The sequence below is a fragment of the Ahaetulla prasina genome, chromosome 2, assembly GCF_028640845.1.
Source record: "Ahaetulla prasina isolate Xishuangbanna chromosome 2, ASM2864084v1, whole genome shotgun sequence".
NCBI classification, from domain to species: domain Eukaryota; kingdom Metazoa; phylum Chordata; class Lepidosauria; order Squamata; family Colubridae; genus Ahaetulla; species Ahaetulla prasina.
In genome coordinates, this window is record NC_080540.1 from 25,904,079 (window position 1) to 26,048,257 (window position 144,179).

The window sequence follows — 144,179 nt, forward strand, 5'->3', positions numbered from 1 at the left end:
CAAAGCACTACCAGATTTCTTCAAAATTGGAAGAAGCTAAGAGTCAGGAAGAAATGCAAGCATTAAATAAGATTCACCAGAATGGAAATCAACTCGAGGGATATCACCTGGATTCCTGTTTTTTCCAAATGTATCAACAAACTTTGGCATAGAGAAAACCAGATTTTCCTCAAAGGACACGTGTCATATATGTGACGTTTCAGAAACATGTTTTCTTCCCTCTTGGACCTGCTTTTGAAGTCACAGAATAGTATATATTTATTTATTTGTAGTTCACATTCATTATTTTTACAAATAACTCAGGCAGTGAATATACAGGGGTGAAATCTAAACATTTTCCCTGCCGGTTCTGTGGGCGTGGCTTAATTGGTGGGTGTGGCTCGGTGGTCAGATGACTGGGTGGGCGTGGCCAATAACAATAAATAATAAAAATAATTAACGAAGTATACAAAACAATAAGAGGTACCAAAAACCAACTTTCACACTTTACACACACACACCACAAGACAACACAACACAACTGACTCACACACAATGTAAAAGCAGCTGCACTTCACCCAAAGTGGCCCCTGCAACAAGCAGGAACCTCACACTTTCACACTTTACACACACACAACACAACACAACTGACTCACACACACACAAAATGCCACATACAGCTTTGTGAGATTTTGTGTGTTTGTGTAGTTAGAGTGAAACACTACAGAAACACACCAAATCTCAGAAAGCTGCACAAATATTTTATTTTATTTTATTTTATTTTATTTTATTTTATTTTATTTTATTTTATTTTATTTTATTTTATTGTGGACTTCAAATCCCAGAGTTCCTCAGCCAGCAAAGCAGGAAGTCAAAGCAAGCTTTTTTTTTTCTTCAGTAGTTGAAGAAAGCATGGTGTTGCCAGCCCGAAAGAGCAATAATTATAGGTAAGTGAGGAGGGGGAATTGGCTGGGCATGGGTGGGGGCTCTTGTAAGTGGGGGCTGTTAAAAAGTGAGTTTAAAAGCCTGTGAGGATCAGGAAACTCCTCTGGGATCGCCAGAGGAAAAAAAGTTTTAAAGTCAGCTCTTCTGACAATCTCAGCTGAAGTTCCCTCATAGCAGCCCAGAACCTCTTAAAATAATTGTTTTAACATGTAGAAAACATGTTTTTTAAGGTTCTAGTGATGAAGAACTCAGCTGGGATGGCCAGAGGAGCCTTTAAAGCCCCCCCCCTTTTCCTGAAGAGGTTTTTAAAAAAAAAAACTTTTAAAGTGTTCTGATGATCTCTGCTCAGCCCCGCAATCATCAGAGTGGTTTTTTTTTTACTTTTAAAGGCATGTTTCGGCTGAAGAAAAACTTTTAAAAGTAAAAAAAACCTTTTAAAGTGTTCTGATGATCTCTGCTCAGCCCCGCAATCATCAGAGTGGTTTTTTTTTTACTTTTAAAGGCATGTTTCGGCTGAAGAAAAACTTTTAAAAGTAAAAAAAAAAAACCTGCTGATGGTGCGGCCAGGGATTTTTGCTACCAGCAGCTGCCATCGCTACCTAATTGGACGAGCCGGTGTGAACAGGGAGCATTTCAACCCTGCACAACACACTCCCACCATCTCTTTTTCCCACAACAACCTTGTGAGGTTGTTTGGGCTGGGGGGGAGAGAGAGAGAGAGAGAGAGAGAGAGAGAGAGAGAGAGAGAGAGAGAGAGAGAGAGAGAGAGGCTCAAAATCACCTAGCTGGCTTTCATCCCTAAGGCAGGATTTAAACCCATGGTCTCCTGCTTTCTAGCCTGGTGCCTTAACCACTAGACCAGGGGTAGTCAACCTTTTTATACCTACCGCCCACTTTTGTATCTGTGTTAGTAGTAAAATTTTCTAACTGCCCACTGGTTCCACAGTAATGGTGATTTATGTGTTATCGTTGTCTGCGCATGCGTCTTGCGCATCGTGGATTGGTTGGGGGGTAGCGCCGGCTACCAGCTCTGCTTGTCTGTTACAGCTGGGTGGTGTGGGGGGAGATGCGTGAGCTATTCTGTGACGAGGCTCTTTTGTTTGCGGTCGCACTATAGCGCCATTTAGTTTCACTTACGTAACATGAATTAAACTTATGCGCGGGTGGTACCAATAGTATATTTTCAGAAATTTAAATTGTCACGGGGAATTTTATGAAAACCTAATGAAAATGTTTTTAAATAATACTATGAAATTTTTTTAAAGTCAATTAAATTTTTTAAAAAAGGAAAGTGTTTCAATATCGGACAAAACCCGTACAGCCCACCATGAAAGCTGGAACGCCCACTAGTGGGCAGTAGGACCCAGGTTGACTACCACTGCACTAGACCAAACTGGCGTAATAGATGAGCTCTACGTTGTAATTATGAAAATCATGGTCTTTCTTTTCTCTAACCCTCAAGGGAGTCTCATCATCCCTGAATCCCTGAACGTGGCAAGCAATCCGTTGCAACATCTTGAAAAATCTTGCCAGGAAAACCAGATGCCAAATAAATGCTACCTCTGGAGCCGATGTGGTCGGAGTGACGTGCGCCCACTTGTGGTGCAGAATTAACTCCCTACCATCCTGGGAAGTTGTGGTTGGATGCTCTCTCTTGAAGGCAGAACAGAACAAACAGACCAGAGTTGGAAAGGACCTTGGAGGTCTTCTAAACCAACCACTACTACTCCCTGAAATGCTTCTTAGAGCTGCCATACGAGCTAAGCTGCTCCTTCTCCTGGTGCTTCTGCTTCTATTGCCCAGTGCAGCTGGTAGGAGAAAATGCCCCCTTGATTTCACCAAGGATCAGAATGGGGTGTACAATTTTTACCGCCCAGGAGACCTCTATATTGGTGGAATTGTTTCCCTGACGGCAATCTTGATGGCAAAAGCAACCTTCCAGGAGCCTCTCTTTAACCAACCAGTTTCGTAAGTAGATCTTGGAGTGGGTGGGTTTTGTTCTATTTTGTATGGAAGCTGTTGTCAAATGCACCCAATTTCCCCTCTACCATGAACAATCAATCCCTCAAGGAAAATTCTTCCTTTATTTTACTGATTTTTCTTCTGCAAAGAAAGGGCGGAGACCATATTATTCAATCACTCAGAGCTGGAAGGGAGCATGGAGGTCTTCTAGCCGAACTCCCTGCTCAAGCAGGAGATCCTGTATCATTTCAGAGAAATGGCTGTCCAGTCTCTTCTTAAAAACCTCCCGTGATGAAGCCCCCACGATTTCTGAAGTCAAGCTGTTCCACTGGTTAATTGTTCTCACTGTTAGGAAGTTTCTCCTTAATTCCAGGTTGCTTCTCTCTTTGATAAATTTATTTATTATTTATTTATTATTTATTTATTTATTTTATTTGTCACAACAGTATATATAAGCATAACCATGAAATAACTACACGATATATAAGCATAAATATAATCATAAGTATGTAATAACTATATGAAATTGGATAGAATAGAATAGAATAGAATAGAATAGAATTTTATTGGCCAAGTGTGATTGGACACACAAGGAATTTGTCTTGGTGCATATGCTCTCATGTACATAAAAGAAAAGATACGTTCATCAAGGTACAACATTTACAACACAATTGATGATCAATATATCAATATAAATCATAAGGATTGCCAGCAACAAGTTATAGTCATACAGTCATAAGTGGAAAGAGATTGGTGATAGGAACTATGAAACGATTAATAGTAGTGCAGATTCAGTAAATAGTCTGACAGTGTTGAGGGAATTATTTGTTTAGCAGAGTGATGGCCTTCGGGAAAAAACTGTTCTTGTGTCTAGTTGTTCTGATGTGCAGTGCTCTATAGCGTCGTTTTGAGGGTAGGAGTTGAAACAGTTTATGTCCAGGATGCGAGGGATCTGCAAATATTTTCACGGCCCTCTTCTTGATTCGTGCAGTATACAGGTCCTCAATGGAAGGCAAGTTGGTAGCAATTATTTTTTCTGCAGTTCTAATTATCCTCTGAAGTCTGTGTTTTTCTTGTTGGGTTGCAGAACCGAACCAGACAGTTATAGAGGTGCAAATGACAGACTCAATAATTCCTCTGTAGAATTGGATCAGCAGCTCCTTGGGCAGTTTGAGCTTACTGAGTTGGCGCAGAAAGAACATTCTTTGTTGTCCTTTTTTAATGATGTTTTTGATGTTAGCTGTCCATTTTAGATCTTGCGATATGATAGAACCTAGAAATTTAAAGGTTTCTACTGTTGATACTCTGTTGTCTAGTATTGTGAGAGGTGGAAGTATGGAAGGGTTTCTCCTAAAGTCTACCACCATTTCTACGGTTTTGAGTGTGCTCAGTTCCAGATTGTTTTGGTTGCACCACAAGGCTAGTCGTTCGACCTCTCGTCTATATGCGGAAGCTACGCAAGATTAAGTTAACAACTCTTAAAGCCTTTTTTGCAATGTAGTTGCAGTGAGCTTTGGCACTCAGATCATTTGATAAGAAAACTGCAAGGGCTTTAACACGTGGGGGTCATCTACAAGGTAATGTCCATTGAGCTTGTATTTAGTGTTCAGATTCTTTTTTCCAATGTGTAAGACAGAGCATTTGCTGGTTGAGATTTGGAGTTGCCAAGTTTTTGACCATTCCAACACAAAGTCAAGGTCTTTTTGAAGGGTAGCCATATTGTTGGTAGTGTTAAATAGTTTAACATCGTCAGCGAAGAGAACACAATTACTTATAATATGGTCACAGAGATCATTAATGTATAATATGAAGAGTGTTGGTCCAAGAACGCTGCCTTGGGGAACGCCGCTATTGACAGGAACAGGATTTGATAGAGCACTGCCAATTTTGACCACTTGTCTGTTTGACAGGAACGCTGTTATCCATTTGTGGAGGGGTCCGGAGATGCCATAGGATTTTAGTTTTAGGAGAAGTTTGTCATGTACCACAGAGTCAAAAGCTTTACAGAAGTCTATGTAAAATGCATCTATTGCTTTGCCCTGATCAGTGCAGAAGTTGTAAATTACAGGATAATTTTTTTCTGAAACCAAATTGTTTATTAGAGAGTAGGTTGTTTGTTTCTAGGTGGAGGATAATGGATTGGTTGATGATTGATTCCATTACTTTGCAGGTGACGCAGCATAAAGAGATTGGTCTGTAATTTTCAACTAGGCTGGGGTCTCCTTTTTTGAAGACAGGGATGACCGTGGCTAGTGACCAAAGTTTGGGAAGGGAGCTGGACATGAAAGCTTTTTCAAAGATTATGCTTAGGGGTTTTGTTATATTAGTGGAAAGCTTTTTTAAGAAGTAGCACATAGGCCATCATTTTCCCATCCATTGCTTCTTGTCTTGCCTTCTGGTGCTTTGGAAAACAAGCTAACTCCCTCGTCTTTGTAGCAGACCCTGAAATACTGGAATAATGCTATCATATCACCCCCTAGTCCTTCTTTTCTTTAGACTAGCCATACCAGGTTCCTGCAACAGTTCTTCCTATGTGTTGGTAATATAATTATTACTTCTAGTAAGAGTAGCAAGGATAAAGTTAGAAAGGGTCTCAAATCCAACCTGTGCTCGAATGAATGGATTGTGAAAATACTGCATGAATATTAAAGTTGGTTGTGGGGTTTTGTTTTGTTTCGAAGCAAAGGTTATATTGCACACTGGTACCTTCTGTCCTTTCTTTTTGCCATTCGTGAGATCAACCGGAATCCCCACATTTTGCCCAATATCACCCTGGGCTATGACATCTACGAGAACTATTATGAACCAGGTCTGACCGCCGATGCCCTGATGGATTTGCTCTCCACTGGACAGGCAAATGTTCCAAACTACATTTGTGGAAGAGAGAAGAGGCTGCTGGCTGTGATTGAAGGGACAGAGTCCAACATTTCCGAGCAAATTTCCACCATGTTGAATCTCTACAAGATGCCACAGGTACGAATGGAGATGGGGAGAAAAGCCAAACCTGGATGTGTCCTGCCCAGGAATATGGCCATGACCATTGAAACAGCAGGTTGAAGGATACTTTTAAATCTGATAGGGCAATGGAGATCAAGTTTTGCAATAGTGGCGAATATCTGTAGCTCAGGTGAAGGTTTGTTCTCCGAGCTTGTGGGTTGGTTCCCGAACGTTTCGTTACCAGGCTAGGTAACATCTTCAGCGGAGTTTAGGAGATGTCAGTGTCTGTGTTCTTCTCTTTATAAGGGCTTCAGGTCAGGGGTGAAATGCTATCGGTTCAGATCGGTTCGGCTGAACTGGTAGTGATGGGGGTGAGTGGTTCGGAGAACAGCACGAGGCTCCACTCATCCGCCCGGTCATCATTATTTCCTGATTTTAACCAGGAAATAACCTGTTTTTTACCTTAAGTAGATTTCACCCCTGCTTCAGGTGTGGGTGTGTCAAGCAAGAGTCATGGGATGGGTCTTTGTGATGGGTCTTGTGATAAGGAGATTACATCAGGTTAGGAACATTGGGAGGTGAACTGATGGTGCGAGGGGTTTGCATGGGTTGGTTGAGGGTCGGTGCTGTCTCTGTGCGGTTGATTTGGATTCCGAGGGGTTCGTAGGCTGGTTTTAGGTCAATTGTTTGTGTTGATGGCATTGCTTGTGGAGTACCAGGCTTCGATGAACTCACAAGCGTGGCAGGTGGCAGGGTGGCTGATCATTTTTGTGTTGTTCCAATCGAAGTAGTGCTGTTTGGTGTCAGTGTGGGACACCAAACAGATCACATTATCACTGGGTTTTAATTGTACTTCAAAAAGAAAAGGATGCTCATTTCCGAATTTTCATCCCTTGGGTAGATCTTGAGAAGTTCTCAGTTTGAATTTCAGAAGCAAAGAACTTGAAAGTTTAAAAGGAGAGTTGGAGATCTTCTTTCCCAAATCTGTCCTACACAAGAATGCACTTTTGGCATTCCCAAAACATTACCATCTAGCCTCTGTGAAAATAGCTCCAGCAAAGGGAAGTATCCAACTCACAAGGCAATCTGTTCTGTGGTGGAACTCCTCTTACCGTTAGTAAACTCTTGCAGTTCATAGTTTGTAAGGTGAAGGTGAAAATCGTTGTCTTTTTTTTTTTGTTAACTGGAGGTCTGATATGCAATGATAGGCAGAATGGACAGAATGAACGTTAGAATGTTCTTGTCCTACACACTATTCATTCTTTCATTGTTTCTAAAGAGCTGCCAGTTAGCAGAATAACAGAGTTGGATGGGACCTTGGAGGTCTTCTAGTCCAACCCCCTGCTCAGGCAGGAAACCCTATACCATTTCAGACAAATGGTTGTCCAATCTCCTCTTAAAAACCTCCAGCATTGGAGCACCTACACTTCTGCAGGCAAGTCATTCCACTGATTAATTGTTCTCAGTGTCAGGAAATTTCTCCTTAGTTCTAGGTTGCTTCTCTCCTTGATTAGTTTCCACCCATTGCTTCTTGTCCTGCCTTCAGGTGCTTTGGAGAATAGGGTGACTCCCCCTTCTTTGTGGCAGCCCCTTAGATATTGGAACATTGCTTATAATATATATCTTGTTCTAACATTTTTCCAACCATGTATGTATTTTTGCTAATATTTCTTTGCTTTTACACATATCCACCATTTATGATAATATTTTTGCTAGGCATAATACCTGAAAAGTATGATAAAGGGAACCTATTTTTAATATTTCATGTTTTGACGGCAGCAAGAATTGTATTTGCACATTTGTACTGGAAAAATGAGGAAACATCTACAAGGGATGATGTAATTTAAGGGATGATGTAATTTTAAAAAATTAGATTGTGCCGAAATGGACAGATTGACGCTAAAAATAAAAGAAAAAGAAGATACAGGGTATTTTAGAACATGGGACTTGTTTTATAAATGGTTGGATAGTAGAGGTAGAAATTAGGAGTGGGAAAAGTATTATTATATAGAAATAAATTGATCCATACAATATACTGTTCACTAAGCACTTATGTATGTAATGTGAAAATATATAAATAAACTGCTAAAAAAAGATATTGGAACATTGCTATCATGTAATGTAAAAAAGATGTTCAGACTCTAGAAAGAGTACAGAGAAGAGCAACAAAGATGATGAGGGGACTGGAGGCTAAAACATATGAAGAATGGTTGCAGGAACTCGGTATGTCTAGTTTAATGAAAAGAAGGACTAGGGGAGACATGATAGCAGTGTTTCAATATCTCAGGGGTTGCCACAAAGAAGAGGGAGTCGGGCTGCACCTAAGGGTAGAACAAGAAGCAATGGGTGGAAACTAATCAAGGAGAGAAGCAACTTAGAACTAAGGAGAAATTTCCTAACAGTTAGAACAATTAATAAGAGGAACAACTTGCCTGCAGAAGTTGTGAATTCTCCAACACTGGAATTTTTTAAGAAAATGTTGGATAACCATTTGTCTGAAATGGTGTAGGGTTTCCTGCCTGGGCAGGGGGTTGGACTAGAAGACCTCCAAAGTCCCTTCCAACTCTGTTACTATGAAATATGAAATGTCATCCCTAGTTCTTTTTCTCATTAGACTAGCCATGCCCTGTTCCTGCAACTGTTCTTCATATGTTTTAGCCTCCAGGTATAGAAGTCAGCTTTATCTATATTAGAGCTGTATTTGTACAGTTTGTATGGCAACTGATCCAGTAAAATATTTCTTCCCATTCAGTTTGAAAGCACTTATGTAAATATTTTAAGTGACTTGTGATAGCTGGGCTTCAGGACTATTCTCTTAATTTACTTTGGTAGGAGCTTGCAAAATTTCAGTCCTTAATATAAATTAGCACCTTGGTGTAGTAACAGGTGAATTGGATCTTGACACTGTCTACTTCATCATCCTGCCTAGTGCAGAAACCAACTATTCCAGCATCTTGGGAGAAAGAACTGCTCAAACTGATAAGTGTCAGTTTTGGAAGGCAATTTTCTTTTTGCTTCTTAACTGCCACGTATTTTAGCTGGGGAAGTTGGGAGGGGGTTGTTGTTGGAGCAGTAGAAAGTTAGTCATAACAACATTCCGTATTCAAGGACTTTTGCCTGCGTCTGATGTAGACTGCCTGAAGATTGTATCCAATTGAGTGTGAAAAGTTGATTGGACAATGTGATGAACTTGTAAGTGTGGGGCAGGGCTGTGAACTGTCAACTGGGTGTGGAAAACCTGGAAGTTTTCAGTTTCGGGTTTTCCCAGCTGTGCTGACATGATATCCCTAATAAATTGGAACTTTGAGGAACCTCAAGCCTCAGAGCTTTATTTTGTTGGGGGTGTTCCTTGGAACCCTGACATTAAGATCACATCCTTCAAACATTGGCCTGAATGTTTTCCCCCACACTTCTTTTTCTTACTAGGTCAGTTATGGTTTTGTGTCTGAAACTCTTAACGATAAAACCCAGTTCCCATTCATCTATCGGATGGTCCCCAAGGAAGAATACTTGTATTGGGGAATTGCCAAAATGCTCCACCATTTCGGATGGAACTGGGTCGGTCTTCTAGCACCAGACACTGACAATGGAAAAAGATTTCTCCGAACTTTGAGGCCCATATTAACAAGAAACACAATTTGTGTAGCCTTCTCAGTGAACATCCCCATATTGCCCTGGAAAATGAATCTATTGTTCAATGAACCGTTTCACTTGTGGAACAATGTCAGCGTTTTCATATATTACGGAGAATGCCGTCACTTGTACAGCTTGATACATGCCTTGCAATCCTTTGTGGAAAGGATCAAGCCTATTCTGGCAAAAGTTTGGATCACCACAGCAATGTGGGACCTCACTCTGAATTTATCCGACGATATACTATCTCCTCGGCATCTCCGGGGGTTTTTCTCTTTCTTAATCCATACTGAAAAAAGACTACAAGTTTCAGAAACGTTTTTTGACTCTATGCAAAATTTTGGCCAAATGGTGTTCAATTGTTCATATTCCAGACACCTGTTTTCTGTGAAAGGAAGGATGAGATGCCGGGAGAATGAAGAATTGGAGACCCTGCAGGAAGAGGTGGTGGAAAAAACCTTCTCTGTGGATGGCTACGGTATTTACAATCTTGCGTGGGCAGTCGCTCGGGCTTCACATGCTGCCTACTTGTCCAAGTCCAAGCAAAAAGCAAAGAAGGAAAGAGATCACAGGCTGGTCCTTCAGACATGGCAGGTATTTGGTTTCCTTTGAAATCCTAAAGGTACAATTTCAGGTTTCTAAGACCTTTTAGATTGTGTGAGGAAGTTAAGCTTTCAATTGTCTTCTTCCATTTTATGAGGTTACTGGGGTAGGAAATCCTCCACTCCATTCCCTTTTTGGCTTGGTGGGCATGGCAGGGGAAGGATACTGTAAAATGAGTGGTGGTATTCAGCCAGTTCACACCACTTCGGGAGAACCGGTTGTTAATTTTGTGAGCAGTTTGGCAAACTGGTTGTTGGAAGAAATAATTAGGGCAGAGAACCAGTTGTTAAATTGCTTGAATCCCACCACTGTGTAAAATCTCCATTCCCACCCCACTCCAGGGGAAGGTGACTGCAAAATCCCCATTTCCTTCTGATTATTATTATTTTTATTATTATTATTATTTATTGCATTTGTATACCGCCCTTCTCCCGAAGGACTCAGGGCGGTTTACAGCCAATTTAAAAGATACAATAAATACACATTAAAAACAGACTAAAATTTATATAAATAATGGCCAAAATATTTAAAAACTAATTAATAAAAAAAACTAAAACCCCATTTAAAATTACTTAGTCAGGCTAACCCAGCTCGATGGAATAAAAGAGTCTTCAACTCACGGCAGAAGGTCCGAAGGTCGGGGAGTTGGCGAAGCCCCGGAGGCAGCTCGTTCCAGAGGGCAGGAGCCCCCACAGAGAAGGCTCTACCCCTGGGGGTCGCCAGTCGACATTGTTTCACCAACAGCACCCCAAGGAGGCCCTCCCTGTGGGAGCGCACAGGTTGATGGGAGGCTGTTTGTGGCAGTAGGCGGTCCCGTAAATAGCCCGGTCCTAAGCCATGGAGCACTTTAAAGGTGGTAACCAACACCTTGAATTGCACCCGAAAGACCACTGGAAGCCAGTGCAGCCCACGCAGGAGCGGTGTTATATGGGAGCCACGAGGTGCTCCCTCTATCACCCGTGCGGCTGCATTCTAGACCAGTTGGAGCTTCCGGGTGCTCTTCAAGGGGAGCCCCATGTAGAGAGCATTGCAGTAGTCTAAGCGAGATGATCAGCTGGAACTCGGAAAGCAGAGAATAAATAAACAGAATCTTAGCTAGAGGTTCTCCCAAACCCCTGCAAACCCCCAGCAGCCCACCCCTGCTTAAAGGCAAGGAGTGGCTGAAATTTGCTTTCCATCTTTCTGACCACACACCCATCACTTCATAGCTTCATAGCAGAACCCAATTGCACTTGTAGAACATCCTCTTCCTTCATGCTGTTGTTTTGGTTTTGTTTTTCCTGCCATTGCAGCTTCATCCTTTCCTGGGAGATTCCCACTTCTACAATACTTGCATGGGTGGAGTATATCTGGATGAGAAAGGGGACCTTGCAGCCAAATTTGATGCCATGAACTGGATGCTCTTTCCTAATAAGACCTTTGGGGCTGTGAAGTTTGGGCGGATAGACAGACCATGGAGGTCCAAAGACCTGGAATTCATCCTTGACCAGGAGGCCATGAATTGGTCCCAGCGGTTTAACCAGGTTAGCTGACGCTGCTCATCTAATGCCCTCCAACCTTTCTTTCTTTCATTCTGGCTAGGTGGCTCAGTGGCTAAGACGCTGAGCTTGTCGATCAGAAAGGTCGACAGTTCGAATCCCTAGGATAGGTCTCCTGCGTGAGCAGGGGGTTGGACTAGATGACCTCCAAGCTCCCTTCTAAATCTGTTACTGTTGTTATTATTTATCTTTATTCATTAAACATGAAACTCAGTCAACTAAATATTCAAAAAGGTATCACAAATACCATTGACTGGTGCTGATGGTTGATATGGGTTGCTGCCAGCGTCCTAGGTATCAACCAAGTACCTTCTTTTTTTTTTTTTATTTGAATTTATATCCCGCCCTTCTCCGAAGACTCAGGGCGGCTTACACTGTGTTAAGCAATAGTCTTCATCCATTTGTATATTATATACAGAGTCAACTTTTATTGCCCCCAACAATCTGAGTCCTCATTTTACCTACCTTATAAAGGATGGAATGCTGAGTCAACCTTGGGCCTGGTGGGTCTTGAACTTGCAGTAATTGCAAGCAGCTCTGTTAATAACAGACTGCTTGGTCTGTTGAGCCACCAGAGGCCATATATATCTTAAGATATATGATGTTCCAAGTAGCGCAGTTTTTTGCAGTTCTGCTAGTGTTATTGCAGGAAGCTGCAATTTGTTGAAGTACCTTATAAAATTCTTGGACATGGTACCAGGTGCCCTGATGACAATGGGTATCACTGTTACATGTTTCATCCATAGCCATGTAGTTTCGATGGCCAGGTTGCGATATTTCATGATTTTTTTCCACTTCTTTTTCTTCAATTCTGGCATCTATTGGTACTGCAATGTCAATAAATTGTGCATTTCATTTTTCCACAACTGTGATATCTGGTGTGTTGTGTTCCAAGTGACGATCCGTCTGTATTCTAATGTCCCACAAGATCTTCACCTTCTTATTTTCTATAACTTTTTACACTTTATGTTCCCATGACTTTTTGGATACAGGCAAGTCGTATTTTTTCCATAATGACCAGTGGATTAATTTAGCAACTCGGTTGTGTCTAGCTTTGTAATCAGTTTGTGCAATTTTGCTGCATTCACATATTAAATGTGAAACAGTTTCAACTTTGTTGTTGCAAAGTCGGCAGTTTGGATTTTTGGTGGATTTTTGTATCTTTGCTTTCATGGCATTAGTTTGTAGTGATTGTTCTTGAGCAGCAAGTATTAAATCTTCTGTTTCTTTCTTGATGGTTCCCATCTTAAGCTGTGCCCATGTCATCACATTTTCCTTCAATGTTTTTCAAGTGCTGTCCATGCAAAGCTTTGGTTTTCCATCTATTTAATCTTTCATCCAGCTGTTTTTCTTTATATTCTGCCTTTGTTTCTGTTGTTTTTATAATAGTCTCTGTTTTTACAGCCTGCAGCAATTTTTCTGTACTTTGGTTCATGTTGCAGTATTAGCCATATGGATTCCTTTGAGAGATTGCTTATGTGCAAGATCAGCATAAGTAACCTTTGAAAGATTGCTTATGTGCAAGATCAGCATAAGTAACTTTGGCTAATTTTATCACGTACAAAGGAAATAAGCAGAAACTTGTTTGATGTCAGTCACATCAAGGCTGCAGGACGATGATGTGAAATGTATCAACACTTTTGTGATTAACCACAGGACATTCCTTTTCTGATAAGTTTCCTCTCACAAAGTTTCTTAGAAGTTTCTCCTACACACAGTTATATGCGATTTATTAACATGCAGGGTCAGGATGTTACAAGATGTATTTCTGTGTGCTACGTGATTGCTACACAAGTCTCTTGATGTTTCAGGATGTGTCTATGTTGCTATGTGATTGATGTATGCAAGCCATTGCCTTTGATGTAAATGCCTTCTGATAAGAATCCTAATAAAAGGATAGGCTCAAATTCTGTTCGGAGCACTCTCATCCCGAGGAAAACCCTGTGTTTGACTCATTCCTTCATGAGAGACCGCCGCAGGTTCATATAATCATTCAAACTTCATTTTTCTTCTTCCACAGTTGGATGGATTTGCAATAGCCCTCTGCCCCCTATTTTTCTTGGCAGGTACAACCTGCCGATGTCACTTCATGGATGTAAAGTGTGGTACATATTCAAAAGTTTGCGCTTTTTCCGGTCCAAGTTTTCTAGTTCAGCTAAAGTCCAGTTGATGATTCCAGCTGAGTAGCGTATCACTGGAACTATCCATGTATTAATGCCTTTAATTATGTTTCCAGCATTTAGCTTTGATTTTAATATTTTGTGGACCCTCCTGATGTATTCCTTTTTCCTGTTGTTGTTGTTGTTGTTGTTGTTAACTAGTTGTGAAGTCGATAGCGAATTGCTGGAGCTGGGATGAAGGGTTCTTTCTCAAAGATGTTGTTGGGCTCCTTGGATTAAAAAAAAAAAAGAGGGGGGCATGACTCACAGAATGGGAAACTTTGGTCAAGAAGTCTATGTGGTTTATCCAGATTCAGATACTACTTGGATCTTCTTCCTTCTGTTTTTCTTTATAAAGCAAGCTGTGATCGGATGATTGCTGTCAGCAGCTTAAGAACAAAGCTGCCTGCCTTGGCTGAGTTGTAGTTAAAACAGCAAAGTTAGGTGATTCCAAAGTACAGGATGTAGAACTGAGAATCCTATGATGTTTAATCCTGGAAGAGATACACAGTATGCTGAATTCACACTTCCCAACCATAAAATGGTTGATTTGATTTAGGTTAATTCATTGACAAACCCAATTGTTGTGCTTATAAACCAAAGTGGACATTATTTGGCTTAGATTCCAACTTTTTGCCAGAAATTTCCTTGTGTAGGTTTGAACTTCCTCCTTCTCAATCCTATTAAAATATATTAACCTCTGCCCCACACTGACAATTCTATACAATTAACTAACCATGATGAATTCAATAACCATAATTGAAGAATACTTGGTTTCATGTAATAGATGAATTGAGACACAGCTATTATGTCTCATCAACCTGTGTCCCCCAGCAGGTTTTTAGGAGAAAATTCCACAACTTAACAATGGTCCCATTGAAGACGATACTCCTATTTCCCCAGAATCTCCTTCCTGCCCACTTCAAGATGCTCCACTGATTTTCATGTGATGGCTAAACATCCTTCTGCATATCAGGCAATATATAGGACAGTACAGGACAAGAAGCAATGCATGGAAACTAATCAAAGAAAGAAGCAATCCAGAACTAAGGAGAAATTTACTGACAGTTAGAACAATTAATCAATGGAACAACTTGCCTCCAGAAGTTGTAAATGCTCCAACACTGGAAGTTTTTAAGAAGAGATTGGAGAACCATTTGTCTGAAATGGTATAGAGCAGGAGTGTCAAACTCACAGCGTCATGTTGTCATCACATGCATCGCGACTTTTTCCCCATTCGCCAAACCGGGGGTGGGCGTGGCCAGCATGTGAGGCATCCGGCGTATGAGCTGCGAGTTTGACACCCCTGGTATAGGGTATCCTGCTTGAGTGGGGGGTTGGACTAGAAGACCTCCAAGGTCCCTTTCAACTCTGTTATTCTGTTATCCCACCCCTTCTTTGATCACTGAACTTAATGCTGGATTGAGAAATCATTTTTTCCAAACCCCTGCTCAGCACAGGATTCACTAAATCATCTTTGACAGGTGTTTATCTGGGCTTTCTTCAGACTTCCAGTAAAAGGACCAACCGTCTCCACTTAGCAGGCCATATCCTAAAAAAATTAAAAAATTTAAAAAAAACCAATCCAATGTAACCTCTTCCTTGACGGAAAGAGAAAAAGGGTAGGGATGAGCATACCTGTTAAACAGATGAATGTCTCATGAAGGTGGCAACACCCAACCATCTTTGACTGATACTGCTTCTTTTTTCGGACAGTCCCTTCCTCGCTCCAGGTGTACCACAAACTGTCACCCTGGCCAAGCCACGGTGGTCTTGGAAGGAAGGCCTGTTTGCTGCTACGGGTGTATCTTGTGTGCAGAAGGAACCATCTCCACTCAGGAAGGTAGGAGACACCAAGGGGAGAGGCAGTTTATTTTATTTATTTATTTATTTTGTCATAACAGTGTATATAAGCATTAACATGAAATAACTATATAATATATAAGCATATATATGAGCATAAGTATGTAATAACTATATTAATTGGATATAATGAAGAAGAACAATAGGACAGGGAATGGTAGGCACATTTGTGCTCTTATGCACGCCCCTTACAGACCTCTTAGGAATGGGGTGAGGTCAATAGTAGATAGTTTTTGGTTAAAGATTTTGGGGAGAACAGTCCATGAAGTATTTCCATTCAGGGATATTTGGAGGCAAACCTGTGAGCCATGAACAAAGAGTCTCATGGGTGATAGCAAAAAGCCAGTTATTAAAGTACACTGAGGAAAAGTAACAGGTCTAGATTGAAAACCTCAATAAATATGAGACAAAACCAAGAGTTCATTTTTGTATATCCTTTTTTTAATATTGAGTTGTTGTCTGCATTTATGCAGCCCAAAACTGGTATGGAATGGGACAACTCATCACGGTCATCTCCCCATGGCCAACTCACCGCAGGGCAACTTGCTGAGGGACAATTCAACCATACAAAAATGTAATTAATTTTGACAGAATCGTGGGCAATAATAATAAAATTAAAAATCCAGAAAAACAAGAGTTACAATAATTTGGATAAAAATGGGGTCACCAATAATAAAAATAACCGAATGAAATGTTTAATACAGCACTGAATTGTCCCGCAGCAAGTTGGCCATGGCAAGTTGGTCGTGGCAAGTTGATGGCAATGAATTGTCCTACACCTGATTTGGTACATATGGAAATATTTAGCAGAAAAGCTGATTAAGTAACCATGACTTGTCTACTTCTGTCTGTAGGAACCTGTCTGTTGAAAATCGGCTCTGCTCTGCTTCTCTCTTGAGAGAGGGCATTATGCCTTCCTTGAATACAAACTGCTAGGTTGGCAGAAGCTGGGACAAGTAACGGGAGCTCACCCTGTTACGCGGCATTAGGAATTCGAACCGCTGTACTGCCAATCTTTTGATCGAAAAGCTCAGCATCTTAGCCAACTGAGCCACTTTCTAGAATGCAGTACTGCAGGCTAATTGCCTGCAATTTGGCAGTTGGCAGTTCGAATCTCACCAGGCTTAAGGTTGTGTTCCATCCTTCCGAGGCCAGTAAAATAAGGACCCAGATTGTTGGGGGCAAGAGGCTGACTCTGTAAACCGCTTAGAGCGGGCTGTAAAGCATTGTGAAGTGGTATATAAGTCTAAGTGCTAAGTGCTATTTGTACCAATGTAGAGAAAGTGTTCTATAAAAATTAATGCCTGTCACCTCATCCTCACCCCATGAAATATGTATGGGTTTACTGGGGCTATGTAAATTACTGATAGTAGGCTGAATTGAATTGCTCTCAACATCTGTTGAAAAACATTAGAATTAGGGGCCTCCATGGGTGAGGAGGAGGCAAAAGATCAAGAGAATGGACATAAATCACTCACCCACAAATCACCTTCTTGACTCTTTGTATGCCCCCTTTTCTGCAGCTCTCTCAGAACGTATCCGTGTAAGTTTCTCCACCAAATCCCATCTAATTGATCCCACTGGCTGAATCTGATTCCACTACTAGGTCATGAAATAAATATCTACCCTGTGCATCCAGGTTCTTGAGAAAGGATCCCTAGTAGCACACCAGACAAATCTTTGAGAACGGAGTATGGTTGAGACAATGGAGTTCTCAGTTGCCAGGATCTGGATTTGTATAATATTGAGGGTTAAGCTGCCTGGTGATGTAGATCTTAGGAAGCACTTCACCTTTTTGGGACCTTCTTCTCCACTCCAGCCATCTTATTTCCACTCCTGCCTTCACCAAGCCCATCCTTTTTGTTAATCTTGGCTGTTTTCCTTCCTTGATTTTACTAGAGAGCTTTCGACCCATCTTTTTTTCCTTTACAGATCTGGATTTTGAGGTACAATATCATAGCCATAATTTATTATTTGTAGACAGTATTCAAAAAGGCATGTTTTATTATGATCATGTAACATTAATATTTGAGGTCTTGCCTGTCTTTCCCCAGATGCAGAGAAGTGCACAAGATGTCCAAAAAATCACCATCCAAATAAAGGCCAAACCAAATGCGTCCCCAAAACTATAACCTTCTTGTCGTACAAAGAAGACTTGGGAATAATTCTGGCTTCCTTTGCCATCTTCTTATCTTTGGTCACATTCTTCATCTTAGCAATTTTCATCAAATTCTTAGAAACTCCCATAGTCAAGGCCAACAACCGGGACCTCTCCTACATCCTCCTGGTCTCTCTTCTGTTGTCCTTCTTGAGTTCCCTCCTCTTCACTGGTCGTCCAAGGGCAGCCACCTGCCTTCTCAGACAAACATCCTTCAGCATCATCTTCTCTATTGCAGTGTCTTCCATCTTAGCCAAAACGATTACAGTGGTGTTGGCTTTCCTGGCCACAAGACCTGGAAATGCTGTGAGGAGATGGCTGGGAAAGACTCTGGCCAATTGTATTGTCCTTTCCGGCTCTGGTCTCCAAGCTATCATCTGTAGCATCTGGCTGGGAGTTTCTCCCCCATTCCCTGAGGCTGACATGCACTCTCAAACTGAGCAGATTATCCTGCAGTGCAATGAAGGTTCTATCACTATGTTTTATGTTGCCCTGGGCTATATGGGCTTACTGGCTTCCATCTCCTTTGTGGTGGCTTTCCTGGCCAGGAACTTGCCTGGGGCCTTCAATGAAGCCAAGCTGATCACCTTCAGCATGCTTGTCTTCTGCAGTGTCTGGGTGTCCTTTGTGCCTGCCTACCTAAGTACCAAAGGGAAGTACATGGTGGCTGTGCAGGTCTTCTCCATCTTGGCCTCCAGTACTGGATTGTTGAGCTGTATCTTCATCCCCAAGTGCTACATTATCATTCTGAGGCCAGATCTGAATACAAAGGAGTATCTAACGGCAAACAGTAAAGATGGCTTGAAAGGGAATGCAAAATAACCTGACAATTGTCACAATTATTTGGGAAGAAAACAAGTTGATATCTCTACATATTCTGGGGAAATTAACTTTGGTGATTTTGTTGGTAGCACTGGGAGAAGTGCATATAACCAAATGTCTATAGAATTCTATAAGAGTAGGTTTGCCTGATTTTGCCCTCTTTGGGGTAAGATGGAAACAGTTTTATTTCCTCACCCTCTGCCCAACAACTGGTATGATAATTGACTATGAAGGCAACATTAAAATGTTAAAATACTTTTCAAACATTAAAATAAATACTTGTTCAAACTTTAAAACTTAGTTCATCTGAAAGCATTGTTAAATGATGGTTAGATTCTATATGTTGATATAGTTCTGGGAGAAAATTAAGTAATTAAAGATGTAAATGTGATGTTGAATGAACCCCCTTAAATATGGAAGGTGACATCTCATGCAGGTCCTGTGACACAGCCAGGAAAATTATTTTATATAAATGGAAGCAAATATTTCCCTGCTTCTAAAAATTGGAATCAAAATACGTTGTGATCATTTTTTTAAAATGTCTTCATATTCCAAAAGTGAAATGATGGAAGAATACGTTGCTGCATGGTCTGGATGTAATAATGTTGAAGGATTAAATTAATGTTATATTAAAAATATATGAATTTTATATTTCCCTTTTTCCAAGTTTTTTCCCCTGCCCATATATTCAGTTTCTTTTAATTACTATAACATATATGTACTTGTTTTGTACAATGTTTCATTGTAGAATGTCTGACATGTTATATTTTTCTTTCTGTGTGTTCATTATATCAGTGTTTATGTGTCTGTGTGCATGCAAGTGCATGTTTGTGTGTGCACGCGCTTGTGTACAAGTGTGTGGAGAGAGGGGGGAGGGAGGGGGAAAGAGAGAAAGAGAAAAATGAACATGTTTTTATGTGTACTTTAAAGTACACATATAGAAACCAGACTTAATAGCAGTAATTGTGAGAGGGATCTTGGAGCAGCGGTGAAATCCGGCTGATTCTATCCTGCTTGCACGAACCAGTAGCACCAGCAGCGGGAAGCTCCGACCACCCACTGGGATGTCATTACATCCACACAGGGCAACAAAAATACAAATGCCTAGCATGTGTGAAAGGTTTTACTCAAAGCTCTCACCTTATTTCCCAAAGAAAGATCCATAGAGTTAATCCAGTAAGGATTAACTATTTAAATGCATAAAATGTAGTAAAAGTGTTTATTTTGCAGATCTTATCACCCATGATGGAAACCACATAGAATGTTTCAGTGTAAACATTTTACTTGTCCTCAAAAGGAGCTATCTGTATATATCCCAAATTTGGTGTTAACTTTACTTAGCTATTATCACACCCGGTTTTTGAGGGTGAATACTGTCCTATTCTTCAAACACTGGTTGTATACAGAAGGAAATCTAAATTTGATTTTCAGGCAATATGAACATCAATATGTTAAGTATACATTATACATATTTTTTTAAATGATTGACCTTGTTATGGTAAGGGCTACAGTCAAAAGAGGGCTTTGAAAGTCACACCCACATTTTCTAAGGGCCAGTGTGACTCTTTGGCTTGTGATTTTGCGTTTACCCAACTTCCAGATGATAGAATTGACCCTGCTATTTCTCTGTTTCATAAAAAGTAGTTAAATGATCTGAAATCTGAAGCTAAATGATGTAATATTTAAATGAAAGGACTGACCCATAAGCTTACCTCAAAATTAATAAAGAATTCAAAATTTCCAAAAATTGCACTTTTTCTCCTCAAATTAAATGATTTTCCTTGTGGGAGCTTCATCAGTGGAGTCTTTCAAGAAGAGATTGAACTGCCATTTGTCAGAAATGGTGTAGGATCTCCTGCTTGGGCAGGTGTTGGACTAGATGACTTACAAGGTCCCTTCCAACTCTGTTAATCTGTTAATGTAAAATGCTAGAGAAAATCAGAAATAGTATTTTTCCTCAGTGTTTCTTAAAAATAGTTTTAGGAATAACCAAATTTGTTTTTACCTGAAGCTAAGTGATGTAATATTTAAATGAAAGTGATAGACACCCCCCCCCCAAGCTTACCTCAACATTATAGAAGAATCCAAAGCCTCCAAAGATCCAACTTAATTGCTAATTTTTTTCAGATCTTCTATAAAATGGGACCGCCTGATACTTATCCAGAGATCAACATATTTAATTAACTTGAACTATCTAAATCTGAAAAAACTTGATTGCTAAGACAAGTAATTTTTTTTAGATGTAGATAATTCAACATAATTAAATTTGGTGGTCTCTGATTCAGTATTAGTTGGTCCCATTTAATAACAGAGGAGATCCCGGCTTAGGGACAGATCATCATGGAGAAAATCCATGTTAAGAGTTAACACTGAATTATTAAGCCCTAAAATAAGGGGGTCCTGCTCAATATCATTCAGCATTTGCAGGGAAGATCGGCAGGTTGGTGACAAAGGCCTTCTAAAGGAAGTACAACTTATTTTGAGATAATAAAGACACACTTATTTGCCCAACGTTTGTAGAAAAATATGCTGCTTCATGAACAATTTCTGTTTTTGTTCTCCAGCAAGAACTCTTAATTTCATTTTCTACTGAACATTGTTATGAATTTTTGTTGTAATTTTTTCAGTTAACCTACATATTTTTCTGATAACTAATTATTAATTTAATTAATAATTGGACTTCCTTTGAAAGTACTATGACATACTGTATATATAAATGAATGACATCCCTGAAGTGTAAATTTCAAACTGATCTTCCTAGATTAGAGAAATTGGCTGTAAATAACAGAATAGATCCATACAAAGTTTTTTGTTTAGGAAAAGAAAACCAAATATATAATGTAAAATGATATTTGGTTTATAGTTCTACATTGAAACCTGAAATATATAAATCAGGGCATGATAAATGGAAAATACAGTGTGATGTTGAGTAGTAATGGTTGAAGAAGAGAAAACAACAGTCCATGCTTGTACTTCTAACAGATTTGTTTGAACACTTTTCATTTTTTTCATATTTACCAAGTGCCATGCTCCAGGTAGAGATAACTCTTCTTTTTGACAAAGGAATTTATTAATTGCTATATTTAAACAGTTTGAACTTTTTGTTTATATTATTTATTACCATGTCTTTGGCATATATTTAATTTATATAAAACAGTGGCATTTCTAAAGTCTGAATTAATGTTTTATCTGTGCCTGGCTCTTTGTGCAGGCTCATTCTAAAGACTCAACCAGCTGGGAACGTATTTTTGAGTGAAGGCCACATTTAATTTTATGTTGTTTATGGGTTGCATTTAGAGGCGGGAGGAAAAAGGAATGAAAAAAAAGTCACAGAAAGAGGTAGATACAGAGCAGAAAAACTGGTGATATGGAAAATCAATATTACACTGTAATAAATTACAGGTAAGTCTTTGTTTAATGACCAGTTCACTTTGTGTACTTCTGAATATTCAGCTGATGGAATCTCTGTGTTCCCACTCCTTTTCCAACTCCGCCTGTTTACACATATGGTAGGTCATACATGCCTATTGCTAGTTTTTAATCAAGGACCTCTCTCAATACTACTCTTTTCCACTTTGAATGGAATCATAGAATTGGGAAGGACTGATGGTCTTTTCGTCCAATCCTCTGCTTGATTTGGTAAACCTACAACATTCCCAAAAAATCATTATCCAATCTGTCCTTGAAAACTTCCACTGATTATTCTCACTGTCAGGAAATTTCTCTTTAGTTCCAGTTTGGATCTCTCTTTAATGAACTTCCATCCATTGCTTCTTGTTCTGTCTTTGGAGAATGAGTTGACCCCTTCTTCTCTGCGATGGCCCTTGTGTACTGGAAGATTACTATCATATCTCCTCAAGTCCTTCTTTTCATTAGATTAGACATATCTAGTTCTCTATGCCACTTAGCCTTCAGACACCGTATCATCTTTGTTGCTGTTCTCTGTACTCTTTTTAGGGTCTCAGCATCTTTTCTGTATCGTGGTGACCAGAAGTCGATGCAATATTCCAAGTGTGGCCTTTCTACTGCAGTACAAATAAAAGCGGTGCTATCACTTCATCTTGATTCAGCCCCTGCTGATGCAGTTTAGGAGTGCACTGGCTTTTTTGACAGCACAACACTGGCTCATATCTAAGTGGAAACCTAGATTGCACATACTTCTAAATATTCCTCCCTTCCTTCATCAACAGATTCAGGAGGAAACCTCTCTGCTCTAACACCTTCACTCCCTGGCCCTTTGACCCAACATCTGGCAGCCATATTGGACTATTGGTTCATAGTTAGGTCAAGACTTTATACTTTGTCACACTTTGAGCACATTTACATATGCCACCCTTCTCCCTCATTGTTTTTATGAGGGAAAAATTTGAGGAAAACTTCATTTCTATCACCACTTTGTCCATTGACCAATAGTTGATGGTCATACTGGCCTTTTGGTTCATTGTTAAGTCAGGATCTTAGGTTTGGCTGCTCTCTTTTTCAGTTTGAGCACTTTTATAGATGCTTCCCTTCTCCCTCATTGTTTTTGTGAGGGAAAAATTTATGAGGGAAACTCTTATTTCTACCACCGCTTTGTCCATTGACCAATAGTTGATGGCCATATTGGCAATTGATTCGTTTTTAGGCCAGGATCTATCCTGGGTCAAGCTCTTCTCTTCTCCCCTCAGCGATGCCAAACGGACGCGTCTTCCGACAATCTTTCCTCTCAAAACTCCTTGAAGCTCCTCTGCTTCTCCCCTGGCGAGTCCTTTCTTCTGCTCCCCAACTTCTAGCGTCAACCTTCGAATAAAGGCTTTTGGGTCCTGCCCGCTTCCCCTCCATCCGGCCTCCCGTGAGCGGGTTTAGAAAGCCGCTCGGTCTGAGGGAGCTGCGGGGAGCGCAGTTCCCGCCGCTGAGAAAAGAAGCGAGCCAGAATGAAAAAACTTCGGGAGGTCGGCGGCCAGTTTAGTCTGCACAGCAACCACAGACGCCTTCAACCGCTCTGCGTTCTCATTGGCTAATTGTCCTCCCCCTCACCCAATCCCGGCGCGGCCGCGGGAGGCGGGACCCTTGGCCATAAAGCGGCCCGCCTACCTACCGGGCGGTTGGAGGGCTCGGCTGCCTGTCCTGCTGGAGGCTGGACGGGGGCGGAGCCGGAAGCAGGAGTGTCTCCTGGAACCTTTAGGGGTGACTGGTGCAGGTGAGTCCGGGATTCGGGGTTCGCTCTGGATATCCGGGGACCTCCTCTAATCCGGGAGGAGAAAGCAGCCTGCCTCTCCCTTTCTGATCTCTCAGTGAGGAATGACTGTACCTCCTCCGATGCACGCGAGCCCTGGTGCCTCTTCCCTGCCAGAGTGTCCGTCCCCCCGACCCCCACTGTAGATCCAGGAAAGGATCCAATACTGTGATCAATATGTGTGTATGTACATATATGTATACACATTGTGTGTGTGCATATGTATATATGCATATATGCATGTATATATGTATGTTTTAGTTCTAGAGGAGATCAACCCTGACCGCTCTTTAGAAGGCCAGATCCTGAAGATGAAACTGAAATACTTTGGCCACCTAATGAGAAAGAAGGACTCACTGGAGAAGAGCCTAATGCTGGGAAAGATTGAGGGCAAAAGAAGAAGGGGACGACAGAGAACGAGGTGGCTGGATGGAGTCACTGAAGCAGTTGGCGTGAGCTGAAATGGACTCCAGAGGATGGTAGAGGACAGGAAGGCCTGGAGGAATGTTGTCCATGGGGTCGCGATGGGTCGGACACAACTTCGCAACTAACAACAACAACAAATATGCATATGTATATACGGGTATACACACACACAGAGATGTGTGTGTATGGTATATGTGTATATACTGGTATATACATATACATATATATATTATATATGTATACACGTGTGTATACATACACATTTGTACACACACACACAGAGGTATATATACATAGGTAAAGATAAAAGTTCCCCTGGCACATATGTGCTAGTCATTCCAACTCTAGGGGGAGGTGTTCATCTCCGTTTCAAAGCTGAAGAACCAGCACTGTCCAAAGACGTATGTCTTCGTGGTCATGTGGCCGGCATAACTAAATGCCAAAGGCGCACGGAACATTGTTACCTTCCCACCAAAAGTGGTCCCCATTTTTCTACTTGCATTTTTTACGTGCTTTCGAACTGCTAGGTTGGCAGAAGTGGAAACAAGTAATAGGAGCTCAACCCGTTACACGGCACTAAGAATTCAAACCGCTGAACTGCCGACCTTTCAATCAATAAGCTCAGCGTCTTAGCCACTGAGCCATCGCATGTCTTACATACAGACACATTATTATATACATACACACACACATTAATCACAGTGTTGGAGCTCCTTTCCTGGATCTACAGCACAGGAGATGGGGGGACTGACAGGAAAGGGGCACCAGGGCTTGTGGCATAAATAATATTTATTGTCTTTTGAGAGCGGGCATCAGAATTTTCACTGTTTAGTGTATGGCAATGTATTCACCAAAAAAGTGACAATAAAAGTTATCTAAAACTGCAGTTCTCCCGTTTCTTCTGGAGCACCACTTCGGAGCCTTGAGGCTGCTCCAAGCAGGAAGATGGCTGAGCTGGGGGAGTTGCTCTGTTGGATCTGCCCAATAGCCCCAACAATCCGAGTGAAAAATACCCTAGTTCTTGAATAGTCTGTGTTCATAATGGCTTCAAGGGATGACATGGAAGACAGGAGATTATCAACAAGGAATTACTTGGAAGGGAGTTTCAAATGATGTCTATGGAAATTCTCAGTCATCCAAGTTGTGGTTTGTCCCAAAGGTGCTTTTTCAAAAGGCAACTGGACTTTCTTTGTTTTTGCTTCAAGACGTTTCGCCTGTCATCCAAGAAGCTTCTTCAGTTCTTCAATAGCGTCTTATGAGAAGCAAAACATTTTCAAGCAAAAACAAAGGAAGTTCAGTTGCCTTTTGAAAAAGCACCTTTGGGACAATACACTGATGGTCTCTTCCATTATTTGCATTATAGGTTGGGAATATGAGGCAGTTTGTGCCTCTGAAAGTCTTCCCTTTACAAAGGCAAGAAGAATCAAGTAGTAAAGATGAATAAGTGGCCTTGTTAAATTCATCCTTACAAATAAATTTCTGGTCCTGAGAACAAAAGAATAAAATCGCACACCTGAGAACGAAAGAAGCTTTAAAGACTTCCGCTTTTGGGGAATTGCAGTTGAGCCCAGAAGGAAAATGAACAGAGGAAGAACGGCTTGGGAAGGACCGGCACTTTGTGGTTCTCTTCATGTAGAAGGCAGTGCGATAATTCAAGAAAAAGCAGTATTGAAGATCCAGAATGAAGAAACCGTCAGTTTCCATGTAAACAGACGACCTTTCAGGGAGCTCAGCTATCAGGATGCTGAGGGTCCCCGAGGACTCTGCAGCCGCCTGCACCACTTTTGCAATCGATGGCTGAACCCAGAAAAGCACACAAAAGCCCAGATGCTGGACATGGTGGTCCTGGAGCAGTTCCTGGCCATCATGCCACCGCAAATGGGGAACTGGGTGCGGGAATGCGAACCTGAGACCAGTTCCCAGGCCGTGGCCCTGGCTGAAGGCTTCCTCCTGAGCCAGGCAGAGGAGAAGGACCAAGAAGAGATGCAGGTTGGTTTCAAGGGGAATGGGTGGGTATATTTAATCCAGTCTTAAATATTTGGGGCATTTTTATAAGGCACTGCCCAAATGCTTTTGAATCGGGGTTGTTCTGTGTTCCCACGTGCACTTCACACCCTTCTTTGCTGCTCTCCACAGTTGCAGGTGGAGGCGTCCTTCCTGGGGTTAATCACTGAGTTTCCTGAAGCAAGAAGGGATCCAGTAAATCTTTGTCAGGACAATTTCCTTGGGGGAATCTCTCCAAAGGATCTAAATCAGGACTTGTCACCAGGTAAGGGAGGATTCCTTATGATGCAGTGAAGTTCGTCCTCAAACGGTTTTCATTCCTGTTCTTGTAAATTGAATGGCCCTGTATGCTTCAGTGGTATTTGTTTCTATTTTACCCCATTTATATTAATGCATTTATAAAGCATTCTTTTTTTAAAAAAATATATCAATTTCCTCCATCTTTTGGTTGCAGAGAACAGAGTCATATACCAGGTGGTGGTAGGAGAAACATCTCCTCTTTCTGGTGAAGCAGAGACCAACGTTGGGCTTCCAGAGCAGGTAGGAGGAAAATTTCCTGTGCCCCAAAAAGTGCAGATATGATTAAGGCAGGAAGAATTCATTCCATCTCACTACACCCACCCACCCAATTCAACCTCTGTTCCAATGTGAGACCCTTTTCAATTCTGAACATCCTTATCCTGGCTTGTCCTTATCTTGGTCAGCTACTTTCCAATAAAAGGATAGAGCTGGAACAGCTCTGGAGAATGGAAGGCAGAGCTGGAACTGATGGCTCAAGAATGAGTTTGTGATTTGGGCGTTCAAGGGCACTGAGTCCTGAGAGATGCAGTGAATTTGATCAACCTTGGGGACCTAAGACTAAGAAATTTTTCCTTCCTCTTTCAGGGTCCCGTATCCTTCAAGGAGTTGTTTGTCTTCTTCACCAAGGAGGAGTGGGACCTGCTTGATCCCAAACAGAAAGCTTTGCATTGGGAAGTCATGCTGGAGACCTCCTGGAATGTAGCTTCTCTGTGTAAGAAAATCCTCTATCCAAATACGGTGTTTTATAATTGGAAGCCATCTGTTGCATGGTTCCTTCCCAGGTATTCTGCACCTGAGATACTAGGCTGGCCATTTGAAGCTGCGAGCTACAATCCAGACAGTGAGCTTCAAATAGGCAGCCTTTGCAAAGTGCTACCTGTTAATATTTGATACTATTTTGTTGGAGGTGATAGGCACTAGTCTTGGTCTGTATTGACTTTCAAGTATAGATATCTTCCATACTGGATGTTCTGTGTTCAACCCTTTGACTATGCGGTGCATTTAGCTTTGCATAGGCTAGCCAGCAGCTTCAGGATGGGAAGTCTTACAGAAGCTACACAGGTATGTATTCCTTTTTTCTACATGCTCCCATACTCGAGAGTAGAGGTAGTCCTCACTTAACAACAACTTGTTCAGCAATTGTTCAGAGTTACAATGGTGCTGAAGAAAGGGACGTTCAACCAGTCCCCAAAATTATGGCCATTATTCTGCCCCCACAATCCCACGATCAAAATCCACAACCACAGGAATACTTCAGTTCCCCCACACATAGTTATCTCCCCCCTTTATATCTTTTTGGCCTCTTGTACTCTGTTGGCCCCTGCCTCCCTAGGTCACCTTTGCTGTCTTCTTGCTCCCACTGCTAGCCAAGCATAGCCAGCATGGTCCTTTGCAAGGTAGCTGCTGCCTGTATAAGGCCTTCTTCTCCAGGTTGTGCATGGGTGTTTCTATTGTGGTCTGCCAGCAGCCTGCGGACCTGGCAGTGGAGTTGGACAGTGAGGAGGCTGGGGAGGACGATGGGCCAGGCCTGGAGTTAGGGGAAGGCCTGGATGAGGGCTCTGTGTCGGAGGCAGAAATGGGGCCAGGGCCATCTGGGAGTGATGTGTGGACTCTGGAGCCTCCAGAGGCGGACAGCAGAGAGGCAAAGGAGCAGGAGGAGCTTGTTCTTACTGCACGCATGAGAAGAGCTGCCAGAAGGCAAGAACAGCTGAAGCAAAAAGGACAACTCGGGAGTAAGGCCAGAAGATGATTGGCCATTCCCATAAGGCTTAAAAGAGCAGCAACGAGCTGTTGGGCTCTTTGTGGAAAAGCAGTGTTGATTCCATTGCTTCTTGTCAGCATCTCTTGAACTTTGTGGGGGTTTTGCCAAGAAAAGCCTTTGGTAGGTTGCCAAAGACAACAAAGGTTGGTGATAAAGCCGAAGGACTGTTTATGAAGAATTGGTTTTGAATTAAGCTGAGAATGAATTAATTCTCAGCTGTTTTAATAAACTAAGTTTGTTCAGGACTGAATTGTGTTTGGTAATTACTACTTGGGCCTCGGTCACAACAGTTTCCTCCCGAGTCATAAATGGCCTCATATTCTGGCAGGCACCTTGTGAAGAGCTGAAAGTTGATAGTGATTTTGATTCTTTCATTTGGAGCAAACATGCGTCCATGGATTCATGATGGGGGATACAAAGCAATGCATTGCATAGAACATACGATTTTTTTAGAAATGTTTTGCTTGATCAGAGTATTAGAACTCAGGATTCCTCCATTAAATGTAAATGTGGGATTGATTGATTGATTGATTGATTGACTAAGAACACATAGATTTTCTCCATGGTGATCTGGGTTTTGAGATCTTACAGCAATAGCTATAGCACTTAGACTTATATATCACTTCACAGTGTTTTACAGCCCTCTCTAAGTGGTTTAAAGAGTCACCATATTGCCCCCAACAGTCTGGGTCCTTATTTTACCAACCTCGGAAGGATGGAAGGCTGAGTCAACCGTGAGCAGGTCAGGATCGAACTGCCGAACTGCAGGCAGTCCGCAGTCAGCAAAAGTAGCCAGAAGTACTCATTCTAACCACTGCATCACCACAGTTCACAGCACTACATTCATTGCCACTGTAAGTAAATCCACCTTATTATGGTTGTTCTTCATATGAAGAAGACTGACTTTCCAACTTTCCAACATTAGAGCCTTCTCCAGAGACCCAGATTTTTGCATGTGTCTGTTGTGACCCAGACCCCAGTAGGTAGTAATAAACTTAGCAGGTGGAAAAACAAACTTTATTCAAACAGCTGAGAATTACTTCATTCCCAGCGTCATTCAACTCAAAGTAAAAAAAATGCCTCCCAACACAAATTCCTCAGTTATCTAACAAACCTTAGTCCAGTTAGGCCAACTGCCAAAGTCCCTTCCTGGCAAACGTCCAGAAGCCACAAAAATAAAGACCTACACAAAGCAGAAGACGGAGCAGAAGACACAGCTACAATGTTGTTTTCCGGCAAAGCTGAAATGCTGGTCTGTTTTAAACCTTATGGGAGGGGCCAATCATCTCCTGGCCCTACTCCAGAGTTGTCCTCTCTGCTTGAGCTGCTCTTGCCTTCTGGCAGCTCTTCTCATCCGTGCATTAGGAACAGGCTCCTCCTGTTCCTCTGCCTCATTACTATCAGTCTCTGGAGGCTCTGGAGTCCGCACCTCACTTCCCGATGGCCCTGGCCTCACCTCAGCCTCATCACTGTCCGACTCCGTTGCCAGCTCCGTAGGCTGCTGACGGGCCACAACAATGTCTGAAGTAGGATAATTTGAATATGATTGTTTGTGTTGCTTGATTTCTTGGTTGTCCTTGGTATTTTTCATGAGTCTTCTCTATGAGAAAGAGAAGGAATAATTTTTCTCCATGGTTTTTCTCTCTCTCTCTCAATCAGGCAATGAGCAAAAGAATGAGATTTACCAGGAACCAGAAGACCCGCCTTTACAGGTTTTTAAGGTTAAAGTGGGAGAAGAAACCTTCCAAAATCAATGGCAACGAATAAATGAAGATGGAATCCAATTAAATGATCAACAGGAAATAAATCCTCCCCCTTTATGTCTGGAAATCTATGATTTGCTGACCCAAGATGATCTTAATAGAAAAAGGATGGGGCGGTATTTAGACTTTGATAAAATATTTGAAGAACAATCGAACTTCACTCATCCATGTGAATGGACACCGGAAAGGAACCAGTATGATGAGAATTCCCTATCTTATTGGGGGGATGAGATGGACAAAAAAACATTAGAATGTAAGGATTATGAAAACAACTTCAACTACCTGCCCAAACCTATTCCCCACGAAATGAACCACATCGAAGAGAATCCATACAAATGTATAGTTTGTGAAAGGAGCTTTGCAAGGAATGACAGACTTATCACTCATTTAAGGATTCATACAGGGGAGAAACCATACAAATGCACAGAGTGTGGAAAGTGCTTCACAAGGAATGATAAACTTATCGCCCACATTAGAGTTCATACAGGGGAGAAGCCGTATAAATGCACAGAGTGTGGAAAGAGCTTCACAAGGAACGATAAACTTGTCAACCATATCAGAATCCACACAGGGGAGAAACCGTATGAATGCTCAGAGTGTGGAAAGCGATTCAGAAAGAGTACAGATCTTACTGCCCATAAAAGGATCCACACAGGGGAGAAACCCTATAAATGCACAGAGTGTGGAAAGAGCTACAGTCACTCTAGTAATTTGAGTACCCATAAGAGTATTCACAAAAAGGAGAAACCACATAAATGCATGGATTGTGGAAAGAGCTTCATAAGGAGCACAGATCTTACTTCCCATAAAAGGATCCACACAGGAGAGAAACCACATCAGTGCAAGGAGTGCAGAAAGAGCTTCGCTCACTATAATACACTTGCTTCCCATAAAACCATCCACACGGGGGAGAAATCATATAAATGTATGGAATGCGGAAAGAGCTTCAGAACAAACAGTTCTTTAACGTCCCACAAAAGGATCCACACAGGCGAGAAGCCATATAAATGCATAGAATGTGGAAGTAGTTTCAGGACAAGCAGTTATCTTACTTCCCATAAAAGAATTCACACGGGGGAAAAACCCTATCAGTGCCCGGACTGTGGAAAGAGCTTCAATCTTTCTAGCACCTTTGCTTTCCATAAAGCGGTCCATACAGGGGAGAAACCCTATCAGTGCCTGGACTGTGGGAAGAGCTTCAATCATCCTAGCACCCTCACTTCCCACAAAAGGACCCACACAGGAGAGAAACCCTATCAATGCACAGAGTGTGGAAAGAGCTTCAGTCACCCTAGCACCCTCACTTCCCACAAAAGGATCCACACAGGAGAGAAACCTTACCACTGTGTAGAGTGTGGAAAGAGTTTCAACCACTCTAGCAATCTTGCTTCCCATAAACGGATCCACACAGGGCAGCGGAAATATAAGTGCCTAGCATGTGGAAAGGGTTTCACTCAAAGTTCTCACCTTATTTCCCATCAAAAAATCCACAGCGAGGATTAAATGCACGATCAATAATATTATGCATTTAATAATATTATGCACAATAATTATATAAATCCGTTAAGAACTTGCATTTTGGCGATCTGATCTGATCACCCATGAAGGAAAGTGCATGGAAAAAATTATTGGGGTGTGTGACAATTCATTTTAGTTTCCCCCAGAAGGTGGTATTTGCATAACCCAATACCCTACTAATTTTTTTATTTTTTTATTTTTTATTTGCATTTATATCCCGCCCTTCTCCGAAGACTCAGGGCGGCTTACACTATGTCAAGCAATAGTCTTCATCCTTTTGTATATTATATACAAAGTCAACTTATTGCCCCCAACAATCTGGGTCCTCATTTTATCTACCTTATAAAGGATGGAAGGCTGAGTCAACCTTGGGCCTGGTGGGACTTGAACCTGCAGTAATTGCAAGCAGCTGCTGTTAATAACAGACTGTCTTACCAGTCTGAGCCACCAGAGACCCTATTTGTGATCACACCTGGCTTTTGAAGGTGAGTAATATCCTATCTTTCAAAAACTGGTTGTGCTCAGGAGGAAATCAAAATTTGATTTTCAAGCGGTATGAACATTAGCATATTAAGTATACTTTATACATTTTCTCCCTAGTATTTTTAATGATTTCTCTTTTCATGTTAAGAGTTGCAGGCTGTTGATCAACCTTACAAGTGACTTTGAATGCCACCTCCGAATTTTCCAAGGGCCTCTCTTGGGCCTTTCTCTCCCTATGAACTCTCAGATGAAACGTTTGATTCTGGTTTGAATTTCTTTTATTTTTTCTTCCCAAGCAATGTATCAATTATTTTATACATACAATTGTATGAAATATTTTATTAAACATAAATACAAACCTAATAGAAACTAATATAAAGTTAAAAAAAGAAAACAAATCAAAGAGAAAGTTAAAAGTGCAAGAACAGAACAAAGTAAAAGAAAAACTGAAAAAATATACAAAGGACTAGCTTCCTCTTTTTTCCTCCCTATTCTCACTCCTTCCTTCTCTTCTTCCTATCATGTTGGTAAATGGGTACTGTCTGATGGGGACAGGAGTGAGGCAGTGTATAAGAGGCCAAAAGCAGAGGAATTGAGGGAGGGTGCATCATTTTTCCATTGATCTCCCTGCAAGCTTCCCGTAAGCAAAAATTTTGCTAGTGGGAAGAAGACAAGGAATGTCAGCTATCATATCCGTTCCTTCGAAGCTACCTGTGGACTTGTGGGAAGCTGTTGGAATATTGAAAAGGAAGATCATCTTACCACAGCTGACCATGGCAGCACTGAACAGCAGCGTAATGGCGCTAAAATGGCAAAAACTTCCCCCAAATTTCATTCCCTACGAAGTAATGGGTCCTGGCATTCTGTAAGTTATCCCATTTGAGGGATCCTTTTTGACAAAATTTTTGGCCTGTGATGCAGCTTTTCACCCGGTTGAAGGTTACAAAGTGTCAGACACGAGAGTTTTAGAAGTATGCTAGACTGTTAAAATGGGTGTGATCACTTAGCGGTTAAAGACACCGGGCTTGTTAGCTGGAAAACTGACAGCCAGGGTTCGAGACCCCGATGGTTGCACAATAGGGGTGAGCTCTCATTGATTGCCCCAGCTCCTGCCCACCTAGCAGTTTGAAAGCACGCAACTGTGAGTAGATTAATAGATAACACTTCAGTAGGAAGGTAACGGCGTTCCGTGCGCTTTTGGCATATAGCCATGCTGGCCACATGACCAAGGAAAATGTTCAGAAACAGAGATGGGCACCCGGCCCTAGAGTTGAACACAACTGCACAGGGAAACCTTTACCTTTTTTTTAGACTTATCGGTTGTGTCATAATTTCAGAGAAATTTTCTTACGTAAACACAGAAACTGAATGACAAAACTATGGGCAAAAGAGCAGTGGGTGTGATTTGTAACTTCCTGCTAGCTTGACTGCGTCTGACTGCCCTCCAGCAATCAATGGTGGGACCAGTTCATCTGGCATCCAGTGGACTAAATTTCTAGATGGCAAAGGCCAACACCGATGCCACCACAAATCTTTCAAATTTCAATCCTACAGGTGCCTGAATTTTGAATACATTCTGTAATGTAAGTTAGCTCATTTGGGGAACCTTGGTTTAAAAAGTTTTGTCCTACCACGCACCATTTTGACCAGTTACAGGTTACGGACACGAGAGTTTTTGTAGTATATACATAGGTTTAGGTTTATTAGATTTCTATACCGCCCTTCTCCCGAAGGACTCAGGGCGGTTCACAGCCAGCATAAAAACTGAATTCACAATAGTCATAAATAAATTAAAAATAATATAAAAATTAATTAAATTTTGGCTAACAATTAAATATCGTTAAAATCAAATAATAAAACCCCAATTAAAAACAACACATTAGGCCAGCCCTGCACGATGAAACAATAGGGTCTTGAGCTCGCGTCGGGAGGTCTGGAGGTCGGGGAATGATCGTAACCCTGGAGAAAGTTCTCCCCCTGGGGGTCGCCAGCCGACATTGTTTGGCTGACGGCACCCTGAGGAGACCCTCCCTGTGAGAGCGCTCCCCAAAACCATAAATGTCTTTTCTCTGATTAAAGAAGTCAATTTGGTCATCTCAGAAGTTCCATCATTTTCATCAACCATTCTATTGTAGATAATCCTGAAACTTTCCATCTTTATGTACATAATAGTCCTGCTGCAGTTCCCGTGTAAAAAAAAAAAAAATTCCATGACTTTTTCCACTTGTTTGTAGATCATTCCTGAAAGAAATACCTGTGGTTTGTTGTATATTAATTGTTAAAAAATTCTGAATTAGTATATGTATATGGATCCAATATTTTCTAGATTTCTTACGTGTCCACCAAAGATGATAAAATGTTTTTTGCTTGTTCAGATTTCCAACATAATGAAGTGCCTTCATACATTCTAAACCATTTCTGGTGACAAACCAATGATACATTATCTTATAAAAATATTAATATTATAACAATGTAAATTTCGATTCTTTGAACCATATTTTCCCCTCGTATCATCTATATTGTAACCAATATTTTTAGCCCACTTTATCATGTTTTTTCACTTGTTCTTCCATTTCAAATTTCAATAAAAGTTTGTACATTTTAGCAATTACACGTTCATCATTAGTGCACTTCTGTATTTCAAACTCAATCTTAGAATATTCTTTAATAAATTCTTTTGTGCACTTTAAACCATTCTCTTAAAAAGCATTTTTCCTCAATGTTTCATAAAATTAGCTTTAGGAATCATTATTCCCATATGTCTTGCAATTTGCTTGCCCTGGGTTTCCTATTTAAAATTGGCTGGCCTATGAATTTATTTCAAAATGACAGAAAAATTTTAAAAGTGCAAGAGGCCCTGTATAGCCAATTTGTTTATGCAGATTAAAGATGATAGTGTTTGATGAATGTTCATAATGTTGCCTTTTTAAACATAATGATTATGATTAATTACAGGTAGTCCTTGATGTCAGGGTTCCAAGGAACACCCCCAACGAAATAAAGCTCTGAGGCTTGAGGTTCCTCAAAGTTCCAATTTATTAGAGATGTCATGTAGGCACAGCTGGGAAAACCCGAAACTGAAAGCTTCCAGGTTTTCCACACCCAGTTGACAGTTCACAGTCCTGCCCCACCCCAACAAGTTCATTACATTGTCCAATCAACTCTTCACACTCAATTGGATAATATCTTCAGGCAATCTCCATCAGACGCAGGATGTCCTTGAATACAGAATATTGTTATGACTAACTTTCTACCTCTCCAACAACCCTCTCACAACTTCCCCAGCTAAAATATGTGGCAGTTAAGAAGCAAAAAAAAAAAATCCTTCCAAAACTTGACACTTGACTTACAACCAGAATTGTGGTTGTAAGTTGAGGGACTCACATGACCGGAAGTAATTTTCCAGCCTTTTTCACTGTAGTTAAGTGAGCACGTCGGTCATTAAGCAAACTCATTCATGTAGTTATGTGATTGTTAGGGGAGGGCAGCAGACCATTTACAATGGCCGAAGGTGCTTTATGGGGTATAAGGAACTCATTCTGTGGCTGTCATAACTTTGAATAGTTGTTAAAACAACTAGTTGCTAAGTGAGAACTATTTTAATATAGGTAATTTAGGAGGAGAATTCAGAAATGAATAGGATATAGAAAAGTCTTCCAACACTGTAGTGACTTAATTACATACAAAGAAAAGTACAGATAGCCCTCAACTTTTTATTTGCTCCTGTTGGAAGAAATGTTCATCTGGGTTCAGTTCCAAGTAGGGAGGAAGACGCTGGAAATATGGAGGCTCCTTGGAAGGATGGTTTAATGGTGAACAGGGCCACATGGGTTTGAAGTCCTGGATAGCTGACCACATGGACTGGTGAGTGAGTGTTATTGATACCCTCTCTTGGGCTTTGAACTTGAGCTTCCTGTTCCTGTGGCAAGGGCATGTGTCCTATTGATTGCAGACTCCCATGTGGAGTCATGTTTGTCTGAATCAAGTCTGATTGAACCTTGCTGGGTGATGCAATGAAGGGGCTTGGTTGTGCCATGTGGTGAGCTCTGCTGATAGATAATCTTATTATGTCCTGGAGGGTCATGTCTTAATCCCATCACCCTGGAGCTGAGGTCTTTTGTTTTGTAGATAGGCTGGCCCAGTCCTCAATGGGCACCAAATATCTGCTGGGGCAAAGAGCTGGGGCTGAGTTTCTGTCTCCAAGAGCATGCCTCTCAATTTCTCATCCAGGGAAATATAATATTCTGACTTTTTAATATTTCCCAATCCTCTTCACTCCCAATCCTCTTTAGAAGCTCTCTGAACTGTTGGAACCTCAGAATAAACATAGAGTCCTAATCCTTAAGACTTGCACTTCACTGGCTCCACCAAAGAATCCCCTGAATAGAATAGAATAGAATAGAATAGAATAGAATAGAATAGAATAGAATAGAATAGAATAGAATAGAATAGAATAGAATAGAATAGAATAGAATTTTATTAGCCAAGTGTGATTGGACACACAAGGAATTTGTCTTGGTGCATATGCTCTCAGTGTACATAAAAGAAGGAACATAGAGATGTGCTATGTTCCTTCTTGCTTCAAACGCTCTACCATCATCCCAGTGCCGAAGAAGCCCACCATCAAGGAACTGAATGACTACAGACCAGTTGCTCTAACATCTGTAGTCATGAAAACCTTTGAAAGGCTAGTGCTTTCCTACCTGAAAACCATCACGAATCCGCTCTTAGACCCCTTGCAATTTGCATACCGAGCAAATAGATCAACAGATGATGCTGTTAATATGGCTCTGCACTACATCCTACAACATCTTGAGTCTCCAAAGACCTATGCAAGGGTCCTTTTTGTAGACTTTAGTTCAGCATTCAATACCACCATTCCAGACATTCTTCTAACTAAGCTAAACCAGCTACAGGTACCGGAACAGACTTGTAAGTGGATCACAAGCTTCCTAACAAACAGGAAGCAGCAGGTGAAGCTAAGCAAGATCACATCAAATACCTGTACAATTAGCACAGGGCCCCAAGGCTGTGTGCTCTCCCACTTCTCTTCTCAGTGTATACCAATGACTGCATCTCCAATGATCCATTTGTTAAGCTACTGAAGTTCGCAGATGACACAACAGTGATTGGTCTCATTCGAGACAATGACGAATCCGCATATAGACGAGAGGTCGAACGACTAGCCTTGTGGTGCAACCAAAACAATCTGGAACTGAACACACTCAAAACCGTAGAAATGGTGGTAGACTTTAGGAAAACCCTTCCATACTTCCACCTCTCACAATACTTGACAACACAGTATCAACAGTAGAAACCTTCAAATTTCTGGGTTCTATCATATCGCAAGATCTCAAATGGACAGCTAACATCAAAACATCATTAAAAAGGACAACAAAGAATGTTCTTTCTGCGCCAACTCAGTAAGCTCAAACTGCCCAAGGAGCTGCTGATCCAATTCTACAGAGGAATTATTGAGTCTGTCATTTGCACCTCTATACCTGTCTGGTTCGGTTCTGCAACCCAACAAGAAAACACAGACTTCAGAGGATAATTAGAACTGCAGAAAAATAATTGCTACCAACTTGCCTTCCATTGAGGACCTGTATACTGCACGAATCAAGAAGAGGGCCGTGAAAATATTTGCAGATCCCTCGCATCCTGGACATAAACTGTTTCAACTCCTACCCTCAAAACGACGCTATAGAGCATTGCACACCAGAACAACTAGACACAAGAACAGTTTTTTCCCGAAGGCCATCACTCTGCTAAACAAATAATTCCCTCAACACTGTCAGACTATTTACTGAATCTGCACTACTATTAATCTTCTCATCGTTCCCATCACCAATCTCTTTCCACTTATGACTGTATGACTATAACTTGTTGCTGGCAATCCTTATGATTTATATTGATATATTGATCATCAATTGTGTTGTAAATGTTGTACCTTGATGAACGTATCTTTTCTTTTATGTACACTGAGAGCATATGCACCAAGACAAATTCCTTGTGTGTCCAATCACACTTGGCCAATAAAATTCTATTCTTCTATTCTATTCTAAAAGAAAAGATACCTTCATCAAGGTATAACACTTACAACACAATTGATGGTCAATATATCAATATCAATATAAATCATAAGGATTACGCCCTGAGTCTTCGGAGAAGGGTGGGATATAAATGTAAATAAAAAAAAAAATCAGTTTGAAACTAATGCTTCAAGAATGTCATTTATTTATTGGTACTCAAAAAAGATCAGTATAAACTTTAATGAGGAACCTACTGAAGAAGAAAAATGAGAGAGGCCAATCCTGGGGGAACTTGTTCTTTTACAAATATCTGGATACATATCTAAGTATCTTTTATAATCTAAAAATAAGATGCACTTTTTTCAGAAGACCTTGGACTCTACATAAGGTGTCCACCAACCTGCCGAACTTCATGCAGATGCTGAATGATATTGAAAACTGCCTCTCTTTGGGATTTGACTCCCAAACCAGGTAAAAAAAAATTTTTTTTAAATTTAGATTATTCAACTTAATTAAATCTGGTAGTTTTAGGATCGGTATTAGGTGGTCCCATTTAATCAGGGAAGATCTAAAAAACAAGTCAGGGGCAGATCATCATGGAGAAAATCTATATACGTGATTATTAAGAGTCAACACTGACTTGATAGTACATCATTAATTGATCAATTTAATAACCCAATAATAAGCCAATAGCAATTTAGAGACCATATTCAATCAAACTGCACTGCAGAAATCTGGCTCTGAAGTGCTAAAGATCTTGGGATTCCATGCATATTAAGGAATTCTGGTATTGTGGCAACTTTTCATTCATTCAATGCATTTTTTTGGATCCTGACCTCTGATTTGTGTCACACGGAGTAAGATTTCAACTCTGCTTCTTCCTATACTTTATTTTTTAAATAGTATGCTTTATATAAAGTCACTGGAGTTGGAAGGTTTTTCCATATCCCAAGGGAGCCAGTATTGTCTGAAGACGTTTCTGTAGTCATGTGACCAGCATGACTATATACTAAGGTGCATAGAACACTATTAACTTCCCACCTAAGTGGTATCTAGTAATCTATTCACGCTTTCGAACTGCTAGGTGAGCAGTAGCTGGGGTAAGGAGCTCACCCCTTTGCATGGTGTTCAGGTCTCTAACACAGGCTGTCAGCCAGTGGTGGGATTCAAGTAATTTAACAACTGGTTCTCTGCCCTAATGATTTCTTCCAACAACCAGTTTGCCAAACTGCTCAGAAAGTTAACAACCGGTTCTCCCGAAGTGGTGCGAACTGGCTGAATCCCATCACTGCTGTCAGCCCTCCAGCCAACAAGCTCAGCATCTTTAACTGCTGAGCCATTCTGCCCCCTTACAAGGAAATTAGTAATTTCTAAAACTATTTTTATGAAACACTGAGGAAAAATATTATTTCTGCCTTTCTCTGGCACTTTATACGTTGCTTGGGGGTGGCGGGGAATGAAGTCAAAGCAGGGTCAATCCTACCATCTGAAAGCTCAGAGTAAACGGCACAATCACCACCCTAGTGGACCCTTGGAAAATCTGGGTGTGGCTCTCAAAGCCTCTTGTAAGGTTGATCATCAGCCTTGCCATTGCAAGGAAAATCATTAAAAATACAAGGGAATAAATATATAGTGTATACTTATGTTGGTAAGAGAAAGAAACGCAAATGTAGATATTTTTTTTCCTGGACCCACCGTCTGAAAGGTTGAACACTGCTTATCATCAAAGACCATATACATGTAGTCTTCAACTTACGACCAAAATTTATGTTGCTAAGTGAGACATTAAGCGACTTTTGCCCCATTTTACAACGTTTCTTGTCAGAGTTTAAGCGAATCATTCCAGTTGTTAAGTTAGTAACATGGTTAAGTGAATCTGGCTTCCCTATTGACTTGGCTTGTCAAAAGGTTGCAAAAGCTGATCACAGATCTCGGGTCACGGCAACCATCGTAAGTATCAACCATCTGCCAAGCATCTAAATGACCATGGGGATGCTACTACAGTTGTGTGAAACACGGACAGTTGTGTGCCGTTGTAACTTTAAACAGTTATTAAATGAATGGTTGTAAATCAAGGACTACCTGTATAATCTCAGGGAAGGAATGTTACCAACTTTCTAACCTATGTGGTCATCTCTCTTTAAGGTCAAGTAACCAGAATATTCTCATTGAAGCACTTGTTTTTCCATGGTTTCTGTTACAGGCTATCAAGTCAAGGATGAAAGGTCTCACCCTATTTTAAGCATTTATATAGTTAAATCCCATTGTGGCTCTCTTGTGAGAAGTAAGGTGACAACTCTGTGTAAAACACATTCCACATTCTAGGCATTTATATTGTTTCTCCCTTGTGTGGATTGTTTTATGGGAAGCAAGGGTGCTGGGATGATTAAATCTTTTCCCACACTCTAGGCATTGGTAGGGTTTTTCCCCCGTGTGAATTCTTTTGTGGTAAGTAAGGTAACTGCTTGTCCTAAAACTCTTTCCACAGTCCATGCATTTATATGGCTTCTCCCCTGTATGGATCCTTTTGTGGGATGTTAAAGAACTGTTGGTACTGAAGCTCTTTCCACATTCGGTACATTTATATGACTTCTCCCCAGTGTGGATTGTTTTATGAGAAGTAAGGGTATTGGAATGAGTGAAACTCTTTCCACATTCCATACATTTATAGGGTTTCTCTCCCGTGTGGATCCTTTTATGGGAAGTAAGATCTGTGCTCCTCGTGAAGCTCTTTCCACACTCCATACATTTATGTGGTTTTTCTCCTCTGTGAATACTTTTATGGGTTCTAAGGTTACTGGAATGATTGAAGCTTTTCCCACACTCCATGCATTTATATGGTTTCTCTCCTGTGTGGATCCTTTTGTGAGAAGTAAGGCTATTGCATCGGCTGAAGCTCTTTCCACAGTCCATGCACTGATAGGGCTTCTCCCTTTTGTGGATCGTTTCATGAGAAATAAGGCTTCGGGAGTGACTGTAGCTCTTTCCGCATTCTAAGCATTTAAACGGCTTCTCCCCAGTGTGAATTCTTTTATGGGAAATCAGTGTATCATTCCTTGTGAAACTTTTTCCACATTCCATACACTGATAAGGTTTCTCCCCAGTGTGAATCCTTTTATGATAGATAAGGCTACTGCATTGGCTAAAACTCTTTCCACATTCCATGCATTTATATGGTTTCTCCCCTTTGTGGATAATTTCATGAGATATAAGGCTTTTGGAGTGACTGTAGCTCTTTCCACATTCCATGCATTTGTATGGTTTCTCTTTCGTATGGATCCTTTTATGGGAAATAAGTATGTCATTTCTCGTGAAGCTCTTTCCACACTCCGTGCATTTATATGGTTTTTCCCCTGTATGAATTCTTACATGGGCGGTAAGTTTATCATTCCTTGTGAAGCTCTTTCCACACACTATACACTTATATGGATTCTCATCAGTGTGTTTCCTTGGATGGGAAACAAGGTTACTCGAGTAATTGCAGTTGTTTTCATAGTCCTTACATTCAGATGCTTTCCTCCCCATCTCATCTCTCCAATGAGGAGAGGAGTTTTGATTATACCTGTTCCCTTCCTGTCTCCATTCACATGAGTTACTGAGGTTCGACTGTTCTTCAAATTCTTCATCACAGCCTAAATACTGTCCCATCTCCTCTCTATTAAGATCTTCTTGGGCCCGCAAGTCATAGATTTCCAGAAATAAAGGAAGGGGATTTTTTTCCTGTTGATCATTTAGTTGGATTCCGTCTTCACTTTTTGGTTGCCATTGATTCTCTTCTCCCACTTCAACTTTTAGAATCTGTATTGGTGTCTCTTCTGATTCCTGATAAATCTCATTCTTCTGATCATTGCCTGCTTGAGAGAGAAAGAAACGGGGGGGGGGGAATCCAGTTAAGCCATCTATTGAAATCATTCCTTTTTTTCTAGTTTATGTCTAGGTAGTATGTTTAGTTTAATTAAAAGAAGGAGTAGGGGAGACATATGTACAGTCTTCCAGTATTTCAGCGGCTACCAGAAAGAAGAGGGGGTCAACCTATTCTTCAAAGCACCTCAAGGCAGGACAAGAAGCAATGGATAGAAACCAACCTAGGACTAAGGAGAAATTTCCTGACAAACAATCAGTGGAAAAACTTATATCCTGAAGTTGTGGGTGCGCCAATACTGGAGGTTTTTAAGAAGAAATTGGACAACCATTTTCTGATATGGTATAGGATCTCCTGCCTAAGCAGGAGGTTGGACTAGAAAACCTGATGTCCCATCCAACTGTTATTCTGTATTCTCCCAAGTATCTCACATTTTATTTTAATGGAAAGATCCATATTGTTAGTGAGCAAGAAACTATTTTCTTTATTCAATGGTTCTATGGTATGCATGATTCATTTCCTATTGACTTTTTTCTTTAAATTCAATGTAATTTCAAACATGGCTTTTAATTTTTGTTCACAAAACCCTCAGAATAGATTGGTATTTATTTTTTGGAGTAAACTCCCAGGATCCCTTTCCTAACTGCCGGTAGAAATCCTTTTAAGCAGATGTGATATCTGGCTTTTGATTGTCAATGATTCATAGTTGCCAGTTTGATACATACCATCTAAACTTCCACTTAAAGAATTTAACAGCCAGGATGATCTACTGGTTAGGGAATATCATGGAAGAAACAAAATATATTCTTATATTTGGTTTTCCCATTGATTTTGCTTGTCAGGTTACATAAAGTGATCATATGACCCCAGGACACTGCAACAGTCATAAATATGAGTCAGTTGCCAAGCATCTGAATTTTGTTCACATGAGTGTGGGAACACTGCAATGGTCTTAAGCAGTGGTGAAATCCAATTTTTTTTACTACTGGTTCTGTGGATGTGCTTGGTGGGCGTGGTGTGGCTTGATGGGCGTGGCTTGTGGGTATGGCAGGGGAAGGATACTGCAAAATCTCCATTCCCTCCCCACTCCTGAGGGAAGGATATTGCAAAATCTCCATTGCTACCCCACTCTGGGGCCAGCCAGAGGTAGTATTTGCCGGTTCTCCAAATTACTCAAAATTTCCACTAGCGTTCTCCAGAACTTGTCAGAACCTGCTGGATTTCACCCCTGGTCTTAAGCGTGAAAAACTGTCATAAGTCACCTTTTCCAGTGCTGTTATAACTTCAAACAGTCACTAAATGAACTGTTTTAAGTTGAGGATTACCTGTATTTGGACAAATTATGAAGCGGGATTATTTACCCAGAGAAGCCACATTCCTAGACATCTCCAGCATGACCTCCCCATGCAGAGCTTTCTGATCAGAATCTAGCAGACCCCACTCCTCCTCGGTGAAGCAGATGGACAACTCCTTGAAGGATATGGAATTCTGAAAGAGAAAGAAAAGTTTCTTACTAATAGGAAAGCTGGGAGAAATCAAATTCTCTCACGAGACCTGAGAAGCAGTGACATTCATAAACCTTTTCCTGGCTGTTTTCAGAATTTGAGAGAGTAAGAGGAATGGTTTCCTTCTCCATCCTATCTTGACACCATCAGGGTCCAAAAGGCTGATTAACTTCATTGCATCTCCCAGGATTCAGTGCCTGTGAAGGCTCAAATCACAGATTTGTTCTGGATGCATCAGTTCCAGCTCCACCTTCCATCCCTCAGAGCTGCTCCAGCTCTATCTTTTCACTGGAAGGGAGCTGATCAAGAAAAGGATGTAAATGTCTGAGATAGATAGATAGATAGATAGATAGATAGATAGATAGATAGATAGATAGATAGATAGATAGATAAGCCATTTCTACAAGTTGTATATGTACCATTTTCTCCCCGCACCTACTTCTACCCTACATATTTCTTTCTTTCCCTTTTCCTCCCTTGTTTTCCCTTTATTTTCTTCTTTTTGTATTTCTGTATTTTATATTTTGATAAACCTATAAAATATTTGAAGATATAAGCAAAGAACAAGTCACACGGACCTCTTAAGATGGAAAGAGTCTCATGTTGGAACAGAGGTAAGGGATAATAATAATGATAACAACAACAACAACAACAACAGTTGGAAGGGACCTTGGAGGTCTTCTAGTCCAACCCCCTGCCCAGGCAGGAAACCCTTCACCATTTCAGACAAATGGTTATCCAACTTTTTCTTAAAAATTTCCAGTGTTGGAGCATTCACAACTTCTGCAGGAAAGTTGTTCGACTGGTTAATTGTTCTAACTGTCAGGAAATTTCTCCTTAGTTCTAAGTTGCTTCTCTCCTTGATTAGTTTCCACCCATTGCTTCTTGTTCTACCCTCAGGTGTTCTGGAGAATAGCCAGGATGCTTCTTGCCTTAACCATATTTGCATTTTTTGGGGCACAGGAAATTTTCCTCCTACCTGTGCTGAAAACCCAACTTCTGCTTCTGCTTCATCGGAAAGAAATATTTCTCCTACCACCAGGTGGCATATGTCTCTGTTCTCTGCACCTGAATGATGGAGGATATAGATTTTTTTAAAAAAAATGCTGTATAAATTCAGGGGAAAAACTAGAAACAAATGCTACTGTAGCACACAGGACCATGAGCTGGTTTTAAAAAATAAGGAATAAAAACTCTCTGAGAGCTCTTAAGAACTTCACTCTAGCAGAAGGGATCCCTCCCTTACCTGGTGACATGTCTCGATTCAGATCCTTTGCAGAAATTTCCCCAACTGAATTGTTCTGACAAGGATTTAACAGATCATTTCTTGCCTTAGGATGCTCAACCATCAAATCCTGAATGGGTGTCTCTATCAGCAACTGTGGAGAAGAGCAAAGAAAGGTGTTAGAAGTACCACATGTGGGAACACAGAAACACAGAACAACCCACTTTCAAAAATATTTGTGTGTGGAAATATAAAAATTCCCCAAATATTTCACACCGGCATTATTCCCTCACTTGTAAACAATTAGATCTGCACCTCTCCTTGCTCCTTCTCCTCTGTCTGACTCAGGAGGAAGCCTTCAGCCAGAGCCACTGCCTGGGGACTAGTCTCAGCTCCACATTCCCGCACCCAATTCTCCATCTCCAGAGGCAGAATGGCCAGGAACTGCTCCAGGACTACCAAATCCAGCATCTGGGCTTTTGTATGTTTTTCTGGGTTCAGCCATTGATTGCAAAGATGGTGGAGGTGGCTGCAGATTCCTCGGGGACCTTCAGCATCTTCATAGTGGAGCTCCCTGAAGGGATGTCTCTGTGCACAGAAAGTAATTGTTTTTTCACTCTGGATCCTCTGTCCTGTCTTTTTTTGGTCTATTGCACTGCTCTTCTGAAGAGGATCACAAAGTGCCAGTCCTTCCCAAGCTGGTTTTCCTGGGTTCATGTTCCCTCTGGGCTCAACTGCACCTTCCAATGAGCGAAAGTCTTCAAAGCTTCTTTTGTTCACGGAACCGGAATGTCATAAAAACTCCGATGAGAAATTTAACAGTGTCATTCATTCATCTTTGCTTTGCTCTATTCTTTTTGTCTCCGTGCAAGAAAGACCTTCAGAGGATGAAGTTGCTTCCAACCTGCAATGGAAAATAATGCAAAGGAGCATCAGTCCTTTGAAGACTCACTTTCATCCTATTCTCCAAAGCATCTGAAAGCAGGACAAGAAGCAATGGATGGAAATGAATCAAGGAGAGAAGCAACCTAAAACTAAGGAAAAATTGCATGACAAAACAAGTAATCAGTGGAACTATTTGTCTCCAGAAGTTGTGCTCCAACACTGGAGGATTTTAAGGATTTTAAGAAGAGATTGGACAACCATTTGTCTGAAATGGTATAGGGCAGGGGTCCCCAACCCCCAGTCCATGGATTGGCACTCGTTCACAGCATGCCAGAAACCAGCTGTGCAAAGAAATGAATCACCATTTATGGGATGCAGGCAGCACATGAAAATATGCACCCTCTAGTCTGTGGAAAAAATCTCTCCATGAAACCGGACCCTGTAGCCCAAATATTTGGGGACTGCTGGTATAGGGCTTCCTGCCTTAACAGTGGATTGGACTAGAAGACCTGCAAGGTCCCCACCAACTTTGTTTTTCTTGTTTGGAATCTCCTGCCTTTCAAGCCTTCCCACTTTGCGAAGGAGGGTATTTTTCACTGTGATCGGAGGGGATTCTTTAGGCAGATCCAGCAGAGCAATTCCCTGGAGGGGAGTTGCAGCCTTGCAGCTTGCTCCCTGGATCTGCAAGTGGGAGGCCCCTGACTCCAGCAGGGAAGGGGCACAAGCCGGGGTCACTCCAGATTCACGCGTGTGAGAGAGCAGAGAGGGAGAGGCAGCCGGGTCAAGAGATTTCCCCTCAGAGATTCTTCCCCTACCCTCGCAATTGCGCACCCGGCATCCATCAGCGGCAGTCGCCTCAAAGCTCTGAAAGAGAAGAGGCGCTCTCGCTTCCAGCTCCGCCCACGCCCAGGACAGGCAGCCAAGCCTCCCAACCGCCCGCTCAGTAGGTGGACCGCTTCTTCTCGGAGGCGCGTGCCTCCCGCGGCAGAGCCGTGATTGGCCCGAGGGGAGGACGGTTGGCCAATGGGAGCGCAGCGCGATTGACGGCTGCTGCGGTTGCTGTGCAGACTGGACTGTCCGTTGCTCGCGCGAAGCTTTTTGTTGTTGTTTTTTAACACGGTGTCTGGGGTCCCCTCAGCTCCCTCAGACTGAGCAGCGGATTCAGTCTGAGAAGGCAGCGCGGCAGAAGTGTCTGCGGTTGCCGGGCTGCTGGAGGTTTCCCCCCCAAATTATTGGGATTTTTTCCCGAAGTTTCCCCCCCCCCCCATCCTGGCTCGTTTCTACTCTTGGCTGAGGGACCTGAGCTCCCCGCAGCTCCTTCAGACGGAGTAGCTTTCTAAACCCGCTCAAAGGAGACAGAGTAGGAGGGGAAGAGGGCAGGACCCAAAGCCTCATTCGAAGGGTGACGCTAGAAATTGGGGAGCAGGAAGAAGGACTCCCCCAGGGAGAAATATAGGGGTTATGAAGGGGCTTAGGAGGCAAAGATTGTCAAAAGACGACTCACTGGCAAGGCAGAGGGAGAAGAGGGCAACAGAGTACAGGTCTTGAGGTTCCTCTGCTTTTTCCCTGTGAAGTAATTCCCTTCTGAAAAGATATAAAAAGAGGCAATTAAATTTCCTGCCATAAAGAAGAGGAAGTCCACTTAGTCTCCAAAGCACCTGAAGGCATAACAAGAAGCAACGGATGGAAATTAATCAAGGACACAAGCAACCTAGAACTAAGGAGAAATTTCCTGACAGAACAATTAACAACTTGCCTCCAACACTGGAAGTTTTTAAGAAGACACTGAACAACCATTTGTCTGAAATGGGAGAGGGTCTCCTGCTGAGCAGGGGGTTGGACAAGAAAACCTCTAAGGTCCCTTCCAACTCTTCTGTTCTATTCATCTGTGCATGAGGGGGGATTGGGCAGCCATATCCATCCCCATCCCAAATGGCATTCCCAGCTCTTTCTTTCTGCAATATCTCCCTACATAACTCTTTGCAAGCTCACCTTCTGCCCAAACTAAGGAAAAATGGATTTATGTGAAGGTTGAAAAGATAAGGAAAACCTTTCCCCCCCCCCTCCAAGCGATTTCTAAAAAGAATAAAGAAAAAGAGGAGCTTAGGAGATAAGAATGGCTTCTACATATAGTCCTCGACTTACCACAATTGACCCCAAAATTTATGTTATTAAGTTGAGACATTTGTTAAGTGAATTTTTCCCCCTTTTACCACCTGTCTTACCTTAGTTGTTAAGTGAATCACTGCAGTTAGTAATCTGGTTGTTAAGTGAATCTGGCTTCCCCATTGACTTTGCTTGTCAGAAGATCACAAAAGTGTATCACCTGACCTTGGGACACAGCAATGCTCATAAATGTGAACCAATTGCCAAGCGTCTGAATTTTGATCACTTTAATTATGGAGATGCTGCAAAGGTGGTAACTGAAAAACGGTCAGTCGCTTTTTTCAGTGGCGTTCTAACTTTGAATGATCACTAAGTGAACACTGAAGTTGAAGGTCCACCTGTATTTGGGGGAGTTGTTTGCATCTTCTCACTCAGCAAAGGAGATAGTCCTCGACTTAGATCGTTTTGTGTGCCCCGTGCTTCGTGTGCCCTGTGTGAAGAAAACATGGAATATTCACTCCAAGCTTTTACGAGCAATAATGGATCAAATGGGAGGAAAAATCAACTGTTGGGGTCTCAGAGCTTGGGGATTCGCCTGGCAACCACGAAACCCAGCTATATCGTACTGGTTTCCCCCTTTTCCCGGGCTTCCTCGTCCAACCGCTCTCTTGCTTTTTCTGCAGTGGCATGGAGGCAACTTTCGCTTTCCATCCGGAGGGAGCCGCATTCATTCCCGTTGCGTGCTTGGGAACGACCCTCCTGCCATCCGACAGATTTCTTCTCTCTTAACATGCACGGCTGGAGTTCTGAGCAGGAGGACAGGAAGTGAGTGTCTGGACTCTCTAGGAAAAAGCTGACACTTCCGGGAAGCCAAGACTCGGGAATGCCTTGCGGGCGTGGAGATTCGGTGAGGCTGGAAACGCCTTCTTAACGCCCTGCGACAGTATTTTTGTTGCTTCGCAAGAAGCGGATGTTGCTGATGAGGCTGAACTCCGCGTTTGGCATGCAGTTTCCAACCTAGGTCGCAGGGGCTGGGGAAACGGGTGGGTCCTGTTTCCCCCCATTGTGCTCACCCAGAGGCTGGCTGGTTGACGGTTTATAGATTCCTGAAGGTTGGAGCCTCTGGTGCTTCCCCTTTCAAGGGGAAGGGAAACGGGCAATTTGTCGCATCTCAGGAAAGAAGGCTGTCCTGAGCAGCAATATGCATTGTCTGCAGCATCTGCAGAAGTGAAAGCTGAATTTATATATCAAGAGGTCTCAGCTGATCTCAGAAAGTTTCAACAAGCCCTATGGGTTGGTTAACAAAGTATAGATCTTTTTTTTGTAAAACTATGTGAAGTTGTTGAAGAGTCTGCTTTTAATTACTTTTTAAAAGACAACTTTGGTTCCCTTCATCCTGCGTTTGATTTCAGGTGTGTAGAGCTGCTATGGGGGCTAGAATACTTGTACTGTAAAAGATACAAAATTAACCAAGAAAAGTCCCTCAGAGGTCAGTGTAGAGCCATGCCAAGAGAATAACAGGATAACAGAGTTGGAAGGGATCTTGGAAGTCTTCTAATAAACCCCCTGCTCAAGCAAGAAACCCTATACCATTTAAGACGAATGATTGTCCAATCTTTTCTTGGCTTTCTGGCTGATAAAATTGTCTTGTACTCAAATCTCTCAAGGACTCTTAAGAGCAAAGATTTGCTTGCAATGAGATAATTCCATTTAGGAGAAATAGAGCCCAGTCTCCCATCTGAAAAGCCCTTTGATTACAAATGTTCTCTCCAAACATTAACTTTGGTTGAATATTATTAGGGGAAAAAATTGAAAATTGTCAGGGTTAGGACAATTCTGTCATATATTAATATTCTCTTTTTTTATCTTTCTGATCACAGATTGGGAGTTGGATGTGTGCTGTTTTAACTGCAAACTTCCTGTTTCCATAGAAACAAAAACTGGTCACCAAAGAGAGCTCAGTGGTCTGTTTGGATTCCTCACTGGACCTTTTCAGAAGTTCTGATTTTATAGGTGGAAGAAGGTTTGGAGAGTTTTTACCCATTGGGAATTTCGATTGAGCATAGATGGAAAATGGATAGAAAAAGATCAGAATGTGAGGGAACAGCAGTACGCCCTTTCCTTCCAAGGGAGACCAGTCTGAACATTTGGGAAACATGCAAGCAGAAGATCCCAGATGAAGAAAAAATCAGCGCTGACATCCAGCGACAAATGTTTAGGGAGTTCTGCTACCAGGAGACTAAGGGCCCCCGAGAAATATGCAGCCATCTTCATTATCTTTGCTCCCAGTGGCTGCAGCCAGAGAGGAATTCAAAGTCACGGATACTGGACATGGTGATCCTGGAGCAATTCCTGGCCATTCTGCCCCCAGAGATCAAGGACTGGGTCAAGGAATGTGGAGTGGAGACTAGTTCTCAGGCAGTGGCTCTGGCAGAAAGCTTTCTTCTGAACCAAGTGGAGGAGAAGAAGCAGGAAGAGATGAAGGTCTGATTGGTTCCAAGGGAATGATAATAAATATCTCAAAGTTTAAATATACTGAATATGGGCATTTTTGGCCTCCCGAACCCTCCATGCATCACGTTTTTGCCTTCCCGGCCCCCAGAAGCACACTGCAATGCTCCGCACAGCCCGTTTTCACCAAAAACGGGCCCATTTTTGGGCTCCCAAGCCCTCCGCAAGTTGCGTTTTCACCCTCTCCGCCCCCCAGAAGCACTCTGCAGGCCAAAAACGGGTGTGTTTTTGGCAAAAATGGGCCTGTTTTTGGCAAAAATGGACCGTGCAGAGCAGAGTGCTTCTGGGAATCTGGGAGGGCAAAAATCCAACCCACAGAGGTCAAAAAATATTTTTTTTCTTGTTTTCCTCCTGTAAATGGAGGTGCAACTTACAGTCTGCTACATCTTATAGTCCAAAAAATATGATAATAGTCTTGAGTCAGGCCAGCCTTAAATTGGAGGGATCTTGCTCTTATTACTAAAGCTAGATGGGAGCTTAAAAGCTGCTCAGTCCTGTTATTAATTGTATGTATAAGGAAGGAGGATAACTTCTTAAAGTGTTTGTTGCCTTTTGTGAATATTTCCCAGGAGTTGGGAGAAACCCAAGCTCTTTTCCTACAGATGAACGTGGAGCAGAAGGGGAGGTGGGATGAAAGTTGGGAGTACATTTTGTCCTGTTTCTGTTAAACCTGTTCCCTTCTGATGTCTGCAGTTGAAAGTGAAGACGTCCTGTCTTAATTTGGTCACTGAATGCTCTGAAGCAAGAGGGAATCTGTTCAAACCTTCTAGGGATCGATTTTTAGGAGACATCTCCCAAAATGATCTAGTCCATGACAGACCACCAGGTAAGGCATGATTTGTTCTAATGGCAAAAAGTTATCAAGAGCTCTGCAAACTACAGGTAATCCTCAACTTACAACCATTCGTTTAGTTGAAAAAAGTTACTGTTTTTCATGCTTATGACCGTTGCAGCATCCCAGTGGTCTCGTGTTTTAAATTCAAGTGCTTGGCAACTGGTTCATATTTATGATGGTTGCAGTGTCATGGGTCATGCGATCACTTTTTGTGACTTCTGACAAAGAAAGTCAAAGGGGAAGCCAGATTCACTTTAGCAACTGTGGCAAGAAAGGTCATAAAATGGGACAAAATTCACTTAACAGTTTTCTTGCTTAGCAATGGAAATTTTGGGCTCAATTGTGGTCATAAGTCAAGGACTACCTGTACTTTCATTCATGAGCTTCTTTTCCAACCAAACTTTGCCCCTTTTGACACAAAATATTTAGCTTCCGCCAGAATATACCGTATTAAGTATATTCTTTAAAAATGTCCATTTCTTTTCATCTTTGTTCTCCCCATAGAGAACAAAACAATGAGTCAGCTCCCATTGGGAAATGAAGCTTCTCTTTCTGGTGGAGTGGAAATGGGGGCTGTCCTTCCAGCTCAGGTAGGAAAAAATTTTTCCCCATCCTTAGAACTGTGTATGTGATTTAGTCAAGATGCATCCCTTCTAGAACAGGGGTCTCCAACCCTGGTCCCTTTAAGACTTGTGGACTTCAACTCCCAGAGTCCCTCTTTGCTGGCTGAGGAACTCTGGGAGTTGAAGTCCACAAGTCTTAAAGGGACCAGGGTTGGAGACCCCTGTTCTAGAATATAGAATAGAATAGAATAGAATTTTTTATTGGCCAAGCGTGATTGGTCACACAAGGGATTTGTCTGGTGCATATGCTTCTACTGCTAAAACTATTTATAATCTAGAAACATTTCCTGACCAGTAACACTGTATGCATAAGCTTCACTTGATCAGCTGCCGTCCAACCACTTTCTGGAATAGAGCAGCTCTGGTGGATGCGAGGAAGAAGCTCGGGATGGGGAAGATCCAGAATGATGTTTTCTTCATGCATTCAGTAGATCAAATTCTGTGGAAGCATCAATCGGCCTTTGTTCAGTTAATCAGCCTTTATCTCCAATGTGATTTCAGCCGGTGGATGTGAGCTATGTCCACTTATTTCCTTAATTCTGAAACTTACCAGAAAAAAAAAATCTGTTTATTTTATTGCAAGTTTCTTGTCTGGGGATTTCTAAGAAGTCTTAAAAGATTTCTCAATCTGTCTTCTTAATAAAGAATTTCTTTATTCCTCTTTCAGGATTCCATAGCCTTCAAGGAGGTGGTCATCTATTTCACCAAGGAGGAGTGGGCTCTGCTAGACTCTGATCAGAAAGCTCTCCACGAAGAAATCATGTTGGAGACTTGTAGGAATGTGGCTTTTCTGAGTAAGAGCCTCTTTGCTTTCTGTTCAAAGAGTTGGGTTAGGTATTTTCTAGTTGGACGGAATCCATTAATTTGTAGTTCTCTGACCTTCCTGGTAGGCCAGATCAAGAAACAGATCCGGTGGGAATGTCACAAATTCTGGTTTATTATTGTACAATGTAGTAACAGAAACTTGAAATCTTCTGTTTGTGCCCTTTCCTACTAAACAAAGTTAAGGCAAGGTTTATTCTGCATTCCTTTTTCACACTTGCTTCAATCTCAGTTAGATCATCCCTAAATTCTTTTCGCAGACATAATACCCAGATATACATGTTGCATATTGGGCTGAACGGAAGGTGGTGTATTGCAGGGGTCTTGACATGTGGGTCGACTAAAACAGGAGCACACTCAAGAAAGAAAGAATTGTACCAATCTAGAAATCAGCAAGTTCTAGAATGATTGTCCCAAAATATTGTCCTTGGTATTTTCTTGAAAACGTTTCACTTCTCATCGAAGAAACCTCTTCAGTTCTGAAGAAGCTACCTGAATGAGAAGCGAAACGTTTTTAAGGAAAAAAACAAAATCTAGTTGCCTTTTGGAAAAGCACCTTTGGGACAACCATGACCTGGATGATTGAGAATCTCCATAGACGCTTCTAAAAGAATTCAAATTTTGATTGTAGATGGGATTATGCTCCACAAAATAATACAGTGACCTTCAATTTGACAGCAGTGGTAATGGACGGTGTCCATATGCCATGTAGGTATTTGCCCAGCTTCAGAGGGTCTCCCTCTTGCAGCTTTTAGTGGAAATAAGGGTTCTGTGAATGGTTGCTCATATTATTGTCATTTCTTAGCTAGCTTACTGCAACTCACTCTACATGCAGCTGCCCTTGGACCAACCAAAAGCCTTAGGTTCAAACATGCTACTGTATTCTAATAACTATGCTAAGAAGCTGCACTGGATATCAGTTGCTTTCTAGATGGAATTCAAGGGTTTTGTTATAATTTTTAAAGCCATGAACATGTCCCTAAGAGATTAAGTGCTAGAAAGAAGTACAGTAATACCGTGGTTCCAAATGCTTTGAAACTCATGGAAATTGGTACTTAATTCACTTTGATACAAAAAGTTTGTCCTAGTAGTCATTGTTTGCTTGGTACTCAACACACAAGCTAGAACCTGTCAGTGTCGGATGTCTTGTGAATCACTACATTATTCCTTATGGGAAAATTTTTGTTTGGTACTCATCGCACCTCCCGGAGCCAATTAATGATGAGTAACAAGGCACCGTTGTACTTTTTTACAAAATGTAATACTTATTTGGAATATTCTGTCTTAGTTCATTCTTTTTCTCCCAAATAGGTAACGAGCGGAAGAATAAACAGGAAACAGGGATAGAGCCATTGCAAGTCATCAAGGTTGAAGTGGGAGAAGAGACATTTCAAAATCAGTGCCCATCAAAAAACCAAGAGAAAATTCAACTAAACATCCAGAGGCATAAAAATGCTAAAATCTATGACTTCCTAACCTCAAAAAATATTAAAACAGAGAGAAGGCGACAAAGTTTAGATTTTCAGAAAATATTTGAAGATCCATTAGATTTAAATAAACAATGCGAATGGAAAGACGATGGGAAAAAGTACAGGAGGTTTTGCTCTTTTACTCTGCATCAACAAGATTACACGGGAAAGAAACCGTTTAAATGCAAGGTATGTAGGAAAAGCTTCAGCAAGTACAGTAAAATTATTGCACACGAAAGAATCCACACAGGGGAGAAGCCATTTAAATGCATGGAATGCGGTAAGAGTTTTACTCAGAGTAGTCACCTTACGTCCCATAAAAGGATCCACACAGGGGAGAAACCTTATAAGTGCTTGCAATGTGGAAAGAGCTTTACTCAAAATAGTCACCTTACTTACCACAAAAGGCTTCACTCGGGGGAGAAACCGTATAAATGCACCGAGTGTGGAAAGAGCTTTGCTGATTCCAGTTCCCTTCTTGTGCATAAAAGGATCCACACCGGGGAGAAACCTTACAAATGCACGGATTGTGGCAAGAACTTCACCTTGAGTAGTCACCTTACTTCCCATAAAAGGATCCACACAGGAGAGAAACCATTTCAGTGTATGGAATGTGGAAAGAGCTTTAGTACAAAGAGTTCTCTTAAATTTCATAAAAAGATCCACACAGGGGAAAGACCGTATATATGCATAGAATGTGGAAAGAGCTTCAAGCGGATTGCTGATCTAACTCGACATGACAGAACGCACAGAAAAGAAGTTCCATACAAATCTACCAGGCGTGGTAAAAGCTTCCATAACAACAGACACCTTACTTCGCGTCAAAGAGTAGAAAAGCCACTTGAATGCAGACAGTGTGGGGATGAGCTTCCCATTAATTATGTTGACTAATTATTAATAAAGGAGAGCATATTTTAATAATTAATAAAGGAAACTAATTATAAGCAATGAAGTGTGTCAGCTCTTAGCAACCAACGTAGATGGATTTTCTCCATTCGAAAAGTCTGTCCTGAGGTTTGGATATTAATCACCACAAAGAATTCATACAAAGGAAATGCTGTATAAATTCACTGAATATGGGAAAAAATTCAATGAAAATATTTCTCCCTTTTTTCTTTTTATGAACATGTAATCCTTTTTTCTGGGTGGAGTCGAGATGACTGAATGGATTGAGCATTTAACTGGCTGGATGCCCTTCCTGATGCCTATTTGAAGTTCACAGCAGATATTTTCTCTGTGCACCAGAGAAATATCTGCCACTACCTAGGATTGAACTCTCAGCTTTCTGAGAGGGAGGTGAGCATCTTCACCTCTAGGCCACCATGCTAGTGTCAATATTTCTTTTACTTCTCATAAAAAGTTCCACGTAGGAGAGTTGTCTTAAATATCTGGAATGTGGAAAAAGCTTCAGAAGAATAATCTTAATGCCTGCAAGAAGGATCCACAGAGGGGAGAACCCATATAAATGCGGTTAATGTGGAAAGTGCTTCAGTATTAAGAGATTACAGGCAGTACTCAATTTATAACGATTTGTTTAGCGACTATCCGAAGTACCACAGCACTGAAAAAAGTGACAACCAGATCTCGCACTTATAACTAGTACAGTAGCCGCATGATCAAAATTTGGGGGTAGGCAACTGGTATGTATTTATGATAGTTGCAGTGTTTTGGAGTCATGTGATTACTATTTGGGACCTTCCCAGCTGGCGTCTGACGAGCAAAGTCAATGGGGGAATCAGGATTAATGATGATATCATTCATTCAACAACTGCACTGATTCGCTTAATAACTGTGGCAAAAGTTGTAAAATCAGGCGCAACTGACTTAACAGCTGCTTTGCTTAGCAATAGAAATTCTGATCCTAATGGTGGTCATAAGTCAAGAACTTACCTGTATATATGAAAATAAAGGCCAAAAGGGAAGAAACCACACAAACTGGAGCGTGGATAGAGCTTTGTTCATTGTAGTAACCTGATTTCCCATAAATGAACCCACATGGAGAAGAAATTCTAAAGTATGGAAAGTGCTTCAGATGAACTTTAATTTTACATGAACTCAAAAGCAAACAAACAAAAAAACAGGAGACTGTGTACTACAAACATCTACAAAACTTCTGACACCTTGGACTACACCTGATCTTTGACGGTGAGGCAGATAGTTGACTTTAGAAACTGAATGGATCCAGAACACAGTTTAATTTTAATTTCCTTTTATCTATCTTTCATTTGTCAAAATTAAAAATAACAACCTGGTGGATTTTATGGAATAATGATTGAATTTTGCTACAAAGATTAAAGGTAGGTGGGATGGGGACGTTCAGTATTGCTGATTGTATTTTTAAAGGTGTTACTTATTACTACTTCATTGTCACTTAGTGCAGAGGTCTCCAACCTGGGCAACTTTCTGCCTGGCGGACTTCAACTCCCAGAATGCTCCAGCCAGCAAGGCCACTGAGTGTAGGTGTGCCTCTGGATGAGGAGGCATGCACGAGAAAATTACCATATTTTTCTGGCTGGGGAATTCTGGGAGTTGAAGTCCGCCAAGCAGAAAGTTGCCCATGTTGGAGACCTCTGACTTAGGGAACTTCGGGTGTTCTTTGAAACTAAGCAGATTCCATCCTGGTTATTGGTAATTTTTGGTGGACCTGGAAGAAATTCTAGTGTTGTCGGGAGAAAAAGTTCCAGGTTGCTAAGAAAAAAAATACGAACACAATCAATAATTGCTGAGATCAACTTATCTTTAATTATGTTTTACATTTTTTCATTTGTAGATATTTGTTCTTGCTTGTGTATTACAGATTGGTTTTTTCTATAAAACGATTGTTACGTGTTCACAGTGTTTAAAATCTAATTCAGTCAGACTGCTTAGGAACTCAGTTTTGTTCCCTAAAAGATACAAAGAGGGGATCTGTACATGGTGTAAGGGCTCTATATTTTTTCTGTACATGGTGTAGGGATCTATATTTTTTCTTTTATTGTGTGTACTACCTTTCAAGCAGGAACTCCACCATTTTCAGGAGGCGCTTTTCATTTTTTAATTGATACGCTATTAAATTGGTGTTGATTCTTCGTGACCACATAATTAGTTTTTCAGTTGGTGATTTGTCCCTAATATAGTCTTTCAGATCTCATTTTTCCGAGTAATTGATGTACAATTTTCTGCTTTTTTGGGGGGCGGTCTTTTCTTTTTTCTTCTTTTTTTTGGATGATGGATTCTGATAGGTGCTGACAAAGCACTAAGCATTAAACTGACCTAGTTTGTGGTTGATATTGCTATACACCGTAGTGCAAATCAAGTTACGATGAGATGTTCCTGCTTGTTGAATGGCATATAAGAAAATGTAAAGTGAGGAGCACTGAGACAAAAAAAAATATCATAATTTGACATAGACACTAATTGGACCAGATCTGTCTGTATCTAATCAGGAGAAAGATGTGGAGATTCAACAGAGAATTAAACTTTTTGTGGTAGTCGTGAAAACAATGGCATTTACCTGGAGCCTGGAAGCAGGCCTTCTCTGCCTTGGCGGATACAAAGCACTAAGCAGTGAACTGACCTGATCTATGGTTGATAGTAAAGTGGAACTTTGAGATTGCCAATAATTTTATGCAATTCTAGAAACAATATAAGAAAGCTTGAAAATTTGCAGAAGAGTGCAAAATGATCCAGAGTCTTGAACACCTTCCTTACGCTAGAATTTTGTGGGCTCTAGCTTTAAAAAGGGATCTAATATGGGGCATGATTGAGGTATATGACAGCTTGGCATTTTCTTTGCAGACTTTTCATGATCTCACACAATAACCTCATCAGTGTTCTGATATGGAGGAGATTTATTAGTTTCTGGAACAGGATGGGATATGTATCCAGGGCTAGGGGGTAAAGAAGACCTATATTTCTTGAATGAGCAAGATGTTTAATCTGCATGAAAAAATACAAAGCAGCTATTCTTTCCATGCAGGCAGTGGTAGAAAAACCACTGCAGCAAGCTGTCTTTCTCTAATAGACAAAAAGCAGACGTGATTTTTTAAAAAGGTGAAATGGTGAAAAAAGTGAAAACCTGAAAAGGAACGCTTAAGAATGCGCTAAGGTTGAAACAATAAAAGCAATTGTGATGGCTTTGCTTAGCAACCTAATTGTTGGTCCTAATTGTAGTTGATAAATGATTGATAAATGAGAGCTACCTGTAATGAAAGATCGTTAATTTCTTGTTATTCCATGGTAGGAATTGTGATTCAAACAGTTACAACCTATAGTAAAGGTAAAACTCCTTATGACATGGAAATGCACGTACAGTGTCCTTGGTCACTATATAACTGCCATTGCCAAATCTAGACTTTTTATTTTATTTTGTGTTCCAGCCCCGGGATTTGTTGGTGCTCGAGAGGCCTAGGAGATCATTTAGTCCAGGGGTAGTTAACCTTTTTATACTTATCACCCACTTTTGTATCTCTGTTAGTAGTAAAATTTTCTAACCGCCCACCGGTTCCACTGACTGGAAAGTGTGTGCACAGTGCTCAGAACAGAGGTGAGTTTCAGCAGGTTCTGACCAATTCTGGAGAACCAGTAGCGGAAAATTTGAGTAGTTTGGAGAACCAGTAAATACCACCTCTGACTGGCCCTGCCCCCATCTATTCTCTGCCTCCCGAGTCCCAGCTGATTGGGAGGAAATAGGGATTTTGCAGTAACCTTCCCTTGGAGTGGGGAGGAAATGGAGATTTTACAGTATCCTTCCCCTGACACGCCCACCAAGCTATGCAACGCCCACCAAGCCACGCCCACAGAACCGGTAGTAAAAAAAAAATTGAATCCCACCACTGGCTCAGAAGCCTTTGGAAGAAAATGCAGTAGCTGTTCCTTTCTTCTTGAAAGATCCCGAGTTAGCAATAAATAATTTGTCCCAATTTGCAGGAGATACTAAACTGTTTTAAGGTAACAAAAATCAAAGGTGATTTTGGAGGAGTCCAACTTGGAAAACTATCAACCCACTGGCACAAAAAAGCCCTCTTGATATTATAGTCTCCTCTCCAACTCCTAAAAGCTTTAACCAAAAACTTTCTTCTGTTGACCTCACCCCATTCCTAAGAGGACTATAAGGGGCGTGCATAAGTGCACAAAAGTGCCTACCGTTCCTGTCCTATTGTTTCCTTTCAATATATCTTCCTGTATATAATGTTGTGACAAATAAATAAATTAAAAAAAAAACATTTACACCGATGGTATCTGAGCTACTTGTAACCCTCCAGGAGAAAGATCTCAGGGTTATAATGGAGAAGCCTTTGATAGCTGAGAAAGAAAGTCCATAATAGGGATGATTAGGAAATAAAAACCGCCAACTTTATGACATTATAACTTCTAGACATGGTACTTCCATGGGATTTGGAAAAAAGGCAACCAAGAGGGAATGGGAACAAGATTTATATAAAACCATGCATTGTATAGAGAACACAAACACGCCTCTCCCAGCATATATATATATAACTGTCTGGTTCGGTTCTGCAACCCAACAAGAAAAACACAGACTTCAGAGGATAATTAGAACTGCAGAAAAAATAATTGCTACCAACTTGCCTTCCATTGAGGACCTGTATACTGCACGAATCAAGAAGAGGGCCGTGAAAATATTTACAGACCCCTCGCATCCTGGACATAAACTGTTTCAACTACTACCCTCAAAACGACGCTATAGAGCACTGCACACCAAAACAACTAGACACAAGAACAGTTTTTTCCCGAAGGCCATCACTCTGCTAAACAAATAATTCCCTCAACACTGTCAGACTATTTACTGAATCTGCACTACTATTAATCGTTTCATAGTTCCCATCACCAATCTCTTTCCACTTATGACTGTATGACTATAATTTGTTGCTGGCAATCCTTATGATTTATATTGATATATTGATCATCAATTGTGTTGTAAATGTTGTACCTTGATGAACGTATCTTTTCTTTTATGTACAGTGAGAGATATGCACCAAGACAAATTCCTTGTGTGTCCAATCACACTTGGCCAATAAAAAATTCTATTCTATTCTATTCTATATAATAATAATAACAGAGTTGGAAGGGACCTTGGAGGTCTTCTAGTCCAACCCCCTGCCCAGGCAGGAAACCCTACATCATTTCAGACAAATGGTTATCCAACATTTTCTTAAAAATGGAGCATTTACAACTTCTGCAGGCAAGTTGTTCCACTGATGAATTGTTCTAACTGTCAGGAAATTTCTCCTTAGTTCTGAGTTGCTTCTTTCCTTGGTCAGTTTCCACCCATTGCTTCTTGTTCTACCCTCAGGTGCTTTGGAGAACAGCCCGACTCCCTCTTCTTTGTGGCAGCCCCTGAGATATTGGAACACTGCTATCATGTCTCCCCTAGTCCTTCTTTTCATCAAACTAGACATACCCAGTTCCTGCAACCGTTCTTCATATGTTTTAGCCTCCAGTCCCCTAATCATCTTTGTTGCTCTTCTCTGCACTCTTTCTAGAGTCTCAACATCTTTTTTACATCGTGGCAACCAAAACTGAATGCATTCAGTTGCATATTGCAGGGATCATCCAGGGAAATGGAATGGAAAAAGTCGAAACAGATAAAATGTTTCTTCACGACATTCATAATAACTTCCAAGAAAATGGATGCAGGTGGTAGGATTCACTTCTGAATCAACACAATTGTTGACTTTGATGATGTTTTACATAATATCTGCCTGCTTATTTGCTCATTTGTATTTTTGCATGAATGTTAAGGAACAATCATAAAATTCTTATTAGAAATGTCAGCTTGTTGTAGCGTTCATAACTGAGTTCCATCAGCAGCACTGTAGCTAGCATCATTTTTATTTATTTATTTATTTATTTATTTATTTATTTATTTATTTATTTATTTATTTTGTCACAACAATATATGTAGGTATCATACAAAAAGATTATATAGTATATAAACATATATGAGTAAATATAAGGAGGTATAAGCATATATATAGGAAGAAGAAAAGAAAAACAGTAGGACAGGAACGGTAGGCACGTTTGTGCGCTTATGCACGCCCCTTATGGTCCTTATATTTTCAAAAACAAGAAATGCACCATATGTGTCCTAGAACAGCAGTCACCAACTGGTGGTCTGTGGACCACTGGTGGTCCGCGAAAAATTTTTGGTGATCCTCATAAAAATTATTTGCATTTTTTTATATTGCACTAAATCAGAGGTCCTCAAACTACAGCCCCTGGGACGGATACGTGCAATGAACGTTTGTGTTGCTGTAGAGAGTCTCCCCCTTTGGGGTCTTCTTGTGTGGGTCGGAGGAGGGCAGAAATTCCGACTTGGGGTCTGCTTCAGCCTGCTGGTGTGGGGCTTTGGGCGAAGGCTGGAGGGAAGGGCCACTGGTGATGAAGAGCCGGAGGGCCTTGTTCCTGTGGGACTGTATCATGGCCTGGAACTGACTGACCATCTCAGCCCGCTGAGCCTCCAAGCGCCGGTACCTGGCCTTGCACTCCCGCAGGTCTTCCCTCTGCTTGGAAAGCCTATGCTCCTAGTCCTCAGTGAGTTGTTTCTGCTGAGCCTGCTTCTCGGTCAGATCCAATTTGAACTGATCCAACTGTTTTGCCAACTCTTTCTCATGGTGGCTGCTTAGTTCCAACAATTGCTTCCTGTTGGGGCCCTAAGGAGCCCAGGCGGGCAGGCGAGGAGAAGCTGGGAGGGGAGGGGCGAGTAGAGGCCGGCGAAGCGGCCCTCAACACGAGCGACATCGAGTTGGCCACGTCACATGACCACCTAGCTACGCCCACCCAGCCGGTCATTAGACAGATCATATTAGTGGTCCGTGGGATTTAAAATTATGGATTTAGTGGTCCCTGAAATCCAAAAGGCTGGGGACCCCTGTTCTAGAATTCACCTTCCTTCATTCCTTCTTTTACTGGATTGCTTTCGGATTGAGAACCAGAGGATAGGGAGGGTCTATGTTTCCTAATCCAGCAATATTTATTAAGTAGATGAACACAGACAGAGGCAACTACTTCCAAACAGACTGTGGGGAGGAAAAGTAACTACAACACTAACTCTGAGACAAGCAGTTTTGCGTAGAGATCAGGAAGACATGCTAAGGACAACAAAAATGGTGTTTCAGGTCAAAATGAGGATTAAAGTTGGAAGATTGACATCTTAAGTAGTGGATCTTGACCCCAGCAATTCATTTTATAAATTACCCCAAGGTTCAGTTTTGCAGGTTGGAGCCATGATTTATTAAGAAAATTCCCTTTATTCCTAGATCATTCTTTGGTGTAGCTTTGTCAAACTTCCTAAGCTATAAACTCTCTTCTTGGGCCCGAGATTCTTACTAATGTTAATTGGAATGCAGATTATATTTACAGATACAAAATTAGATTTTTAATGATTCAATACAATCTTGTGAGAGAGAAACCTGATTGACATTTCCTATAATAGTTTCCAACTTTCTTTAATGAAAAAGGGAAGATTTCTGTAATTCCAGTTACTTTTATTTGGTTGTTTGCTTTCTCTTACTAGGGTGGTTGGTTTTTAAATACTTTTAAAATTGTTTTTCTGATGTAATTTTTTTTCTGTCATATCTATCCAGGCAGTTTTTCCAGGAATTTGTTTTCCTTCAGTCTTCATGGTTTTTCCCATCTTCTAAGTTTCTTTTTTTTTTAATTCAAATTTTATTAAAAAAAAAGATTAAAATGCAAAACTCCAAAAAATCAAAGAAAAAACACAAAGACACAAAACAATCAAGACAAGTGCATTGAAAAAGAAAAAAAAACCCATACACCTAAAGATGAAAATAAAAAACACCAAAAAATTGAAGAAAAACCAAAAAAAAAGCAAGACATTTTTAAAAAGTGCATTTAAAAAAAAAGAAAAAAAACTTTTTAACTCCTATACACATATTTATTTATTTATTTTTATTTATTTATTTATTTTATTTTGTTATAACAATATATGTAGGTATTATACAAAAAGATTATATAATATATAAACACATATATGAGTAAATATAAGGAGGTATAAGCATATATGTATATAGGAAGAAGAAAAGAAAAACAATAGGACAGGAACAGTAGGCACTTTTGTGCGCTTATGCACGCCCCTTATGGTCCTCTTAGGAATGGGGTGAGGTCAATAGTAGAAAGTTTTTGGTTAAAGCTTTTAGGATTATGGGAAGAGACCACAGAGTCAGGTAAAGTATTCCAAGCACTGATGATTCTGTTACAGAAGTCATATTTTCTGCAATCTAGATTAAAGCGGTTGACATTAAGTTTAAATCTATTGGTTGCTCTTGTATTATTGCAATTAAAGCTGAAGTAGTCTTTAACAGGAAGGACATTACAATAGATGATTCTGTGAGTTAAACTTAGGTCTTGTCGAAGGCGACGGAGTTCCAAGTTTTCTAAGCCTAGGATTTCAAGTCTGGTGGGATAAGGTATTTTGTTGTTTTCAGAGGAATGGAGAACTCTTCTTGTAAAATATTTCCAGACACGTTCAATTGTATTGATGTCAGAGATGTGGTGAGGGTTCCAAGCAGGCGAGCTGTATTCTAGAATTGGTCTAGCAAATGTTTTATATGCTCTGGTTAGTAGTGTGGTGTTTTTGGAAAAGAAGCCCCATTAGTTGAATACTGATTAATACTTCATTACAATATTAATCGTCTGAGTTTCTATGCGGGACCCTTACGTTCCTGAGATTTCCTGGTGGTCTCCCATCCCTGCTTAGCTTCCCATCTTCCCAGCCTGGGAGATACAGACATGGACTTAAATACGCTTTGGGACTGAGGTCTCTTGGAAAGAAGCATAAAAGGGCCTGGAATGTGAGGTTTGAGACAAGACACCCCCAAATCTTAACACCCACCCCCCTCCATGGCCCTCTGTCACCGAGGGGGGGGAATTTGTGCTAATAAACCAACTCAGGAATTCAGTCTCTGCGCACCCCCCCCCCCCCGGAAATGGTCCCCTTCTCGCGGTGGGCCGGACGCCAGAAGCAACGGAGTACTGGCACACTCCAAACTTCACCACGGGTGTGAGCATGCGCCAGGGTCCCTTTGCCAGCCCGTCCGCGGGTTGGCGTGAAAAAGGAAAGCGGGAAGCGGGTGCACCCGGCAAAGTCTTCCCCCCCGAAACCCGATGTCCCTGCAAAACCTTCCCTCTCCTTCCCCCCCCACCCCACACCTTCGTGCAGCCCCTACGGCCTCCTCGATGGCGGGGGAAATTTCTCCATGAAAGAGATTCTGTAATTCCAGTTACTTTTATTTGGTTGTTTGCTTTCCCTTACTAGGGTGGTTGGTTTTTAAATACTTTTAAAATTGTTTTTCTGATGTAATTTTTTTTCTGTCATATCTATCCAGGCACTTTTTCCAGGAATTTGTTTTCCTTCAGTCTTCATGGTTTTTCCCATCTTCTAAGTTTCTTTTTTTTTAATTCAAATTTTATTTAAAAAAAGATTAAAATGCAAAACTCCAAAAAATCAAAGAAAAAACACAAAGACACAAAACAATCAACACAAGTGCATTGAAAAAGAAAAAAAAACCCATACACCTAAAGGTGAAAATAAAAAACACCAAAAAATTAAAGAAAAACAAAAAAAGCAAGACATTTTTAAAAACTGCATTAAAAAAAAGGAAAAAAAACTTTTTAACTCCTACACACATATTTATTTATTTATTTTTATTTATTTATTTATTTTATTTTGTTATAACAATATATGTAGGTATTATACAAAAAGATTATATAATATATAAACACATATATGAGTAAATATAAGGAGGTATAAGCATATATGTATATAGGAAGAAGAAAAGAAAAACAATAGGACAGGAACAGTAGGCACTTTTGTGCGCTTATGCACGCCCCTTATGGTCCTCTTAGGAATGGGGTGAGGTCAATAGTAGAAAGTTTTTGGTTAAAGCTTTTAGGATTATGGGAAGAGACCACAGAGTCAGGTAAAGTATTCCAAGCACTGATGATTCTGTTACAGAAGTCATATTTTCTGCAATCTAGATTAAAGCGGTTGACATTAAGTTTAAATCTATTGGTTGCTCTTGTATTATTGCAATTAAAGCTGAAGTAGTCTTTAACAGGAAGGACATTACAATAGATGATTCTGTGAGTTAAACTTAGGTCTTGTCGAAGGCGACGGAGTTCCAAGTTTTCTAAGCCTAGGATTTCAAGTCTGGTGGGATAAGGTATTTTGTTGTTTTCAGAGGAATGGAGAACTCTTCTTGTAAAACATTTCTGGACACGTTCAATTGTATTGATGTCAGAGATGTGGTGAGGGTTCCAAGCAGGCGAGCTGTATTCTAGAATTGGTCTAGCAAATGTTTTATATGCTCTGGTTAGTAGTGTGGTGTTTTGGAAAAAAGCCCCATTAGTTGAATACTGATTAATACTTCATTACAATATTAATCTTCTGAGTTTCTATGCGGGACCCTTACGTTCCTGAGATTTCCTGGTGGTCTCCCATCCCTGCTTAGGTTCCCATCTTCCCAGCCTGGGAGATACAGACATGGACTTAAATACGTTTTGGGACTGAGGTCTCTTGGAAAGAAGCATAAAAGGGCCTGGAATGTGAGGTTTGAGACAAGACACCCCCCAAATCTTAACACCCCCCCCCTCCATGGCCCTCTGTCACCGAGGGGGGGGGATTTGTGCTAATAAACCAACTCAGGAATTCAGTCTCTGCGCAACCCCCCCCCCCGGAAATGGTCCCCTTCTCGCGGTGGGCCGGACGCCAGAAGCAACGGAGTACTGGCACACTCCAAACTTCACCACGGGTGTGAGCATGCGCCAGGGTCCCTTTGCCAGCCCGTCCGCGGGTTGGCGTGAAAAAGGAAAGCGGGAAGCGGGTGCACCCGGCAAAGTCTTCCCCCCCGAAACCCGATGTCCCTGCAAAACCTTCCCTCTCCTTCCCCCCCCACCCCACACCTTCGTGCAGCCCCTGCGGCCTCCTCGAGGGCGGGGGAAATTTCTCCCGGGAAAGAGACGACCCTCTCCACCCCACACGCACACACAAGAGCCGCCCGCCTCGACCACGAAGGTAGGAAGCAGCCTACAAATCTCCAGGCAGGTGAGACAAACTCTTGGGGATGCTGGGAAAAAGGGTGGGAAAAGAGGGTTTCTGCAATAAGGAAAGTGGGGGGAATATGGAGGGGGGGGAATGATTTGCAGTTTGCATTTTGCAAGTTTGCATAATGCAAACTTGCATAATTTATTGCATTATGCAAGTTTGCATAATGCAATAAATAATTGCATAAACACTGCACCATATGCACCAAGACAAATTCCTTGTGTGTCCAATCACACTTGGCCAATAAAAAATTCTATTCTATTCTATTCTATTCTATTCTATTCTATTCTATTCTATTCTATTCTATCAGGCCCTCCAGGACCCTGGCCTTTTCCCAGATCCAGACCAGTGGTGAAATCAAATTTTTTTTTACTACCGGTTCTGTGGGCGTGGTGTGGCTTGGTGGGTGTGGCTTGGTGGGCGTGGCAAGGGAAGGATTCTGCAAAATCTCCATTCCCTCCTCACTCCTGGGATGGTTTATTACCACAAATCCCACCCCCACCCCCGTGACATGGAGGAGGGTGCTGGTGTTAAGATTTGGGGGGTGTCTTGTCTGAAACCTCACATTCCAGGCCCTTTTATGCTTCTTTCAAGAGACCTCAATCCCAAAGCGTATTTAAGTCCATGTCTGTATCTCCCAGGCTGGGAAGATGGGAAGCTAAGCAGGGATGGGAGACCACCAGGAAATCTCAGGGATGTAAGGGTCCCGCATAGAAACTCAGAAGATTAATATTGTAATGAAGTATTAATCAGTATTCAACTAATGGGGCTAATATGTTTGTAGGAGTTAAAAAGTTTTTTTCTTTTTTTTTAATGCACTTTTTTCCCCCACGTAACAACCGTGTGAGTAACTTAACAACTGCAGCCATTCTTTTAACCACCATGGCCAAAAAGGTCATAAAATGGGGGCAGAATTAACTGAACAGCTTCTTGTTAGCGACAGAAATTATGGGCTCAATTGTGGCCGTACGTTGAAGACTTACCTGGCCCCCTCTGGAAATACCTTGTAATGCTCATGAGTTTCTTTATGCAGAGCAGGGACAGATGAAGAGAGGAGACTGAGGCACAAGAAAGGAACCTGGAAAATCAAAGCGAAACAAACAAAATTCTACCTCTGTTGGAAAACGCAATCAAAATGGATTTGTGGTACCAACCAGAGGACAGAAGAGTTGCTCATGCTTCACAGCCCGAATGGAAAGAAGAGAGGATTGGGCAGAAGAACCAAGATGAAGAAAATACCAGTTTGGCTGGCCAGTGGCAACGGTTGAAAAATCTCTGTGGTAAGGAGGCCAACGGGCCACGAGAGGTTTGCAGCCAACTACACGACCTTTGTCGTCGGTGGCTAAAGCCTGGAAGAAACACAAAAGCTCAGATGTTAGATCTCTTGGTTCTGGAGCAGTTCTTGGCTATCCTGCCCCCGGAGATGAAGAGCTGGATCCAGGAATGTAGAGCCGAGACCAGTTCCCAAGCGGTAGCCCTCGCAGAAGGTTTCCTCCTGAGCGAAGCAGAGCAGAAGGAGCAGGGGCAACTGCAGGTGAGAAGATGCACCAAGGTATAACCGAAAGAGTCGGAGGATGCAAAAAAGTTACTGAATTTTTAAACGTGTCCCTTCCGGAAACTAATAACATCAGTAGGAGGTTAATCTCTCCTGAGGGGAAAAGTTTCTTATTTTTATTTTCTTATTTATTTATAAAATGTTTATTGATGAATATTATAAATTTAGTATTGACTGATAAAATAATTTATTGTTTTATTTTATTATTTCTTACAATGATGATTAGGGGACTGGAGGCTAAAATGTATAATGAACGGGTGCTGGAATTGGGTATGTCTAGTTTAATGAAAAGAAGGACTAGGGCAGCGGTTCTCAGCCTGTGGGTCGCTACCCCATTGGGGGTCGAATGACGATTTGCCAGGGGTCGCCTAAGACCATGAGAAATATGGGAAGTATACTTGCGAGTCGAAGAATCGCGCTCCAATGGTTGAATCCACAAGCAATCACTCCCAATCGCTAGTCTAATCTGGCTTCAGGCGCGACAAACTTAACAGGGGAGGAGTCTCCGCTTTAATGCCTCCGTCCTCAAGGCAATCGCAAGCAGTTCAGATCGCTAGTCTAATCTGGCTTCAGGCGCGACAAACTTAACAGGGGAGGAGTCTCCGCTTTAATGCCTCCGTCCTCAAGGCAATCGCAAGCAGTTCAGATCGCTAGCCAATACGGCTTCAGGCGCGATAAATTCAAAAAAACAGTTTGCCGCTTTTTCCCCCCTTCTGTGGCTGCTGAGGCGCGCTGAGATCGCTGTAAAAATAATTTTACGGTTGGGGTTGCCGCATCGTGGGGAATTGTATTAAAGAGATCGCAGCACTATAAAGATTGAGAACCACTGGACTAGGGTGACATGATAGCAGTGTTCCAATATCTCAGGGACAGCTACAAAGAAGAGGGAGTCACCCTATTCTCCAAAGCACCTGAAGGCAGGACAAGAAGCAATGGGTGGAAACTCATCAAGGAGAGAAGCAACCTAGAACTAAGGAGAAATTTCCTGACAGGGAGAACAATTAATCAGTGGAATGGTTTTCGTTCAGAAGTTGTGGGTGCTCCATCACTGGAAATTTTTAACAAAATGTTGGATAGCCATTTGTCTGAAATGGTGTAGGGTTTCCTGCCTGGGCAGGGGGTTGGACTAGAAGGTCTCCAAGGTCCCTTCCCTTATTATGTTATGTTAAGCAAAGGGGAGCGACGTGATAGCCGGGGAGGTTAAGAAGAGACTGGATAGCCGCCTGTCTGGAATGGTATAGGGATTCCAGCTTGAGCAGAGGGTTGGACTGGAAGACCTCCAAGGTCCCTTCCAACTCTGACAATTGGAACAATTAGTTGGTGGAACAACTTGCCTCCAGAAGTCGTGGATGCTCCAACACTGGAAATTTTTTAAGGAGAGATTGGACAAATATTTGTTTGAAAGGGTATAGGGCAGTGATGGCTAACCTTTTTGCCATTGCGTGCCGGGAGCCGGGGGGGGTCGCACACGTGCACATGCCCACACCCATAATTTAATGCGCCCCCCCCATGCATGTGCATGTGACACACACCCGTGCGACCCCCTCTTTTGGCATGCAATGGCACAGTGGGCCCAGTAGGCCCGTTTTTCACCTTCCCTAAACTCTAGAGCCTTTCTAGGAGTCTGGGGAGGGCGAAAACTGCCTCCCCCACCCCGGAGGCCCTCCAGAGGCCAGAAACAGCCCATTTCCTGACTTCTGGTGGGCCTGGAAGGCCCAAAAATCAGCTGGCTAGCGCACACATATGCGCTGGAGTTGAGCTACGGCAATGCTCGCATGCCCACAGATATGGCTCCGTGTGCCACCTGTGGCTCCCGTGCCATAGATTCGCCATCACGGGTATAGAGTTTCCTGCCTAAGCAAGGGGCTGGAGTAGAAGAGCTTCAAAGTCTCTTCCAACTTTGTTGTTCTGTTATTGTTTCCTTCTTGGTAACTTTGCCAGGACATGTGAAAAGCTTCCAAAAAGGGCTCTGGGATTGGAAGCATTGGGCAGAAAATGCATTCTTTTCTCTCGATTACTCTTTCAGCTTCAGGAGCCCCTTGTTGAGGTGGCTGTTGAATGCTCTAAAGCATGGAGAGATGTGCTGCATCCCTCTCAGGAGCTGGACTTCGGGGAGAGCTCCCAGGAAGAGCCATCTAAGAACATCCCATCAGGTAAATTCTGTCAAGAGTTTGTTGCAGTGCACACACAAGCAAACTATTAAGCAGGTTACAAATGTCTTTATATACATAACAACAAGTGTGCAGCAGCTGCCAAAAAAGCCAACACAGTTCTGGGCTGCATAAACAGAGGGATAGAATCAAGATCACGTGAAGTGTTAGTACCACTTTATAATGCCTTGGTAAGGCCACACTTGGAATATTGCATTCAGTTTTGGTCGCCACGATGTAAAAAAGATGCTGAGACTCTAGAAAGAGTGCAGAGAAGAGCAACAAAGATGATTAGGGGACTGGAGGCTAAAACATATGAAGAACGGTTGCAGGAACTGGGTATGCCTAGTTTAATGAAAAGAAGGACTAGGGGAGACATGATAGCAGTGTTCCAATATCTCAGGGGTTGCCACAAAGAAGAGGGAGTCAAACTATTCTCCAAAGCACCTGAAGGCAGAACAAGAAGCAATGGGTGGAAACTAATCAAGGAGAAAAGCAACTTAAAACTAAGGAGAAATTTCCTGACGGTTAGAACAATTAATCAGTGGAACGACTTGCCTGCAGAAGTTGTCAATGCTCCAACACTGGAAATTTTTAAGAAAATGGATAGCCATTTGTCTGAAATGGTGTAGAGTTTCCTGCCTGGGCAGGGGGTTGGACTAGAAGGCCTCCAAGGTCCCTTTTAACTCCATTATTATTATTATTACTATTATTACATAAGGCATACAATACCCTTGTATGTTTTTCTACGTTATAGAGAAGAGAAATAGCAAGTACAAACTAAGCACAAAATGGAAGCACAAAATGGAGAAGGCAAAATGGAGGAGAGAGAAGCTAGTGCCTTCAAGCTTATATACAGAACAGTTAAGCCATGCCCAGGCTCCAAACTGTCTCTTATGGCCCCATACAACAAATACTGCGTTTCAGTTACCAAACAGCCCTCATTGGCTGACCTGTTGCTATGCCCTATTCCAGTTCATGAATATACTCTGACACATTCATACTACATACTACAATTGACTTGACTTACAACAGCTCACTGTTCGACTGCTCGAAGTTATAATGGCACTGAAAAAAGAGACTTATGCCTGTTTTTCACACTTACGACCGTTGCAGCGTCTGCATGGTCCCGTGATGCTTGGCAACTGGCATGTACTTATGACGGTTGCAGTCTCCCAGGGTCGTGTGATCTCCTTTGGTGATCTTCTGACCAGCGGAGTCAATAGGCGAGCCAGGTTCACTTCACCGTGTGACTAACTTAACAACTGCAGTGATCCACTTAACAGTTGTGGCAAGAAGAAAGGTCATAAAATGAGGCAAAGTTCATGTAACAGCTGTCTCACTTAGTAACAGAAATGTTGGCCTCCGTTGTGGTCGCAAGTCAAGGACTACCGGTTTCTGAGCTACTGTTATTTTATGACCTTGTTTTGTGAAAGGACCTTAGGCCTGAGTGCAGAACTAGTTTTGTGTGTGTGTGTGTGTTTGTTTTTTTGATGTTTCTAAAACATGTATTTTCTCTTTTACCTCACTCTCCACAGAGAATGGAAAGTTACAGATGGCACCTGTGGAAATATCCCCTCTTTATAATGAAACGGAAACAGTAGTTATTCTTCCAGCTCAGGTAGGAAGATTTTACCCTCCTCCAACAAATCAGAATGACTCCAGGGGCATTTTTGTGTCTGTGCCCCCCCGAGCCGGGCCTCCTGCCAGAAAGTGACTTGGAAAGTGAGGGGGAAGGGCCATCAGGACTTACCTCGGGAGCACCGGCTTCCCTGGCTCAGCTCCAGGAGCCAGAAGCAGGCCAGGTGGAGGAGATAACGAGGCCTCCGTCCCCTGACTCTTTCCCACCCCCACCCCCAGGCCATGCCTCCAGACCTGGCTGATGGCAATCAGGCCTGGCTGGACCCTAGGTTTCGTAAGCAGGAGAGGCAGGAACAACAGAAGCAGGGGTGGGGCAGGCCTAGGAAGTGCTGAGTCATGGAGCCACACCCCACAGGATATAAAAGCAGCAAGGGCTGCTATGCCTCTTTGTAGCAAGCAAATCAACTGCTTAACTAGAGCTGAAGTACTGTTTGTTCCTGGTTGACTCATCAAGAGAGATAACAGAGTCACTTGGCAGACGCTCGCTAGTTTGCTGCCAGAGCTGATAGTGCCGGCTAATTAAGTCATCGCTCGGACTGAGACGAGGGGGAACAGAACAGGCATCCAGTTTCATCCAAGATGGGCACAGCCAACTTCTTTTGCTTCATTAACTCCCCTCTAATCAATATTAGGAGCATGAGGTAAATAGGAGTCCACACAAGGCTGCGCTATGACTTCTTTATTGATGCCATTTCACAATCTTTCCTGGAATCCATTTCCCGATGAATTCACTCGTTGGGAATGAATGAATCTTCGCTGATCTGTTGAATAAGGACTGCGTTGATACCTGAGGGACAACATTAGCCACCAGTTAATATTTCGAAGAAGTTAATATTTCAGATCCATCCATTTACAGGATGGATCTGAAGTTCCTATTTAATGATGCAACCCTGGCTGTGATATCAGTTGATCAAGAGGAATATTGGAGTTACAACCCTCCGATGTATTTGATGTAATATCAAATGTCAGTAGAATTGATACAATATTTACCGATCAGTAGCTTGAGTTCTCCTGTTTAGTATCGCAAAATTTATCTGTAGGATGTGATTATTTATCTAGTACTAGGTATTGGGACTTGATAGTTTGATTATTTATCTAGTATTGGTATTGGGACTTGATAGTATAGCATAGCATAGCATAGCTTATAGCATATAGCATAGCGTGGCATAGCATATAGCATATAGCTTAGCATATAACATAGCATATAGCATAGAATATAGCATATAGCATAGCATATAGCAGCATATAGCATAGCATATAGCATAGCGTGGCATAGCATATAGCATATAGCTTAGCATATAGCATAACATATAGCATAGCATATAGCATAGCATAGCCTATAGAATATAGCATAGCATAGCATATAGCATAGCATAGCATATAGCATAGCATATAGCATAGCATAGCGTGGCATAGCATATAGCATAGCATATAGCATAGCATAGCGTGGCATAGCATATAGCATAGCATATAGCATAGCATAGCATATAGAATATAGCATAGCATATAGCATAGCATAGCGTATATCATAGCATATAGCATAGACATAGAGCATAGCATCTAGCATAGCATAGCGTGGCATAGCATCTAGCATAGCATCTAGCATAGCATATAGCATATAGCATAGCATATTGAATATAGCATAGCATATAGCATAGCATATAGCAGCATATAGCATAGCATGGCATAGCATGGGATAGCATAGCATGGGATAGCATATAGCATAGCATAGCATATAGCATAGTATAGCCCCTTGATGGGGAACCTATGGCACGTGTGCCCGCAGTGGCACACAGAGCCATCTCTCTCGGCATGTGAGCCGTTGCCCGTTGCTCTTCCGGGTTCTGCCGCGCCGGCCAGCTGGTTTTTGAGCGCGCGGTAGTGCTGGAAACTGGAAGAACAGCCACCCGGTGCGCACGTGAATGCCAGGTGGCTGCTTTTCCGGTTTCTGGCATGTGCATGCGCACCGGCCACCTGGTCTTCCAGTTTCTGGCATCTATGCACGCCCAAAGACCAGCTGGGCAGTGTGCATTTGTGCACTGGAAACTGGAAGACCATTTTCCAGGCATGTGCATGCGCACCGGGCGGCTGTTCTTCCGGTTTTCGCCATACGTGGGTACACGCACTCCTGCTTCGGCACTCAGTGCCAAAAAGGTTTGCCAGCACTGGTATAGCCTTCATTGTCGTACATCCCATGTTTTTTTTTGTTTTGTTTTGTTTTTATTTACATTTATATCCCGCCCTTCTCCGAAGACTCAGGGCGGCTTACAGTGTATAAGGCAACGAATGTATACAACGAAATTGGTTTAGCTTCTCTGGTGCAATCCATAACAGAAAATACAAAGCAATATAAATAGTATAGAGCAGGGGTCTCCAACCTTGTCAACTTTAAGACTTGTGGACTCCAACTCCCAGTATTCCTCAGCCAGCAAAGCTGGCTGAGGAATTCTGGGAGTTGGAGTCCACAAGTCTTAAAGTTGCTAAGGTTGGAGACCCCTGGTATAGAGAATATTCCCTATACAAGTAATTGGGAAAAGAAAACTAGTCCTACGTTTCCGTATCCACGTAGAGTGATTGTGATTGTGTTGAAGAGTCTGACAGCCCATGGGTAGAAGCTGTTTTTAAACCTGTTTGTCGGGCTAGCTATGGTTCGATGTCTTCTGCCCGATGGTAGAAGCGGAAAGAGACACTGGCCAAGGTTTGAATCATCCCTAGTTTCCTTCCTTACTCTGCTGAAACCGCGAGACCTGGCAATGTCATCTAGCGGTGTTAGAGGGCAACCGATGGTTTCTTGTGCCGAATTGATCACTCTCTGTAGTGCCTTCCTGTCCGCAGCTGTTAGTCCAGCATACCATACTGTTATATAGTATGTGAGGCAGGGGTGAAATGTAAAATTTGTTACTACCGGTTCTTTGGGCCTGGTTTGGGGGGGGAGGGGGTGTAATGTGACTGGGTGGGCGTGGCCAACTTTTTTTTTTTTACTTTTAAAAGCATTTTTTCTACAACCCCTTCGGCCAAAGAGGTTGTAAAAAATGCTTTTAAAAGGCTCCTCTGACGATCCCAGCTGAGTTGCCTGATCGTCAGAGGCTTTTCTTTTCTTTTAAAAGTTTTTTTTTTTTTTTTTGGCCTTTAAAAGAAAAAAAAGCCTCGGACGATCAGGCAACTCAGCTGGGATCGCCAGAGCCTTTAAAAAGCATTTTTTTCTACCGAAGGCTCTGACGATCAGGCAACCCAACTGGGATCGTCACAGGCTTTTAAAAACATTTTTTTTTACAACCTCTTCGGCCAAAGAGGTTATAGAAAAAATGCTTTTAAAAGCCTCTCACGATTCCAGCTGAGCTGCGCGATCATCAGAGGCTTTTTTTTTAACTTTTAAAAGCATTTTTTCGGCCGAAGAAAAAATGCTTTTAAAAGTAAAAAAAACCAAAAAACTGATGATCGCATGGCTCAGCTGGGGCGGGTGGGGGGACAGGGATTTTTGCTACCTGTTCTCCAAACCAGCTGCCGCCATCGCTACCGGATCGGGCGATATGGTCTGAACCGGGAGCATTTCACCCCTGATGTGAGGACATTTTCTATCGTGGACCGATAGAAAGACGTCATCAGCCATTGTTCCACCTGATTTTTCCACAGGTCTCTAAGGAATGAAGTCTCTGTTGAGCCTTACTAACTCCCAGGGACATGTTGTTCTTCCAGTTGAGACCTTGACTAATGAGCACTCCCAAGAATTTAAAAGAGGAAACCCTCTCCATACAGCCCCCCTCGATATACCGTGGGGCAGGTTCCTTTCTGTGCTTCTGGAAATCTAGCACCATCTCCTTTGTCTTACTACTATTTAGATGTAAGTTGTTTTTTGAGCGCTATGCGGATACCATTTTTTTTTATTTATTTGCATTTATATCCTGCCCTTCTCCGAAGACTCAGGGCGGCGTACACTATGTCAAGCAATAGTCTTCATCCATTTGTATATTATATACAAAGTCAACTTATTGCCCCCCAACAATCTGGGTCTTCATTTTACCTACCTTATAAAGGATGGAAGGCTGAGTCAACCTTGGGCCTGGTGGGACTAGAACCGGCAGTAATTGCAAGCAGCTGCTGTTAATAACAGACTGTCTTACCAGTCTGAGCCACCAGAGGCCCTTCTGGGCTTTTTCCCTGTATGTTCGTTAAAAAGAGTGTATATAAACTTGGTTAATCTGTTAATACTTCCAGAAACACTTCACTGATAGGGGAATGTTCTCTTCTTGTTAACAGGTCCCGCTGATTTTTGATGATGTAGCAGTATTTTTCACTGGGGAAGAATGGGCTCTGTTGGATTTCAACCAAAAAAATCTCTACAGGGAGGTCATGCTGGAAAATGCGAGGAACCTGGCCACCTTGGGTAAGAGTTTTTCTTTCTTTTATGTTAAGATAGATGGGGATGATATTTTCTACTACAAAGTAACCAGCAGAAGAACAAGAGTTGGAAGGGACCTTGGAGGTCTTCTAGTCCAACCCGCTACATAAGCAGAAGACCCTACAAATGGTTGTCCAATCTCTTCTTAAAAACTTTGAGTGTTGGGCATTCACGACTTCTGGAGGCAAGATAGTCCACTGATTAATTTGTTCTAACTGTCAGGAAATTTCTCCTTAGTTCTAGGCTGGTTCTCTCCTTGATTAGTTTCCATCCATTACTACTTCTCCTGCCTTCAAGTGCTTTGGAGAATAGTTTGGCCCCTTGTCCCAAAGGTGCTTTTTCAAGAGGCAACAGGACTTTCTGGTTTTTCTTTGAAGATGTTTTGTTTCTCACCCAAGAAGCTTCTTCAGCTCTGGTTGGATGGAGGGGTATGGAAGGCCACCATCCAGCCAGACCTGAAGAAGCTCCAGTTGCCTCTTGAAAAAAAGCACTTGTAGGACAACCATGACCTGGATGACTGAGAATCTCTATAATTTGACCCCTCCTTCTTTGTTCCCTTTAGATACTGGAACGGGCTGTCTTTTTTTTTTTTAATTTGCATTTATATCCCGCCCTCCTCTGAAGACTCAGGGCGGCTTACACTATGTCAAGCAATAGTCTTCATCCATTTGTATATTATATACAAAGTTGGCTTATTGCCCCTCAACAATCTGGGTCCTCATTTTACCTACCTTATAAAGGATGGAAGGCTGAGTCAACCTTGGGCCTGGTGGGGCTTGAACCTGCAGTAATTGCAGGCAGCTGCTGTTAATAACAGACTGTCTTACCAGTCTGAGCCACAGAGGTCCTTGTTCAGGCCCTTGTCATGTCACTCCTAATCCTTTTTTTTTTTTAATTAAACTAGACATATCCGGGCTGGTTTTCCCCAAATCAATTCTGTACAGCCTTTATCCAGAGCATGCAGCTTCATCTAAAACAGATGAAATTTTCGTTTCCAAGTCAATTCTCTTGTAGAGCAGGGATCTCCAACCTTGGCAACTTTTAAGACTTGTGGACTTCAACTCCCAGAGCCAAAGCTGGCTGAGGAACTCTGGGAGTTGAAATCCACAAGTCTTAAAGTTGCCAAGGTTGGAGACCCCTGCTGTAAAGCAGTGGCATCCATCTCTTGTTTTTAATCTAAATTTAACTTGACAGCTTGTCTTTTTTTCATGCTTGAAACCAAGTATTAAGAACAATAAACACTGGACCGCATGGGAGAGAAAATGGAACCATATCTTATCAACTGCTTAGATTTCCAACAGTAATCCATAGCCCCACTAATCATAAATTACACTGATAGAAGTAGCGTAATGTTTCAGAGTAGTTGAGTGTCATGAGACAGAAGGAATGTGTGCCTAGGGACCTTGAAAGGGAAGGACTGGAAGGTTTAAAAGCAGGAACGGAGGGGTAATAGAGAGAGTGGTGTGGTGGCCTAGAGCTGGAGCTCTTGCCTCACTATCAGGAGGCTGTGAGTTCGATCCTAGGTAGCAGCATATATTTCTCCCTCTGGGCACAAAGAGATCATATCTGCTGCGAACTCCGCATTGGCGACAGGAAGGGCATCCGGCCAGTAAAACACTTGGCTCCATTCAGTTGCGCTGATGGCAAGGGATTATAGGATCATAAAAAGACAATAAAATAAAATGGGGTAATAGAGAAATTAGGGACAGGGTGGCTCAGGGGCTAGGACGTTGAGCTTGTCAATCGAAAGGTTGGCAGTTCGGCGGTTCGAATCCCTAGTGCTGCCGTGTAATGAGGTGAGCTCCCGTTACTTGTCCCAGCTTCTGCCAACCTAGCAGTTTTGAAAGCACGTAAAAATGCAAGTAGAAAAAATAGGGACCACCTTTGGTGGGAAGGTAACAGCGTTCCGTGCGCCTTTGGCGTTCAGTCATGCCGGCCACATGACCACGGAGACGTCTTCGGACAGCGCTGGCTCTTCAGCTTTGAAACGGAGATGAACACCGCCCCCTAGAGTCGGGAACGACTAGCACATATGTGCGAGGGGAACCTTTACCTTAATAGAGAAATACTAGATAAAGAGACAGCTAATGGGGCTTAATTCCTAACAGCACTCTCAAGTTGTGCATTAAATTTCTCATGGACTTTTTCTTCTTCTTTTTTGGTTCAGCAGGTGGCGGATGGGAGAATTGTGAAGAGACAGCTTCCCAAACAGTCAGAACTGAAATTGGAGAAGAGACGTTTCAAACTCAGCAAGGGCCACAACGGCCAGAGGCAAAATGGTTAAATGGTGACCTGCAAAACGCTTCTACTTCTCAAAACTCGGATGCCCATCTTTTCCTGATCCAGGAAGATAACAGAGAAACGAGGATGGGCTTCCCATTTGGAGAAATAATTAGTGAGGAATCCGATGTATGCGGAAACCCCAGCGTTTATATGAAAGAGACGCAAGACGAAGGCGTGGAAGACGGGAAAAGTTTCATCCCTCTTGCTTTCCATCGAAGCATCCCTGTAGAAGGGAAACTGTATCGATGCACAGAATGCGGCAACAGCTTCAACAATAGCAGCCATTTTATTTCCCACCAGAGGACCCACTCGGGGGAGAAACCCTACAAATGCCTGGACTGTGGGAAGAGCTTCAGTGAAAATAGCTCCCTGACTTCCCATAAAAGGATCCATTCGGGCGAGAAACCGTATCGATGTGTCGACTGCGGAAAGGGCTTCAGTCAGAGCGGGCAGCTGACTTCCCATAAAAGGATCCACACGGGAGAAAAGCTGTACACGTGCGCGGAATGCGGCAAGAACTTCAGTCAGAATGGCCAGCTGACGTCGCATAAAAGGATTCATTCCGGAGAGAAACCATATAAATGCCCCGTATGCGGGAAAAGCTTCAGCCAGAGTGGCCACCTCACTTTTCATAAAAGGATTCACACAGGAGAGAAACCCTATAAATGCCTAGAATGTGGAAAGAGCTTCGCCATAAGCAGTCACCTTACTTCCCATAAAAGGATCCACACGGGGGAGAAACCCTATAAGTGCGCCGAGTGTGGAAAAACCTGCAGTACCAACAGTGACCTGACTTTGCATAAAAGGATCCATTCAGGGGAGAAACCCTATAAGTGCACGGAATGTGGGAAAGACTTCAGTCAGCGAAGTAATCTTATCTCCCACAAAAGTATACACTCGGGAGAGAAACCCTATAAATGTATGGAGTGTGGGAAGAGCTTTAATCAGCGCAGTAACCTTATTTCTCATAAAAGGATCCACTCCGGAGAGAAACCCTACAAATGCATGGAATGTGGCAAGAGCTTCACTTGGAACTGTCAGCTGACGTCACATAAAAAGATTCACCCCGGGGACCCCCAAATAAACGTTTTGACTGTCGAGAGAGCTTCATGGACCCCGGTTCTGAGCTGATGGGACACCGTGCCGCCGGTCTAGGCGGCTCAGTGGCTAAGACGCTGAGCTTGCCGATCAGAAAGGTCGGCGGTTCGAATCCCTAGTGTAGGTCTCCTGCGTGGGCCGGGGGTTGGACTAGATGACCTCGAAGGGGGTCCCTTCCAACCCTGTTCCTGTCACATCGAGTTGGATGCGAATGCATGACAGACTTCAAGGAAGAATTGCATCTGCCAAGTTGAAGGACGAAGGGGAAGTCAGTAGCAGAGCAAGTAGTCGAGGTGTGTCTATTAATAGAGACACACTGAAAAATCCTGGAAAAAGGTGTGCGTCAGCCTCCACTTTAATTAAGTGTATTTCTCCTACTAGACTGTTTTACTGTTTTATTACCTCGTTAAAAGTTTGCTGTTACTGAGTGTCTTACATGATTTATGGAGGAGGGGGGAGTTTTTCACTATATCCAGCGTTCGGCTTGACATTGCATGTGTGGGAGAGGGAGACAGCCTTTTTAAACAGGCGTTTGAACTGTTTTGGCGCGTGAATGTAAGGGCAGCTGCTTCCTTCACGTTCCATCCAGAAGATTGACAGAGGGAGAATATCGGAAGTGAAACTACACGTGGCCGAGGAGGAAGACGACATCGGATTATGATTGTATGACCTCTAGTAGGGGGAGGGTTCAGGAGAGGATATTATTCTGTGGTTTTGTTTTACTTCCAGTTCTGGCTTTGCTTGTATTTGCATTCAGACCTGTTTAGTATAAATTACCAATTTCTTCAAAATGATGGAGTTGGGTCTTTATTTATTTATTTATTTATTTATTTATTTATTTATTTATTAAACTTATATACCGCACCATCTCCCATAGGACTCAGGGCGGTTCACAGGCATATTAAAACAATATAAAACAATATAATAAATAGACTTTAAAACCCAAATTAAAACTAAATATTATCAAGGCCTGATCACTAAAACAATAAGAACCAATAAAACCCCCATTAAAATTTGTTTAAAACATTTTTGTTCTTAGGCTAGTCCCGCGCGCTGAAATAATAGAGTCTTCAGTTCACGTCTGAAGGTCCGGAGGTCAGGGAGTTGTCGTAATCCAGGAGGAAGCTCATTCCACAGGGCTGGTGCCCCACAGAAGGCCCTCCTGGGGTCACCAACCTGCATTGTTTGATCGACGGCACCCTGAGGAGGGCCACTCTGTGGGAGCGCACAGGTCGTTGGGAGGCAATCGGTGGCAGAAGGCGGTCTCGAAGGTATCCCGGTCCTAAGCCATGGAGCGCTTTAAAGATGGTAACCAAAACCTTGAATTGCACCGGAAGACTACGGTAGCCAGTGCAGGCAGCGCAGGATAGGTGTTATATGGAAGCAGCGGTGCTCCCTCTATCACCCAGCGCAGCGCATTCTGGACTAACTGGAGCCTCCGGGTGCTCTTCAAGGGAGCCCCATGTGAGAGCATTGCAATAGTCCAGGCGGGAAGTGGCGTGGTGACCGTGCGTGGCGTCCCGGTCAAGGAAGGCGCAACTGGCGAATCAGATGGACCTGATAAAAGCTCCCTGGCGGCGGCTGTCAAATGATCCTCTAAGGACAGCCGGTCGTCAGGAGAACGCCTAAGTTGCGCACTCCCTCCTGGGGTCAGTACTTCCTCCCCACAGTCAGCGATGGTGTAAGCTGACTGTACGGAAGCCGGCACCCACAGCCACTCTGTCTTGGATGGGTTGAGTCGAAGCCTGTTCCTCCCCATCCAGACCCGTGCGACCTCAAGACACCGGCCCATCACCTCAGCGGCTTCATTGGGGTGGTTCGGGGTGGAAATGTACAGCTGAGTATCATCAGCGTACAGGTGGTAATCCACCCCGGAACCACGGATAACCTCACCCAGCGGGTTCATATAGGTGTTGGACAGGAGGCGAGAGGACAGACCCTGAGGCACCCCACAAGTGAGGCGCCTTGGGGTGACCTCTGCCCCCTGCCAACACCGTCTCTGACGGTCAGAGAGATAGGAGGAGAACCACCGATACGGTGCCTCCACTCCCAATCCCCAACCGTCGCAGCAGGATACCATGGTCGATGGTATCAAAAGCCGCCGAGAGATCTAATAGAACCAGGACAGAGGAACAACCCCTGTCCCGGGCTCTCAGAGGTCATCCACCAACGCGACCAAAGCCGTCTCGGTGCTGTAACGGGTCTGAAGCCGGACTGGAGCAGGTCCAGATAGACAGTTTCCTCCAGGTGTTGAGGAAGCTGATTTGCCACCACACTCTCAACAACCTTCGCTAAAAGCGAAGGTTGGAGACTGGGCGATAGTTAGCTAAAACAGCCGGGTCAGGAGGGCTTCTTGAGGAGGGACTTCACCACCGCCTCTTTCAAAGCAGTGGGGAAGACACCCTCCAACAAAGAAGCGTTGGTAACTTCCTGGAGCCAGCCTCGTGTAACCTCCCGGGTGGCCAGCACCATCCAGGAGGGACACGGGTCCAATAAACATGTGGTGGAGTTCAACCTGCCCAACAACCTGTCCATGTCCTCAGGAGTCACAGGATCAAACTCAGCCCAGATAACATTCTCAAGACCTGTCCCGTCATCCCGCCTGAATCTATCCAATCAATGTCCAAGCCGTCCCGAATCTGAGTGATTTTATCAGACAGATATTGAACAAAATCCTCAGTGCACCCTGTAAGGGTCCTCCCGAGCCCCTGTGTGAGCAGGGGCGGGTCACCCTAAACAGGGTGGCTGGGCGATTATCTGCCGATGCGATGAGTGTGGAGAAATAGTTATATTTCGCCACCCTGATCGCCACTAGGTAGGTCTGAATATATGACCTTACTAGTGTTCGGTCAGGTTCGGAGCGGCTGGACCTCCAGGCGCTCTCTAGGCTTCTTTTCCGGCGCTTCATCTCTCTCAGCTCCTCGTTGTACCAAGGAACTGGTCGAGTTCGTCGCCAGGTCAGAAGCCGCAAAGGCACGACGCGGTCTAAGGCGCCAGCGGCCGCCTCATCCCAGGCGGCCGCCAGTTCCTCAGCCGAGCCGTGGGCTAACTCCCTCGGAAATGGCCCAAGCTCCGTCAGAAACCTCTCAGGGTCCATCAGGCGCCTGGGACGGAACCATCAAACCGGTTCCGTCTCCCTGCGGTGAGGTGTAGCAGTCCGAAAGTCAAGCTGAAGGAGTAAATGATCTGACCATGACAAGGGTTGAGATATTAATTCCCCTACACTGATCTCCTAAGAAGCTTCTTTTGAACATAAAGGAATATAGGAGAGGTGCAGCAGCTGCTAAAAAAGCCAACACAGTTCTGGGCTGCATAAACAGAGGGATAGAATCAAGATCACGTGAAGTGTCAGTGCCACTTTATAATGTCTTGGTAAGACCACACTTGGAATATTGCATCCAGTTTTGGTTGCCACAATGTAAAAAAGATGCTGAGACTCTAGAAAGAGTGCAGAGAAGAGCAACAAAGATGATTAGGGGACTGGAGGCTAAAACATGAAAAATGGTTGCAGGAACTGGGTATGCCTAGTTCAATAAAAAGAAGGACTAGGGGAGACATGATAGCAGTGTTCCAATATCTCAGGGGTTGCCACAAAGAAGAGGGAGTCGGGCTGTTCTCCAAAGCATCTGAGGGTAGAACAAGAAGTAATGGCTGGAAACTAATCAAGGAAAGAAGCAACTTAGAACTAAGGAGAAATTTCCTGACAGTTAGAACAATTAACAAGTGGAACGACTTGCCTGCAGAAGTTGTAAATGCTCCAACACTGGAAATTTTTAAGAAAATGTTGGATAGCCATCTGTCTGAGATGGTGTAGGGTTTCCTGCCTGGGTAGGGGGTTGGACTAGAAGGCCTCCAAGGTCCCTTCCAACTCTGTTGTTAAAAGGTGCAAGTGACTGCTGACATAATACATTTGTCGATTAGGCAGGAATTCTTCCAACTATGTAGACCTCTACCAGTAGACTTGGGGGACTGTGGCTTACAGTTGCTGAGCACTGAGCCTTTTCTCTTGGTGTTTTGCTTTTTCTTCTCTACGGGCTAAACTGGGATTTTGTCCTCCCCCCCCCCTTTCGTTATCCACTTGCATGTAGTCCTCAGTTAAGTAAGGTTGTAGGACACAATGTCGCATGACAGCAGAGTTTAGGGTCAGCAATTTTGGCATTGCTGGTTGCTGTCACTAAATAAATCTCCCTGGCTTGTTAAGTATGTCGCATGACAAGCCAAACATCATGACTGTGATGTCCCATTGATTTTGTTGGAAACCGGCAAAGAAGGTAGCTAATGAGGGGTCCTTAGTGCTCTCAGAGCTTATGTTGTGTCTGCGCCCCCCGAGCCGGGCCTCCTGCCAGAAAGTGACTTGGAAAGTCAGGGGGAAGGGCCGTCAGAACATACCACAGGAGCACCAGCTTCCCTTGCTCAGCTCCAGGAGCCAGAGGCAGGCCAGGTGGAAGAGATAACGAGGCCTCCGTCCCCTGACTCTTTCCCCCCCCAGGCCACGCCTTCAGACCCAGCTGATGGCAATCAGGCCTGGCTGGACCCTAGGTTTCGTAGGCAGGAGAGGAGGGAACAACAGAAGCGGGGGGGGGGCAGGCTTAGGAAGTGCTGAGTCATGGAGACACACCCCACAGGATATAAAGGCAGCAAGAGCTGCTGCGCCTCTTCATAGCAGGCAAATTAACTGCTGAACTAAGAGCTGAAGTACTGTTTGACTCATCGGCGTCGAGGGAGATATCAGATAACTTGGCAGACGCTCGTATTTTGCTGCCAGAGCTGATAGTGCCGGCTAATTAAGCCATCGCTCGGACGGAGGCGAAGGGGACAGAACAGCTTGGTTGTTTTCTTGCAGACGTTTTCTTATACCCAATAAAAGATTCATACAGATGAGTTGCCTTATGTGTGGGGAACAGAATATTGACTCAATTTCTTTCTCATAAAAAGTCCATCTGGGGGAACCCGCATAGAGCTTCATGCTACATTGCGAAAGAGCCTTACAACAATCAACTTTGTTTCCGTAAAATGACCTGCATAGAAAAAACTACACAAATATATTACATGTGGAAAGAGATTCGAGGGCTCCGGGTCTGAGCTGATTATCACATGCAGAAAGAGATACGACTGATTTGGGGGGGGGGGGGGGAAATTACTCCTGGGAATATTGAAAGAAATACGGGAAACTCAAACTGACAGGAGGGAAGTTCAAAAGTAATGTCAGAAAGTATTACTTCACAGAAAGAGTATAGTGCAGGGGTCTCCAAACTTGGCTCTTTTAAGACCTGTGGACTTCAACTTCCAGAACTCTGAGTATTGACGTCCACAAGTCTTAAAAGAGCCAAGTTTGCAGATCCCTGGTATAGTGGAAGCTTGGAGCCAACTTCCGGTGGAGATACGGGTCAGTCATCAGTAATTTTGAGTTGAAACATGCTTGGAATAAATACATTTCTATCATCCATTTCTATCATCCATAAAAGGGACACAGTGGCTTAGTGAGTAAGATGCTGAGCTTGTCGATCGAAAAGGTCGACAGTTCAGCGGTTCGAATCCCTAGTGCTGCCATGTAACGGTGTGAGCTCCCGTTACTTGTCCCAGTTTCTGCCAACCTAGCAGTTTAGAAAGCATGTAAAAATGCAAGTAGAAAAAATAGGGACCACCTTTGGTGGGAAGGTAATAGTGTTCCGTGCGCCTTTGGCGTTGAGTCATGCTGTCCAGATGACCACGGAGACGTCTTCGGACAGTGCTGGCTCTTCGGCTTTGAAACGGAGATGAGCACCGCCCCCTAGAGTCGGGAACGACTAGCACGTATGTATGAGGGGAACCTTTACCTTTTATCATCCAACAAAAATTAAAATAGAAATAAAACAAACAAAATAATGGAAACAAAAACAAAAAAAGGGCAGACTTGGTGCGTCTTTTTCTGCTGTCTGGTTTTTTGTACAGATAGTCCTCAACTTATGACCATGATTGAGCCCAAAATTTACCTTGCAGAGTGAGAAATTTGTTTAGTGAGTTTTGCCCCCATTTTATGACTTTTCTTGCCACAATTGTTAAGTGAATGACTGCAGTTGTTAAAATTAGTAACCTAGTTGTTAAGTAAATCTGGCTTCCCCATTGACTTTGCTTGTCAGAATGTGGCGAAAGATAATCACATGACCCTGGGACAGGGCAACCGTCATAAATGTGAGTCATCAAGCATCTGAATGTAAACCACGTGACCATGAGGGTGCTGGAACGGTCGTAAGTCTGAAAAATGCCACTTTTTTCAGTGATGTTATAACTTTGAATGGTCACTAAGTGAACTGGACTACCTATATAGAAGGGGAAGATAGGTGGATGGGCAATATTGAGGAGATGATGAGGAAGAGGTTTGAAGATCTACAGTAGACAGCATACTAAAAAGCAGAGACATTACCCTGCCAACAAAAGTGCGTATAATCAAGGCGATGGTTTTCCCAGTTGCAATGGATGGCTGTGAAAGTTGGACCATAAGGAAGGCTGAGCGCCAAAGAATGGAGGCCTTTGAGCTCTGGTGCTGGAGAAGACTCCTGCGAATCCCTTGGACTGCAAGGTGATCCAACCGGTCAGTTCTAGAGGAGATCAACCCTGACTGCTCTTTAGAAGGCCAGATCCTGAAGAGGAAACTCAAATATTTTGGCTACCTAATGAGAAAGAAGGACTCACTGGAGAAGAGCCTAATGCTAGGAAAGATTGAGGGCAAAAGAAGAAGGGGACGACAGAGAACAAGGTGGCTGGATGGAGTCATTGAAGAAGTAGGCATGAGTTTAAATGGACTCCAGAGGATGGCAGAGGACAGGAAGGCCTGGAGAAATGTTGTCCATGGGGTCATGATGGGTCGGACATGACTTTGCAACTAACAACAACACTAGAGATGATAAGCCAATAGATCGAGGGTCTATCCCTGGTTGAAAGCTTTATTTTTTCACTTGATTCTAAGATTTGACTTCTGTAAGTTCACTGGCCAAGAGGGGCAAGAATTCTGTCAGCAGAAAGGCTGTTTTATCACCCTTTCCTTGCATAGGAACCCTGAATACCAATTAGTGTACTTAGATTGTCCTCCCAGTAGCTAAGTCTGATCATCTACTCAGTGCGTACATTATGGTTGAATCTGTATTAGGAAACCTATTTCACTGACAATAAAAGCTGTTTTGTTGCTAAAATTGCTTCGCTGTGGGCTACAGCAGCGGCCCCCAACCACTGGGGCACCAGGGAACAGTTCTGTGGAGGGAGGTTTTTCCACAAACCGAAGGGAGCTGCGTCCCGTGGATGGGACTTTGCTTGTTTGCACAGCCCTGTTTCTGGCATGCCGCAGTCCAGGAAAGAGGATTGGAGACCCCTGGGCTCCAGCTATAAAAATAGCTATTAACCTGCCTTCCATTGAGGACCTGTATAGTGCACGAATCAAGAAGAGGGCCGTGAAAATATTTACAGACCCCTCACATCCTGGACATAAACTGTTTCAACTCCTACCCTCAAAACGACGCTATAGAGCACTGCACACCAGAACAACTAGACACAAGAACAGTTTTTTCACGAAGGCCATCACTCTGCTAAACAAATAATTCCCTCAACACTGTCAGACTATTTACTGAATCTGCACTACTATTAATCTTCTCATAGTTCCCATCACCAATCTCTTTCCACTTATGACTGTATGACTGTAACTTTGTTGCTGACAATCCTTATGGTTTATATTGATATATTGACCATCATTTGTGTTGCAAATGTTGTATCTTGATGAAGGTATCTTTTCTTTTATGTACACTGAGAGCATATGCACCAAGACAAATTCCTTGTGTGTCCAATCACACTTGGCCAATAAAAATTATATTCTATTCTAATTCTATATTCTATTCCTGTCCTGCCTTCTGGTGCTTTTATTTATTTCTATTCTATTCTAAAATACAAAATATCCAGTCTATTTTTTTATTTTTTATTTTTTTTATTTTTATTTTTTATTTACATTTATATCCCGCCCTTCTCCAAAGACTCAGGGCGGCTTACAGTGTGTAAGGCAATAGTCTCATTCTATTTGTATATTTACAAAGTCAACTTATTGCCCCCCCAACAATCTGGGTCCTCATTTTACCTACCTTATAAAGGATGGAAGGCTGAGTCAACCTTGGGCCTGGTGGGACTAGAACCTGCAGTAATTGCAGGCAGCTGTGTTTTAATAACAGGCTATCTTACAGCCTGAGCCACCATGGCCCTCTAAAAGGTGCTTTTTTCCCCAAAAGGCAACTGGAAAAACGAAGTCCAGTTTGCCTTTTGAAAAAGCACCTTTGGGACAACCATGACCTGGATGACTGAGAATCTCTGTCTCGGGGGCTGCCCCAAAGAAAAGGAAGTCAAACTATTCTCCAAAGCACCTGAGGGTAGAACAAGAAGCAATGGGTGGAAACTAATCAAGGAGAGATGCAACCTAGAACTAAGGAGAAATTTCCTGACAGTTTAGAAAAATCAATAAGTGGAACGAATTGCCTGCAGAAGTTGCGAATGGTCCAACACTGGAAGTTTTTAAGAAGATGTTGGACAATCATTTGTCTGAAGTGGTGTAGGGTTTCCTGCCTAAGCAGGGGGTTGGACTAGAAGACCTCCAAGGTCCCTTCCTTCCAACTCTGTTATTCTATTTCTAATCTCCATAGACAGCTGGAGCTGTGGATGGTCTGAAAAGGCAAGGGATGGGGACAAAAAAGAAACAGAATAGATGGAAGGGACCTTGGAGATCTTCTAGTCCAATCCCTGTTCAGGCAGGAAACCCTAGACCATTTCAGACAAGCGGCTATCCAATCTCTTCTTAAATGCTCCCAGCGATGGAGCACCCACAACTTCTGAACGAAAACCATTCCACTGTTTAATTGTTCTCCCTGTCAGGAAATTTCTCCTTAGTTCTAAGTTGCTTCTCTCCTTGATTAGTTTCCACCCATTGCTTCTTGTCCTGCCTTCAGGGGCTTTGGAGAATAGCTTGAGTCCCTCTTCTTTGGGGCAGCCCCTTAGATATTGGAACACTGCTTAGGGGTTGCCACAAAGAAGAGGGAGTCAAACTATTCTCCAAAGTATTTGAAGGCAGGACAAGAAGCAATGGGTGGAAACTAATCAAGGAGAGAAGCAACCTAGAACTAAGGAGAAATTTCCTGACAGTTAGAACAATTAATCAGTGGAACAACTTGCCTACAGAAGTTGTAAATGCTCCAACACTGGAAATTTTTAAGAAAATGTTGGATAGCCATTTGTCTGAGATGGTGTAGGGTTTCCTGCCGGGCAGGGGGTTGGACTAGAAGACCTCCAAGGTCCCTTCCAACTCTGATCTTCTTATTATTATTACTGCTAATCATGTCAATCTCTTCTTATAAACTTCCAGTGTTGGAGAATTCACAACCTCTGGAGGCAAGTTGTTCCACTTGATTGTTTTAAATGTCAGGAAATTTCTCCTTATTTCTAGGTTGCTTCTCTCCTTGGTTAGTTTCCACCCATTGATTCTTATCCTGCCTTCTGGTGCTTTGGAGCAGGGGTCTCCAACCTTGGCAATTTTAAGACTTGTGGACTTCAACTCCCAGAATTCCTCAGCCGGCTGAGGAGTTCTGGGAGTTGAAGTCCACAAGTCTTAAAATTGCCAAGGTTGGAGACCCCTGCTTTGGAGAATAGCTTGACTCCCTTTTCATTGTGGCAACCCACATGGATTACAATCAGTAGTGGGATTCAAATAATTTAACAACCAGTTCTCTGCCCTAATGATTTCTTCCAACAACCAGTTCACCAAATTGCTCAGAAAGTTAACAACCGGTTCTCCCAAACTGGTGCGAACCGGCTGAATCCCACCACTGATTACAATCCAGTCTTTTTTTCTGGTTGCTAACTGATTTAACATGCTAACCGAAATATGTTGCTCAGCTCTTTAGAACAGGGGTCTCCAACCTTGGCAACTTGAAGACTTGTGGACTTCAACTCCCCAGAGTTCCGCAGCCAGCTTTGCTGGCTGGGGAATTCTGGGGCTTGCAGTCCGCCAGGCTCAAAGTTGCCAAAGTTGGAGACTCTTGCCATAGGCAACCAGCCCTGTGTAACATCCAAGGAGAAAGGCTGAATGGCACACCGCCAGGAGACTTTCTCAAGTGGTGATATCAAAACACAGTAATTGTTTTTGAAACAATTCACAGTAATTTCTGTCTAACAGACAACAAGTGGTCAAAATTGGCAATGCTCTATCAAATCCTGTTCCTGTCAAGAGTGGCGTTCCTCAAGGCAGCGTCCTTGGACCAACACTCTTTATACTATACATTAATGATCTCTGTGACCACATCTCAAGTAATTGTGTTCTCTTTGCTGACGATGTCAAACTATTTAACACCACAGACAATACTTCTATCATACAAAACGACCTTGATCATCTATCCGCTTGGTCTAAAAATTGGCAGCTCCAAATTTCAACCAGCAAATGCTCAGTCTTAGATATAGGAAAAAAGAACCCAAAAACTAAATACATACTAGATGGACATTATGTTACAGATGACCCCCATCCCGTTAAAGACCTTGGAGTTTTCATGTCAAATGATCTAAGTGCCAAAGCCCACTGCAACTACATAGCAAAAAAAGCTCTAAGAGTTGTAAACCTAATCTTGCGTAGCTTCTTTTCCAAAAACACCACACTACTAACCAGAGCATATAAAACATTTGCTAGACCAATTCTAGAATACAGCTCACCTGTTTGGAACCCTCACCACATCTCTGACATCAATACAATTGAACGTGTCCAGAAATATTTTACAAGAAGAGTTCTCCATTCCTCTGAAAACAATAAAATACCTTACCCCACCAGACTTGAAATCCTAGGCTTAGAAAACTTGGAACTCCGTCGCCTCCGACAAGACCTAAGTTTAACTCACAGAATCATCTATTGTAATGTCCTTCCTGTTAAAGACTACTTCAGCTTTAACTGCAATAATAGAAGAGCAACCAATAGATTTAAACTTAATGTCAACCGCTTTAATCTAGATTGCAGAAAATATGACTTCTGTAACAGAATCATCAGTGCTTGGAATACTTTACCTGACTCTGTGGTCTCTTCCCATAATCCTAAAAGCTTTAACCGAAAACTTTCTACTATTGACCTCACCCCATTCCTAAGAGGACCATAAAGGGCGTGCATAAGCGCACAAACGTGCCTATCGTTCCTGTCCTATTGTTTTTCTTTTCTTCTATACCTTTATCCTTATGATTTATATTGATATATTGACCATCAATTGTGTTGTAAATGTCGTACCTTGATGAACGTATCTTTTTTTTTAATGTACACTGAGAGCATCTGCACCAAGACAATTTCCTTGTGTGTCCAATCACACTTGGCCAATAAAAATTCTATTCTATTCTATTTCTGTATGATAGTTACATATATTGTTGTGGCAAAATAAATAAATAAATAAATAAGTATTTGTGCAAGCAAGCAACCATGCACGTAACGCCGATCTCCTGCAAAGAGCCTCCCCCAACCCAGGACAGCCTGCAACCAAAGAGCCCGGAGGACCCCGCGCCAGCACCGTCGAGGGGGAAAGTCCCAGGCCCGAGGGTGCCCCTTCTAGGAAGCGGCTCTCTCTCCCTTTAACCCTTTTCTTGGAAGGCGGTGGATGGGGGGAGGCCGCCGCGTCTGCGCTGCTCTCCAGCTGCGAGAGATCGGAGCGCGGCATCCTTCCTGCTGGCGCGCCTGGCTTTGGAGATCGGGGTGCCGGATGGGATTGAGAAAAGGGTAAGCCTGGAGTTTTGCGCTTCCCTTCCTTTCCCCTCTGGATGCCCAGGCGAAGCTTTTTGCAAACCCGCCTTTGCAAATGGTTGGAGGCGTTCGCCTTGCAGCCTTAGAGCAAAAAAAGAAAAAAGAAAAAAAAAAGGGGGGGGTGTTTGCTTTTGTCCTGGAAAATCCGGACAGTAAGAGCGGGACGGGGGTGGGCAAGGAGATTTAGGGTGGTGGGAGCAAAAGCAGAGTCTAAGCTTGGGTCCAGCTCCGCTCCCCTGCAGACCCTCCACCGCCTCCCATCTGCGAACGCAGCAGAACAGAAGAATAGAATAGAATAGAATTTTTATTGGCCAAATGTGATTGGACACACAAGGAATTTGTCTTGGTGCATATGCTCTCAGTGTACAAAAAAGAAAAGATACCTCCATCAAGGTACAACATTTACAACACAATTGATGGTCAATATATCAATATAAATCATAAGGATTGCCAGCAACAAAGTTATAGTCATACAGTCATTAGTGGAAAGAGATTGGTGATGGGAACTATGAGACGATTAATAGTAGTGCAGATTCAGTAAATAGTCTGACAGTGTTGAGGGGATTACTTGTTTAGCAGAGTGATGGCCTTCCGGAAAAAAATGTTCTTGTGTCTAGTTGTTCTGTTGTGCAGAGCTCTATAGCGTCGTTTTGAGGGTAGGAGTTGAAACAGTTTATGGCTTGGAAGGGTTTTTTCTACCAACTCTTCGGCCAAAGAGGTTGTAAAAAAAATGCTTTTAAAAGGCTGTGAGGATCCCAGCTGAGTTGCCTGATTGCCAGAGGCTTTTTTTTCCTTTTAGAGGCAAAAAAATGCTTTTAAAAGAAAAGAAAAGCCTCTGATAGAATAGAATAGAATAGAATAGAATAGAATAGAATAGAATAGAATAGAATAGAATAGAATAGAATAGAATAGAATAGAATAGAATAGAATAGAATAGAATAGAATTTTATTGGCCAAGTGTGATTGGACACACAAGGAATTTGTCTTGGTGCATATGCTCTCAGTGTACATAAAAAGACAAAGATACCTTCATCAAGGTACAACATTTACAACACAATTGATGGTCAATATATCAATATAAATCATAAGGATTGCCAGCAACAAAGTTATAGTCATACAGTCATAAGTGGAAAGAGATTGGTGATGGGAACGATGAGAAGATTAATAGTAGTGCAGATTTAGTAAATAGTCTGACAGTGTTGAGGGAATTATTTGTTTAGCAGAGTGATGGCCTTCGGGAAAAAACTGTTCTTGTGTCTAGTTGTTCTGGTGTGCAGTGTTCTATAGCGTCGTTTTGAGGGTAGGAGTTGAAACAGTTTATGACTTGGAAGGGTTTTTTCTACCAACTCTTCGGCCAAAAAGGTTGTAAAAAAAAAATGCTTTTAAAAGGCTGTGAGGATCCCAGCTGAGTTGCCTGATTGCCAGAGGCTTTTTTTTCCTTTTAGAGGCAAAAAAATGCTTTTAAAAGAAAAGAAAAGCCTCTGATAGAATAGAATAGAATAGAATAGAATAGAATAGAGTAGAGTAGAGTAGAGTAGAGTAGAGTAGAGTAGAGTAGAGTAGAGTAGAGTAGAGTTGAGTTGAGTTGAGTTGAGTTGAGTTGAGTTGAGTTGAGTTGAGTTGAGTTGAGTTGAGTTGAGTTTAATTTAATTTATTGGCCAAGTGTGATTGGACACACAAGGAATTTGTTTTGGTGCATACACTCTCAGTGTACATAAAAAAAAACCTTCATCAAAGGTACAACATTTACAACACAAATGATGGTCATAGGTTGCAATTTAACCCTTAATGATAGCAACAAAAAGTTACAGTCATACAGTCATAAGTGGAAAGAGATTGGTGATGGGAACGATGAGAAGATTAATAGTAGTGCAGATTCAGTAAATAGTCTGACAGTGTTGAGGGAATTATTTGTTTAGCAGAGTGATGGCCTTCGGGAAAAAACTGTTCTTGTGTCTAGTTGTTCTGGTGTGCAGTGCTCTATAGCGTCGTTTTGAGGGTAGGAGTTGAAACAGTTTATGTCCTGGATGTGAGGGATCTGTAAATATTTTCGCGGCCCTCTTCTTGATTCGTGCAGTATACAGGTCCTCAATGGAAGGCAGGTTGGTAGCAATTATTTTTTCTGCAGTTCTAATTATCCTCTGAAGACTGTGTCTTTCTTGTTGGGTTGCAGAACCGAACCAGACAGTTATAGAGGTGCAAATGACAGACTCAATAATTCCTCTGTAGAACTGGATCAGTATCTCCTTGGGCAGGAGATCTTGATCAGTATCTTGATGATCAGGCAACTCAGCTTTCATCAGAGCCTTTTAAAAGCATTTTTTAACAACCTCTTTGGCCGAATCAGAGGGATGAAAGAGCCACACGAGGCTCCATGGCCACGGGTTGCTGACCCCCTGATGTAGGTGGATTAACAAGGAAAGTTAACAGTAACAGAGTTGGAAGGGACCTTGCAGGTCATCTAGTCCAACCCCCTGCTCACGCAGGAGGGATTTGAACCACCAATCTGCCGACCTTTCTGATCGACAAGAGCAGTGTCTTAGCCACTGGGCCACCTAGTCAGGCGCCCCCTAGTCAGTTCTGAAGGATTTCTGAGCAGCACCATTAATGCTTTTTTTAAAAAAATGAGTTTTGTTTCCTTTTTCCCTTAGCTCGGTTGTTGAAAAGACCTCTGGTTGGGTGTAAAGTTTCCAGTTTTCCAGGAAGAAAAATTCCTTGTCTCCCAAGATGGCGCAGGGCAGTTCTTCCTGCCATCCTGCTCCAATCAATGAAAAATACTTTGCAGATGGGGAAAGTCCTTTGAATTTGACCAGAACAGCATTTAAGCACAGAAGGAAAATAGACACACAACACACAGCAAGGGAAGGAGAAAGAAAAGGCCCCAGTGTTGTACTGAAGGAGACTGCTGGGAAATTCACGGAAAAAAACAATCAATACATCCTGGAAGGAGAACCTACCAATGGGGTTCTAGAAATGTACTTTTCCAAGGAATTCTGCTGCCAAGAGTCTGATGGGCCCCGAGAACTTTGTAGCCGACTCCACCATATTTATCGTCAACAGCTAAAGTTAGAAACGCACACAAAGGCTCAGATACTGGACCTTCTGGTCCTGGAGCAGTTCCTGGCTGTCCTTCCTCCAGAGATGACAAGTTGGGTCCGGGAGTGCGGAGCCGAGACCTGTTCCCAGGCTGTGGCCCTGGCCGAAGGCTTTATCCTGAGCCAAGCGGAGGAGAAGAAGCTGAAGGTGAGACAGGATCATTCAGAAATATGTAATTGTGGGAAATAGGTAAAGGTTTCCCTCGCACATATGTGATAGTCGTTCCCGACTCTAGGGGGCGGTGCTCATCTCCATTTCAAAGCCGAAGAGCCAGCACTGTCCAAAGACGTCTCTGTGGTCATGTGGCCGGCATGTCTAAATGCTAAAGGCGCACGGAGCGCTGTTCCCTTCCCACTAAAGGTGGTCCCTATTTTTCTACTTGCATTTTTTACGTATTTTTGAACTGCTAGGTTGGCAGAAACTAGGACAAGTCACGGGAGCTCACCCTGTTATGCGGCACTAGGGATTCGAACCGCTGAACTGCCGACCTTTCGATCGACAAGCTCAGCATCTTAGCCACTGAGCTAATTTCCCTTTGTGGGAAATAATGTTACTCAATTTTTCAATGCTTCCCTTCTACAACTAATATTATTAGGAGGAGATTTAATTTCCACTTTAGATATTCTGTTTGTCTGTTCTTGAATCTTTCTGAGGATATATGAAAAGTCCAGTCCCTTTTCTGAACGGAGAATGGGGCTGTTAAAAGCATTGGGCAGTAATGCACTCTTTACTTCTTTTTTATTATTTCAGACTCAGGAGCCCTTCGTTGAGATGGCCGTTGAACACGGCGATAAATATCCTCTTCAGGAGCTGGTCTTTGGTGGGATCTTCAAGGAGAAGCCATTTCTGAACCCATGTGCAGGTAAAGGAAGGTGTCACGGTTCCAAGTAACACCCTCAACGAAAGAAGACTCCAAGGCGAGAAGTTCCTCAAAGTTCCATTTTATTAGAGATGTCATATTGGCACATCTGGGAAAACCCGAATCTGAAAGCTTCCAGGTTTTCCCCACCTATAGAAAAGTCCAAGGTCCCTGCCCAGCACCCACATGTCCTTCACATGGCCCAATCAATGCACCGTCCAACTGGAGATGCCTCCCAGTCACACCCCTCCAGCTGCAGGGCAAGATGCCCTTGACTCTCAGAGAAAGGAATGTTATTATGACTACATAACTCCCCTGCTCCATTCAATGCCCCCTCCCAGTTTCCCACAGCTCTAAATGTGGCAGGCCTGAAGATCCAATGCAAAAGATGGCTTCCAGGCCATACAGGTTCTTCTGATAGAACGGTTCTGAAGAATCTGTGCTATCTGAGCTATTAACAAGCTTGTTTTTCCAAGAATGCAGGTAGTCCTCAAGTTACAAGAGTTCATTTAGGGACCATTCAAAGTGACGTCACTGAAACAAGGGACTTCTGATCATTTTTCACACCTATGACCGTTACAGCATTCCCATGGTTGGGTGATCAAAATTTGGATGCTTGGCACTGATGGCCGCACTGGGATCCCCATTTGCGATCCTCCGACAAGCAAAATCAATGGGGAAGCCATAGTGGTGAATTTTTTTCACCACTACCGGCTCTCTGGGCGTGACTTAGTGGGCGTGGTGTAGCTTAGTGGGCGTTGCTTGGTGGGCGTAGCAGGGGAAGGATACTGCAAAATCTCCATTCCCACCCCACTCCTGAGGGAAGAATATTGCAAAATCTCCATTCTCATCCCACTCTGGGGCCAGCCAGAGGTGGTATTTGCTGGATCTCTGAAATACTAAAAATTTCTGCTACCGGTTCTCCGAACTGCTCAAAATTTCTGCTACCGGTTCTCCAGAACCTGCTGGATTTCACCCCTGGAGAGCCAGATTCACTTAATAACCTATGTTACTAACTTAACAACTGCAGCCATTCACTTAACAGCTTGGGCAAGAAAGGTTGTAAAATGGGGAAGAGTTCACTTCACAAATGTCTCACTTAGCAACAGAAATTTTGGGCTCGATTGTGGTCGTAAGTCAAGGACTACCTGTACTTTAGCTCTATAGGTAAGAAGGCCATTGTATTCCATTTTATCATTTATGATTTTATATATATTCCACCTTTATTATTTTTGGAAATAACTAAGGCGCCGAACATATTCAACACACCGTCCTCCTCCTATTTTCCATACTACAACAACCCTGTGAGGTGGGTTGGGCTGAGAGAAAATACTTGACATAAAGTCACCCAGCTAGCTTTCATGGCTAAGCCAGGACTAGATTTCCCGATTTCTAGCCTGGCGCCTTAACCACTCAACCAGACAGACTCTGTGATAGAGGTTTTTAAAATATGTAATTACTTTTCCTATCTCTTTCTCAGCAAATGGTACAACAGCGATGCTACCTGTAGAAACATCTCTCCGTTATTGTGGAACAGAAACAGTGGTTGTACTTCCAACTCAGGTAGGAGTTAGATTCTTCTAGTACTGATGTGATTTCGTCAAAGAGAATCCTACTCCATCCTTAATGGTTCAAATCTCCTTCCTGGTGCCATCTCCTTTATTTTATTAGCTCCCTCTAGCTTGCTTTTTGGATCATGAGAAGCTTCCAGTATTCTGATGGGAAAACCAGTAGGTACCAATAATGGAGAATATTTGTAGCTCAGGGTTGAAATGAGGGGTCCTTTGTGCTCTCTGGATTTACTTGTTTCCTTGCAGACTTTCATTACCCAAACTAACATCAAAGCCATTAGGGTTATCTGCAGAGCTATAGCACTCCTGCTACTACCTGGAGGATGTCTCCGAACAACTTTGTATAGGTTTTCAGTGGAGTTTGTTGACTAGTTCACTTGTCATACAAGTGTTCTGTCTCCTTCCCCACTTCGGAGCAACGAGCTGGCCTTCAGCCAGTGGATTCACGGCTCTTATCAGTCCTGGCAGAGAAATCGTAGCTGCCTGCCAATGTTCAAACAAATGACTCACAAGAGTAAGACTTTCAGCTCTCTTTGAAACGGTTCAGCTAATTTTTGCTTCCTGTGGAATGAGAGCAGTCCCAAAGCTCCTTATATATCCTGTGGGGTGGGGCTCCTGCCCCACCCTTCCCTTTGATGACGCCGCCTCTCTAATCTTCTGAAGCGTGGGTCGATCCAAGCTTGATTATTATTAGCTGGGTCTGAAGGCATAGCCTGGGGAAGGGAGGAATCAGGGGATGACGGCCTTATTATGTCCTCCGACTGGTCTGGTTCTGGCTCCTGGAGCCGGGCCAAAGGAATTGGTGCTCCCGAGGTAAGCCTTACCGGCCCTTCCCCCTCACTCTCGGAGTCACTTTCGGGCATGGGCCAGGTTCGGGGGCTGGAGTCACAACAACAAGGCTCTCTGACCAATTCATTGAAGAAACTACCATCTAGATCAGTGGTGGGATTCAGCCAGTTCACAGCACTTCGGGAGAGCCAGTTGTTAACTTTCTGAGCAGTTTGGTAAACTGGTTGTTGGAAGAAATCATTAGGGCAGAGAACCGGTTGTTAAATTATTTGAATCCCACCACTGTTCTAGATCAAGGATCCCCAACCCTAAATCCATGGACTGGTACCAGGCCGCAGTATACCGGCAACTGGGCCACGCAAACAAGCGAAGCCCCATCCACGGGTTGCAGGTTTGTGGCCCGCCGCCGTCCAGCAGAGCAGGCAGCAGAGACAGACAGTGAGGAGGTTGGGGAGGAACATGGGCCAGTCCTGGGGGCTGGGGAAAGCTCGGACAAGGGCTCTCCATCAGAGGCAGAGAGGGAGATAAGACAGCAGTGAGGCAGAGGAACAACTGGAGCCCGTTCCCAGTGTACGCGTGCGCAGAGCTGCCAGAAGACAAGAACAACTCAGAAAGCAGGGTCGACTTGGGAGTAAAGCCACACCTTGGAGATGATTGGCCCCTCCCATAGGAAACAAAAGAGGAGCAAATGGGGAGGGGGCTTTTGCAGGAAACAATTCATTCAGTAGTTTGAAGAGTGGAAAGTTCTGTTTGTGGCTCTTAAGAGATGCTGTGCCAAGTTTCGCCTTACTCTGCATTTGGAAACAAGTTACGTGGCAGCTTGCCAAACGAGATAAGGTGTGTTGATAAATATTCCTTTGAAAAACTGTTCGGACAAGCCTTACTGACTGTGAATTAAAGTAATTCACAGTTGTTTAAGTAAAGAGGTTGGGCCAGGACCAATTCCTGCTTCCTGCTGTTTAAGGGAGCCTAGGTCAGAACAGTAGGCAGCCCACGAAACCACACTCCCTCCAGTCCACAGAAAAAACTTTCTCCACAGAACCGGTCCCTGGTGCCCAAAAGATTGGAGGCTACCGTTGTAGATGGATAAGAGCCCTGCTCCAAGGTCTTGCCATCAGTTGATTCCTAAGCAATGAAGCCACAAAACGGGTTTGAAGGTTTTGAGAAAGACAACCTGTAATGTTCCTGAAATTATTAATTGGGAACGTTTTCTTTCTGTGTTAGGAACCAGTAACCTTTGAGGATGTAGCTGTGTTTTTCTCCAATGTTGAGTGGGCCATGTTGAATTTTGACCAAAAATCTCTCTACAAGGAGGTGATGCTGGAAAATGCAAGCAATGTGATCTCCTTAGGTAAGAAATTCTCTTTCCTCTGGGCTCACGTAGTATTGGAACACATTATCTACTCAAAAGTAACCAGCTGATGCAGTGGTGGTAAAAAAAACGCTTTTAAAAGCCTCTGACGATCCCAGCTGAGCCGTGCAATCATCAGAGGCTTTTTTTTTAACTTTTAAAAGCATTTTTTCAGCCGAAGAAAAAAGGCTTTTAAAAGTAAAAAAAAACCCACTGATGATCGCATGACCCAGCTGGGCATGGGGGGGGGGCAGGGATTTTTGCTACCGGTTCTCCGAACCACCCGCCACCATCACTACCGGATCGGGTGATCCGGTCCAAACCGGGAGCATTTCACCCCTAATATTATTATTATTATTATTATTATTATTATTATTATTATTATTATTATTATTATTATTATTATCATCATCATCATCATCATCATCATCATCATCATCATCATTATTATTATTATTATTATTATTATTATTATTATTGAATTTATATCCCGCCCTTCTCCGAAGAATCAGGGCGGCTTACACTGTGTTAAGCAATAGTCTTCATCCATTTGTATATTATATACAAAGTCAACTTGTATTGCCCCCAACAATCTGGGTCCTCATTTTACCTACCTTATAAAGGATGGAAGGCTGAGTCAACCTTGGGCCTGGTTGGGCTTGAACTTGCAGTAATTGCAAGCAGCTGTGTTAATAACAGACAGACTTAGACTGCTGAGCCACCAGAGGCTCAATTAAAGGAAATTCCCATCTGATATTTTTCTCTCTATGGAAGAGGAAAGTATTCATACATTTATTGCTTGTAAAAAGGTAAAGGTTCCCCTCACACATTCTGTACATGCTAGTCATTCCCAACTCTAGGGGGTGGTGCTCATCTCCGTTTCAAAGCCGAAGAGCCAGCGCTGTCCGAAGACATCTCCATTGTCATGTGGCTGGCATGACTAAATGCCAAAGGCAGATGGAATGCTGTTACCTTCCCACCAAAGGTGGTCCCTTTTTTTTCTACTTGCGTTTTTTACGTGCTTTCAAACTGCTAGGTTGGCAGAAGCTGGGACAAGTAACGGGAGCTCACCCTGTTACGCGGCACTAGGGATTCGAACTGCTGAACTGTCGACCTTTTGATCGACAAGCTCAGCGTCATGGCCACTGAGCCACCACATCCCACTCTTATTGCTTGTAGGAAGAGCTAACATCTTCATGCCGTTTCTATAGAGATACCCTGCGTTTGTACCTTACCCATAAAATGTTCTTTCTTCTTCCATTTTGTTCCCAGCAGGTGATGGACAACAGATTGAGAGTTATACGAAACAAGCCATAGAGCCTTCAAAATCAGTTTAGTCTCAATCCCTGTACAATCCATTATAATTCCCAAAAGGAAAAATTGTGGCAGGAACTTTATCTTCTTCTTCAGTACATTTTGAATAATCCACCAAATTCTTATCCAAAAGACCTTAATTTTCTTGCAAGTCCACCAAATATGAAAATATGTAGCATCATCACAATCACACCTCCAACATTTCGCTTGGATATTAGGATACATACATGATAATTTTTTGGGATCTAAATGCCATCTATAAAACATCTTATAAAAATTTTCCCTTAAATTCTGTGCTTGTGTAAACTTAACATTTCTAACCCAAATTTTCTCCCATGTTTCCAACATTATTGGTTCCTGAATATTCTGAAAAAAACAAAAGTGATAATTAAAAATATGTCTATACAACAGAAACAAAAACTAGAGGAAATGACAGGATTTGAGGTAGTAAAAAAGGTTAAATATTTAGGGGTCTATATTAGCTCATCGAACAAGAAACTTTATAAGAATAATTATGACTTGCTATGGCAAAAAGTTCAGAATGATATGAATGGCTGGAAGAAATTGCAGTTATCCCTATTGGGAAGGATTGCGGCTATTAAAATGAATGTGTTACCTAGATTTTTGTTTCTGTTCCAGATGATACCTATAATTAAAAAGGATAAAAATTTGGAAGATTGGCAGAGTGGGATTAATAAATTTATATGGCAGGGTAAAAGGCGAGGTTAAAATGAAAATAATACAGGATTCACGGGAAAGAGGTGGTTTAAGAATGCCTAATTTTAAACTATATTATGAAGCAGTAACCCTCTCAGTAATAAGTGACTGGTTTAACTTAACAGAGGAAAGAATTTTGAATATAGAAGGTTATGACTTGTTATATGGATGGCATGCGTACTTATTTTATGGAAAAAAAGTGGATAGGGCTTTTAAGAATCATGTGTTGAGAAGTGCTCTTTTGCGGGTCTGGAATAAATATTCCTATAAATTAGATTATAAGATTCCTATATGGGCGAGCCCTAGACATGCAATAGAGAATATAAATATAGAACAGAAACAGGAAATGATTACATATAAAGAACTTTTGTATGCTGAAGGAGGTAGATTGCAATTAAAATCATTACAGGTATTAAATGAAGAAGGGAGGAATTATACTTGGTTTCAATATGGGCAAATAAGTGCTAGATGGAAAGAAGATCAAAAAATTGGTATAATGCAAAGGGAGGAAAATTTAATAAAGCAAATTAGAAATCAGACCCACGAGCATATAAAGAGATTGTATAATGTGTTGCTTGAAATAGATTCGGAAAAGGATTTGGTAAAGGATTGTATGATAAAATGGGTAAAAAAAACGCTTTTAAAAGCCTCTGACGATCCCAGCTGAGCCATGCGATCATCAGAGGCTTTTTTTTTAACTTTTAAAAGCATTTATTCAGCCGAAGAAAAAAGGCTTTTAAAAGTAAAAAAAAAACCCACTGATGATCGCATGACTCAGCTGGGCATGGGGGGGGGGCAGGGATTTTTGCTACCGGTTCTCCGAACCACCAGCCACCATCACTACCGGATCGGGTGGTCCGGTCCGAACCGGGAGCATTTCATCCCTGAGCTGATGTATTTTTTATTATTATTATTATTATTATTATTATTATTATTATTATTATTATTATTATTATTATTTGCATTTATATCCCGCCCTTTTCCGAAGACTCAGAACTTACACTGTGTTAAGCAATAGTCTTCATCCATTTGTATATTATATACAAAGTCAACTTTATTGCCCCCAACAATCTGGGTCCTCATTTTACCTACCTTATAAAGGATGGAAGGCTGAGTCAACCTTGGGCCTGATGGGACTTGAAACTGCAGTAATTGCAAGCAGCTGTTTTAATAACAGACAGACTTAGTCTGCTGAGCCACCAGAGGCTCAATTAAAGGAAATTCCCATCTGATATTTTTCTCTCTATGGAAGAGGAAAGTATTCATACGTTTATTGCTTGTAAAAAGGTAAAGGTTCCCCTCACACATACTGTACATGCTAGTCATTCCCAACTCTAGGGGGCGGTGCTCATCTCCGTTTCAAAGCCGAAGAGCCAGCACTGTCCGAAGACATCTCCATTGTCATGTGGCTGGCATGACTAAATGCCAAAGGCAGATGGAACGCTGTTCCCTTCCCACCAAAGGTGGTCCCTTTTTTTCTACTTGCGTTTTTTACGTGCTTTCAAACTGCTAGGTTGGCAGAAGCTGGGACAAGTAACGGGAGCTCACCCTCTTACGCGGCACTAGGGATTCGAACTGCTGAACTGTCGACCTTTTGATCGACAAGCTCAGCGTCATGGCCACTGAGCCACCACATCCCACTCTTATTGCTTGTAGGAAGAGCTAACATCTTCATGCCGTGTCTATAGAGATACCCTGCGTTTGTACCTTACCCATAAAATGTTCTTTCTTCTTCCATTTTGTTCCCAGCAGGTGATGGACAACAGATTGAGAGTTATACGAAACAAGCCGTAGAGCCTTCAAAATCAGTGGAAACCAAAATCAGAGGAGAGATATTTGAAAATCTGTGGGGGCCACAAAGTCCCAAGGGAACCCAGTTGAACAGAGACATGGAAGGATCTCTCCTCTCTCCACATGCCTGCAGGGACAAGGATAAAAAGTGCCGTTTGGACGTTTCTCTTGCTTTACCCCAAGATTTTGAGCTTAGAGAGAAAAGATACAAATGCACGGAGTGTGGGAAAAGCTTCAGCAAGAACAGCAACCTGAGTGCCCATAAAAGGATCCACACAGTAGAAAAACCGTATGAATGCACGGAATGTGGGAAAAGCTTCCGCAGGAATAATAATCTTACCTCCCATAAAAGGATCCATTCCGGAGAGAAACCATATCAATGCGCGGAGTGCGGGAAGAGCTTCCGCAAGAAGAGTCACCTTACGTCTCATAAAACAATCCACACTGGGCTGAAGCCGTATAAGTGCGCGGAGTGTGGGAAGAGCTTCAGCATGAACAGTTACCTTACCTCCCATAAAAGGATCCACACTGGGGAAAAACCGTACCAGTGCACGGAGTGCGGGAAGAGCTTCAATGGCTTGACTTCCTTTACCACTCATAAAAGGCTCCACTCGGGCGAAAAACCGTACAAATGCACGGAATGCGGAAAGAGTTGCAACACCAGCAGCGATCTCACTTACCACAGAAGGATCCATTCAGGGGAGAAGCCGTATAAATGCCTGGAGTGCGGAAAAACCTTCCGTATTAGCTCTTCCCTTACTTGCCACAGAAGGATCCATACAGGGGAGAAACCCTATCAGTGCCCGGACTGTGGAAAGCGCTTCATCATGAGTTCTTCCCTTACATGCCACCGAAGGACCCACACTGGAGAGAAACCGTATAAATGTTTAGAGTGTGGGAAAAGTTTCAGTCAGAATGGCCACCTCACTTCTCATAAGAGGGTTCACGCCGGGGAAAAAATTCAGTAGTGAAAGGTCTTCTCTTACTCCTATTCCCTTAACTCAGTGGTAGTCAACCTGGTCCCTACCGCCCACTAGTGGGCGTTCCAGCTTTCATGGTGGGCGGTAGGGGTTTTGTCCGATACTGAAGCACTTTCCTTTTTTTTTTTAATTTAATTGACTTTTTAAAAAAATTTCATAGCATTATTTAAAAACATTTTCATTAGGTTTTCATAAAATTCCCCGTGACAATTTAAATTTCTGAAAATATACTGTTTGTATCGCCTGCGCATAAGTTTAGTTCACGTTACCCAAGTGAAACTAAATGGCGCTAGAGTGCGACCGCAAACAAAAGAGCCTCGTCCCAGAATAGCTCGTGCAACTCGCCCCACACCACCCAGCTGTAACAGACAAGCAAAGCTGGTAGCCGGCGCCCCTCCCCCAAACCCAATCCACGACGCGCGAGAGGCATGCGCAGATGACGATACACGGCGCATTACTGTGGAACCGGTGGGTAGTTAGAAAATTTTACTACTAACAGAGAAACAAAAGTGGGCGGTAGGTATAAAAAGGTTGACTACCCCTGCCTTAACTTAACAAATGTTTATTATTCAGCATGTATCAGCAGTCATATTTCGTGATCCTTCATGGCCTTTTTGGAAGCCAAGTTGGACATATGGCATTTCTTTTTCCATTTCCTTTAGAATATAGGACGATTCTAAGCATCATTTTGCTACCATTTGAAATTCAGGATATTGTATGATAGTTTGTTCACTCCCTTAAGCCAGGGGTTTCCAAGTTTGGTCCCTTTAAGACTTGTGGACTTCAACTCCCAGAGTCCCTCAGCCAGCAAAGTAAAAAGCAGCAACTGTAAACAGTAAAATGCAGCAACTGGCAAGATCAATTTTTCTCTATGAGTGTCGTGTCCCACTCCTCCTCTGACGGCCGGGTCGGGGAAGTCCGTATCAAGCGTGCCTCTGCAGCTCTGCCAAAGTCCTATCAGAGTCCTCAGGGCAGGCAGGAATCCAAGATGTGACTTCAGCAATCCAGATTAGACTTTGCCTGACTCAGAGAATGCCAGAAAGCAGATCCTTTATATAGGCCATGGGGGTGTGGCTCCATGACTCAGCACTTATCCAGGCCTGCCCCTCCCTTCCTTTTGCTGACATCGCCTCTCCATTCTCTGGAAGCGTGGATCTATCCATTGCATCGTTTCGTCTCCAGCTGTTGGTAATCCCAGCTCGTGGCTGGCTTCAGGCGCACATGCTATCGGAGGGAGGTTTGTTTGTTCGGTTTGTCCGGGCATGGTGCCAGGGCTGGGGGCTGGAGGCATGCCAGGACATTCTTCAGCACTATCAGCATCCGGCAGAAGATAAGAGGGGCCCGGCTGCGGCGGGGGGGGAGGGGCGAGCGAGGCACAACAATGAGTAAGATAGAAAATGCTGCCCATGACTGACGGAGTCATCAGGGGCCCATGAAAGCTGAATCACATTTAATAATATCCAATTCATTGCTTTCGAATGACTTACTTTGCGAGTTTGGTGGAAGGAGATTGGTGGGACACAAATGGGTAAAATATGACAGGGGTTGCCGGGAGGATCCCACCAATATGGAAGTCTCTCGATCGATAATAACTCTGGAACCCGTCCTGATCTGTGATGAAATTCAGCGGGCATTTCATCTTTGGCTTCCTGCTGGCTGCATTGGGCAGAAGCGAGAGGAGCAAGAAAAGAGAACAATGTTCCAGCTCTACCTCTGAAAGTCTCGTCCCTTCTTGATGAACTAAAGGTCATATCAGGAACTGAATCTGGCCAGTGTTTCAACATTAGCAAAGGGGATTGATTATATTAATTCTTACATTGGCGTTGTCTCTATCCCTGCCCTTAATCTCAGCCTAAACTCTCCATGGTACACTATGATTTTATTTTGGCATTAGCCTGTCCAGGCATGACAGGGCCTCTGGTGGCTCAACAGACTAATGCAGTCTGTTATTAACAGCAGCTGCTTGCAATTACTGCAAGTTCAAGTCCCACCAGGCCCAAGGTTGAGTCAGCCTTCCATCCTTTATAAGGTAGGTAATATGAGGACCCAGATTGTTGGGGGCAATAAAAGTTGACTTTGTATATAATATACAAATGGATGAGACTATTGCTTGACATAGTGTAAACCGCCCGAGTCTTCAGAGAAGGGTGGGATATAAATGCAAATTAAAAAAAAAACGGTGAGCACAGTGCTGATGGAAGATTACCTTTGGGTTTTGGGCTGTGTCTTGATAATTATAAGGTTTTATAATTATCAGGACATTTCCTGTCTCTATATTTCTGGAAGCAGGTGCAGGAAGGATGAGAAAGTCTCTAACAAGTTCCCTATGGTGAATATAAACTTGAGCTATCTTTAGCGGTGTGAAGGACTAGGAAAAACTCTTAAAGATGAGTACGTAATATACCATTATCATACAACAGGGACTCTATGGATTCATACTTCTAAACATGGATTAAATAATGTCTTCTGCCAATTCGTACTTTTTCTCCCTTTGGACTGTCTGAACTGGAAGAACCAATGGATACCTTGAGGTGGTTGTTCAGATCCAAGTGTTACCAGATGTTCACATTAAAACACTCCTAATTTTCATCTGGTGGTTCATTGTTTCATGAGTTTCATCAAGGATGTTTTGGGAAAGCCTTTTAACTTCTTAATATCATGCCCAACTCTTTGTCATCCATGATTTACTGCATGCCAGGCCCCCATTCTCCACTGTCTCCTGGAATTTGCCCAAAATCGTGTTCTTTGCACCCATGACACTGTCTAATCATCTCATGCAGAGGGATAGAATCAAGATCACATTAATGCCACTTCATAATTATTATTATTATTATTTATTATATTTGTATACCGCCCATCTCCCGAAGGACTCAGGGCGGTTCACAGCCAATAAAACAACAGAAAACATATAATACATATAAAACAGCAAAAAGAATAGACAATTAAATTCAGTTGATGCCTTAAAACTTTTAAATACAAATTTAAAACCCATTTAAACCCCTGATTTAAAACCCCCAATTTAAAACTACGTTCAAGCTAGTCCTGCTCTTCGAAACAGCAACGTCTTCAGCTCGCAGCGGAAGGACCTGAGATCGGGAGTTGGCGAAGCCCCAGAGGAGCTCGTTCCAGAGGGTAGGGGCCCCCACAGAAGGCCCTCCTGGAGGTCGCCAGCCGACATTGTTTAGCTGATGGTATCCGGAGGAGGCCCTCTCTGTGAGCGCACTGGTCGGTGAGAGGCTAATGGTGGCAGTAGGCGGTCCCGTAAATATCGGCCCTAGGCCATGGGCGTTTAAAGGTGATAACAAGTACCTTGAAGTGAACCCGGAAGACCACTGGGAGCCAGTGCAGATTACGCAGGAGGGGTGTTACACGGGAGCCACAAGGTGCTCCCTCTATCACCCGCGCATTCTGGACCAGTTGGAGTCTCCGGGTACCCTTCAAGGGGAGCCCCATGTAGAGAGCATTACAGTAGTCCAGGCGGGATGTAACAAGGGCATGAGCGACCGTGCATAAGGAAGCCCGATCCAGAAAGGCGTAACTGGCGTATCAGGCGAACCTGATGAAAAGCTCCCTGGCGGCCATCATATGATCTTCTAAAGACAGCCGTGCATCCAGGAGGCGCCCAGATTACGAGCCCTTTCCGTGGGGGCCAATAGTTCGCCCCAATGGTCAGTGATGGAATTAGCTGACTGTACCGGGCCGCCGGCATCCACAGCCACTCGGTCTTGGTGGGATTGAGTCGTGAGCCCGCTGGGACTGGACATACCCTCCCGACGGGTCACTCCCCTACCGTCAATCCCTCCCCTTTAAAAGCCCCTTATTAAAAACCTATTAAAAACCCCAGAGATTCTTCTTGAGGCATGCCACCTCTCTGGGTCCCAAGACCCTTCATTAAGGTAGGCCCTCGATAGAACAGAGGCCACTCCTGCGGCGGGGAACCTCGCAGCCGTAAAGCTCAAGCGCCGAGTAACTCATAATAGGATCAAGTAACAACGGAAAAAAAGGGTATCCCGAGCCAGCAGTTCCCTACAAGTGTAGTAAAACCGACCCCCTGTCCATATAAGATGTAAAACGGGGATCAAACTATCCGAAGTCCGCTGATGGAATTAGCGGACCGGTACACCACTGTCAGGCGAACACCATGAGGAGCGACCATGTTTAAAGTTAACTACGTCAGACAGTTGACAGTCATGTCTGCAATGCCGCTGATGACAGAAATAGCGGCCATTATCGTTAACAAAATCAGCCATAAAACTAGGCCTTTAAAGCCTAGGATGGTAAAAGGCCGTCAAAGTCGTTCACAGTCAGATGATAGTCCGCTGATGTCCTTCGCGGTGAGGTGAGCGCCGAGAGCTAAAACCGTCAAGCCGCCAAGCCCTGCCGATGTCAGGGCCAATGTCTAAGGCGGTGTCCAGGTTCAAGACAGAGCCGATGTCCAGGCTCATGACCAGGTCGATGGTATTAGGACTTAAATCTAGCGGAAAAATTCCAGCCGCCGATGGTACTTGCGGCAGAATGACAATCTGGCAATCCGGCAATCCGGGAGGCCGACAGGCGGAGACCAACAGGCGGCAGGCCCGCAAGTCAGCAGTCCGGCCAGCCAGCAGATTGAAAAGCCAGCTGGCGCCAAATCTTCAGGCGCCATTCCGCACCCCAGTGGCGCCACCGTCCCTTTCCGCAAGCCAGCAAGCCCACAGGCCCGCAAGTCAGCAGTCCGGCCAGCCAGCAGATCGAAAAGCCAGCTGGCGCCAAATCTTCAGGCGCCATTCCGCACCCCAAGATGGCTACCGCCGTCCGCTGCCCAGTCATACCTCCCGAATCGTCACGCGAAAACCGACAGGCGGCAGGCGGCAGGCCAGCGGGGCGGCAAGGCTGGCCGTCCACCACGGGCGCGGACCGCACCCAGCGGCGCCGCCGTCCATCCCAGCGAGCGGCAAGCCCACGGGCCCGCAGATCGACAGACCGGCCAGCCAGCAGATTGAAAAGCCAGCTGGCGCCAAATCTTCAGGCGCCATTCCGCACCCCAAGATGGCCGCCGTCCGTCCGCTGCTCAGTCATGCCTCCAGCCTCGTTCTCGGCGGCCGAGGATCCCACGACGTCCAAAACCTCTCCATCGGCCGCCGGACAGCTTCAGCAAGAGGCGGAGGGCACTCGGCAGCTCAGCAGTCGGCTCCACGTGGTTTCCCGGCTCAGGAAACCCGACCCGTTGTCTCCACAGAGCTCAAGACGCTGCCATATCGGGCATGCGCAGAAGAAGAAGTAATGCAGTCTGTTATTAACAGCAGCTGCTTGCAATTACTGCAAGTTCAAGTCCTACCAGACCCAAGGTTGACTCAGCCTTCCATCCTTTATAAGGTAGGTAATATGAGGACCCAGATTGTTGGGGGCAATAAAAGTTGACTTTGTATATAATATACAAATGGATGAGACTATTGCTTGACATAGTGTAAGCCGCCCGAGTCTTCGGAGAAGGGTGGGATATAAATGCAAATTAAAAAACAAACGGTGAGCACAGTGCTGATGGAAGATTACCTTTGGGTTTTGGGCTGTGTCTTGATAATTATAAGGTTTTATAATTATCAGGACATTTCCTGTCTCTATATTTCTGGAAGCAGGTGCAGGAAGGATGAGAAAGTCTCTAACAAGTTCCCTATGGTGAATATAAACTTGAGCTATCTTTAGCGGTGTGAAGGACTAGGAAAAACTCTTAAAGATGAGTACGTAATATACCATTATCATACAACAGGGACTCTATGGATTCATACTTCTAAACATGGATTAAATAACAATGTCTTCTGCCAATTCGTACTTTTTCTCCCTTTGGACTGTCTGAACTGGAAGAACCAATGGATACCTTGAGGTGGTTGTTCAGATCCAAGTGTTACCAGATGTTCACATTAAAACACTCCTAATTTTCATCTGGTGGTTCATTGTTTCATGAGTTTCATCAAGGATGTTTTGGGAAAGCCTTTTAACTTCTTAATATCATGCCCAACTCTTTGTCATCCATGATTTACTGCATGCCAGGCCCCCATTCTCCACTGTCTCCTGGAATTTGCCCAAAATCGTGTTCATTGCACCCATGACACTGTCTAATCATCTCATGCAGAGGGATAGAATCAAGATCACATTAATGCCGCTTCATAATTATTATTATTATTATTTATTATATTTGTATACCGCCCATCTCCCGAAGGACTCAGGGCGGTTCACAGCCAATAAAACAACAGAAAACATATAATACATATAAAACAGCAAAAAGAATAGACAATTAAATTCAATTGATGCCTAAAACTTTTAAATACAAATTTAAACCCTGATTTAAAACCCCAATTTAAAACTACGTTCAAGCTAGTCCTGCTCTTGAAACAGCAACGTCTTCAGCTCGCGGAAGGACCTGAGATCGGGAGTTGGCGAAGCCCCAGAGGAGCTCGTTCCAGAGGGTAGGGGCCCCACAGAGAAGGCCCTCCCTGGAGGTCGCCAGCCGACATTGTTTAGCTGATGGTATCCGGAGGAGGCCCTCTCTGTGAGCGCACTGGTCGGTGAGAGGCTAATGGTGGCAGTAGGCGGTCCCGTAAATATCGGCCCTAGGCCATGGGCGTTTAAAGGTGATAACAAGTACCTTGAAGTGAACCCGGAAGACCACTGGGAGCCAGTGCAGATTACGCAGGAGGGTGTTACAGGAGCCACAAGGTGCTCCCTCTATCACCAGCAGCCGCATTCTGGACCAGTTGGAGTCTCCGGGTACCCTTCAAGGGGAGCCCCATGTAGAGAGCATTACAGTAGTCCAGGCGGGATATAACAAGGGCATGAGCGACCGTGCATAAGGAAGCCCGATCCAGAAAGGGGCGTAACTGATGTATCAGGCGAACCTGATGAAAAGCTCCCCTGGCGACGGCCATCATATGATCTTCTAAAGACAGCCGTGCATCCAGGAGGACGCCCAGATTACGGGCCCTTTCCGTGGGGGCCAATAGTTCGCCCCCAATGGTCAGTGATGGAATTAGCTGACTGTACCGGGCCGCCGGCATCCACAGCCACTCGGTCTTGGTGGGATTGAGTCTGAGTCTGTTCTTCCCCATCCAGACCCGTACGGCCTCCAGGCACTGGGACATCACTTCAACAGCCTCGTTGGGGTGGTTAGGGGTGGAAATATAGAGCTGAGTATCATCAGCGTATAGATGACAACTCACCCCAAGACCACGGATGATCTCACCCAGCGGCTTCATATAGATGTTGAATAGAAGAGGCGAGAGAACCGACCCCTGCGGCACCCCACATAAGAGGCGCCTTAGGGTCGATCTCTGTCCCCCCGTCAACACCATCTGCGATCGGTCGGAGAGATAGGAGGAGAACCACCGATGAACAGTGCCCCTCACTCCAAGTCCCCCGAGTCGGCGCAGCAGGATACCATGATCAATGGTATCAAAAGCCACTGAGAGATCCAATAGGACCAGGATAGAGGAACAACCTCTGTCCCGAGCCCTCAAGAGATCATCAACCAGCGCGACCAAGGCTTCCATCCTTTATAAGGTAGGTAAAATGAGGACCCAGATTGTTGGGGGCAATAAGTTGACTTTGTATATAAATATACAAATAGAATGAAGACTATTGCTAACATAGTGTAAGCCGCCCTGAGTCTTCAGAGAAGGGCAGGATATAAATGCAAATTAAAAAAAAATGTAGTCTATTATTATCCCACCCAAACCATTCTAGGCTGAAGGCTGGCATTCTTAATGAACTTTTACAAACCAGGATAGGGCGAGACAATGATTCTTTGCAATGTTAAGAGTAGACAATCTAGATAAAGTGACTGGAATGGTTGTTGTTTGGGATTTTATTTTATTTTTTTGCCTGGGTCTTTTCCAGAGACATCCACAAGAAGGTCAATTGGGGAGGGGAAATGATGACAACATTGTACCACAGAGTTTTTTTATAGGTGTTGTGACATCACATGCATCTACAAAAGAGGACAACTCTGTGGTATCCTAAGGAGTCTTCTCCAACAGCAGGGTTCAAAGGAATGTGACTTAAGTGTATGGCTGGTTTTTTTAAATGCCAAACTTCCTTGGAAAAGTCACAGTCCTTGGGGGTTTGATTACATACAATACTTAAAAGATTCAAATCTGTTCCTGACCATTTCTCACACTTATGGCCATTGAAGCATCCCCATGGTCGCGTGATTTATATTCAGATGCTTGACAACTGACTCACATTTATGATGGTTGCAGTGTCCCAGGGTCATGTGTTTAAATACATATACATACAGGGGTGGGATTCAGCTGGTTCGGACTGGTTTGGGCGAACCAGATGCTAATTTTACATCTCGTTCGCCAAACCGGTAGTTGCAAGGACTGGCTGGTCCCTTCCTCCCCTCCCCTCCCAGGAGTCTCCACGTGGCCTGTTTTGAATGCCAGGTAAGTGCAGTCCCTGCGCGGAAGAGCTTTGGAAGAGCAAAAAACGAGCCTCTCAGAAGTTCCGGAAGTCTGGAAACGGGCCCGTTTCAGGCGTTTGGAGCCCATTTTCACCCTCCCAGAAGCTCGAGGAAAACCTCCGGAGCCTACAGAGGGCAAAAAACGGGCCTCCCGGAAGTTCTGGAAGTCCAGAAACAGCCCCGTTTCCGGCCTCCAAAGGGCCTCCAGAGCCCAGGGGAAGCTGTTTTCACCCTTCCGGAGGCTCAAAGAAAGCCTCCGGATGTTGGGGAGGGCAAAAACGCCCCCTGCCATGGTGCAGGAGTCTGAGTAGGCCCTGCCCACCATGGCCACACCCACCCAGCAACTGGGCAGATAACTGGTTGCTCAAATTTTTGAATTCCACCCCTGTACACATACACACACATACATACACATATATACATACATACACATATATTTATTTATTTATTTGAATTATTATGCCGCCCTATCTCCCGAAGGACTCAGGGCGGTGTATAGCCAAATAAAAACATAAGAATAATACAAATAAAAACAACAATTAAAAAACTTATTAATTAGGCCAAAATTAAAATATCACTAAAATAGTATAAAACCCTATTAAAACTAAACTTAAAACTAAAAACCCTAGGCTAAATATTTATAAAAAAAGAGTAAATATTTATTTCTATATTTTTTCCAAAATAAAAAATAAAATAAAAATAAATAAATAAAAAAAAAGCATACTTTGTACCATGTACTAATCACAACTCTTATGTGTTTATATCACACAAATTATTAACATTTAACACGATGTACTTAAGAAAAAAAGAATGAAAAAATTGGAGAAACAAAACTGGTATATTCAATCCAAATTTTTAGACTCCTCCACTCGATGATAAAATGCTTAGACAAATATGGGGACCATTATGAAACTGATCCAATTCAAGGTTTCCAACAAAAGAATTAACTTGCTATTTTCAGGTTAGGATTCCTCCATTATGATATTTTGCCTCTTAAAAATCGATTTATTAATTCCTAGACCTAGACTGATAAGTAGGTGGGTGCTATACTTCCCATGAGAAATGGAAACAACCTTTGTTTCTCAATTACTTATAATTCATTATGATCCAAAATACATCATTTCACCACAACAGTCAATCAATAAGCTCCTGCTTAAAGTATATAATCTAGCCTCCAAGATCATGTAGTTGGGTATCTCATGGTTCTGTCTTGGGCCCCGTATTCTTCAACATCTGCATGAATGAGCTAGAAGACGGTTCAGAAGAGAAATGTATCACATTTGCATATGACATTAAGCTGGGGGAAATTGCTAATATTTTGGAAGATTGACTTGAGGATTGGGCCCTATCCAATAAGTTGCAGTTCTCCTATGTGCTTCAGGGTATGCAAACTAAGGTATTTTTTCCCCACTTACTTCAGATATTTGCATAGTTCCTTCAGACTGAGTGTTTCTTTAAGAAAAGGAAGCTGCTGAAGCTCAATCCATAGTCCATATTCACACTACGGTGAATTTTAAATAAAATGATGGCCGTGGGTGAAGTTTATTCCTCTGTATATAAGCAACTACAGAGACTATCTATCCCATGCGTACCTTTTTATGAAAAGAAAGATTATCACTCTTCCGGAAACTTTTCCCACAAACCAGGCATTTGTAAGGTTTCTCCGCTGTGTGGATTCTTTTATGGGAAGTAAGATTACTACTCATACTGAAGTTTTTTCCATATTCCAGGCATGTATATGGTTTCTCCCCTGTGTGGATCCGTTTATGAGAAGTAAGAGAACTTCTTTTACTGAAGCGCTTACCACATTCAGTGCATTTATATGGTTTCTCTCCTGTATGAATCTGTTGTGTCCCACTCCCCCTCCGACGACCGGGTCTAGGAAGTCCGTATCAAGTATGGCCACGAAGCCTCTGCAGCTTTGCCAAATTCCTTTCAGATTTCTCAGGGCAGGCAGGTGTGACTTCAGCAAACCTGATGAGACTTTGCTTGATTCAAGGAATGCCAAAAAGCAGATCCTTTATATAGGTCATGGGGTGTGCTTCATGACTCAGCACTTATCCAGGCCTGCCCCTCCCTTCCTTTTGCTGACGTCGCCTCTCAATTCTCCGAAAGTGGGGATCTGTCCACTGTGAACTCCCTTCCTCCTGATCTGCTGCCAGCAATTCTAGCACGTGGCTGGCTTCGTGCTCACACGCTGTAGGAGTGAGGTTTGTTTGTTCATTCCTGACATTCTGTCCGGGCATGGTGCCAGGGCTGGGGGCTGGAGGCAAGCCAGGCCGTTCCTCTTCATTATCAGACTCTGAATCGGATAGCAGGAGATGGGAGGGGCCCGGCTGAGGAGAGGAGGGAGGACAAGGCACAACAGAATCCTTTTATGGGAATTAAAGGAACTCAAGCCATTGAACCTTTTTCCACATTCCAGACATTGATATGGTTTTTCCCTTGAGTGGATCTGCTTATGGAAAATCAAACGGCTGCTCCACCTGAAATTCTTTCCACACTCAAAGCATTTGTACAGTTTTTCCCCGAGTGGATCCTTTTATGGGAAGTAAGGTTGCTGCTCATACTGAAGCCCTTTCCACATTCCACACATTTATATGGTTTTTCCCCCCGTATGGATCCTTTTATGAGAATTCAGCGAAGTACTCTGATTGAAGTTCTTTCCACACGCTAAGCATTTGTATGGTTTCTCTCCTGTATGGATCCTTTTATGGGAAGTAAGAGAGCTACTCGCGCTAAAGTTCTTTCCGCATTCCATACATTTATACGGTTTTTCCCCTGAGTGGATTCTTTGATGGGAATTAAAGGAACTCGGGCTACAAAAGCTTTTCTCATATTCCAGACATTTATAGGGTTTCTCTCCTGTGTGGATCCTTTTATGAGAGGTAAGGTGACTACTCTTACTGAAGTTCTTTCCACATTCCATACATTTATATGGATTTTCCTGAGTGTGGATCCTTTTATGAGGAGTAAGAGAATTGTTCATACTGAAGCATTTTCCACATTTCATAAATTTATATGGTTTCTCCCCTGAGTGGATTCTTTTATGAGAAGTAAGTGAACTGCTCGTGTTGAAGTTCTTTCCACATTCCATACATTTATATGGTTTCTCTCCTGAATGGATCCTCCTATGGGAAGTTAATGAGCTCAGTCCACTCTGTGCATTTATACGGTGTCTCCCCCATGTGGATGTTTTTATGAGAAGTTAGATAACATCTTTTACTAAAGGTCTTTCCACAATCCAAGCATTTATACGGTTTTTCTCCTGTGTGGATCCTTTTATGGGATGCGAGTTTACCGCTCACACTGAAACTCTTTCCACAATCCAAGCATTTATACGGTTTCTCCCCCGTGTGGATCCTTTTGTGGGAAATAAAGGAACTACTAGTACTAAAGCTCTTTCCACATTCCAGGCACGTATATGGTTTCTCTCCGGTGTGGATCCTCTTGTGGGATGTAAGATTACTCTTCGTACTGAAGCTCTTTCCACAGTCCAGGCATTTATGTGGTTTCTCTCCTGAGTGAATCCTTTTATGGGAAGCAAATAAACCCACACCACTAAAGCTTTTTCCACACGCCAAGCATTTATATGGTTTTTCTCCTGAATGGATCCTCTTATGTGAAGTAAGGCAACAATTCCACCCAAAGCTTTTTCCACACTCAGTGCATTTATAAAGTTTTTCTCCAATATGGATGTTTTGATGTAATGTTTGAGGAAGGCTCCAGTCGCGACTTTCCCCACATATTGTACATTCGTAATGCTTCTCTTTATTTGGGGTTTTGCAATGTTCACATAAATCGGATTTATCTCTGAATATTTTGCCACACCTTGTACAAGCCTTTTCTTTCTCGTCTCGGGCCAGAAAGATGTGGATTTCTGCACTTTGAGAAGTAAGGGATTTCTCCACCCAATTGCTGACCTGGCTTTCTTCTCTCATTTCTGGTCCCTGCCGACTTCCAAATTTTTCTTCCCCAGTTTTTATTTTGGTTCTTCTGGAAATCTCCACAGCTTGTTTTTTATAATCCTCATTCTCCTGTCCGTCACCTGTTTTGGATATAAAACAGAAACATTCATTGTATTTGGTTAATACACAAACATCTTTAGGCCTCCGTCCCCTGATTCTTTCCCCCCACCCCAGGCCACACCTTCAGACCCAACTGATGGCAATCAGGCTTGGTTGGACCCTAGGTTTCGTAGGCAGGAGAGGAGGGAACAACAGAAGCAGGGGTGGGGCAGGCCTAGGAAGTGCTGAGTCATGGAGCCACACCCCACAGGATATAAAGGCAGCCAGAGCTGCTGTGCCTCTTCGTAACAGGCAAATTAACTAAGAGCTGAAGTACTGTTTGACTTATCGGCGTCAAGGGAGATAACAGAGCCACTTGGCATACGCTCGCTCTTTTGCTGCCAGGGCTGATAGTGCCGGCTAATTAAGCCATCGCTCGGACGGAGGCGAGGTAGGACAGAACACGTCTGCAAAAAAAAAAACCATCAGTAGAGAGCACCAAGGACACAGTAATGGACTGGATGAGGAAGAAGAAATTAAAGTAAGAAGAAGGTACTGCTGATAAGGAAAAATCTGGATTTTGGAACGGAAGAGATCTGGGATAAGATTGCATTCTCTTTTATAAAGTAGCTGCCTGCCCAGCCTGGGAGTGCTCCTTCTTCCACAGCTGTCTTTGGATCTGCAGGTAACAACAGCTACAACCAAGAAGGTCTTATGGAAAGTGGCAGAGGGGCATTTCACTAAGTTTTCAAACATTTGGAGAATCCAGCCAAACAGAGTTCAGTCCAATTTCTAGCTGTTTCATCCCTAGTAGTACTGCTATTTTTTCAAATTCCATCAGTTTATAAATAAAAGAGAAGAATGAAAGGAGCTTCTAAGGCAGTGGTTCTCAACCTTTATAGTGCTGCGACCCCTTTAATACAATTCCCCACAATGTGGCGACCCCTTTAATACAATTCCCCACGATGTGGCGACCCCAACCATAAAATTATTTTCGTTTTGAATTTATCGCGCCTGAAGCCGTATTGGCTAGCGATCTGAACTGCTTGCGATTGCCTTGAGGACGGAGGCATTAAAACGGTGATTCCTGCCCTGTTAAGTTTATCGCGCCTGAAGCCAGATTAGGCTAGCGATTGGGAGTGATTGCAGCTGGCTTGAGAGGGAGACATCAGAGCAAAGATTTCTCTCTTTTTTAATTCATCGCGCCTGAAGCCGAATTCGGCTAGCCATTTGAAGAGCCTGCAGCTGGCTTGTGGAGTCAACCATTGGAGCGCGATTCTTCGACTCGCAAGTATACTTCCCATATTTCCGATGGTCTTAGGCGACCCCTGGCAAATTGTCATTCGACCCCCAACAGGGTCCCGACCCACAGGTTGAGAACCGCTGTTCTAAGGTAATATGCAAACCAAGGGGGGGGCAACACCAGAAATCTACTGGGAGGGTGCTCTTTCCTTTCTCCAAGGACACTGGAGAACAAGGGCTGGGAAGTGGCTCACCAGGCTAATGCAGCCTGTTATTAACACACAGCTGCCTGCAATTACAATTACTGCAGGCTCGAGTCCCACCAGGCCCAAGGTTGACTCAGCCTTCCATCCTTTATAAGGTAGGTAAAATGAGGACCCAGATTGTTGGGGGGGGGGCAATAAGTTGACTTTGTATATAAATATACAAATAGGATGAGACTATTGCCTTACACAATGTAAGCCGCCCTGAGTCTTCGGAGAAGGGCGGGATATAAATTCAAAAAAAAAAACACTGCAAATTTTAGCCCTTCCTACCACAGGGAGGAACAGTTCAGTGAAAGATATTTTCTTCCACTGGAGAACAAAATAAATCAGCATTTGCTCTAAGAAGCAGATAAATAGTTTAGTTTGGATTTACTCTCCCCAGCTATCTGAACCTAGAACAAAGAAGATCAGGTAACAGCAACAGAGTTGGAAGGGACCTTGGAGACCATCTAATCCAACCCCCTGCTTATGCAGGAGATCTGTACTAGGGATTCGAACTGCCGACCTTTCTGATCGATAAGCTCAGTGTTTTAGCCACTGAGCCAGCTAAGGATCACTTACCGACGGAGGCTAGGTTCTCAGAAATTTCCATCATGACCTCTCTGTAGAGGGTTCTTTGGTTCAAATCCAGCAGAGCCCACTCCTCCTTAGAGAAAAATACAGCTACCTCTTCAAAAGATATGGGATTCTGTAACAGAAAGGAAACATTCCCAATTAATGAACAGGCCCAGGAAGGATTCGCATGTATTCTTTTTAAAGAACAAACACTAGCAGCAAAGAGTTTGTTTTCTTGTTAATATACAAGACCAGAAAGTACTGTAAGTTCTCTGTCCGATTTTTCAGATCACACAGCCTGTTTGTTCTGTTCCCCCCACCTCAGTCCAGGAGGCACGAGAAATGACTCAATTAGCTGGCAATTGAGTCCACGGCAGCTATCAGCTCTGGCAGCAACCCAGTGAGCATCTGCCAAGGTTTTTCTGTTATCTTTATTGATGCCGGCGTGTCAACCAGGAAGTCAGGAATAAACAGCACTTCAGCTCAAGTTCTCTCCAGGCAGTTGGATTTGTTCGTCACGAAGCAGTATATCAGCCCCTCCTGCTTTTATACCCTGTGGGGTGTGGCTCCATGACTCAGCACTTTCTAGGCCTGCCCCACCCCTGCTTCTGTTGTTTCCACCTCTCTTGTCTATGAAACCTGGGATCTAACGAGGACTGATTGTCCTCAGCTGGGTCTGGAAGCATTTCCTGGCGAGGGGAGATACAGGAGGCAGAGGCCTCATCACCTCTTCCACCTGGCCTGCCTCCAGCTCTTAGAGCTGAGCCAGGGAAGCCGGCCCTGCAGAAGGGAGCCCTGACGGCCCTTCCCCCTCACTCTCTGAGTCACTCTCTGGCAGGGGGCCAGGCCCGGGGGGGGGGGGTTTGGAGCCACAACACTGTTAGTTGAAACAGGATCGAGAGGCAACGTTCTACTGTAAAAGTTAGCTGCATCAATTTTCATTCATTCTTTGTATCTCATGGAACCCCATCAAATTCTTGCAGTAATCTAGGGTTCGAGGAAGAACTATTTGGAAAACCCTGCTCTGCCTTACTGAATAAATGTTGCTGATTCTGCAGAATTCGGCAGCAAATCCAACATATTATGGAAACAACTGATGAGACAAGACCTTGGGTGCAGCATCGATCACGGTTGGCATCCCTTTACTCAACAAGGAGTTGGGAGATTCCTATTTGACATTTTAACCTGTGGCTTATATCGTCCCTTAGGGATCAACAGAATTCCTCATTCTGTGCCTAAATTTTGAGAAGGAAGATGTCTTTGTGAGGTGCCATCAAATAGGCTGTCATCAGATCACTGGAGCTGCGCCTGTTCTAAAAAAATGGATTAGATTGACAGCTGTGTCAATCTAATCTAATAACATGGCTAAGCTTAATGGCTAAGACACTGAGCTTGTCAATCGAAAGGTCAGCAGTTCGAAACCTTAGCGCCGCACTTATCCCAGCTTCGACCAACCTAGCAGTTCGAAAGCATGCAAAAAATGCAAGTAGAAAAAATAGGGACCACCTTTGGTGGGAAGGTAACAGCATTCCGTGCGCCTTTGGCGTTTAGTCATGCCGGCCACATGACCACGGAGACGTCTTTGGACAGCGCTGGCTCTTCGGCTTTGAAACGGAGATGAACACCGCCCCCTAGAGTTGGGAACGACTAGCACATATGTGTGAGGGAAACCCTTACCTTTTTAATGCAGTGGAAGAAATTCACTCTGGAAAAAAGGATTCAGACGGTTTTGGAGACAATGTTAGAATACAGAAGGAAGACATTCTTTTCCTACCTGAAGCCCAACAGCTGTTCTTGCTCCACCATAAAGAAGAGATGTTTCTAATGTTGCTCTGTTCTCTGTCATGAAGAGAAAAGTTGAGGAAATATATATTTTAAAAATTAACAATACATTTTGGACCATAGCAATAAAACTTAGCCATTCTTCCACTTACGGCAATGGAGTGCAATTAAATTTCCTAAAGGAAACTAGTTCAGACAATGCAAAGTCCCAAAGAGACCCGGCTTTACCTGCTGATATGCTCTGAGATGGAGTCTCCTGGAATAGCCCCCCAGGAGGTTCCTTAAGGGGGCATGAAGTATCCACCCATTTGGAGGTTTCAGCAGCCATCTCCCTGTAAGCTCCTTGAATCTGAAGCAGCAGCCAAGAGAAAAAAGGGAGAATACGTTATTGTTTATCCCCCAATTCCACTTTCCAACTTTCCTCTAGAACAGGGGTGTCAAACTCAAGGCCTTAAATCTGGCCTGCGGGGCCAGCCTGAAAATAGCAAAGGACCGGCCCGCAGTGCCCCGTTTTCAGCCTAGACAGCCTCCTTCAGCACTTTGCTGGCCGGCAGAGTGCTGCAGGTGTTCTGTCCTCCTTCGCCTCTGTCCGAGTGATGGCTTAATTAGCCGGCACTATCAGCTCAGGCAGCAAAATAGCCAGCGTCTGCCAAGGGCCTTTGTTATCTTCCACGATAACGGGGCAGCGTCCTCCCCCCTCCACCCACCTTCCACCAGCCCTATGGTAAGTCTGCAGGCAATGGCTTTCCATCTTAAAAAAGACACAGACTTCAGAGAATAATTAGAACTGCAGAAAAAATAATTGCTACCAACCTGCCTTCCATTGAGGACCTGTATACTGCACGAATCAAAAAGAGGGCCGTGAAAATATTTACAGATCCCTCACATCCTGGACATAAACTGTTTCAACTCCTACCCTCAAAACGACGCTATAGAGCACACCAGAACAACTAGACACAAGAACAGTTTTTCCCCGAAGGCCATCACTCTGCTAAACAAATAATTCCCTCAACACTGTCAGACTATTTACTGAATCTGCACTACTATTAATCGTTTCATAGTTCCCATCACCAATCTCTTTCCACTTATGACTGTATGACTATAACTTGGTTGCTGGCAATCCTTATGATTTATATTGATATATTGATCATCAATTGTGTTGTAAATGTTGTACCTTGATGAACGTATCTTTTCTTTTATGTACACTGAGAGCATATGCACCAAGACAAATTCCTTGTGTGTCCAATCACACTTGGCCAATAAAATTCTATTCTATTCTATTCTATTTATGTATATGCACCAAAACAAATTCCTTGTGTGTCCAATCACACTTGGCCAATAAAAAATTCTATTCTATTCTATTCTATTCTATTCTATTCTATTCTATTCTATTCTATTCTATTCTATTCTATTCTATTCTAAAAGAAAACATCTGCTTGCCAAAGGGAAAAAAAGGAATGGGGCAAACCTTGAATGGGAGTCCAAGCTCCACGCTTCCTCCCCTCTGATTTGGAAGAAGGATCTTGTCGTGGGTTCGAGCTCCTCGCAGCCGATGAAGGGGTTGCTAGGAAGGGAAACTTAGCCTCCCAGGCGGGGCTCCCTGTCCATGCGAGGACCGCCCACAGCTGCAACCTTGTTTCCCTGTTCAAGGGAAGAGCGCTCATCCCTTTAAGGATTCGACTCCTGCAAGATGCTTCCCTGGGCAAACATTTGTTTCGTGCATTTTCAGCCGAAGAAGCCAAGGAAGGTGTTTGCAAAGGCGCACCATTTGGCGGATCCTGTAGGTAGGCGATGCCCGAAGGAGGGACCGGTGAAGGGGGTGGGTTGGAGGAAGGAAAGCTGCAGATGTTGAGGGATGACCGGAAGCGAGAGGTGGGAGAGACGTTTCTATCAGAATAGAGCTGGGTGGGACCTTGGAAGACTTCTAGTGCAGGGGTCAGCAAAGCTGGTTGAGGGACTCTGGGAGTTGAAGTCCACAAGTCTTAAAGGGACCAAGGTTGGAGACCCCTGTTCTAGTGACTAGTCCAGGGATCTGAAAACTTGGCTCTTTAAGCTGGCTGAGGGATTCTGGGAGCTGAAGTCCACAAGTCTTAAAGGGACCAAGGTTGGAGACCCCTGTTCTAGTGACTAGTCCAGGGGTCTGCAAACTTGGCTCTTTTAAGCTGGCTGAGGGATTCTGGGAGTTGAAGTCCACAAGTCTTAAAGGGACCAAGGTTGGAGACCCCTGTTCTAGTGACTAGTCCAGGGGTCTGAAAACTTGGCTCTTTTAAGCTGGCTGAGGGATTCTGGGAGTTGAAGTCCACAAGTCTTAAAGGGACCAAGGTTGGAGACTCCTGTTCTAGTGACTAGTCCAGGGGTCTGCAAACTTGGCTCTTTTAAGCTGGCTGAGGGATTCTGGGAGCTGAAGTCCACAAGTCTTAAAGGGACCAAGGTTGGAGACCCCTGTTCTAGTGACTAGTCCAGGGGTCTGCAAACTTGGCTCTTTAAACTGGCTGAGGAATTCTGGGAGTTGAAGTCCACAAGTCTTAAAGTGACCAAGATTGGAGACCCCTGTTCTAGTGACTAGTCCAGGGGTCTGCAAACTTGGTTCTTTAAGCTGGCTGAGGGATTCTGGGAGTTGACGTCCACAAGTCTTAAAAGAGTCAAATTTGCAGACCCCTCAAGCAGGAGAGCCTAAATCCATTTTCAGACAGATGGCTATCTAGTCTTTTCTTAAAAACCTCCGGTGATAAACATCTTCAAAGAAAAACCAGGAAGTCCAGTTCCAAAGCTGTTTTTTCAAGAGGCAACTGGACTTTCTGGTTTTTCTTTGAAGACCTTTCGCTTCTCATCCAAGCACCTTCTTCAGCTCTGACAGCTTTGAAGAAACGTATTCAAAGAAAAACCAGAAAGAATAGAATAGAATAGAATAGAATAGAATAGAATAGAATAGAATAGAATAGAATAGAATAGAATAGAATAGAATAGAATAGAATAGAATTTTTTATTGGCCAAGTGTGATTGGACACACAAGGAATTTGTCTTGGTGCATATGCTCTCAGTGTACATAAAAGAAAAGATACGTTCATCAAGGTACAACACTTACAACACAAATGATGATCAATATATCATAAATCATAAGGATTGCCAGTCATACAGTCATAAGTGGAAAGAGATTGGTGATGGGAACTATGAAACGATTAATAGTAGTGCAGATTCAGTAACTAGTTTGCCAGTGTGGAGGGAATTATTTGTTTAGCAGAGTGATGGCCTTCGGGGAAAAAACTGTTCTTGTGTCTAGTTGTTCTGTTGTGCAGTGCTCTATAGAGTCGTTTTGAGGGTAGGAGTTGAAACAGTTTATGTCCTCAATGCAAGGGATCTGTAAATATTTTCACGGCCCTCTTCTTGATTCGTGCAGTATACAGGTCCTCAGTGGAAGGTAGGTTGGTAGCAATTATTAAAATTAAAAGTCCAGTTCCCTCTTGAAAAAGGCACCTTTGGGACAACCAGGACCTGGATGACTGAGAATCCATAGACCTTCAGTGATGAAGCACTTACAACTTCTGACGGCAACTTCTGGAGATGCTCAAGGGGTGCCTAAAGCAGATTTTCTGGTCCACTGGGGATTTTTGGAAATCATCTCCCATCCTCTGCCATCTCCTTTAAAGAAAACCAAGTCCGGTGGCAGGATAAAGGTTTGATAAAACTCATCAACATATCTGTTCTCTTTCTTTTTCCAGCAGGAAAAAAATAAGGAAAAGGGAGGTGGGAGATATTTGGGGAACGGGTAGCTACCTTGGAAGAAGAAGAAAAGTAGAGCTAAAACTGGGGATGAGGGTAGGGTGGGAGAATAGAATAGAATAGAATAGAATTTTTATTGGCCAAGTGTGATTGGACACACAAGGAATTTGTCTTGGTGCATATGCTCTCAGTGTACATAAAAGAAAAGATACATTCATCAAGGTACAACATTTACAACACAATTGATGATCAATATATCAATATAAATCATAAGGATTGCCAGCAACAAGTTATAGTCATACAGTCATAAGTGGAAAGAGATTGGTGATGGGAACTATGAAATGATTAATAGTAGTGCAAATTCAGTAAATAGTCTGACAGTGTTGAGGGAATTATTTGTTTAGCAGAGTGATGGCCTTCGGGGAAAAACTGTTCTTGTGTCTAGTTGTTCTGGTGTGCAGTGCTCTATAGCGTCGTTTTGAGGGTAGGAGTTGAAACAGTTTATGTCCAGGATGCGAGGGATCTGCAAATATTTTCACGGCCCTCTTCTTGATTCGTGCAGTATACAGGTCCTCAGTGGAGAGAAAGGGGAGAGAAGAGAAAAAAACTCTCAGTTTTAAGGAAAATAAGTTACATTTCAGCAAACTGGCATAGCTAAGATTAGTCTCCTACCTTCAAGCTGAATTAGAATAAAATATAACATTAGGGTGACGGTGGCTCAGGGGCTAGGACATTGAGCTTGAGCTTGTCAATCGAAAGGTCGGCAGCTCAGCGGTTCGATTCCCTAGTGCTGCCGTGTAACGGGGTGAGCTCCCGTTACTTGTCCCAGCTTCTGCCAACCTAGCAGTTTCGAAAGCACGTAAAAATGCAAGTAGAAAAATAGGGACCACCTTTGGTGGGAAGGTAACAGCGTTCCGTGCGCCTTTGGCATTGAGTCATGCCGGCCACATGACCACAGAGATGTCTTCAGACAGCGCTGGCTTTTCGGCTTTGAAACGGAGATGAGCACCGCCCCCTGGAGTCGGGAGCGACTAGCACATATGTGCAAGGGGAACCTTTACCTTATAACATTAGGGTAATGTTTGATGAGATTCATAGTCAAGTCTGCAATCTTTTTTTTTTACGTGACACTGAATCTTTTATTTCTGAATGGGTTGCTTTTCTTAATAGTTATCAAAAAATTCCCCACTCCAGTTCACAGAGAATTAGTTCCCTCCCTATTATTGAATATGAAGGATGTATGATTAAAGACAGTTGTCACCCCGATACCTCCCATTATACATACACTCAGAAACTCAATGTTCATTGAATATAATTAGATCTAACATCTATAGACTATGCAAAAGAGACAAACAACCAGCAAAAAAAAAAAAAAAGGAACAAAAAGACCCCAAGCCCCTTTCCACTACCCAGATCAGCATAGATTAATTAATTAATTTTTATTTATTTATTTTGTCACAACAATATATATAAGTATCATACAAAAAAGATTATATAGTGTATAAACATATATATGAGTAAATATTAGGAGGAATAAGCATATATATATATATATATATATATATATATATATATATATATATATATGAAGAAGAAAAAGAAAAACAATAGGACAGGAACGGTAGGCACATTTGTGCTCTTATTCACGCCCCTTATAGTCCTCTTAGGAATGGGGCGAGGTCAATACTAGAAAGTTTTTGGATAAAACTTTTGGGATTATGGGAAGAGACCACAGAGTCAGGTAAAGTATTCCAAGCACTGATGATTCTGTTACAGAAGTCATATTTTCTGCAATCTAGATTAAAGCGGTTAACATTAAGTTTAAATCTATTGGTTGCTCTTGTATTATTGCAATTAAAGCTGAAGTAGTCTTTAACAGGAAGGACATTACAATAGATGATTCTGTGAGTTAAACTTAGGTCTTGTCGAAGGCGACGGACTTCCAAGTTTTCTAAGCCCAGGATTTCAAGTCTAGTGGGATAAGGTATTTTGTTGTTTTCAGAGGAATGGAGAACTCTTCTTGTAAAATATTTCTGGACACGTTCAATTGTGTTGATGTCAGAAATGTGGTGAGGGTTCCAAACAGGTGAGCTGTATTCTAGAATTGGTCTAGCAAATGTTTTATATGCTCTGGTTAGTAGTGTGGTGTTTTTGGAAAAGAAGCTTCGCAAGTTTTTTTTTTTTTTACATTTATATCCTGCCCTTCTCCGAAGACTCAGGGCGGCTTACAGTGTGTAAGGCAATAGTCTCATTCTATTTGTATATTTACAAAGTCAACTTATTGCCCCCCCAACAATCTGGGTCCTCATTTTACCTACCTTATAAAGGATGGAAGGCTGAGTCAACCTTGGGCCTGGTGGGGCTTGAACCTGCAGTAATTGCAGGATGCTGTGTTTTAATAACAGGCTTCTTACAGCCTGAGCCACTACGGCCCAGATTAGGTTTACAACTCTTAGAGCTTTTTTTGCTATGTAGTTGCAGTGGGCTTTGGCAGTTAGATCATTTGATATGAAAACTCCAAGGTCTTTAACGGGATGGGGGTCGTCTGTAAGGTAATGTCCATCTAGTGTTTGGGTTCTTTTTTCCTATATGTAAGACTGAGCATTTGCTGGTTGAGATTTGGAGCTGCCAATTTTTAGACCAAGCGGTTAGATGATTAACCGCTTTAATCTAGATTGCAGAAAATATGACTTCTGTAACAGAATCATCAGTGCTTGGAACACTTTACCTGACTCTGTGGTCTCTTCCCATAATCCCAAAAGCTTTAACCAAAAACTTTCTACCATTGACTTCACCCCATTCCTAAGGGGACCATAAGGGGCATGCATAAGAGCACAAATGTGCCTACCATCCCTGTCCTATTGTTTTTCTTTTTTCTTCTTATATATATATATATATATGCTTATACCTCCTTATATTTCCTCATATATATGTTTATATACTATATAATCTTTTGTGTGATGCCTTTATATATAGTTATGACAAATAAAATAAATAAATAAATAAATAAATAAATAAATATAAACTGAGCGCAAACCCCCTCTTTGTGCACTGGCAGTTTATGGGTTAACAGGAGAGAGTGCTTTTTCCTAGCCAGACTGCAGTTCCCTCCCTTTCAAAATCCTGTTGGAATCCTCTCCTGAGAAAAAAAAGTCCTGCTTCCGGTGAGATCTCTTGGTATTATAACGCAAGGATCCACTAGATGGCGCCATCTGCAAGCACCTTGATTCACAGCTCATCCAAATTTTACAAAAACTCTGGGAAATAAACTATAAATTGACCATGTCAACAGCCTATAAAGAAAATCTTTATAAAATGTTTTACAGATGGCATTTGCCACCAGCAAGAATGGCAAAGATGTTTCAAAACGTACCTCCCAGATGTTGGAAATGTAAACAGATACCAGGTTCTTATTATCATATGTGGTGGACTTGTCCTAACGTAAAAAAGTATTGATTAAAATAAAAATAAAAATGTGGTTAGAAGAAATGACAAAACAACAAATAGATTTAAAACCAGAGACGTTCGTGTTGGGTATCTTACTGGAGAAATATAATAAAAGAACTACATATTTAATGTTACATGTAATCACTGCAGCGAGAATTGTATTTGCACAAAACTGGAAAAATGATAATATATCTACAGAGGAAAATGTAATAAAGAAAATATTAGAATGTGCTGAAATGGATAGATTAATATTGAAAATTAAAATGAAGGATAAGGAAGAAACAGAATGCTTTTTAACTATTCTACCAATGGTTAGAAAATAGAAACAGAAGTTAGAAACTTAGAATGGAGGAGGATACGGAAATAAAGTGAAACTAAGAAAGATGAAATAAATGTGTAATTAAATAATGAATATTGAATAACCAGGATAAGTAAACATTTTGATTAACAGAATTAGCGGATAATGGTTACAAATGTGATGTTCATATGAGGTTTATAATGCTTGATATCATTAACCAATTATAGATAAAACTGAAGTGTTTTATTAAATAATGGAAAATGTTTAATTAGGATAAGTGAAGACTATGGTGAATGGACTTTGAGAATAATAGTTATAGTTATTGTATGTATGAGGTCTGTTACTTGTACTTAAAAGAGATTGTACCCAGACAGTAAACTCCCATTGTAGATATGGAAATTTTATATATAACAAAGAAAATTGTATAATAAAAATAATAATAATTAAAAAAAGAATGCAGAACTGCAGGCCAATTCTCCTGGACTGCCTGCTGACTGCCAGCAGCAGTATTCCAAGTGTAGGCTTACCAAGGCATTATAAAGTGGTATTAACACTTCACGCAATCTTTAATAATAATAATAATAATAATAATAATAATAATAATAATAATAATAATAATAATAATAATAATAATAATAGAGTTGGAAGGGACCGTGGAGGTCTTCTAGTCCAACCCCCTGCTTAGGCAGGAAACCCTACATCATTTCAGACAAGTGGTTATCCAACATTTTCTTTAAAATTTCCAGTGTTGGAGCATTCACAATTTCTGGAGGCAAGTTGTTCCACTGATTAATTGTTCTGTCAGGAAATTCTCCTTAGTTCTAGGTTGCTTCTCTCCTTGATTAGTTTCCACCCATTGCTTCTTGTCCTGCCTTCAGGTGCTTTGGAGAATAGTTTGACTCCCTCTTCTTTGTGGCAACCCCTGAGATATTGGAACACTGCTATCATGTCTCCCCTAGTCCTTCTTTTCATTAAACTAGACATACCGAGTTCCTGCACCCGTTCTTCATGTTTTAGTCTCCAGTCCTCTAATCATCTTTGTTGCTCTTCTCTGCACTCTTTCTAGAGCAGGGGTGTCCAAACTTGGTCCCTTTAAGACTTGTGGACTTCAACTCCCAGAGTTCCTCAGCCAGCTTTGCTGGCTGAGGGACTCTGGGAGTTGAAGTCCACAAGTCTTAAAGGGACCAAGTTTGGACACCCCTGTTCTAGAGTCTCAGCATCTTTTTTACATCGTGGCGACCAGAACTGGATGCCATATTCCAAGTGTGGCCTTACCAAGGCATTATAAAGTGGCACTAACACTTCACGTGATCTTGATTCTATCCCTGTTTATGCAGCCCAGAATTGTGTTGGCTTTTTTAGCAGCTGCTGCACACTGCTGGCTCATATCTAAATGGTTGTCCACTAGGACTCCAAGATCCGTCTCACAGTTACTACTACTGAGCAAGGTACCACCTATACTGTACATGTACATTTTGTTTTTCTTGCCTAAATGTAGAACCTTACTTTTTTTCACCGTTGAATTCCATTTTGTTAAATATTGCCCAATGTTCCAAGTCTTGCACTCGTATGGCTTCTCCCCAGTAGGGATCATTTTATGGGCACCAAGGCTTTGTGGAAAACTGAAGTTATTTCTACATTCCTTACATGTGTACGCTTTTTCTCCTGTGTGGATCTTTTTATGGGAAATAAGATAACTCGGATCCCTGAAGCTTTTTCCGCACTCCAGGCATTTACCATATTTTTTGCACTGACCCTAAGACGCATCTAGGTTTAGAGAGTAAAACAAGGGAAAAAATATCCTGAACCAAATGGTGTACTAATATATTTAATAAAATATAGCAAAATAATATTTCAACCATGTAAAGTCAACAACGGTATTAAGAACCACCATCACTGTCATTAACAAATGAGGAGAGACTTTAAGGTTCAAGGACTCTTCTACTTTTCTGGAAAACCCAAAAAAACTCATCATTGCTAGTGTCAGAATTTATGAAGCTCAGTTGCTAACAATCACTGATATCACTTTCTTCGCTATCTTCACATGTGATACTATATCTTCAGTTCCATCTAAGGCATCGTTAATGCCACATTTTTTGAATGACTGTGCAACGATTTCGTTCTTCAGTGAGTTTTTCACATGATGTTTTAACCCATTCACAAACTTGAGTGATAATGGGCCTCTTTATTCATCCAGTACGTATCAGATCATGATTACCAGCAGCCATCCATTTGTTCCACTCTGCTCGCATAAAGACTTTAAATGGTTTGTTGATGGAAACATCAAGACCTCTCCAGGAATTACAGCTAGATGAGTCTTCACTTCTTTAAAGTTCCTTTTTGTAGTTTCGCTAATATGTGCTCTATACTGGCCAAGCACTAATAAAACAGTTTTTTTCAGAAGCCCTCCAGGTCGTTTGGACCGCACTTTTTCAACTCTCATAATCTCATTCCATTTTCATCCATCCATCCTGTCTCATGACCATGCGCAACAACTCCTTGTGGAATCACTTCTTTTGGAAAGTTTTTCCTTTTGAAAATTAACATTTGGTGCCGTCCGCACAGCAGGACAACGCAACCACGTAATGTCTTTTCTCGTGTCCTGAGGTTTTCACGGTTATGGTTTTGGCACCTTTCAGATCAACAGTCTTATTAGATGGCACATCAAAGGTTAGCGGGACTTCATCCATAAACCCAAGATGGCCAATTTCAAAATCATTTTTTAATCCTGGCGTCGATTTCAAATTTATGAAGAAAAAAAACCAGCATTTTAGATTTGTATTATTTTGGCATGTTTTGCGCAATTCTAGTTTTGGTGCGCAGAGCAAGGCCACTTCGCCTCATAAATCTATAGCACCACGATGGCGATCCAGTAAAATCCTGAATGCCTTTCTCTACCGCAATGCATTTGGCTTCATATATTATCATTTTCGTAGAAACGGAAAAGCCGTTATTCCGGTGACGGGTGATCCATTCTTTCATGTCCACTTCTAACTGTGGCCACTTTGCAGTTTGCCCGCGAAAATTGTGCTTGCTTGTATCTTTTACTTTCTGCAGCTGATCCACCTGTTTCCTCCACTCTCTTATCATTTTTTCAGTTGGAGGTGGCCCAAAATGTCTCGCCGCTGCTCTGTTCCCATGTTCCTCAGCGTATTTTACAACTTCCAGTTTAAAAGGAATTTTGTATGCTAGTCTTTTCCTGCAAGAAAATACAGCAGTGAAAGAAATGTCAGTAATGTGTATTGTTATGAGAACACTGTAGCTGAGAACATCAAGGAATGGCACACTATTAGAAGGAATCTGCTGCGGACATATTGTTATACGGGTGGATCTGTTGTTGACGTACTGTTATGGGAGACACGTTTAAGAGGACATTTTATGAAAGGACACTTTCTTAGGCTCTATTCCTACGACCGTATTTTGTTTCCGCAGTGCCCCCCTACATCCCCATCAGAACGTCCCCTTACATTAGGTGTGTTCTGTCCTCCTCCGCCTCCGTCCGAATGATGGCTTAATTAGCTGGCACTATCAGCTCTGGCGACAAAAGAGCCAGCGTCTGCCAAGAGCCCTAGTTATCTTCCACAACGCTGGTGAGTCACAAACTTCAGCTCTAGTCAATCAGTGGATTTGCCTGTTACAAAGAGACACAGCAGCTCTGGCTGCCTTTTATATCCTGTGGGGTGTGGCTCCATGACTCAGCACTTCCTAGGCCTGCCCCACCCTTGCTTCTGTTGTTCCCTCCTCTCAGCTGGGTCTGCAGGCGTGGCCTGGGGGGTAAGAGTCAGGGGAAGGAGGCCTCGTTATCTCCTCCACCTGGCCTGCCTCTGGCTCCTGGAGCTGAGCCAGGGAAGCCAGTGCTTCCGAGGTAAGTCCTGACGGCCCTTCCCCCTCACTTTCCAAGTCACTTTCTGGCAGCAGGCCCCGGCTCCAAATCACTTCCGGGCATGGGGCCAGGTTCGGGGGCTGGAGTCACAACAAGGTGTCTCCATCAGAGTACCGTGAATATGGAACGCCGAATATGGAGCAGCAGTGTAGTGAGGGCAGGAGCAGAGCCTGAGAGGACCATAGATAGGTTTCCTCTCATGCCGCCAGCTTTGCCTATTGTCTCCTGCACTGAGGAAAAGAGACAGAAGAGGTGGGCAATGACAAAGACAGAAGAGCCGGGGTTTAGCACTGTAAAACAGGGTGTTAAACTCAAGGCCCGTGGGCTGGATCCAGCACACAGGGTGCTTTGATCTGGCCCGCGGGCTCACCCTGGAAACAGCGAAAGATGGGCCTGCGGGTGCCTCTGCCAGTGAAAACGGAGCTCGGGACGACCATGCACAGCCCTCCCGGGTTCCGTTTTCGGCCGCAATAGCCTCCTGCAGCCCTCTGCCAGTGAAAACGGAGCTCGGGAGGGCTGCGGGCCCTCAATGAGTGATGTCGAGCAGGCTACACCACTGGTGAAATATAAATTTTTTCCCCTACTGGTTCTGTAGGCGTGGCTTGGTGGGGTCATGTGACTGGGTGGGTCATAAGACAGAAACTTACTTTAACAATGTCCTGCTGGAGCAGGGGGTTGGACTAGATGACCTCCAGGTCCTTTCCAGCACTGGATTGCTGTGCTCTTTCAAGGTATCCTCTGAAGCTGTGTATAGTGCCAGGTTTGTGGTCCTTCCTCTCTTTTTCCCTCCCTCCTTTTCTTTTTCTTTCTCCCTTCCCTCCCTTTCTTCCATCATCCTTTTCTTTCTTTCTTTCTTTCTTTCTTTCTTTCTTTCTTTCTTTCTTTCTTTCTTTCTTTCTTTCTTTCTTTCTTTCTTTCTTTCTTTCTTTCTCATCACCCGCCACCCCCCGTTTTTGGCCTAGCAGGTCTCAGGGAAGCCTCTTAGGAGCAAAAACAGATCCCCCCAATACGTAGTTAAAAATGCTTTAAAAAGTAAAAAAAAAGTTCCAAGGATTGCACAGCATAGCTGATTGTCACAGCTAATTGTCGGAACCTTTTTGAAAACTTTTTTTAGCATTTTTTTAACACCTATTGCCCAAACAAGTAGCAAAAAAATGTTAAAAAAAGTTTTTTAAAAAAGTTCAGACAATCAGCTGTGCCGCACAATCATCAGAACTTTTTTTTTTAACTTTTAAAAGCATTTTTTTACTACCGGTTCGGGAGAACCAGTAGCATTTTCACTACTGGTTCGGGAGAATCACCCTGAACTGGTAGCATTTCACTCCTGGGCCACACCCACCCTGACCATGACCCCACCAAGGTCAAACACAAACCTGAGGCGAACCTCAATGAAATCAAGTTTGACACCCCTGCTGTAAAAGGATCCCACCACCGCGGCCCCATAAGACACACAGACATTCCCACCCACTGTTGTGTCTGCGCCTCCCGAACTGGGCCTCCTGCCAGAAAGTGACTTGGAAAGTGAGGGGGAAGGGTCGTCAGGACTTACCTCGGGAGCACTGGCTTCCCTTGCTCAGCTCCAGGAGCCAGAAGCAGGCCAGGTGGAAGAGATAACGAAGCCTCCTTCCCCTGACTCTTTCCCCACCCAGGCCACGCCTTCAGACCCGGCCGATGGCAATCAGGCCTGGCTGGACCCTAGGTTTCGTAGGCAGGAGAGGAGGAAACAACAGAAGCAGGGCTGGGGCAGGCCTAGGAAGTGCTGAGTCATGGAGCCACACCCCACAGGATATAAAAGGCAGCAAGAGCTGCTGTGCCTCTTCGTAGCAGGCAAATTAACTGCTTAACTAAGAGCTGAAGTACTGTTTGACTCATCGGCATCGAGGGAGATAACAGAGACACTTGGCAGACGCTCGCTATTTTGCTGCCAGAGCTGATAGTGCCGGCTAATTAAGCCATCACCTGGACGGAGGCGAGGGGGGGACAGAACACCCACTTTGGGGCCGGGGGGGGGAGTGTGTCTTATGGAGCAAAAAATACGGTTTATATTTTTTCTTCAATTTGTACGCTCTGATTTAAGGTAAAAGGAAAGGTCCTTCTGGATTGTTACCTGCTCTCCTTTTGCTTCTCTAAAGTGTGGCTTTTCCAACAGTCACATAATCCCAATTTATCTCGGATTATTTTTCCGCACCCTGTACAAATTTCTTTCTCTTGGTCATCATCTTCAGTCAAGAAGAAACTCGGATCTGCGTATTGAAAAGGAGAACATACTGCCAGCCCGCCTTTTAACTGGTTTTCCTCAAGGCTTTGCTTCCCAAACATTCTTTCTGCAACTTCATTTCTAGCTGTTGAGAAAAATGCTTCTTCTTGGCTAGAGCCTCCTGTTTCCCATTCATCGGCTGCTTGGAAAAGAAACAAAGAAAAGTTGACACAAATGATTTAGCACCAATTGTTGCATCCCTTACTTGAATATTTGCCAAAACTCTGCCCACCTCCCTCCAGCTCTTTTTTCTTTTAACCCTTTTTTGTCAATCTTCTTTCTTCTTCCGTCAGTGTTGTGTCTTGCCCGCCCTCAGAGCAGCCGGGGCCTTCTTACCTGCTCCCCAACACTGAGGAATGTATGCCTCCCGGCCCAAGTCCTGGCTCCATGCCCCCACAAACTGCAGAAGAAGGAGCATCTCCCTGCCCCAGCCCTGACTCCATGCTCAGGCAAACGGAGCAGCTAGACCACTCCCCCTCCTCCACAGCAGGTGAGCCTGAGGAGGGTTTACTCCCAAGAACAGCTGATTGGAGTGACCCTCGCATCAGAAGATTGGAGAGGCGGAGGCAACAGAGGGAAGGGAGGGGCAGGCCTTAATGAGTGCTGAGTCATGGAGCCACACCCCATGGCCTATATAAAGGAGCTACTTTCTGGCAGTCTCTGAGTCAGGCAAAAGTCAAACTTATCTTGCTGAAGTCACTTACTGGTCTCCTGCCTGCTCTGAGGACTTTGCTAGGACTTTGGGCAGAGCTGCAGAGGCAAGCCTGATTCGGATTTCCCGGACCCAGCCGTCAGCGGAGGAGTGGGACACGACAGTCAGGGTGTGTTCAAAGCATGGGGTGCGGGAGTGAAATATAAAAATTTTCCCTACCGGTTCTATGGGCGTGGCCTAATTGATGGGCGTGGCCTGGTGGTCAGATGACTGGGTGGGCGTGGCCAATAACAATAAATAATAAAAATAATTAACAAAGTATAAAAAACAATAAAAAACCAACTTTCACACTTTACACACGCACAATACAACAGACTCAATGTAAAAGCAGCTGCAGTTCACACTTCACAGCCACAAAAAGCTCAAAAACCAACTTTCACACTTTACACACACACAACTCACACACACACACACACAAAATGCCACATACAGCTTTCTGAGATTTTGTGTGTTTGTGTAGTTAGAGTGAAACACTACAGAAACACACCAAATCTCAGAAAGCTGCAAAAATATTTTATTATTTTATTTTATTTTATTTTATTGTGGACTTCAAATCCCAGCCAGCAAAGCCAGCCAGTTGATCACCGAGGAAATAGATTAGCTAAGCAATTGATTCTGTCTGGGCTGAAAGTGAAACTGCTTTCGGGCTGGAAAAAGAGCCATGCATTCATCAGTAATCAGGTAAATGCCTTAGAATCTCTACTCTTACTTGTAGAAAACATGTTTTCTACAAGTAAGATTACAAGTAAGGTTCTGCTGATGAGGAACTCAGGTGAGATCGCCAGAGGAGACTTTAAATTATTTTTTTTTAAAGTTTAAAGTCTCTGCTGATCTCAGCTGAGGGGCGGGATCCTCAAAGGCTTTTTTTTACTTTTAAAGGCATATTTCGGCTGAAGCAAAACCGGCTTTTAAAAGTAAAAAAAAAAAACCTCTGCAGATGGTGCAGCCTGCAGAGGCAGGGGGGGCGGGGCCAGGGATTTTTGCTACGGGTCCTCCAAACCAGCAGCCGCCATTGCCACCAGATCGCGCTAGTCAGTCCGATCCGGGAGCATTTCACCCCTGATGGGATGAGGCTTGATATAGAGTTGATGTTAAGATTTGCTATAGTGAGGAATTTAATAAAATAATACATAAGTATATTTGGCAAGGGGAAAAAGCAAGAATTGGTTTGAAAATGATAAGAAGTTGAGGAGGCTTTGGACTACCAAACTGGGAATTGTACTATCAGGCTACAGTACTAGCATGAATGAAAGAGTGGATTGTCTTGAGGAATATAAGATTACTGACCTTGGGTCCTGATGACAATTTGATTAGGAAATTGTATGGATATTTATTAGAGGAAAAATTGGGAGAAGAACAAGTAAAACAGACAATGGTTGCTTGGGGGAAGAACTGTGGCCATGGGATGGATCTAGAAGCCTGGCAGAAATTATGGATGTATAATTATAAAATGACAATATCTACAGCATATAAAGAGAATTTGTATAAGATGTTTTACAGGTGGCGTTTACCCTTGACAAGAATTGCCAGAATGTTCAAAGATAAATCTGAAAAATGTTGGAAGTATCATCAGATACCTGGATTATATTACCATATGTGGTGGACATGTATTGAAGCGAAAAGATATTGGATTAAAATACACATGTGGTTGGAGAAAATGATTAAAAAACAGATAGATTTTAAGCCAGAAGTCTTTCTATTGGGAATTATTCCCGGGATGTATACTAGAGATGTAAAATATTTGATTGTGAATATTATTACAGCAGTCAGGATTGTGTTTGCTAAAAATTGGAAAAATGAGAAATTACCTTTGCAAGATGACATAATTACGAAGATGATGGAATATATGAGTAAATTGACATTTGAAATTAGAGATCAAGAAGATAAGCTATTATGAAATATGGGATTTATTTTACCACTGCTTAGAAGGAAAGATGTTAGAAAAGATAATATAAGATATATGTATGAAAGAGATGTTTATTTTGAGATTGCACAAGAAGATATGTAAACACCCCTTCAGTACATTGTAATTGTTCGATGAGAATGTTTTTTTGTTGTTGTTATGAAAAATAAAAACTTTTATTAAAAAAAAGATTACTGACCTTGGAAGGACATGATTTACAATTGGGGTGGCACACATTTTTATGGTATGGGAAAAATAAGATACATGGATATTTTCAGAGACATTATATAAGGAATGCATTATTGTTGGTGTGGGAGAAAATTAAAGAACAACACTATTTGAGGATACCAGTTTGGCTTTCAACAATGGAAGCATTGATTCACCCAAATATTATTAATATGGGAAACATTGTCAGATATCTTGAATGAAGAAGGGGGACTTAAAACGAAAGAAGAAATGAGTGACCAAGAGAACGATATAACGTGATATTCAAATGTGAAGCTACAGCCTAGATATGAGAAAGATGCTGAATTACAAGGTTTTTATAAAGAATTTAGACAAAATCTTAACAGGAATTGAAGAAAGGTTAATAAAGAAACTGTATAATTATTTATTGGGTATAAAATTGAAAGAGGAACAAGTAAAAGAGACAACGATAGCATGGGCGAAAAATTTTGGTTATACGATAGAATTAAATAAATGGCAGAAATTGTGGGACAGGAATTATAATTTATAAATTATAAATTAATTAAATTATAAATTAATGATCAACTGCATATAAAGAGAATTTGTGTAAGATGGTTTACAGATGGCATCTACCACCGGTGAGGTTGGCAAAGATGTTTAAAGATAAATCAGCTAAATCAGAGGTTCCCAATCTTTTTCGCCCGCGGCTCCCCCGGAAATCCGACCTGCAACTGCGCATGCGCACCAGACGCGCCCGCGGCTCCCCGGAAATCCGACCTGCAACTGCGCATGCGCACCAGATGCCCCAGAAATGGCGCATCAGCGCCGGACCCAGCGGGCGCAGATATTCCGCGGTGCCCCCATGACGATAGCGCGGCTCCCTGGGGAGCCGCGGCTCACAGTTTGGGAATCACTGAGCTAAATGTTGGAATTGCCACCATATACCTGGATCTTACTGGATCTTATTATATGTGGTAGACATGTGAAGAAGCAAAGAAGAATTGGACAAATATTAAGATGTAGTTGGGAGATGATACAACAACATATTGAGTTGAAATCAGAAATATTTCTGCTAGGAATTTTACTTGAAACTTATAATAAAGAGAATGTGTATTTAATTATTCATATATTAACCGCAGCTAGAATTGTATTTGCACAACATTGGAAAAGTGGAGAGATTCCCATTGATGAGAAGGTGATCAGGAAAATATAAGAACGTGCAGAAATGAACAGATTTAACATTAGCAATCAAGGAGAAAGAACAAACTGAATATTACATGATATAGGAAGTATTTTATCAATGGTTGGAGAATAAAAAAGGAGTCTGGAAATAAAGAAGGCTAAAGAACAAATAGAAAACACCTTAAGATAAGAGCTATAAATAAGATGAACATTGTTAGCATATGCATGATGAAAATAACGATGTTTAATGTTAATGTGGTATTACCATTAGAAGATATTAAGAAAATGTAGAGCTTTACAATGTTAACGTGAAAGCTGTGTTAAATGAGGAAGACGTAGCACAGAGATGTTTGCACCCAGATGACACCATGCATAAGGAAAGATGGAATGTTTATCTTTGTAATTGAAAAATAAAAAACTTTTTATTTAAAAAAAAAAAGATTTGCCATAGGTTGTTGTCCTCGTGCCCTCCATAATGCAGAATGCAAACTCGAATCCTTCGGACCAGCTCATTTTGAGCTTCAGGGTGGGCGCCATCAGCTCCCCTGCTCCTTCAGATCCAGTTGCAAGGAAGCAGGAGAGTTGATTGAAAGATGAGATCTACTGCAATGCTCTCTACATGGGGCTTCCCTTGAAGAGCACCCGAAGACTCCAATTGGTTCAGAATGCGGCCGCGCAGGTGATAGAGGGAGCGACTCGTTGCTCCCATATAACACCTCTCCTGCACTGGCTTCCGGTGGTCTTTCGGGTGCAATTCAAGGTGTTAGTTACCACCTTTAAAGCGCTCCATGGCATAGGACCAGGTTACTTATGGGACCGCCTGCTGCTACCGGTGACCTCCCATCAACCAGTGCGCTCCCATAGGGAGGTTCTCCTCAGGGTGCCATTGGCCAGTCAATGTCGGCTGGCGGCACCCAGGGGGAGGGCCTTCTCTGTGGGGGCACCAACCCTCTGGAACAAGCTACCACCAGGTATCCACCAACTCCCTGATCTTCGGACCTTTTGACGCGAGCTGAAAACATTTCTGTTTCATCGTGCAGGACTGGCCTAATGGGGTTTTAATGATGGGTTTTATCAGTTTTAAGTCTTCAACCAACTCTAAATTTTCTTTTAAACTGGTTTTAAAAATCGTACTAATTGTTTTTACTTTGGCTGTAAACCGCCCTGAGTCCTTTGGGAGAAGAGTGGTATAGAAATTGAAACAATAAATAAATAAATAAAAATAAATATATAAGTGTTATAAATAGAGGGAAACATCACCTAGGCAGGAAAGTGGACTTGATGAAAGTGGATCACTGATGGACCTGGGAACCGAACACCAGCCTCCACTCCGTGAGGAAGTGCTGCCTTGAATGAAAAAAAAAAAACCCGGTTCTCATGGATGTTCGTTCATCTTTGGTTGTCCTCGGATTTACATCCTCGGAGCTCCTACGCTCTGGAACGAGCTTCCCCCTGGTTTACGTCAAGTGCCTGATCTTCGGACTTTTCGCCGTGAGCTGAAAACGCACCTATTTATTCAAGCGGGACTGGCCTAAAATTTTATTGGGGTTATTTATATTTTAATATTTTAAATTGTTTTAAATTTGGCCACCTTATAATATGTTTTGTTTTAATTTCTTTTAATGTTTATACTGTGATTTTTACTTGACTGTACACCGCCCTGAGTCCTTCGGGAGAAGGGCGGTATAAAAATCGAATAAAATAAAAATAAATAAAAAATACAAGCAAAATTTACAAAAGAAGCTTTGGAGAAAATGGGAGGGATTTTCCTTGATGGAAGATCCCATCCTCTTGAGAACTCAGCGTATCAAACAACCCAATTCTCTGACATTTACTGTCTTGTGATGCTCTCTGTGGGCTTCCGTCATTACAGCCAGAAAGCATAAAGAGGAATCGAGGATTTAAAATTATGTACAAAGTGGGGCAGACAGGATTGAAAACCGTATGGGAGGACTACTCGCTCTCCTCATTCTATAGACAAGATGAAGTTTTTAGCTCATCTTAACAGACGAAGTAGGAACAGCAAATGAGGACATTCTCCTCCATTATAGGAAACGAAGAGGCCAATATTTCTCTAAAAAAACCCAGCTGCTTGCTTATTTATTTAGCATATGGCATAAAATGCATGGGAAGCAGCAGTAAAGATGATATACATAAGATGGAAATAATGTAGAATTGTAGGAGTATAATTGAGTTAGGAGGGAAATTTTTTTAGCATATGTTTGTTTTATTTTTAACTATATCTTGTGTTAGTTCCAGGAAGTCGGGGGGGGGAGGGGGGGTTGTGAAGGGAGGGGGAGGGAGTGGGGGGTATAGAAAATACCTTCCACCAGAATTTTATCCCAGAAAAACGGAGCCCCTTACTTAAGGAGGAGAAGTTCATTGCATTTTCCAGCATGACCTCTTGGTACAGAAATTTTTGCTCCAAATCCAGTAAGGCCCATTCCTCCATAGAGAAAAACACAGCTACGTCCTCAAAAGAGATGGAATTCTGAAACAGAAACAACATATACTATGAATGCCTCTTATCTAAACGCAAAATTTCTTTTTAAAGAACAAATCCTGCTTTTTGAATATGATAAATAAGCAAATTATTTGGGCCCTCCCGAGCTCCATTTTCAATGGCAGAGGGTTGGGGAGCCTGTTTTTGCTGGCAGATCATTTGGGCCGCCACAGGTGCTCCAGACAGGAGTGATGTTCATCTGGCCATGCCTCCCCTCGCCCCCCCCCCAAGGTCAAACACAACTCGGATGTGGCCCTCAATGAAATTGAGTTTGACACCCTGTAGGAAATTAGCACCTACCCACCTCCTAGAAGAATGAAATATCTTAGGAGATATTTAAAAGGGCAGAATATTATATTTCCCTGAATGAGAAATGGAGAAACATGTTTTAAGGACAAAGCAGCTCCCTGCAGCTTCCTGCCTACCCCCACCTTTGTCAATGGGCCAGAGATAGAAACTCATTCCCCCCCTCCACCTTTGTCAATGGGACCATCATCTGCAACACAATAGGACCCATCTAGCAACAGAAACTCACCACATGGCACCTGGGAAGATTACATCAGCTAGCAAGGGCTAGGTAAGACCCCCACCCCCTGGGAGTCTGACAACCAATCAGGATACTCTTCCTGTGCCCCGGGAAATTCAAAGCTCAGAAAAAGCATAAAGCCAGGGAGCACACAGCATCTCGCACCTTTTCTATTCAGGAACTCAAGTCATGTGATCCTGACCACCATTAAACCATCTTTCCAAGCAGTCTCCATGTTTCCAGTGTCTTTTTCCCCACTTGGAATTGAACCCAGATGGACTTGTCTTCCAACACACCCCTAGTCTAAGAGAATATACCAAAAGGAGTTTTGAATAAATATCTATTTTATCTTGCAATACTGAATTCTAAGCACTGTGCCACCAGGGCTCCAATAATATTACCGTATTTTTCGGACTATAAAATAGAATTTTATTGGCCAAGTGTGATTGGACACACAAGGAATTTGTCTTGGTGCATATGCTCTCAGTGTACATAAAAGAAAAGATACGTTCATGAAGGTACAACATTTACAACACAAATGATGGTCAATATATCAATATAAATCATAAGGATTTGCCAGCAACAAAGTTACAGTCATACAGTCATAAGTGGAAAGAGATTGGTGATGGGAACGATGAGAAGATTAATAGTATTGCAGATTTAGTAAATAGTTTGACAGTGTTGAGGGAATTAATTGTTTAGCAGAGTGATGGCGCACTGGTGAATAAGATGCACCAAGATTTTGAAGAGGTAAGTAAGAAAAAAAAGTTTTTGCCCTCCCCTGGCCCCCAGGAGCACTCTGCAGGCTTCCCAAACCCTCTGCGCGTCCTGTTTTTTGCAAAAAAAACGGTATGTGCAGAAGGTTTGGGACGCCTGCAGAGTGCTCCTGGGGGCCAGGGGAGGGCAAAAATACTCCCGTTTTTGCGAAAAATGGGCCCATTATTCGCATAATTTAGTGATGTATTTTAATTGGGGTTTTAATATTTTTTAACTTTTTAATTTAAATTTTAATAATCGGCCTTTAAAATTTGCTCTTTTTAATTGTTGTTTTAAACTGTATATATCTTTGTTTTTACTTTGGCTGTACACCGCCCTGAGTCCTTCGGGAGAAGGGCGGTGTAAAATTTAATAAAATAAATAAATAAATAAATAAATAATTGGAACGAGCAGGGTGGGGCTTTGGGAAGCCAAATTCGGTGTATAAGACGCACCAACATTTCCACCCTCTTTTAGGGGGGGGAAAAAGGTACATCTTATACTCCGAAAAATGCGGTACATTGTCATATATTGCAGAGTTGAGATAATTATATTACCAAGTCCATTCCATTCAGCATCCAATGGGGCTTTGCATTGTAAGAAAAGATGGTTCCTTTTGAAATAATGACCTGCATGTATGGACCACTCTGGGACTATCTATCACAATACCAGGAAGCTGCTCGTGTAGATAGCCCCCTCCCACACCTATTTACGACCTGGTTGGATCATATTGAATGATATTTGCAGTTCGAAGAAGTTAAAAAAAAAAATTTCCTACCTTCCTTGGAAGTAAAACCGTCGCTACTGCTCCACCAAAGACAATAGATGTTCCAGAAGATACCATCGATGTTCCTCTAGTTTCTGAGAGTGAGAAAAAAAAAGAAAAAAAAAGAAGAGGAACTGTTTGTTATACAAACATTCAAGACCGATGAGATTGTGGAAAAGCTGGGAGGTAATGGAAGCCAAGGATAGGGATTGGCACCAATAAAGGAGAATATTTGCAGCTCAGGATTGAAATGAGCGGTCCTTGGAGGTCTCTGGGCTTGCTTGTTTTCTCACAGATATTTCATGACCCAAACTAGGTAACTTCGTCCGTGCTAGTCAGGAAATGCTGTTTGTTGTCAGTTTATATTCTGGTGGTTTTGCCTGTATTTGTGGGTTGGGGGAAGTCTTAAGAGATTCTTTGGTTGTACTGTTTACTGATGGTTTTTTGGCAGTTTCTAGAATGGAGTGTTGCATACTTGATTATTGGTCTGAAGTTCACCTTGGAGTTAATCGATGCCATGGCTCTCCAACCTTAGCAACTTTAAGCCTGGTGGACTTCAACTTTAAGCCTGGTGCTCATCTCCGTTTCAAAGCCGAAGAGCCAGCGCTGTCCGAAGACGTCTCCGTGGTCATGTGGCCGGCATGACTCAACGCCAAAGGCGCACGGAACGCTGTTCCCTTCCCACCAAAGGGGGTCCCTATTTTTTCTACTCGCATTTACCTGCTTTTGAAACTGCGAGGTTGGCAGAAGCTGGGACTAGTAACGGGAGCTCACTCCGTTACACGGCAGCACCAGGGATTCGAACCGCCGAACTGCCGACCTTTCGATTGACAAGCTTAGCTGTCTTAGCCCCTGAGCCACTTAGCCCTCTTGCATAGTCTAGTTGTTGTTAATGTTTATGTATCTATTGATGGCTGATTTATCAGAGTACCAGGCTTCTAGAAATTCCGTGGCATTTTTGGACTTGGCCTGGTCACATTCTCCCAGTTGAAACTCTTGGTTAAATGATCTGTCTATCATTCTATATGTTGTGAAATTAAAGGATTTTTGTCATGCAAATGTGAGTTGGGCTAAGTGACGTCATGGAAGGAGTATGTGTCTCTGCAACCCAGGATCATCCGGAAACCTTTAATTTTGGATTGAGACCATTGGAGAAAACTTGTGTTTGTCTCAATGGTGGATAACCACCATCTGTCGTGTCCCACTCCTCCGCTGACGGCCGGGTCAGGGAAATCCGAATCAGGCGTGCCTCTGCAGCTCTGCCAAAGTCCTAGCAAAGTCCTCAAGGCAGGCAGGAGACCAGAAAGTGACTTCAGCAAGATATTTTCAACTTTGCCTGACTCAGAGATTGCCAGAAAGCAGATCCTTTATATAGGCCATGGGGTGTGGCTCCATGACTCAGCACTTATCCAGGCCTGCCCCTCCCTTCCTTCTGACGCCGCCGCCTATCAATTCTTCTGAAGCGAGGGTCACTCCAGTCGGCAGCTGTTGGTAATTGACCTCCCTCAGGCTCACATGCTGTGGGGGAGGGGGAGGGGTCTAGTTGCTCCATTTGCCTGGGCATGGAGCCAGGGCTGGGGTCGGGAGGTGCTCCCTCCTCCGCAGGCTATCTGGGCATGGAGCCAGGGCTGGGGCCGGGAGGTGCCCCCTCCTCCTCAGCCTGTCTGGGCATGGAGCCAGGGCTGGGGCCGGGAGGCATACTAGGACATTCCTCAGCGTTCGGAAGCAGATAAGAAGACACCGGCTGCGGTGAGAGCGGGCAAGACACAACACGATCAGAACTAGAAAAAAGAGAAACTAGCAGAGAGGCCCATTATGTGCTTTAGGTCTCTCATCCAACCCAATTTTTGAGTGGAGAGCACACAATCCGATGGAGCCAAGTTTACTGAACTTGGAACAAGGAACAGAATAAGAGATGAGATTTCCCCCCGAATAGGGAACAAGGTAAAAATAACTTTAGTGTTGGAAGAAATTTCCATCTGGGTTCAGTTCCAGGTGGAGAGAGGGACACATGGAGGCTGTTTGGAAAGATGGTTTAATGGTGGACAGGACCACATGGTTTGAGGTCCTGGGCAATCAAGCACATGGGGGGGGGGTTTGGGGGACAGAAAGAGATTTTATATCCTCTCTTGGGCCCTGCCTTGGGGCTTCCTGTTCCTGTGTAAGAAATATATTCTGTTTAATTATCAGACTCCCATGGGGCCATGCAGGGGTAAGTCTGTAGGTTGTCTTGAGTCCCAGGCTTGGTTGAATCTTGCTGGGTGATGTAATGAAGGGGCTTTGGGCAATTCCTATTATGGCTGAGGGCTAATCCTACCTTTGTTGGATCTTGGGTGAGGGTATTTGCTTATGAATAGACCTAGCCATCTCTTTATCTCTTA

General features: G+C 42.9%; 3 protein-coding genes and 1 pseudogene across 8 annotated transcripts; 2 read left to right on the plus strand and 2 right to left on the minus strand.

Moving 5' to 3' along the window:
- Positions 1 to 23,710: 23,710 nt before the first annotated feature.
- On the plus strand, positions 23,711 to 37,033 carry LOC131193428 (putative zinc finger protein 66). 2 transcript variants are annotated; one of them, XM_058173573.1, is made up of 7 exons: positions 23,727 to 23,778; positions 24,076 to 24,266; positions 25,604 to 26,229; positions 26,377 to 26,509; positions 26,699 to 26,784; positions 27,130 to 27,256; positions 29,966 to 37,033. In XM_058173573.1, the coding sequence occupies exons 3-7, from the start codon at positions 25,819 to 25,821 to the stop codon at positions 31,570 to 31,572; spliced, it is 2,364 nt and encodes a 787-aa protein (XP_058029556.1). In that variant the 5' UTR covers positions 23,727 to 23,778; positions 24,076 to 24,266; positions 25,604 to 25,818; the 3' UTR covers positions 31,573 to 37,033. The 2 variants fall into 2 exon arrangements, with proteins under 2 accessions (XP_058029555.1, XP_058029556.1); XM_058173572.1 differs by lacking the exon at positions 24,076 to 24,266 and having other exon boundaries at positions 23,711 to 23,778.
- A 628-nt stretch (positions 37,034 to 37,661) lies between these two features.
- On the minus strand, positions 37,662 to 48,588 carry LOC131193427 (zinc finger protein 708-like). Of its 5 annotated transcripts, XM_058173568.1 has the most exons (8): positions 48,312 to 48,588; positions 47,805 to 48,175; positions 47,084 to 47,163; positions 45,010 to 45,598; positions 44,716 to 44,848; positions 44,449 to 44,537; positions 43,326 to 43,452; positions 37,662 to 41,956 (listed from the first exon to the last, which is right to left on the minus strand). In XM_058173568.1, exons 4-8 carry the CDS (start codon positions 45,409 to 45,411, stop codon positions 40,341 to 40,343), a joined length of 2,367 nt encoding a protein of 788 aa, XP_058029551.1. In that variant the 5' UTR covers positions 45,412 to 45,598; positions 47,084 to 47,163; positions 47,805 to 48,175; positions 48,312 to 48,588; the 3' UTR covers positions 37,662 to 40,340. The 5 variants fall into 5 exon arrangements, with proteins under 5 accessions (XP_058029551.1, XP_058029554.1, XP_058029550.1 ...); XM_058173571.1 differs by having other exon boundaries at positions 37,662 to 41,953; positions 47,805 to 48,588; XM_058173567.1 differs by having other exon boundaries at positions 47,805 to 48,588.
- A 10-nt stretch (positions 48,589 to 48,598) lies between these two features.
- LOC131190438 (uncharacterized) lies at positions 48,599 to 106,066 on the plus strand. The gene is made up of 17 exons (XM_058167761.1): positions 48,599 to 49,097; positions 49,566 to 50,169; positions 50,890 to 51,022; positions 51,536 to 51,621; positions 52,322 to 52,448; positions 53,788 to 54,827; positions 67,067 to 67,543; positions 69,591 to 69,717; positions 71,253 to 71,335; positions 75,613 to 75,739; positions 77,922 to 79,156; positions 90,756 to 90,881; positions 93,600 to 94,148; positions 94,752 to 94,863; positions 96,341 to 96,423; positions 98,445 to 98,571; positions 102,352 to 106,066. Exons 2-17 carry the CDS (start codon positions 49,759 to 49,761, stop codon positions 103,359 to 103,361), a joined length of 5,853 nt encoding a protein of 1,950 aa, XP_058023744.1. The 5' UTR covers positions 48,599 to 49,097; positions 49,566 to 49,758; the 3' UTR covers positions 103,362 to 106,066.
- A 6,494-nt stretch (positions 106,067 to 112,560) lies between these two features.
- On the minus strand, positions 112,561 to 121,043 carry LOC131193438 (zinc finger protein 883-like; annotated as a pseudogene).
- Positions 121,044 to 144,179: the final 23,136 nt, after the last annotated feature.

Coding starts and splice junctions, on each gene's coding strand:
- LOC131193428 (XM_058173572.1), top strand. CDS start 25,819: ATGAACAGAGGAAGAACGGCTTGGGAAGGACCGGCACTTTGTGGTTCT. Junction 26,510..26,698: donor AAATCAGGACTTGTCACCAG/GTAAGGGAGGAT, acceptor TTTTGGTTGCAG/AGAACAGAGTCATATACCAG. Junction 27,257..29,965: donor CTGGAATGTAGCTTCTCTGT/GTAAGAAAATCC, acceptor TCTCTCAATCAG/GCAATGAGCAAAAGAATGAG.
- LOC131193427 (XM_058173568.1), bottom strand. CDS start 45,411: ATGAACCCAGGAAAACCAGCTTGGGAAGGACTGGCACTTTGTGATCCT. Junction 44,538..44,715: donor GAATCGAGACATGTCACCAG/GTAAGGGAGGGA, acceptor TCCATCATTCAG/GTGCAGAGAACAGAGACATA. Junction 43,453..44,448: donor AAGTTGGGTTTTCAGCACAG/GTAGGAGGAAAA, acceptor TTTCTCTTTCAG/AATTCCATATCCTTCAAGGA.
- LOC131190438 (XM_058167761.1), top strand. CDS start 49,759: ATGGATAGAAAAAGATCAGAATGTGAGGGAACAGCAGTACGCCCTTTC. Junction 50,170..50,889: donor AGAAGCAGGAAGAGATGAAG/GTCTGATTGGTT, acceptor TGATGTCTGCAG/TTGAAAGTGAAGACGTCCTG. Junction 94,864..96,340: donor ATTTCTGAACCCATGTGCAG/GTAAAGGAAGGT, acceptor TCTCTTTCTCAG/CAAATGGTACAACAGCGATG.